We start from the raw sequence: 141754 nt of genomic DNA, 5'->3' as shown, positions 1-141754 counted from the left end.
CGTAAGGGCAGTTTTGGGACCTCGTGGGGTCAGGGGGCTGTGTGAGCCCAGGGCCTCTGAGAGGCAAACAAGAAGGTAGGATTAACGTACAAGGACAGTGTGGGGGGAACGCCTGTGTAGAGGAAACGGGAAGGGAGCAACGGCTGGCACAGTTGCCAGACCACAATGCAAGTCTGACCCTGAGTGCAGGGACGGGAAGGACAGTTGGTGGATGTGTCCTGACCTCCTGCAGAAGGCTCAGCAGGGCCAGTGGGGCATCCCTGAGCCCCACTTGGCTGTCAGGGGAGTCCCATTTGCCCCAGCATCCTGCAGCTCAGCCTTGGCTGGGAGTGACCCCAGGGAAGCGAGGCCTCGGGCGCACATGTAGGGGGAGTCCCTGCCCCGGACACAGCGCTCCCCACAGCTGTCACCTGAGCTGCTGGTCTGGGGGCCTCCGCAGCATCCTCCTGGCCTGGCTCTGGAGTGTCTCCCTGCTGCATCCCACCTCTAGCCCCAGCGGAAATGCAAGCGCTTGTTCTCACCCTGCGCAACGAAGCAGGGGCTCATCCAGGCTGCTACAGGACACCCGGCCCACCATGGTCACCTCCGGGTCCGTGCAGGACGCCCAAGGGCCCCTGAAGCCAGGAGGAAGCAGCAGCGTGGGACCACCTCTCCTGCAGGTCCCACACCCTCTGGGCTACCCTCCCCTTGGGGTCCGTGTCAAGCGTCCCCCTGTCTGGTGCCCCTCGCCTTCCCAGGCCCCGCGCCAGCTCTGCTAGGACTTCCTGACCAGCACTAGCCCCTGAGCGTCTGCAGTCTGTCTTCAAATCGACACTCCAGGCTGTAGTCCTCCAGACCAGCCCTACTGACATTCACAGCCCCGCCTTCAAGTACCCAGGAAACCTCCTCCTCGCTGTCTGAGCCATCATTTTCTAAACTGTTTTAAACTCCAGCCTGGGCAGTGATGTCCGTCCCAGGCAGGGGAAGAGAGTCACAGGTGACAAGCTCTTCTGAGAACAAAAATACATCAAAACATATTTCAAAGAATAGCATCCCTCCCTCACACTAGAGAAAAATGGAGTTTTAAATTGATGTCCGTCCCAGGCAAGGGAAGAGAGTCACAGGTGACAAGCTCTTCCGAGAACAAAAATACATCAAAACATATTTCAAAGAATAGCATCCCTCCCTCACACTAGGGAAAAATGGAGTTTTAAATGTCTCTACGGGTAGGCAGTAAGGAGCTCTTTGGGGTTCCTTAGTTTTTGGTGCCATCAAGTGGTGATTTAGGTTTATACAAAATGGAAGTCATCTAATGAATATTTTTATTCTTCTGTTTCCTTGCTTCTATAGGACATTGGATTTTTATCTCTTCAACAGTTACTTTAGGGAAATTTTTCCCAAAAGACAAGGGAAGGTCCCTTTGCCTTGGCAAACCCCAAATTAGTTAAATAGGCTATTTTTTGGGGGGGGGGTACACGGGCCTCTCACTGCTGTGGTCTCTCCCGTTGCAGAGCACAGGATCCGGACGCGCAGGCTCAGCGGCCATGGCTCACGGGCCCAGCCGCCCCGCGGCATGTGGGATCTTCCCGGAGCCGGGCACGAACCCGTGTCCCCTGCATCGGCAGGCAGACTCTCAACCACTGCGCCACCAGGGAAGCCCTAAATAGGCTATTTTTAAAAGTCGGTGACTGAGATATTCTGAATTTCTAAGAGGCAGCACTCAAAAGGGATTTTTAATGAAATTCCTTCGTTTTCTGCTCAGGATAACATCCCGATATTCAGCTATCGCCCACACTTCTCCTACACCCTAGTTGATGTTTGTCCTTGAACTGTTCCAAAGGTCAAGTAGAGATTGGAGTGCTGTCCCCCCTTGCAAGGGTGGGCACTCAATAAATATTTGTCGAATGGAATAGATGGATGAGTGGAGGAATAGGACTGATGTGGAGATTAAACAAATAATCTCTGTAGAGCAACAATGTACACGTAAGTATTTAACGAGCAGTAGCTATTATTATCATTACAGTTACGTGCTCAATATGGAAATTCAAAGCATCCTTGGACAACATAACATCCTTAAAAGCATTTAAAAGATCCTGAAATGGGGCTTCCCTGGCGGCGCAGTGGTTGAGAGTCCGCCTGCCGATGCAGGGGACACGGGATCGTGCCCCAGTCCGCGAAGATCCCACATGCCGCAGAGCGGCTGGGCCTGTGAGCCATGGCCGCTGAGCCTGCGTGTCCGGAGCCTGTGCTCCGCAACGGGAGAGGCCAAGGCCCGCGTACTGCAAAAAAAAAAAAAAAAAAAAAGATCCTGAAATGACCTTATTCTTCTGAATCCCCTTATGTCGTCCTGGGTAGGGATAAATAGTAGGTCTTGTATGACAAGAGTTGGGATGAGAAAAAAATGTTCTCTTCCAGAAAGTCTAGAGTATCCGCCTGAATAAAGAGCGTAGAAAGGATATAAGGATATTATAATCTAAACAGGCCCCAAATTCAGAAATAAAAGTGGAATTTCACCCATATTTGTCCCACAGGCAACCCAGGTTCCACCCATGAGTCACTGTGGTGGGAAGTTCTCGGTTTGGTGACGTCAGTCCAGCGCGATCTCCCCACCCATCCCCCGGGGTCCAGCGCTTCTGTCACTCAGACCTGCAGGGTGAATCTTCCCGACCAGGATGCATAGGTAAGTAAAAGCTAAGGGGATGCAGGAATGTGATCAAACCTCTAAACAAGTTGTGTGAACCTCAGCAGGAGGGATGGACCATTGGAGGCCACTACCTCTAGACAGTTCAAGAGATAAACCAGGGTGGTGGGAATGGGTCCTTGTCCTAAGTGTCAGGAGACACAGTACTAGTTCTCCTGGAGTGACAAGGAGTGGCCTAGGGGGCTGTGACAGAAATGGCTGCAGGAATCCCACTACTGGGCATATACCCTGAGAAAACCAGAATTCAAAAAGAGACATGTACCAAAATGTTCATAGCAGCCCTATTTACAATAGCCCGGAGATGGAAACAACCTAAGTGTCCATCATCGGATGAATGGGTAAAGAAGATGTGGCACATATATACAATGGAATATTACTCAGCCATAAAAAGAAATGAAATTGAGCTATTTGTAATGAGGTGGATGGACCTAGAGTCTGTCATACAGAGTGAAGTAAGTCAGAAAGAGAAAGACAAATACTGTATGCTGACACATATATATGGAATTTAAGAAAAAAAAATGTCATGAAGAACATAGGGGTAAGACAGGAATAAAGACACAGACCTACTAGAGAATGGACTTGAGGATATGGGGAGGGGGAAGGGTAAGCTGTGACAAAGTGAAAGAGCGGCATGGACATATATACACTACCAAACGTAAGGTAGATAGATAGTGGGAAGCAGCCGCATAGCACAGGGAGATCAACTCGGTGCTTTGTGACCGCCTGGAGGGGTGGGATAGGGAGGGTGGGAGGGAGACGCAAAAGGGAGGGGATATGGGAACATATGTATATGTATAACTGATTAAATTTGTTATAAAGCGGAAAAAAAAAAAAAAAAAAGAAATGGCTGCAGGGGGCCTCCCGACAAAGTGAGGTACGGTGGGGATGCAAGAGATCGGCCAGCGATTCCATCTGCCCCCAAGAAGCAGGGTGGGGAAGAGAGAGAATGAGCAGGCCCCGGGGGCCCTGCTGGGGGTCTTTCTGAGCAGGGATGGGGTGGCCCATCCCGACAGAGACCAGATAGGGATGTGCCTGCTTCCCACCCCCTACACAGGAGGGAATGTATGAGGACATCGAAATAATTTTCTAGGCCCAAGAGGGAGCCAATCCTGCCCCGGGTTCCAAGTCAGCAAACCAAAACTTAGATAACTTTCGTGTCCCTGTAAATGCCCTGCTTGACCAGAATCGCGGTAAATTCACCCAATTTGCCAATCCGCATATGCCAGCCCAGCTCTGGGCTCTCCACTTATGTCCTTGTTCCTTCTCATCCCAAACAAGTGGCCCCAGCCAACCAGTTATTTTCTCTCTCTCGCTTCCTTGTCCTTTATTCTCTATCCTGTTAAAGCTTGCTGCCTTCTGCTTCATTTCACAGTTCTCCAAGCAGAGACTGTCTGCTCCCTGAAGTGTTAAATAATGTTTGCATCACCGAAATCGTCTTCTTTTTTTTTTTTTTCTGTACGTGGGCCTCTCACTGTTGTGGCCTCTCCCACTGCGGAGCACAGGCTCCAGACGCACAGGCTCAGTGGCCATGGCTCACGGGCCCAGCCGCTCCACGGCATGTAGGATCTTCCTGGACCGGGGCACGAACCCGTGTCCCCTGCATCGGCAGGCAGACTCTCAACCACTGTGCCACCAGGGAAGCGCCAAAATCGTCTTCTCTCATTTTTTAACAGTCACGGCCCCAGGATGCTGGCTTAGGACCAGGACAGAGAGAAGCCAGACGGATGCCCCCCTCAGGCCATGGTGGTCTTTGCATCCTCCTCCCAGAGCTTAGCACCTATCTTAGGGTTGAGGGAGGAAAGAAGCGGGGACAAATGGGGAGCAGCCCTGGACATGAGAGGGTTGACCTGTTAGTGTCTCGATGACCTCTGCGTTGGGCAGGGAGCCTGCAGCAGGGAACTCAGTGGAGTTATGCACAGAGGAGGTTGCACTGTGCACACCTGAGCCTGTGCCTTGGGAAATGCATTCTGACTGTATGTAAACCTTTAGGTGTCTGGATAAAGCTTGGTGGAGGCTCTCAGACAGGCTGCTACATCAGCACTGAGGCAGATTTCGCAATGAGGTTACTCGCAGCTGGATTCGTGAAGGACATTGTGGAGTGTGCATTCCAGTTTTACAGAACTGAACTTCATCGGTCCCTGGGCCCTCTCTCTCTGACTAGGTCCTCAGACAGTAGAAGTGATTAAAAGCTTAAATAATTAGCACTTTGAATGATATTTCATGCTATTCAAAATCTGCCCACTGGTAGGTTCCAATCCTCCCCAGTTGGACTGCCCTAATTAGATGTGATTAGTGAGCTGGCCCAAGCTTTCTGCTGCAAAAGCCTTGGTCCCTTGCAGCTGGAGAGAGAAGAGGACGCCACCCACGGAGTTTATGCTATCTCACCTGCCCAGCAATAACGATCTGGAACAGTGCCTGGCACAGAGCAGGTGCTTAGTAAATATCTGTGGGTGAAAGAATATGTACTCTAGGAGAGTCAAATGTATATACATATTTTAGCAAAATGATGATTAGGGCCGTCGGAAAACAAGTGCTTCCTTTTTCTCCTGTTCTCCACAACATGATATTCCTTTTTTATTTGTAAAAAAGTATAAAGTCTGGCTTCCAAAGAGTTCAAAGCATCCCATGTCACACGTGAGCACAGGTCTCTCCAGATCACACAGGCAGCCGCTGCTGGGGCTCCTCCACGTGGCCGGAGAGCTGGGCAGGTCCTTGGGATGCTAAGGGAGTCGTATTTACAAATTCATGAGCTCAAGCAACCGTGCACTTCCCAGAACAGCCAGAGGTAACTCTGGACCAGCGTCCCCTCGGTCTTGCCGTCTGAGAGCACTCATTTTTGTACCTCCGCTTTCTCCGGCCGGAGCCAGGCTCTTGGTGGGGTCGCAGCACATTCGGGGATGGAGGTGGGGTTCCCATGAGGTTTGGGGACTGAGTCTACACCAGAGGCTTGCGACACCCTCCTAGGGAGAGCAAGGACAGAGTGGGCTGGAGGGGCAGGGTGGTAGCAGTGTGGCAGTTACCACGCAACCCTGTTCCGAGCAGGCTGGCCTGGGGTGGAAGAAGAATGACGCAGGCTGACCCCTGGGTCCCCCTCTGCAGTCTTTCCCTCCCAAACGTTAGGATCAGACGTTTCTCTTTAGGAAAAGGGGTCAGAGCGAGTAATAGCAGGAGTTCAGACAGTGATGGCGGAGGAGGAGGGACCAGTGTGCGTGGGAACTGTGTCACCATGTGGCTGGAGCTACTTAGATAACGCGGTGGAGTGTTCCAGAGACCGCGGTGATGGGCAGGGCAGAGTCACCAGCAGTGGCTGCAGTGTCACTGTCGACAAGGTTTGTCCCCAGCAGAGTCTGCTTCGGCCTCTGCTTCCTCGTCATAAGGTGGGGACACTAGTGCTTACCCAGTAGGAGGACTGCGATGAGGGTTAACTAAGCAGGTGCTCAAGAAACGCGTTACTGGAGTACATGGGAGCAGGATGACGGCCCCCGGAGATGCCCGTGTCCTAATCCCACAGCCCGTGAATATGGTACCTTATGTGGCCAAAGGGTGTTAGCAGATGCAATTACCTCAAGGGCCGTGTGATGGGAGATTATCTGACCTCTCCAGGTGGGAGAGGAAGGCTTTGCTGAATCCTTCAGTGAAGTTCAAGGCTGAGCACACAGCCCAGCCAAGTGCAACTCCTCACAGAGAAGAGCTCCTGATAAAGCCGAGTGAAGTGCCCAGCACTGCCAAGGAAAGAAAATAATCCGATTCTACCTCGATCTCAGGGTACACACCTGTGGTACAAGTCACTTTGTTTCTAAAGTGAACTGCTTCATGGTTTATGATAGTTACCCAAAACATGGATCAACATCAGCACCCACGGACACCTGGTTTTATTTTTCCCTTTACTAAAGCTTTGGCCGTTTCTCAGGCCTAAACCCCTGCCAGCCTATCAGCTACTGCTTTCTCTCTCAGAAATAACGGAGTCTTTTGCCCACTTGGTGTCCAGCTCCTATTGTCCTAGTTGTCCGTTCAGAAGACACTCTGGAACATTAGCTCAAATTCCCAGAGGTGTGGCTTCTCCCCAGTCATTTATAGAAAGAAAAGTTTTGGCCACATACAAAGCATTTATCATTGATAATATTTAGAGAATTTCACATTCAACACATAACAAAACTCCTCGTAAGGACCGCGCGCAGATCCATATGCAAGTAGGATGTCACTTGAACAAACAGAAGCCAGGACAGCAGCCCCGGGATCGCGCGGAGACAGGACGGGACTGCAGGCGGCCTTGCTGCGCTCAGGGGCGAGCTCTTCCCAGGAGAAACGCGATAAAGGCCCAGGTGGTGACTACGCCACAGACCCTGCAAGACAATGACACCGGTCAGCGGCCTGGATGGCGCGGGAGGCCCCGCGTGCGCCCAGCAGGTGTGAGAGCGCTGGCGCAGGCTGGCCCCTCTCCCTTCCCGGCTACGTTCACCCGGATGTTATTTTCTTTCCATCCCTCTCCCGGCGCCAACGTTCTCTCGAGGCTAGAATGGCTCTGGGACACAGAGGGCACCTTTCCTAGTAATTTACAGGGGAGGTTGAGGGGAAAGACGACTGCCTAGCAGCCAAGCTTTCTTCTTCAACGATGTGGTTTTCGACGGGTCTGGCTCCTAACAGGAAACCGAAATCCTTCAAGCTCATTTAGCAGCAGCTCTGTCTTCCCAGTTGCTCAGACCAAAAACCCTGGGTTTAAACTTGACCCTGCTCCCGTCTGTCTGATCCCACCTTCAGCACCCCCGACTCCCCCGCTCTGCCACCAAGCGGTCCAAGCCGCAGCCGAACAGTGTGACCAGGTGACCTGGCTTCCTGACGTCCCCCTGCCCTGTGCCCTCCAATGTCTCCACGCAGAGCCCCGCGCCACCGAACCTCCGGCGGCCGACCCAGCTTCTCCGCAGTCCTCAGCCGCGCCCTCTGCTGGCGGCAACCCGCCGGCTTCCATAGCCTCGCCTGCTGCTCCTTGTTCCCTCTCGCAGCTTTCTCACTGCCCCTCCACACACCAGGAGCACCGCGCCCCCCAAGAAGGCCCCTCCCCGCTGCCTCCTCTGCCTGGACACCGTCCCCCGCCCCGCGTTGCCGTGCCTGGCTCACTCCCCACCAGCGACACCACCCCCCACCCCTGCCTTCTATGAGGGCCCCGATCTTCTCCTTTAAAGAGCAATCTCCCCCAGGCCAGCCCCCCCGACCCCCGACCCTGCTCGTTTCTAACACTTATCACCTAACAGACCATGCAGGTCACTCGTTTATCACCCCCACTCCAGTGCGAGCTCCACGAGAACGGGGTTTTGTTTCATCCACGGAGGAAGCCCTGGAACCCAGGACGGTGCCGAAGACAGCACGTGCTCGATCAACGTCTGCTGAGCGTCACTGAATGACGTTCGGTCCAGCGTGCTGGTCAACGACCCCTTGCCCAGCACGCGCCGGCTAGCGAGCTGTGCTCGACTCACACCCAGCTGGGACCACAAGCAAGTCAGAAGCAGCCTGAGTCCTGGTCACTTACTGTAACAGGCAGCTGACGTTCGGGGAGTGTCTCCAGTAGCGGTACAGGGAGACCTGCAGGGTGGGGTGGCACCTGTACTCCTTCAGGACGCTCCGGGTGCTGCCGAAACAAGGGCTCAGTCAGGCGCGCAAGCACCACAGCGGCTCCGGGCGGCTGGAGTGGCCGCAGGTTGGAGGGTGGGGGCTGAGAGCGAGGCACCTACTCCTTAAACTTATTGGTCAGAAGCAGGAAGCGGTTCCCCGCCAGCCTCCTGACGTCAAACTTGCAGAGGTTCTGAAACTCGCGGTAGACTTGCTGCTCGCTGACCCTGGGCCACCTCCTGATGGTGACGATGAGGATGGGAGGGCGGATACTGGGGTAATCTGGACCCGAAAAATTCTAGAAGACAGAGAGGAGAACAGGTTTTCCACAGTCCCTACTGACTACCTACCCAGCTGGAAAATCCGGAGAAACTAGGACAGGCCCTGTGAGCAGGGGGCAGGGAGAGGGGGAGGGGAGGAGAGGAGGAAGGAATGGGCGAGCTCACCTTGGCGCAGACGGGAAAACACGGGAGACAGTCACAGGCTTAGTGGGGCGTGAGCACCTCTCTGGCCGCGTTTGGTGGCCGCCAGAAGCCCCTGATAGCCCCCAGAGCCCCAAGCTGCCTCCAGCCTCCGAATGGGGGGGAGCAAAATGAAGTCTACTTACGATCTTGGGGACCCTGGCTCGGATGACATTCACCTGGTTCACATAGGGAGCCAGCACGTCGAGGTACAGCGGGAAGGAGGGCTCGGGGATGGGAGGAACCCTACGAGGACAGAAAGCCCCAAAGCCTTCAGGCCCACGGGGGGCGTCCCACGGCCTCGGCCGCAGCTAAGGCTCTGGTGACAACGGGCAAGGTGCTGCCCGAGACGCCCCTCCCTGCTCCCCTCACAGGTTCTGGGTCTTCTGTTGGTGGTCCTCCCCCAAACGACCAGCGAGTTCTCACCACGGCCCGAGCCAAGGGAGAACTTCCAGGGGTCACCACCTGTTGGTGGCCGTCTGGTAAAGACCCCTAGGCTCACCAACATCAGCCACAGGCTCAGAGGATGAGCGAGGCCCCTGTTCAGAGGAAGGTCCACTCCACTGCCCCTCGACGAGACTCCAAATGGCCGTCCCTCACCCCACAGCCTTGTCCCGCCTCAGCCTCGCCTCCACCCAGACACCACCGCGTACCTGAGCATAGGCCCGTGAGAAAGCACAGCCCTTGGCACCGGGCAGGCCTGGCTATGGAGCTTCTCTAAACCTAGGAGGGTTTCTAGGTTTTGAGGATTAAAAGAAATTGGGGCTTCCCTGGTGGCGCAGTGGTTAAGAATCCCCCGGCCAATGCAGGGGACATGGGTTTGAGACCTGGTCCGGGAAGATCCCACATGCCGCGGAGCAACTAAGCCCGTGCACCACAACGACTGAGCCTGCGCTCTAGAGCCCACGAGTCACAACTACTGAAGCCTGCGAGCCACAACTACTAAAGCCCACATGTCTAGAGCCTGTGCTCTGCAACAGAGAAGCCACCGCAATGAGAAGCCCACGCACTGCAACAAAGAGTAGCCCCCGCTCACCGCAACTAGAGAAAGCACATGCACAGCAACGGGGACCCAATGCAGCCAAAAATTAATTAATTAATTAATTTAAAAAAATTTTTAATTTAAAAAATTAAAAAAAAAAAAGAAATTAAGGACACAAGGTCCACGTACCAAGGCACCAATAAGCTCCACTGCTCTTAGCTGCCCTCACATTCAGAGCACAGGGAAGAAGGAGACGGGGGCGGGGGTTTCTTACTGAAGCCAGAAGCCTCACATTAATGTGTCACAGGCTATTTCTATGTATAATACCCTTTACCAAAACAGACAAATTAGGCAGTACCCACATTAACAGGGTACAGGCTGAAAATGTTTAAGTCAGTCCCAAAGAACAGTTTTGATCAGCTCCTTCCCCTGGCCTGCTAAATCCTACTTAAAAAAAAAAAAAAAAGTACCCTCTTGAATTTATGGCACGAGGTGTCTCATGTTGGATTTTTTTGTTGGTTTCTGTTACTTTATTTTGGCCGTGCTACGCAGCATGTGGAATCTTAGTTCCCCAACCAGGGATCGAACCCGTGCCCGCTGCATTGGAAGCACAGAGTCTCAACCACTGGACCCCCAGGGAAGTCCCTAAATCCTACTTAACACATGTAGGCAGCAAGGATCGTGCCACAGAACGCACAGTTCACGTGTGGAGCTGGTGTCCACGAGCCCAGCACTGCAGGCATCCAGGATGACGGTGCCCTGAGGAAACGCGTTTCAGATTCCAGTCTGAGGTTTCCAGAACCTTCCCCCGTGTGCCTGATTCCAAGTCACTGCCCCTCTCCCCAGCCTGACCGTGTGAGCCCCGAGCACGGATCATCTGTTGGCCTATATGCTTTGCCCTCCTACCTCACTGCGGTTTACATGATAAGGAGGAAACAGGAGGGTAACAGACGAAGCAAGCACACTGCCCCCGGGAGCACTGCGGTGGGGGCGGAGCCCAAGCCTGACCCACTGCCTTGGCGTCCTGACAGTGACTCTTCCCAAGGCCAACACAGTCCCAGGACCAGCCCCTGGCACCAGCCCCAGGGTGGGGAGGAAGGCTGGGAAAGGCTGCCTATGGAGGAGGGCTGCTTCCATAAATGTGTCATTTACACAGTGACACTTCCATCCTCCTTCTTTGGGAGAGTGTGGGAGCCCCGGAGGTCTTGGTTTACAGTGAGGGCTCAACAAATCCTGACTGCCGATGAGATCACAGGACGAAGGGAACACTCACCCGTGCACTCTCCACAGGAGCAAGTGGGCCACTTTCAAAAGAACTGGAAAAAAAGGAGCTAGAAATGTGACAGACATCAAGGCGCAACCTGATCACCTTATCAAAATATGCAAACTCAGGCTTATTTCCACATGTGCCACCCACCTGGAAGTAAACTGGGGGCCCAGGGATGGCGGGGGATGACTGAAGATAAGACAGGGGTCTCCCTTTAAAAGGGCAGCAACGGGCTTCCCTGGTGGCGCAGTGGTTAAGAATCTGCCTGCCAATGCGGGGGACACGGGTTCGGGCCCGGGTCCGGGAGGATCCCACATGCCGCGGAGCAGCTGGGCCCGTGCGCCACAACTACTGAGCCTGAGCTCTAGGGCCCGCGGGCCACAACTACTGAGCCTGCGTGCTGCAACTACTGAAGCCCGTGTGCCTAGAGCCTGTGCTCTGCAACAAGAGAAGCCACTGCAATGAGAAGCCCGCGCACCACAAGGAAGAGTAACCCTCACTCTCCACAGCTAGAGAAAGCCTACACACAGCAATGAAGACCCAAGGCAGCCAAAAATAAATAAATTTACTTATAAAAAAAAAAAAAAAAAAAAAAAAAGGGCAGCAACTCTCACCTGCTCCGCACAGGAAGGCATCGTACGCTGCTTCATGGGGATACTTTGTCTCAGCTGAAGTGTTTTTCCAGAAACAGGAAAGACGGTCAAGCAGCGATTAGAACACAGCCCGGGAAGGGACTCTCCCCCAACCCCGCCCCAGGTCCACACCCACGTTGGCTGTGCACACACAGCCAACGGTTGTTCCCGCAGAGACCACGCACCCTTCTCTCAGCCATACCCCACTGTGACCTAGGACCTCCCCACGGCAGCAAGAGTGCCCACGGGAGGTGGAAGCACAGGGCTTCCGGACAGACAGATGCCCCCAGGACCTCCGACGCCTTCTGGGATGGCTCCTTTTGATCAGGCGGTTATAATATGGACACGGCACGGGAAAAGCCCCACCCGGCCCCCCCACACCTGCCACGTGGAGACCCGGCTTGAGCTCCAGCACCTCAAAGCCATGCCAACCTCAGAGAAGCACGGCTCAGGCGAACATACGTACCGTATTTTTCACATCTGCTTGCGTGAACAATCACTGGCCCAGAGTTCTTGGTGGGATTCAGGTCGCTATTAGAGAAGAAAGACAGATAAATAACGTTCGCTGACAACAACGCTTTCTTGTTCTCCCTGCATCCTCTTAACAAACAAAAATGTCCTCAGTACTGGGGCTCCTTGAAAATCACAACAAAACACAGCTCTAATATAAAATAAAACAAACCAACAAAACAAAACACGGATCCAGACATGGGCAGACAGGTCTTGGTAACCAGGCAACAGGACAAACGAAAGAACAGCAGAGCCAGAGGCTCCGACCGTGTCGTTCTGAGCATTTACCAGACGCGGGACCCCAGCCCGGGCATCAGGATAAACCCTGTGCTGGCTCTGCCCCCGGGAGCTCGCTGTTCAGCGCGTCCTAGAAACGCGACGCCCGAGGCGTGAGCAGTGCACGCCTGGCTATCGAGGGACAGGCTTTCGGGCGGGAAGGCTTCCTGAAGTCGGTGGTCCTACAGGAGAGTCCTGAACCCCACTGACTCACCTGGTTGAGGAAACGGAGCAGCGCCAGGCACTTCAAGCCAAGAGAAGAGCACGCAGAGACGGCGAGGGAAAAAGGGAGAAGCCCGCGGTGAAGGACGGGGCCAGGAAAGAGCTCGAACGTTACGGGGCGGGGCGGGGGGGGGGCTTCAGACACCAGAGGAGGACTCTGACCAGAAAAATGGTCAAGTTCACATTTTAAAAGATCACTCAAGTGGCAGCGCGGCAGATAAAGGAGGTCAGGCCACCAAGCTAACCGGGGAGGAGCCACTACCACCACTGGAATAAAAAGTAAAGGTCTCAGGGAAGGCAATGATCCTGGGGGTGCAGAAAAAGGAACCAGTTTCCAGGACATTTAGGGAGTAAAACCAACAGGCCTGGACTAGAAGACACTGGTGGCCCAGCTCTGGGTCCCCTTCCAGCTCTCAGCTCTGGCGCGTGGGTGAACGCGGCTGGCATGCGACAGGGAAACCTTCCCTTCATCTGGTTTCCAACAGAATCTATCGGTGCCTCGCTATGCGTGTGACATCTCTGAACCCCGATGTCCTCATCTGCTCCTAAGCCGCCAGGTGGCTGTCACCCTGGGAGACCGCTCTCAAGGTGACTCACAAAGCTAGCGAGAGGCAAAGCTGGGATTTACACCCAGCAAGTCTCGACGCAGAGCCTGCGTACCGAACACAAGCTTCGCTCTCACACCTGCACACGAGCCATCGGCACAGCGCCTGGCGCTGTCAGGACGTGGCAGAAGTCGCTCCAGACGCGGGAGCGGGTTTGACGGACAGAGGAGGGCCGAGCAGAAGGTGCCTGCGGCCACGTGGTGCAGAAACAACCAGAAGATGGTCAGGACGCGAGGAGTCTGGAGCCGCGGTGGCACAGACGCGGTGGTCACCGAGGCTGGGGGCGGGTGGATTCGGTCAGCCAGGGGCACGGTAGCGAGGAAGAAGAGGGCAGTGGGGACCCTGGAAAGATGTGAGGGACGAGTGGAAGAGCGAGAGCCCGCAAGGAAGAGATTAAAACACTCACCAGAAAACAAGAGAAAGCTGGGAGAGGGCGCAACGGCAGGGAAGGGGGGCGGGGGGCCCAGGGTGTCAGACGCCAGACAGAAGTTAACGCTGAGCACGACCGCCCGCCACGCCCTGTTCCACAGGCCTGTGCGCATCCTCCCATCAGCTGGGCCCCAATACCCAGATCAAGTTCCGTGCAGGGGAGTCAACCTGACCTCAGTGGGCCCAGGAGAAGGCGCGGCCTCGGAAGAGGCTTGTTGTAAAGAGAGAACCAGGACAGTGGTGGCAAGAGGGGAGACCGAGGGGAGCTTCATGGTTTCTGAGTTAGAAGAAAAGTGCTGATGCCGAGGGAGAGGCCGAGGACACGGCGGGGGTCAGGGAGGCTGCTGAGCAGAGGGAAGGCGCAGGGCCGGGAGGACGGACGGGCCACGGGAGGGCAGCCCTTCGAGCCTCGGCCAGCCCCGTACACGGTAGGCGTTCCTGCGTGCGGGCGGATGGGAGAGACAGTGGCGAAGAGGACAGCACCGCGTACGTGTCTGCAGGGGGTCGAGAGACTCCCGCCTCTGGCCTCTTGTTTTCTTCTTAGAAATGAGGACCAGGAGGGCCGTCTGAGAAAGGAAGAGATGAAGCCTAAGGGGCCAGAGGAGGCGATCACGTCGGAAGTAACTGACGCCATGAGCAGAAAAGAGCATCTGTTGGAGACTCAAGAGGCCAGTGAGGCTCTGGCCAGGCATCTTCAGGGCCCCCGTGCCGGTGGCTGGTTGACAGTGAGCCACAGAGACACAGCTTCTTTTCAAAAATGTCTCACTCGGGCTTCCCTGGTGGCGCAGTGGTTGAGAGTCCGCCTGCCGATGCAGGGGACACGGGTTCATGCCCCAGTCCGGGAAGATCCCACATGCCGTGGAGCGGCTGGGCCCGTGAGCCATGGCCCCTGAGTCTGCATGTCCGGAGCCTGTGCTCCGCAACGGGAGAGGCCACAACAGTGAGAGGCCCGCGTACCACAAAAAAAAAAAGAAAAAAAAAAGGTCTCACCTTCAACTGCCCCCGACGCCACCCTCTCCCAGCTCTGGTTTGCTGGTCCCCCCAGCTGGGGACAAAGGAGTGGGCCGAGCAGCCCCCATCCACTCCAGGCCTCCCAGGCAACACACTCCCGCCAGCACATGCCCGCAGCGTGGCTGGGACATGAGGGAAGACAGGGTCGCTGTTCCTGTAGGAAGGGCGGGAACTCACCCGGTACTAGGGCCGTTCACTCACTCCAGTGTTAAATGTGCACCTACTAAGTCTCACACCACTGTAGGCCTGAGAGAAACATCAGGGTCCGGAAGAAGAACAAAATCTGTTCCCATGGAGCTAATCACTCCAATAATCAAACAGATCACAGGAAAAATAAAACCCTGGCCAACAGAAAACACCAGATAATTAAACAGCTGTAGGTATTTTACCAGGCCCCTTCCCCTCCAGAAGGGGGTTTCGCAACCTCAGCACCAGTAACATTTGGGGCTGGAGAATTCTTTGGGTTGGGGGCTGTCCTGTGCATCCTGGCCTCTACTCACTAGGTACCAGTAGCACCCCTGAACTGTGACGACCAAAAACATCTCACTGTTGCCAAATGTGCCCTGGGGAGCAAAATCGCCCCAAGTGAGAGCCCCTGATCTATAAGCAGCTCTGAAAAACAGCTTCCTTACCTGTTTAGGACTTCATAAACTTCTGAAAGACTTGAAACCCTTGGGAAATTCAGTTCCTATAATATGGAAAACAAATTAGGGAGAATAAGACATTTGTGGTTATGTTTATTATCTGCTTCAGGTATTACCAAATGGCCATTAAAATGACCTGGAAAATGCAAACTCCTATAAACCCCTCTCTCTTCACACACACCTATTTTTATTCCTTAATTCGGATGTCAGGGTACCTAGTGTCCTTGGGTTTCCTATAAGGGACCCGGCAACCCAGCCTAAGAAAACTGCCACAAACACAGCACAGCAACTTCCTTCAAAGACAAGTGTTTTAGGGGTTTGAGAAACACAGGACTCCAAGGCACAAGAGCGTGGCCAAGGACACATTACGTGGGGCACTAGGTGCTCTAAGGGACTGCCAGGTCACCAAGGCCTAGAGTTCACCTCATCTCGTGTGCAGTGGAGACTGGTCTGCACTAGTTGCCCCAGATCAGTCCCCGCGTCCTTCCCGCTTCGCCCTAGAACTCGGTTCCGTGGAGCTGGGCAGAGTCACAGAACACCGTCAGAGCTAGAAACACGTGAGGTACGAGTAACACGTGTGTCTCTGGGCAAAGATGTACCAAGTAACCCAGCGCCGTTTTTGTGGTTTCCTTACTGAACAGTTAATTCTGATCCGCTTAAAGCTTTATTTACAACACTGATCTGGTTCCCCTTTCTTGGTTCCTCAGTTTTAACTTCTAACCCAGCTGGGTGCTTCCGTTCTCCACACCACCTCAGCTGCAGAACAGAAGTCACCTGGCAGCTGTAGAAATGCCACTCCCGGCCCCTCTACACCAGAGAAGCTGAAGGTGGGGTCTGGGTGTCAGTATTTACCCTCCTAGGTGATTCTAATGTGTCTGGGTGGAAATCCCACGGCCCTAATGCTCAGTAAAGATGCAATTTTTCGGGCTTCCCTGGTGGCGCAGTGGTTGGGAGTCTGCCTGCCGATGCGGGGGACACAGGTTTCTGCCCCCGTCCGGGAGGATCCCACCTGCCGCAGAGTGGCTGGGCCCGTGAGCCATGGCCACTGAGCCTGTGCGTCTGGAGCCTGCGCATCCGGAACCTGCGCATCCGGAGCCTGTGCTCTGCAACCGGAGAGGCCACAACAGTGGGAGGCCCACATACCGTGGAAAGGAAAAAAAAAAAAAAAAAGATGCAATTTTTCAAGTGGGATCCCTGCCCCCGACCCTGACGTTCTTTAAGCACGTTGCAAACACGCACTGTGTATACACCAAGCTCTAGAACAAGTTGTTGTGCTGTGCCATCTAAATAAGCCCGTGAACTACACACCAGTAAGTCAAAACATGAGAACTTGAATGAAGGAAAGAAAAAAAAAATCACACATAAGCTACTGTATCACTCAGAGGTGGTAGAATAAAAAAAGAAAACCAATACTGGTTGTAAAGTACGAGAAAAGGGTTCAAGGAACAATTTTTGAAAAGAACGAGAAAGCTAAGTGTTAGTGGGACAAACGAAGCATGCCTTTCCCCAGAGCAGTTTAACTTATTACCTTCCAGATGTCCTTTGTCACATTTTTGGTGTCAATGAGAACAGGAAATAGGTTGTGGATATTCAGCTTAAATTCATCATAGCTTTCTGAAGGGAAAGACCCAGAGAGTCAGAAGTGAGTTCCTTGGTAAAAATGGGAAGAAATTCTCCAATCTAGCTTGTCACCAACACTGGCTAATAAAGCAAATAAAACAAAATAGGAATTGAAAACATCCTTACTCCTAATCATCAAGGATTTCTGAATCTCAAACCAACCTGACATCACCATTTGTAACAGCAAAAGCTAAACGGTTTTCCTAAATTCAGGCCAACATTAGTTAATGCAATTTGCAAAGTTCTAGCCAATGGAAAAGGGAGAAAGAGGTATTACTGGAAAGACAGATATGAAGTCTGTAAATAACTGTCCAAAGAAAAATCCAGTAAGTTAGAAATTGTAAATGCCTTGATAAAAATTACCTATTAATTCACGTATTTATCAGAATTATACCTGCATATAGTTGTCTGCAAAACAAACCCAAACCCCTCTGCTAGCCCTCTTCTCACTACCCTCCCATTTCCTATTCCCCAAAGGCAACGACCTTCCATTTTTTCTTTTGGTGTTTATTCCCACATCTCTAAATAACATGCTTATGCTGCTCGGTGATTCCCCGGTTTGGGACTCCCACGATGTAAGAAAATAATCACCCCTTCTACCTCGTACCCCTCACCACTGCCAGCACCTGTGCATTACTCACCAAGGGGCCAGGTGGTCTCCTCCAATGACTTTCTTTCTGGCACAGCTTTTGTTCCAGCAATTTTTTTGTTTGGTTGTTTGCTTAGTTTTTTGGTGAGTGATTACTTTACCCTGAATTCTCCCCAAGTTCTCTCAAGATGCTCAAACTGAGGTGTTTTTTTCATCAATTCATTTCCTAGCGAACTCTCTCCCAGAACCTTCTCACCCCTTTCAATCTACACTAGTGTTCTCTGTACATCGTTAGTTCATTTAATCCCCAAACAACTCTGATATCGATACTGTTGATATCATTTCCCCCGTTTTACAGACATGGAAACAGAACAGGCACATTTAAGTAACTTGCTTGAGATCGCACATAACAAGGGTGGGATGAGGACCCAACGTGACGTCTGAATGCATGCTTTTAACTGCTATGTCACACTTCTGTGTGTCCAATGGCATCAGTCATGGAAAAGACTGGGACAGGCATAAGACAGTACCACGTGGCCATGAAATGATTTTAGGTTAATGACATAAATAAATGCCTTTGGCAAGTGAAAAAAAGCCAAAATCAAAATCATATATGCAGTGTGGTCAAATATGTAAAAAGCCACAACAGAGGGAAAAGCAAAAAGTGTCAGGAGTATAGCTGTGATTACACGTCCCCTGCACGTCTCTGATTTTGCTAAGTCTTATGCAATGAGACTGAACAACTTCCGTAACAGGGGGGAACAGTATCAATTCAAATGTAAGTTTTTCTCCCGGAGAAAGTCCCCCAGCTCCAGGAAAATGGTAACGGGCACAGATGTACCCGACCTCTCCGGAAACCTGTGAGGCCCTGGGGATGGCTGTGTGTGTGGGGGCTCCCTCAGGGGCACGATTCTGGGCCAGTCCCCTTGCCAGATGGCAAGCTAAGCTCAGAGGAAGGAGGATGGTGTGTGCCTACCTGGGAGAGGTCTGAAGAACTTCTCATGGAGATGCAGCAGATCCATCATCATATTATGTCCCACTAAGGGCTACTTGGAGGAAATCGACAGGTGAGAGAAATGAAATTTTAAAAATAAAACAGATGCCATAGACTCACTGCTGTCTCCAGCAAAGGGTGTAGCTTTAGAACCCACTGCATTCTGACAACATGGCAATCCCATCCCCACCTGCATTCCACTCCCATGAAAGGTAGCCTGACTGCTTAAAGGCCAGAAAAGCAAAGCAGCGAGTCAGAGGGACTCGAGGCCTGGGCTGCACTGGGAATCTAAGCTGTGAAGCAGACATGTGCAGTCCCCAAGTAGTTTTAGGTCAATTAGTACTGAAATGCCCATGTGTCTGAAAGGAGCAAAGAACTAGTAATATTTCATAGGGACAGTCTTTCCCCAAATTAATCTGTCATGATTTCATGAAAGCAAGGTTAGATCCATAAAGCCAGTTAACAAAAAGGAAGTCACTTATCTTAAGGAATCTTAGCGTACTGTTGAAGGACCCATTAGTACCTACAGCCCAAATTACAAGACTGCTAAAGACGGAGGAAAGAGATATTTTTTCCCTACCTTCTGGGCTTTCACCAGCATCTGGAAAAACAGAGAAAAACCCCTCGCAGAGAGGAGAATCTTCTCCTTCCAACAGCTCTCTCGATCGCAAGAGGTGTTCTCAAGATACCAGCGATGCTGTTTACTCACTTTCTTCACTGTCACCTGAAAGGAGAAGTAGAGACAAGGTCCCTGTATCCTGGGTTCCTGGGAATGGGGCCAAAAATGTGGTCCTTTATCTCAAAAGGGAGGAGAGGGAGTGGGGGAGAAGAAGCCTTTCACAGAGGCCAGATTTGGCCAAACGAGAGAGAAATGATAGAGCCACCGAGGCTGCCCCCCTGCAGGTGGGAACTCACCCCCTGGTCTCTCATCACCGTCCAGATGTCAGGGAGGGCCTTCGTCAGCACAAGCTGGACCTCGAAGGCCTGGAAGCCTGCAGCAAGGAAACAAGGCTTGCACAGAACCACTGCAGACCCTGGAACGGCAGTCCACCCTCCCCTCAAGAGAAGCCCGAGAGGAAAAGTGGCTGAGAGATGGATGGATCAAGTGGAAAGACAGCTCTTAGGTATACCCCAGCCCACAAGGCCAAGCGACAGGGATGGCACAGCATGGTCTAGGGCGGCTTTCTTGAAGTTTCTGATCTCGGGGCCACCCTTAACTTGAGGACCCCAAAGAGTCTTTGTGTGTGGGGGGTACGGGTCTTGATAGTCATCATGTTAGAAATGAAAACTATACATGAAATTCAAAATCGCCAAGTTTTAAAAATAATAAACCCATTACACTTTTGCCCATGATTTTGTAACATCATGCGGTGGTTATTTGGAGAACACTGGTTTCCTGAGTTATACACATCGTCCAAATGTTCACATACCATACAATACCATCAAAAGACACTTGTACATATGGCCACTGATCTCATTAGAAAGGTCTCATAAAGTGGTCAAGCTTATGGTGACAGATGCAAGGTTTCCAAAATTCCAGTCTTTTATTGAAAGCTCAAATTTCATCTCTAGCAAATACTGAGTTAGTCTCCCTGAAGACAAGGCTTACTTTTTTCACTTGAGAAAGTGATTGAAAATACCCACATTGAAATACCCTCAGTTCCTTCAAGTAAAAATTATATTCCTTAGGGGAATTCCCTGGCAGTTCAGTGGTTAGGACTCGGCGTTTTCACTGCCGAGGGAGGGCCTGGGGTTCAATCCCTGGTCAGGGAACTAAGATCCCACAAGCCATGCGGCATGGCCCCCCCCCCCAAAAAAAATATATATATACACACACACACACACATATATATGCCTTTAAATAAATAAGTAAATAAAAGGGAGCTAATTCAGCTCTCAACACAAAAACCTGCACAAGTGCTTTTGCTCAAGACAACCACTGTACTTGGGTAAGCAGCAGCAATGTTTCATGAACATTTATCTTTTCTGTACTTATTTTGATACACAGAATATTTTAAAAGATGAACAATCAAATGTTGAGATTTAACAAAATTAAGAATTATTATTTCACTAAATTCCAAGTAAAACTGGAATTTTTTAAAACTGGAAGCAGCAACAAGGAATACGACTACCAGCGTGGTCGGACGCGCCTCCCTTCACCTGTGCTGAGGCGCCAGCCACTCTCTCTACCCACCGCTGCTGCAGGACCATCAGTGCAAATGGCACAATGATAATGGCAAGTGATAGCCGAGTGATATTCTGACAAGAGTTTTGACCTTGTGAACCCCTTGGAAAGGGTCTCAGAGACTCCTGGGGTCCACCGACCAGAGCTGAGCACCGCTAATCTAGGGCAGGCTCATTGTGACCCCACATTGTACCGTTGGGGGAGATTCAGAGAAATTCAGAGATTAACCACAGGAAAGCAAGAGTCCATAGGGCACCAAGGACTGGGGTAAGAAGGATGGCTCTGAATGGAACTTTACTCCCTCAACCTGAAAATTCAGAATCGGTTGAAAACCCTTCAACCTCCGAATTGAGGTCAAGGCTCTATCTAACCACAAGGACCACGTGTCTGCTGAGCTGCCAACCAGGGTCCACCAGGGGAGAAGGGATGCTCCCCCATCCTCCAGCATGTGACAGCGGCCGGTTCCACAGCTCCCAGGCCGGGGAGCCACCTCCTGCCTACCGGTGATACCAGGGAGGGTCATCCAGTCGCCTTCCTCTGCCAGGTCCAGCCAGCGTGTCACCTCGTCAATCACCACCTTGATTTGGTCTTTATCCAGAGAACTGAAAATGGGCACAGTGCAGTGGGAATGCTGGGGGAGACCACAGAACCATGAGACAAGCTAACACGGGAGAGGCTTCTGGAGGCTCCTGTTTTTAACACTGTGATCTCGGCAGGAAAATGGACCCCAAAAAGACCACTTCTTTTCTGAGTCTTGTTTTGCAACAGGAAGCCAATCGCTTGGCCTCTGCCCTCTGGTCTGTCCTCAGGAGCCTTTCTGTCCCTCCCTCGGATGGGCCTATGGGCAGGAGGGCACTGGGACGCAGCCAACACTGAGCAACACTACCAGGCCTGTCTTCTCAATTCTCTCTCAGAGGTGAAAAAGCACCATCTGGTGAAGTATGGAAAAGACAGGAACTCTGGTAAGTACATCTTCTCCTGCGTTAGAAATGTAAGAACATGATGTTATGCTGAGAAAAGGAAAGACTCTTCTCCAACACTTGAAGATAACAGAAGATTAAAAATTCAAGTTGTTTTTCCCTTCCAAAAGGTATTTTTATATAAAACCACAAACAGACATTAAAAAAAAAACTTCCCACATTACATAATTATCTGGACCAGATAATCATAACATTCCAGAACTAAAAGCTGTCTAATTTAACCCCTTCTTGATACAGGCAAAGAGTCTCAAGCTCAAAGAGCTTAGAGGACTGGTTCAAAACCAGAAAACTAGTGGACAGCAGGGCCTGTGTGGGCCCGGGCGGCCTGCTCTTTCTAGCACACAATGCGGCTGTGCAGGCCTGGCCCCAGCTCCACAGCACAGCTGGGTTTCAAGTACAACAACAGGCACTGGAGGCCAAAGAAAAAAGGCAGAGATCCTGCCCTGGGGAACACAGCAGCGTCAAGCACGTGGGGCAACGGGCCCAAGCCAAGGCATGTGACTACCTGGCCAAGGCTATCTGTGATGTACCTTGAAAAGTCCCTACGTGGGAGGCCAACATAACATCTCACAGGGAGGCCAACAGAGCCATTTTCCCCTCTAGCGCTGGAATGGAGTTCCTGCCTCTTTGATACCAAGTTAACAGTCAGTTCTCTCTCCCCTTCATTGTTAAACACTAAAATCACACGCTACACAGTAAGAGGTTTCTTATCTCAGGCCTAAGAATGGCATCACCAGCACTTCGGGCTGTTGCGTCTGACTGAGCGCAGGTCAAGGAAGCTACGCCAGCTAAAGGTGATGGCGTGAGGTCACCCTGTCCTGGAGACAGCACGTCTACACACAGGAAAGCCAGAAACACACCAGCAGCAAAGAAACCCACAAAGCACCCGGAGAAGCAGGCTTTACCTGCGAACACTCCAGTTCCCAGTCAGGATGCTGTGTCTAATTTTCTTCTCCTGTTCTTCGTTCATATATGGGATTCCATTTTTGAGAAACTAAAGATGGGAACAGACAAGGAAACTAGTCAGAGGCATCCTCTGTGCTGGCAGCAGAGTGGAAAGAAACCTTCCTCGTCCGCTTTTTGAGGACAAGTCAGGAAGGGGACAGGAAATGGATTCAGACCAGGGGGGCTAGATAGCCTTTCAACCCTTCCCGGTCCCCTCCTCCGATGCTGTACCTTGTTAAAATCGAAGCCATACTGATTCAAAAACTGAACACTAGAAGCCTGGAAAGAGAACTCTGAATCCAAAGTCCCAAACGTTGTAGGGAAGAGAAAGAAGTTACACGAATGGGCTACATACCTAGAAAAAAAATACACATAAGGAGAAAAAGACGAAACCCAGGTTTAGAATTCTGGCTCACACCACAGGCTTCAGAGCGGGCTCTTCCCTCCACTTGAGAAGTACAGCTGACCCCTGAACAACACGGGGGTTAGGGGCGCCAACCGTTCATGCAGTCAAAATCCGCGTATAATTTCCAGTCTGCCCTGTGTCTACACGTGGGTACCATCATTTTAGAGAAAAAAGTCTGAGTATAAGTGGACCCATGAACCTCAGACCCTGTGTTGTTCAAGGGTCCACTGTATTTGAATGTCAGCTATATTTCAAGCACTATGACTGGCACGGGGGTGGCCAATGAAAAAAGGCAGAGACCCTGCCCTTGGGGAACAAAGCCTGACGCCCTATTTGAGACAGTGAGGCTGCCATTCAGCATCCTTTCTGACTGCTGCTGCCTGGGAGGTACATCACCTTCATTATAACACTGTTAACTGCAATCCTGAAGGCGCACACAGGAGACAAGGAAATGGGGAAAGGAACACCAAGGGTACAGGGGTGTTGGGAAAGGCCCCCAGAGACGGTGCTGCTTTGAGAGACTTGAAGGACCAGCCGGCATCGGCAGGGGAGGAGGGGTGGAGGGCACAGAAGCAGGGGAGTCTGCGGAGCACCCGGGGCCAAAGCGCTTCAGAGCCTGACGCAGAATTTGAAGGGGGAGCAGGTGGAGAAGGTAAGTGGGCAAGAACCACGAGTTTTGCCAAAGGTCTTTATACATACTTGTTTGACTCGCCTTCAATACTGGAAAACATAGACAATCCTAGAAGAAGGATGGTAAAGAGAATGAATACCAAAAGAAAAGCTACCAGAAGTGAACGACAGAAAAACTTCTGGACAGTACTTTGCACCCAAAGTTATTGTACAGGCTTTAGGATAACTTCTAAAAAAGAAAGAAATGAAGAGTCAAAACATGAGAACTGTCAAACTGTAATTCACACGGAAATTACTGAAATAGAATTGTGAATGGTTGTTCAAACACAGAACGTTAAATTGACACTTTTATGGTTTTAAAACTAGTAAGAGGAAACACTAAGGAAAAAAAAGAGAAAATGGGATAATAAAAGAAAAAAAGAGAAAACACTAAAAATCTATGAAGATGTATACATTTAATTGCTTTAGAATGTCTGTACCACTAAAAAGACCACACACAAAGTGAAAAAGACTTTGAAGTAGGGGGAAAACAATACAAACGCATCTAAGTGCTATTTCCCATACTTTCAAAGAGGCATCACAATTAAGAAAAACAATCACAGTAGAATAATAGCAAAGGACAAGGACACAGAGCAAACACACACACACACACACACACACACACACACACACACACACACACGGGTGTTTACCATCATTCACAGGAAAAGAATCAGTAAAATGTCTCATGACCTGTTTTTTAAATAAAGTTTTATTGAAATACAGCTATGCTCATTCATTTGTGTATTAACTACAGCTGATTTCTCATTAACAAGGGCAGCACTGAGTAGCTGTAACAGAGACAGTATTGCCTGCAAAACCTAAAATATTTAGTTTAGCCCTTTACAGAAAAAGTTTGTTCATCCTGTATTAAAAATGTAAATCAGGGCTTCCCTGGTGGCACAGTGGTTGAGAGTCCGCCTGCCGATGCAGGGGACGCGGGTTCGTGGCCCGGTCCAGGAAGATCCCACATGCCGTGGAGCAGCTAGGCCCGTGAGCCTTGGCCGCTGAGCCTGCGCGTCCGGAGCCTGTGCTCCACAACAGGAGAGGCCACAACAGTGAGAGGCCCGCGTACCGCAAAAAAAAAAAAAAAAAGTAAATCAGAACAGTAATTTTAGATCATTTTCCCTCTACCAGGTGGGCAAAAAATTAAGACTGGTAATACTCAGTGTGAGTGAGGGAAACAGACACATTCCCTGTTAGTGTAAGTCTCTGTAAACTTCTCAGATGGTTGGTAGGAAGAGCAATAGTTTGACAACAAATCAATACTTTAATGCACATACTCCACTGCTACAAGTATACCAAACACATACATTCACAAATGCACAGTAACATATAAACACTAAGACAGTCAATGCAGCCCTGTTTCATCACAAACAAATGGTAACCAAAGTACTCATCGTTAGGAGAGGGAGCCAACAGATACATTCAGTTTGGAGTGCTATGCAACTGTTAAAAACGAACAGGAGGGCTTCCCTGGTGGCGCAGTGGTTGAGAGTCCGCCTGCCGATGCAGGGGACGCGGGTCCGTGCCCCGGTCTGGGAAGATCCCACATGCCACGGAGCGGCTGGGCCCGTGAGCCATGGCCGCTGAGCCTGCGCGTCCGGAGCCTGTGCTCCGCAACGGGAGAGGCCACAACAGTGAGAGGCCCGCGTACCGCCAAAAAAAAAAAAAAAAAACGAACAGGAAATCTGTATAAGCTGATATAGAAAGATCTCTAAACCCCAGTCATGGGGAAGAAAAAAAACGATGCAGAACAACATGTTTATAGTATGATCTTGTATATGATTTTTGCTTAAAGAAAACATACAAATTTTTCCCTGAAAGATGGTACAAGTTCCTTAATGTTGATTTAGGCATGGAAAATCATGTTTCTGCTTATTCTGAAGCTTTAGGTCTCGCAGGCATGACATGGCCAAAAACCAAATGAGCACGCAAAACGATAGCCAGTATCTCACAAAGGCACCAAAGCTGTTTTACCAGTAGGAAACACAAAGACAATTTAAGAAAAGTAAGAGGGTTTCCCTGGTGGCGCAGTGGTTGAGAGTACGCCTGCCGATACAGGGGACACGGGTTCGTGCCCCGGTCCGGGAAGATCCCACGTACTGCGGAGCTGCTGGGCCCGTGAGCCATGGCCACTGAGCCTGCGTGTCCAGAGCCTGCGCTCCGCAACGGGAGAGGCCACAACAGTGAGAAGCCAGCGTACCGCAAAAAAAAAAAAAAAAAAAGGAAGAAAGTCTCTATTTCAGTGACTTATAAGAAACAGATGAAGATTAAACTCACCAATCTGACAGATGGTGAACTGCTGAACACTCTGACGGGTCTTTAGATACCACTCTGATGGCAAGTCAAACAGACTGTGAAAAAATAGGCATCTCAGTGCAGAGGCAAGCAGATGGCATCAAGGCAGCACAGCCTCCATGCTGGATCAGCACCTCTCAACCAGGGGCAGCACTTTCCTTGTTACAACTAGGGAACCAGCGTTTCGTGGACAAGGGCCAGGTCCCCAAACCCCACACAAAATGTTGTCCTGCCCGCCCAAAGCCAACAGGGTGCCTGTTGGGAAACAATGCTGGCCGGCCAGGGTGTCATCCAGAAGAGCGCGGCCGAGAACCTCTCCAGCTCAGTTCTAAGGCAGTTTTAGCTTTACCTGATCTGCTGGGCCCCGGACAGGTTAGAACGAAGGCCGGTGAACTCTATGTCTAGACCTGCAGGGGAGGCAAGAAAGACAAGAGTCCCCAGGCGCAGGCCATCGCTGTGCTGTAAACGCTGCTGGTGGTAAAAGTTCTGGCTTACCTTCTTGGCGCTCAAGAGGCCGGGTGAGGTCAAGAAGGGAGAACAGAGGGAGCCAAAGCAAGGACAAGCCAGGCCACCCCGTTCCACCTGGACCCCGCTGGGGCCAAGGCTGTAACTGCTGCCTAACCTCTCGCCCCCCAGGCCCGAGAAGGAACCCCCCACCCCGTCCTTCGGAGGGGCCCTGTTTGAGCCTCCTGCAGCCTGGCAACCACCCGGCCGGGCCTCACCTCTCCGCCCTGTCCCGCCCGAGCCTGTCACACCCTCCTCCTGGCCAGGGGGCTGCGGCGACGAAGCTCGGAATCCCGGCGCCTTACCCACGAAGTCCGCGCCGAGGACGAGCTCCTGCAACAGAGGGAGGCTCTGCTCGAACTCATCGGCGCCCACGTCCATGGCCACGCAGCTCGGCCGAGGGCGTCCAGTGCGGCCACGTGCTGCCACGCGCTTCCGCCGCGCCGCCGCCTTAAAGGGCTCGGGGCGGGGAAACTGGCTGCCACGGCGCACTGCCACCAGCCCCGGGGGCCTCTGACCGGTGGAGGGCGGCGCTGGCCAGCTGCCGGCCCACGGGCGTTTGATCTTACACTTGGCCCCCTAGGGTGAAGGGACGCTTAGTTAGACTCCGCCCTGGCGCTCAAAGGCCATTTACCTTGCTCCGCAGCAATTTCTTCGCAATCCCTACAAGGGGAGAATATCATTTTGATAGAATGTGAAGAGGAATGGTAGGAAAAAGAAGAGCCTGAAACAGTAGGAACGGACCAGTAAACAGCACCTGAAGGAATTGCAGTAGATCAGGTACTGCAGCTACGGTGCGGGGATAGAGGGACCGCATCTTGTCGGTTTTCCAAATCCGCACTTCTTCCCAACTTGGCCATCGCCGCCAACATGGGTCTGTCCCGTCTCCTCCCCAACACCCCGCCTTCTCCCTCTCTATTTTGCATCATTGTTGCCTTTGTAATACCTTGCATCAAACTTGCCACACAAAGCCTCAAAAATTGCCCATCAAACTGAAGTTCTTGGTACAGAGATATCTACATCATACGCCTAGATAAAATCCCTACCTATGGTGTCCCTTACAGGTGAACCCTAGTTTTGTCACTGTCTGTTTCCAAAGCCACACTACTCTAGTCCATGGTCTTCTTTGCATCCTCCCCTGAATTCTAGACTTGTCTAAACAGCCTTCTAGGACTGTAGTCTTCAAAGTGAGATGCTCCAATCTTTAAGATGAGGGAAGAAAATATTAGAACTATACTATAGACTTGTAGATGTGTCCACTGGGGTATCTGTTGATCAGAAGGGGACTACTAAGCCATTGCACTCTGAAGGCCTCTCAGAGTGCATCAAACTTTTAAAAAATGTTGGTGCATACATATTTCTTGTTAAAATAATACACTGAATACTCAGATTAACAGTAGCGATGTTATTTCACTTCTGTATAAATATACAATTGGGAGTACACATTTCAAATATGGGAGGGAAATGCTCTAGAAGCCACTTTAACTGCTTACTGGTTCTTCCTCTTCGCATGTTTTAAATAGCCAAAATCAGTTAATACCTTACTTTGATTTAGCCACTCATTTAAGAGACCCGCCATGATTCCCATCTACCCCACTTCAATTTTAAATTAACCTGAATGCACGTCAAGCTTCATATCCTACCTAACCAATTTTCACTTGATGGCAAACTTAGCATGCACTAACCCTGTCCATTTCCTTTCCTCGCTGCATTCCTTTCTTCTTTCAAACCTGGTTCTGTTAGGATCCAGGAGCCCAACTGAGGTTAGGATTTGCCCCTTTTATCTTCACATGACTGTTTATAATTGACTGGTATTGACATATCCTATTAAAAAAACACCTCCACACCCTGAGCGGCAACCCACTGTGTCCCAGCCACGGTGACAAATGCACAAACCTATGGGTACCCATGCCACAGTGAGCTCAAAGGCGGAGAAAATGTCATATAACCAGAAAATAAGAGTTCACAATATACCTTTATTCTTTAACTTATAAACAACGTTTAATTTGTTCCTCAAAAGTTAATTATAGGCTTCCCTGGTGGCGCAGTGGCTGAGAGTCCACCTGCCGACGCAGGGGACACAGGTTCAGGCCCCGGTCTGGGAAGATTCCACATGCCGCGGAGCGGCTGGGCCCGTGAGCCATGGCCGCTGAGCCTGCGCGTCCGGAGCCTGTGCTCCGCAACGGTAGAGGCCACAACAGTGAGAGGCCTGCGTACCGCAAAAAAAAAAAATAATAAAAAAAGTTAATTATAATTGGCAACAGCTCTTCTCAAATACTTCTCTCACGTTGGAGAGAGAAGAATTTAGCCCTGGATTTAAAACAAACAGACACAAGGGGAGAAGATGACAACCTTAACCACTAATAACATTTCGCTGTTAGGTTATTGTACAAGACGTCCAAGCTGGCGGTTCTTCTAGAGACTCTCTTCTGATGAATGAATAGCTGACAGCTTTACATTTACAAGTATCAAACAACGCTTCTGCTTCATTCATAGATTCTCCGAGGCTCCTGCAGCACCACACCACCTTCTGTCATGGCACTCTGCAGTCGTTTCATCTGGTTTTGAAGATCAGGAAAAAAGGAAAAGATTAAGTCAACACCACAAGCTGACAATAGTTCACTTCCCAAGAGAAAGAGAAATAAACAACGGATTTGATCCTTGCTAACTTCCCAGCCTACACTGGTTTTTCAGAAAGTGACCTTAATAATGACACGGATAAGAAAAAAGAGGATATAGAGATGTCACGGATTAGCAGCATTTTAAAATAGTCTATAGACAGATGTTACTATATGAATAGGGCAGCAGAGTGGTCAACATTATGGCTATGGAATCGGTCACGTGGGTTTGAACCCTGCCCCGTGCCACAAGGACTGGGCCAGCCAGCCTCAGCCGACCTACAGAACATGAGTCCTGCCACGCTATAGGCTGCTGTTGAGGTAATGCACATCAGGATACTCACCTCAGGCTCTGACACTTGGAAAGACCTTAATGAATGGAACGATGATTATGTAAGTATCTAGTGTCAAGAATTAACACAATGCCTTTTCACTAAGTACGTGACAACAAACATACCGAGTCTGAGGCCGCCTCCCACGGAGCTGGTTGGTAGACCATGAAGTTGATTCCTGCTGCCAAGCAGCGCTCTGCCAGCACTCGCCCTACACTCTCGCAAGCCACCACATCGCTGGTGCTATACAGGTGTTTCTTAATGGCCCATTCACGAGTGGATGCCGAAACCACAGCCTGGCCATTGCGATGCTCAACAAGCGCGTCTATGTGGTGCTGACTCCTTATAACTCGCAACCTAAACGAGGTGAGAGAATAAAATCCTACAAGAATTCTAAAGATAACTGACTTCAGCTGAATAAATGCCGAACTACTTCTCAAGAATGTAATGTCTAGTTCATTGACTTCTGTATACCTAACCTGGCTTTTACTTGGGAAAGGTGTTTTTCCCTTGCTTTTAGGAGAATATCATCAGCAATAAACCAAACACTTCTACTTAGCCTCAAATATCCAGGAGAAATTTGGTATTGCTGACTGCTGAGATTTACACAGCATCTACTTCAAAAAAGGATTTGAAGAGGCAAAGCTAAGTTGCTGACCCTACACTGGATAAAAATATACTTACTACATACTATTTTTTTTTAAGGAAGGAAATATTTTATTTATTTTTTGGCCACGTCACGTGGCATGCAGGATCTTAGTTCCCTGACCAGGGATCGAACCCGTGCCCCCTGCATTGGGAGTGCGGAGTCTTAACCACTGGACCCCCAGGGAAGTCCCCTTACTATATGCTTTTATTTTCTAGCTAATGATTTAAATATAAAAATAGAAATCATAAGTGTACTAGAAGACAACATGGGAGAAGTTTTAAGTAATGTCAAAGTAACATAAACCTATTTAACTATATCAAGCTATTGAACATGACCTCAAACTACATCTTATGGCTTTTGTTTTAAAAATATTAACAAAGTTTTCTGCATGCTAAGAAAAACAAAAAAACAAAACAGTAAAGTGAAGTCAAAAGGCAAGCAATGAAACAAAAAATACTTTAAAAGCATATATTTTGCTAATTTCCATAATATGTAAGAAGTCTCCTATAATCAATAAGGAAATGACCAGTAACTTAATAGGCAGAGGATGCACAGACTGTTCACAGCAAAGAAAAATATTAATGACTCTTAAACCCATGAAAATATGCCCAATCTCACTGCTAAATTACATGGACAAGACAATTCATTTCAACACTGTTTGAAATCATAAAAGATAATCATCAATAGGGAGTCAGTTAATTAAAACAGCCATGCAACGATATTTTATTTTTATTTTTAAAATCTTTATTGGAGTATAATTGCTTTGTAATGTTGTGTTAGTTTCTGCTGTATAACAAAGTGAATCTGCTATATGTATACATATATCCCCATATCCTCTCCCTCTTGCATCTCCCTCCCACCCTCGCTATCCCACCCCTCTAGGTGGTCACAAAGCACTGAGCTGATCTCCCTGTGCTATGCAGGTGCTTCCCACTAGCTATCTATTTCACATTTGGTAGCGTATATATGTCCATGCCACTCTCTCACTTTGTCCCAGCTTACCCTTCCCCCTCCCCATGTCAAGTCCATTCTCTATGTCTGCATCTTTATGCCTGTCCTGCCCCTAGGTTCATCAGAACCTTCTTTTTTCTTAGATTCCATATATATGTGTTAGCATACGATATTTGTTTTCTCTTTCTTACTTCACTCTGTATGACAGACTCTAGGTCCATCCACCTCACCACAAATAACTCAATTTCGTTTCTTCTTATGGCTGAGTAATATTCTATTGTCTATATGTGCCCCGTCTTCTTTATCCATTCATCTGTTGATGGACACTTAGGTTGCTTCCATGTCCTGGGTATTGTAAATAGTGCTGCAATGAACACTGTGGTACATGACTCTTTGAATTATGGTTTTCTCAGGTATATGCCCAGTAGTGGGATTGCTGGGTCATATGGCAGTTCTATTTTTAGTTTTTTTAAGGAACCTCCATACTGTTCTCCATAGTGGCTGTGGATTTACATTCCCACCAACAGTGCAAGAGGGTTCCCTTTTCTCCACACCCTCTCCAGCATTTATTGTTTGTAGACTTTTTGATGATGGCCATTCTGACCAGTGTGAGGTGATACCTCACTGTAGTTTTGATTTGCATTTCTCTAATGATTAGTGATGTTGAGCATCCTTTCATGTGTTTGTTAGCAATCTGTATACCTTCTTTGGAGAAATGTCTATTTAGGTCTTCTGCCCATTTTTGGATTGGCTTGTTTTTTTTTGATATTGAGCTGCATGAGCTGCTTGTATATTTTGGAGATTAATCCTTTGTCAGTTGCTTCGTTTGCAAGTATTTTCTCCCATTCTGAGAGCTGTGTCTTTTCTTCTTGTTTACAGTTTCCTTTGCTGTGCAAAAGCTTTTAAGTTTCATTAGGTCCCATTTTGTTTTTATTTCCATTTCCCTAGGACATGGGTCAAAAAGGATCTTACTGTGATTTATGTCATAGAGTGTTCATGCACATATGGTCACCTTATCTTTGATAAAGGAGGCAAGAATATACAATGGAGAAAAGACAGCCTCTTCAGTACATGGTGCTGGGAAAACTGGACAGCTACATGTAAAAGAATGAAATTAGAACACTTCCTAACACAGTACACAAAAATAAACTCTAAACGGATTAAAGACCTAAAGGTAAGGCAAGGTATTTTACACAGTTACTTCAAACAGTTATTTTACACAATTAAGAACAAAGTAGCAATTTACGATGCTGCTGTTGCTAACATTTACTGAACACTTCCTGTGCCAGGAAGTCCTAATTGTTTACAGGTATAGCTCATGTCTCAAACTAATCCCATTATTCTTTCTTCCTTTCTTTCTTTCTTTTTTTTTTCTTTTTTGGGCTGCAGGAACTGACACAGAAAGGTTAAGTAACTTAGCAAGGTTACAACTAATGAATGTTAAGTAATGAAGCTAGGTAGGATTTAAGTCCAGGGGTCTGGCTCCAGAGCCAATGTTCCCAACCAACACAAAATATTTCCAAGATGTATTTTTAAGTGTGTGTGTGTGTCTGTGTGTGTGTGTGTTGGGGGTGGTGGTGAAGGAGCTGGGTGGGGGAATGCAGAACAATGTATATGATGTGGTAAGATTTATAATGAAAAAAGTACAAGTTCATACTCATCTGCATAGACTAGCTCTAGAAGGGTACACAGAAACTATAGTCCCTTTTGGATTTTACAACATTTGTATACATTACACATTTAGAAATTAAGTTCATGATAAAGAAAACACTGAAATCAAACATTATACTAGGATTCTTAGTGTGAAATAGCATAAAAAGCACTAGATTTAGAAATGTGGGTTCTACTCCTAGTTTCGCTGGTAGCCCTAGTAAAAATCACAATCTCTTAATCCAGGGATCAACACACTCTTTCTGTAAGGGATCAAATAGTAAATGTTTTATGGTTTGTAGGCCATATTGTAAGCAGAGAGGGTAGTGGGTCCCTGGAAAAAGAGAACTAGGCATGGCTTTCTTCACATAAGAGAAGCCATTTTTGGCCTAAGCCATTTTGTGATCTAAGCTTGGCCACAATGCCTGCTCTTGAACAGGTCTCAGTAATTAATGATCTTAAGGGAAGTAAGGGAATGCAGGAACAAAGGAAAAGCAGCCAAGAAACAATAGTCCAGTGGTAAAACAGAGTCCTAGGTCCTCCTCAAGGGAAATATATAACAATCTGATACCGTCTTTAAGTTTCTCCATCCTCTGGTGGAGGATGGAAATGAATATGTTGACCCCTATGACTTCAATCAACTAACGCTAGGACTCTGTCGACCCTGGCCCCAATTCTATGCTGAATTCTCCTCTGCTCAAGCCCCTTCATGAATATGCTTGTACCCTTAGCTTAAAGCTCCCCCAGTTTTGCTGTTCCGGGTGACCCTGCTTTGGGTAAGATTCCCGGGGTTCTCCTTACTTGCTGCAAGTAATAAATCCTTCCTTCTCCTGATCTTTGGCTTGCCTGTGTCTTCTGGCTTGACATCCACCAAGAGGTGAACCTAGTTTTCAGGTAACAACATGGGTCAACTGCTCAACTCAGCCACAGTAATACCAGAACAGCCAGGTAAGAATGAGTGGTGGCTGGGTGCCCATAAAACTTTCTTTGTGGATAATGAACTTTGAATTTTACACAATTTTCACATTACAAAATATTCTTTGCATTTTTTAAAATCTTTAAAAAAAAATGTAACAATATTTAGCCTGCAAGCCAGCTTTGGTCCAGGAGCCATAGTTTGCTGATCCTTGTCTTAAACCATTAGTGCAACAAAGGGGTAGGACTCATTATCTCCAAGGTCACTTCCAATTTTATACTGATAATACTGTGAATGGAGAGATGGGGAAAAAAGGGGGGAAACAGATCTCCAATTATTTAAATAATCCAAATATTAAGTAAAAGTGATAGTTTGGGTATTTCAAAAAAAATTCAGGATTCAAGATTCAGATTATTTCGACGATGAACTGCCTGCCCCCTTTCTTTGACCCCCTCCTGTCTCCCTAAGCCTCAATTCCCCTGCTCCTGTAAAATGGGGGAAATTACTGCACCTGCTTCAAAAAGTACTTTTAAGGATTAAATGAGAAAATGCATACAAAGCACCTAGCAGAGTTCCTGGCAAAGAGAAAGCATTCAGTAACTAGCCATCTTTATAACAAAGAATAGACTCCTAATGTTCTTCCTGTCTCTACCACCGCCCCCTTAAAAATTTGTTCTCCTCAAAGGAACCAGAATGATCTTCCATTCGGGCTCAAATTTTAAATCCCCTCATAGTTTCCCACTGTAGTGAGAATAACGTCTAAAGCGCTTACTTGATTTACAAAGCTAATGATGTGACTCCTACCTACCTCTCGGCCCTCTGAGCTCCAGGTACACAGACCTTTCAGTGCCCCCAACGAGCCAAGCTCATTCCCACCCTAGCTGTTTCCTTTGCTGGGAACGCTCTTCTTGGCAGATAGTTTGGCTTCTTCCTATTTTCTGAGGGGTCTTAGTCAACCATTTCCCCATTCTAACTTTATCCTCTTTCAGTTTCCTCCATGACACCTACGTATTTATTGTTTGCCGCCCCCCTCCACTAACCCCTCCTAGACCCAGCGCAAGTCAGCTTCCGGAGAGGAGAGTCGCCAGCAGTTACCTGGCACGTTCCTTAAATGAACTGATGAAAACAATCTGCAGATCACCACGCGTGCTCTGTGGTCAATACCTAACAGAGTTAATTACCTGTGCCAGAACTCGCGGGAGGGCCACACTGTGCCCCAGCCCCGCTCTTTTCTGGCCACAGCTAAGAGCTCCAGATTCCGGGGGTTCCGGTTGGTGAACTCCGGGGCAACAGCTTCATTTCCTTTGCGGTCCGCTTCAGGCTTCACCGCAGGCTTGGAACTGGTCGATAGCACTGCCACCCGACACCCTAAGAACGTAAACAACCATACGGATCTTTAAAAAATGACGAAACGGACAAAACAAACATAGGATCTAATTTGTCTCCATCCTCTCCCCCTCAGTCTTCGCGCCCTGGAAGGGGGACAAAAGGTATGTTCGGTCACGGGGTGTAGTCATCACAGACCCTGGTCCTTAATTTTCTACTAGTGTCATGACGATGCTCGTTATGATGTTAGCTCGTTTACTTTTCGATGGTATATGTTGAATGCAAAAGACGACCTCCATGTGCACATTGTGCTGACCCTGGGGAGTAATCTGAGAGACGTGGGAAGATGAATTACCGGGGTTCCTGCAAACCGACAACAGCTCCCAGAACCCCGACCGAAGCGCCATTGCTGAGGGAAATCGTAGCCAAAACCTCGGAAAGATCTCGCCTCCTCTCCTTACCGCCATCTCAGCGGCTCGCCGGCCGCAGCCATATTAACTTAGGGAAAGGCCTTAGGAGGACGTAAGGTCATCGACGCCTCGAACCCGAAGAAGCCCCCTGCCGCTGAGTGGCGGACAGGGCAATCCGTCATCTCCGCTCTTCCAATCAGCGCTTACGCTGGGGCGCACGCAAGCGCCGGATTCAACCAACCACCTCGCAGCAACGCGCTTGGTGGTTGGCTCAAGGTCCGTTAAGTCGGGCCGAGCTCATCGGGGGCGTCTCGCGTCCAACGTGCGTTTCGTTACCTCATTTGGGCCCTCGGGTCGCAAAGCATACACCGATCACTGTCAGACACACACGCACACAGACACACAGGCACACGCCATTTGGGCTCTGGGAGGACGGGGCAGCGCGAGATGCAGTTTTCAGAAAGGGTGGTTGTCGTTTTCCCACGTGACCCATGGAGCTTATACCCGTGAGCCTGGGAACAAAGCCTGCTACCTGTTGCGTGCTCTCCTAGCTAGCTCATACATTAAGTAAAACAAGAACGCCGGTTTATACACCACCAATTAAGACGCGCTCGCTCAGAACCCCGGCTCTACCTTACACAGCCCCACCCCCCGTTCCGTCACAGAACTCCGCCCTACCGACCACCTTTTCTAGAAGGCACTAGAATCTGCAAACGCGCACGCGCAACTTGTGCGTAGTAGGGAAAACTTCGGCCCAGCGCCCCCTTCCTCCAGCGGTCCGAGATACTGACTTCCGCCCTCCTACCTTCACGCCCTTCTCATTCGCTCTCTAATTGAGCGGAAGTGCTGGATCCGCCCCCTTCAGGCTCCTCACTTCCTGCGCGTTCACGATTCTCCAACCTCCTCACCATTTTTCTTTCCCGCCCTGCCCCGCGGCCCGGCCAGGGAGCGGGGAGGAGTGGGGTTCCCAGCAGCTCTCGCGGCATCGCTCGGGCCCGTTCCACGCTGTCGCCGCTTCCGTGGCCGCCGCCCGGCCCAGGGACAAGACGCTTGTTGCCCGCGGTGTGAGTGAAACTCGACGTTTGCCCTGCCGCGAAGATGGAGGGGCCCTTGTCCGTGTTCGGGGACCGCAGCACTGGGGAGGCGATCCGCTCCCAGAACGGTAAGGGCGGGCGAGGCCTGCGGCGGGCCCGCGGCGGTGCGCCACTCTCCCCTGCCTGGCTGGAGCCGTGGCTGCCGTGCTCACGCCTTCCCTTCTCTCCCCAGGAAGGGCCCCCCGGGTGGCACGGGCGGCGTCTCCGACCCGCGGCGGGTCTCGGCGCTTCGGGGCGGCAGCGCCCTCTTCCCGGAGCGCGGCATTCCCGAGGGCGCAGCGCGGTTTTAACGAGAACTGCCCGGATGCTGCGGTCGTGAGGCTGGCGAGGCGCGCCCGGGCCTGGAGGGCGGGTTCCGCGCACCGACACGTGCCGCCGCGCCTCGAGTCCCAGAGGGCTGGGTGCCCTGCGCCCTTTTGTCCCATCAGGAAGGGTGTCCACCGCAATCTCTGGGTCTCCTTTTAGGGTCATTCACCAGGAGGAGCTGGCTTTAATGGCTCGTTTTACTGAGGGGCGAATGGCCATCGGCCACTCTTCAGACGACTTGCCCGTGGTCCCCCTGCAGATTCAGTCCGTACCCCACCTGTCGCTGACTACTTCTTGTAACAAAGCTAGCTGACGAAGTTTTTGTTGAAGGTTAAATGATAAACTCATTTTATCTAGTAAATTTCCACCGTTTAAAGCATTGTTGAGATGGTTTACACTTCAGAAGTCATGAATGCCAGTCCATCGTACCGTCATTTGATAGATTCCTATTTTTGTCATGAACAAATTTAAAGTATAGTCAGAACCTTTGGATTACCGCTTTTTTGATTCACGAAGTCTTGTTAATTTTAATAGAACTTTTTTTTTCTTAAACCTGCCAAAGTCTGAAGGAAAAAGCTGATATGTATCTTTTTCTGTTCTGTGTGGGGTGGCAGAATCTGAAATGACGACGGGTAGATTATGTTTTAATTCTATGAGACAATAAAGTGCGTACTCTCTACAGCACTTGGCGTTCCCTTGGCGGTTGAATTCAGACTGTATGTTACTAGCCACTCCCCTCCCCATATTAGACTTTTAATAGCTAATTTTCAAATTGGGACGGATTTGTAGATTTGAAAAATTCAGAGGCTGTTGCATGTCACTTTTTTTAGGCTGAAATGATTGTCTCTTGGAATCAAGGATTTTTCTAATTTCATTTCTTTCTTTCATTTCTACAGTCATGGCTGCAGCTTCGATTGCCAATATTGTGAAAAGTTCTCTTGGTCCAGTTGGCTTGGATAAAATGTTAGTGGATGATATTGGTGTAAGTATATCTAAATATTGTGTTAGTCACTTTAAGGGGAAAAAACGGTTCATAAACACCTCGCTTTGTAAATTCTTTGTTTTTATCAGGATGCTAGTGTTGAAAGGTATACCGAAGGTGAATGTATCATAATGGGGTTGTTCTAACAGGGGATATTCTGCTTCTGTGGGTGATTATGTCAGTTTTTCCTCCCCGGGAAATTTCTTAGGATGTAACCATTACTAATGATGGTGCGACCATCCTGAAGTTACTGGAGGTGGAACACCCTGCAGCCAGAGTTCTTTGCGAGCTCGCTGACCTGCAAGACAAAGAAGTGGGAGACGGAACTACCTCTGTGGTAGGTAAAGACTAATGGACTAATGGCTAAATACTAGTATTCCTTTTAAAATGAAACTTTCAGAAAGTGAAGCCAGAGAAGTCATTTGTTTTGGGGGTAGTGGTTCAGAAACAAAATTTGAAGATTTGTGGTTATAGCTGGTTTGTACAATTCAAGTAGGAAAGAAACTTAAGAGATAATTTAATATAATCCTCACTTTAAATGTTTTCGCGAGTTTTAGGAATTTTTTCTCAGCTATTATTCATGCATCACGCAGAATTTTTTTTAATGGCGTTTTTTTTTTTTGGCTGTATGTGGGCCTCTCACTGTTGTGGCCTCTCCCGTTGCGGAGCACAGGCTCCGGACGCGCAGGCTCAGCAGCCATGGCTCACGGGCCCAGCCGCTCCACGGCATGTGGGATCCTCCCGGACCGGGGCACGAACCCGCGTCCTCTGCATCGGCAGGCGGACTCTCAACCACTGCGCCACCAGGGAAGCCCAATGGTGTTTTTTTAAAGGAAAAAAAAAGTGTCGTTTTTTTCCTCCTCCCCTCACAGCCTGAGGCCCAGGATTTCCTAAAACCTTACCAGTTTTTTAAAAACAACATCTTTTTATATTTTAAAGGCTGACAAGTGATCTCATGAGTTTAAATGGGAGTTTGAGAAAGTTTGTAAACGCGATCAGTAACATGATTTAAACTCCTCGAAGATCAGCCAGCGCCCTGATGTAGTAGAAACACTATTATTTGGGGAGGAGCAAATAATAATTTGCTGTAAAGAAACAAGCAATGGTTTGTGGTAGAAAATGGTGGTTTCTAGATTAAACTTTAAGCCATGGAAGAATGGAATCTACTTCTAAAATAATAATGGTCTTTGTTAAGTAACTTGTTTATGATAACACAGTTTTTTAAATATAACTATAATTTCCCCCAAAAGATGCAGGCAAAATTTTTTCAAAGTTTTTTTTTTATTAAAAAATATTTTTTGGTGTCCTTAGAAGGATGATTTTTTAAATAATAACGTGAAATAGTACAGATCAAGAATTCCCTGACGGTTCAGTGGTTAGGACTCCGCACTTTCAGTGCCGAGAGCCTGGGTTCAATCCCTGGTTGGGGAACTAATATCGTGCAAGCCGTGCACAGCCAAATAAATAAATAAATAGTACAGATAATCTGAGTGGTCGGGCTCTTCATTTAGCTTATGTTGAGCACTTCATCTTGAAGAGTAATGGATGTGTCTCCTGTTGTTGTACTGTAGAACTAATTTATTGGCCAGAACACTTTTCTGGCTTTAGCCATTTGTGTATAAAATACCGTGTAGGGGTGTCTTTTTTTCTGGTTTCTAATAAGCAGTTATGCATTTCTCCACCGTTACCATTCTGGTTCTTAATATCTGATGCGTGTTAGTGTTGTTTTTACGTATGTGTTGCACATAATGAATGTCAGGCTGTTACGAGAGTAATGGATGTTTTCTCTGCAGGTTATTATTGCAGCAGAACTTCTAAAAAATGCAGATGAACTAGTCAAACAGAAAATTCATCCCACATCAGTTATTAGTGGCTATCGACTTGCTTGCAAGTAAGATTGTTTACATTCAGAGAAAATTTTATATATTATTTGATGTAATAGTTGTCAACAGTCTGTTCTTTAAATGTTTCAGTTAATGACTAAATTTTACTTCGAAAAAGTTGTATTTTAGCATTTAAGTAGTCAACATTTGAAGTAAGAAGTTGGGCCAGTATCCTTTTCTTCCCATTTGACTACCACATTATCTCCTAATAATAGATTTAGTGGCTATGCTTATGGGATAGATTAAAATTGCCGTGATCTGAAGAGGGAGGATTATTTGTGTCCTCCTCCTATATGAAATGGCTGAACAGAAAATTGATGCCTCTGACATCCTGACACAATGATAAAGCAAACATTTTGAGTAGTGAATTTATGTTTTCTTCCCCACTCTTCGAACAGGGAAGCAGTGCGTTATATCAGTGAGAATCTAATTATTAACACTGATGAACTTGGAAAGGATTGCCTGATCAATGCTGCTAAGACATCGATGTCTTCCAAAATCATTGGAATGTATCCTTTTGGTGGTCCAGTAAAGTTTAGGCTTTTTTAAAAGTAAGACGCTGTGTTAGTCTTTGTGCCAGATGATGCTGTATTGAAATTGTCTGTTCCCTTCTTTCCTAGGGGGGAAAAGTGATACAAAGTATGTGTAAAAGTAGTATGCAGATAGTGATACATAGTACTCTAACATTTTGGTGGCGTATATAATGGTTGTTTCTTTGATGAGATTGCTAAAAGGAAGTGCCTTTGAATTACCCTGATTTTCATGTGCACCCACTGTCCATCCCGAGTCTCTTGTTCTCCTTAACTGTTGGCTTAGAAGCGGTGACTTCTTTGCTAGTTTGGTGGTAGATGCTGTACTTGCTGTTAAATACACGGATGTCAGAGGCCAGCCTCGCTATCCAGTCAATTCCATTAATATCCTGAAAGCCCATGGGAGAAGTCAGATGGAGAGTATGCTCATCAATGGCTATGCGCTCAACTGTGTGGTGGGGTCCCAGGGTAAGGCTTATGGTCTGTTTGGTCGTGTAACGAGAGTACTGAAGGATAAAGGTAGCTGTCTGTGGGCTGTGTAACTACATTTTCAGGTGAACTATCCAGGATGTGCATTTACTGTTCTTTAGCGAAGCCCAGAGAAAAAGGAAATGGTACATAATGTTGCCAATTCCTCTTTTGTAATTTAATTGCATATAACTTAAGAAAAATGCAAATTAAAAGAAAACACGTGTGTTTAATGCCATTTAAGTGTTTGTTTCTAAGGTTAAAAGTAATAAAATTCGTGTGTTTACATATAGCAATTTAAAATCTCTGCAGCTCTCTAAGGATAGGTGTGTTTTATAAAAGGTAACAATATTATAGTTACTGTAAAGGTACTTAATGTTTTGTTCAATTTTAGGCATGCCCAAGAGAATAGTTAATGCAAAAATTGCTTGCCTTGACTTCAGCCTGCAGAAAACAAAAATGAAGCTTGGTGTACAAGTGGTTATTACAGACCCTGAAAAACTGGACCAGATTAGACAGAGGTATGTTGAGAGATTGATTTTGACCTTGGACAGGGGGTGTTTGTAAAGTACCCTTTTTTAGAGCAGGTGACAGTAAACTAAAAAGAATGACAGTAAACTAAAAAGAATGAGTGGTAGGTCTAATAGGTAGCAGGGTATGATGATTAGGCAAGTAGGTTTTTTTTTTTCAAGTGTGAGTGTCTTGGAGGACTTTAAAAATTAACATTTTTAACCAAAGTTTTAACTGAAGTCAAAACTATATTTTACCCAAACTGCCTGGAAAATTAGAAAACATGGTGATGATTTATTTAAGAGAGATTTGGGTGATACATGAAAATCAACATTCTATGGAATTTTGGTTTTATGAGTATATTGATATTAAGGCTTGAAGATACATCCAGGAATGTATTTCCTCAAGTGGTACAGGAACCAAACAGTATAGTGTTGACTCTGCCAGATACCAGGTAGTTCATACGGCCATATCTATCGACTGGCATGCTAGAGAGCTAGTCGGAAGATGTACTTCCTTTTCTTTTTCTTCGTTTTTTGGCCGAACCATGCGGCACACGGGATCTTAGTTCCCCAACCAGGGATCGCATCTCCTGCTATAGAAGCACGAGGTCTTAACTGCTGGACCACCAGGGAAGTCCCAGGATGGACTCTTAAGTCTATCTGCATGTGTCCTCTTTCCGTCAGAGGTCAGCCCCTCTAGAATAAGTATTCAGATCCTGTTGCCTTCTGCGTTTAGGGTCTTGCTTCCTCTATTATTCTTTCTCAACTGCATCTTCAACTGCTAATTCTACTCTTCGTTCCTTTCTGGATTCCACTTGTACCTCTCTCATCCCTAAATAAAAGCCTCTTGTGCCCCCACTTGTTCCGGTTACTCTCTATCCATCCTCAGTTCTTTATAGCCAGATGTCACAAGAGTGATTTACACAAAAACCTCCCTGGTGTTTTCTGTCTCGTACCCTTTTCAACTGTGCGCTCCACCGGAGGACCGCTTGCTCAGGTCACTAGTGATCAGGGCTGTGAGACTCGTTAGACATGTTCAATTTCCACTTGCCCTTTGTCAAGCCTTTGACTGCTTGGAAGACTTTCGGAGGACAGAGCAGCTTTGTGAGACTACCTCGTCTGTATTCCTGTGCCTGGGTGGCCAACGTCTCTGTGCTGGAGACTCCCAAATCTATTTCTCTGAGCTTTAATTGATTGAATGCTTCCTGAGCATCTAAGTTATTATGTCTAAAATGGAACTTGTGATCATACCCCCAAATCTGCTCTTTGCCATTTTAGTTAGGGACCCCTCTGTTCAGGCAGAAGACTGGGAAGTGTCTGTAACTCCTTTTTACTTACTACTCTTTCCCTTTCTAACCTGTCATCAAGACCACTTGATTTCTGTCTGTAAATTAAATCTCTAATTCACCTACTTTCCATTTCCGTTTTCTTGCCCAGACTATTGCAGAGGCACCCAAGCTGGTCGTCTTGGTTTCAGTCTTGTTCCCGCCCAGGCGATTCTCCTCACAGCAGCCAAGTGGATCTCATTGCTTGCAAGGCCAGAACCTTTTGGAGGCTTCCCATCACTCTAGGATAGGGTTTTTGGTGGGGGGGGGGGTTGCGGTACGCGGGCTTCTCACTGTTGTGGCCTCTCCCATTGCGGAGCACAGGCTCCGGACGCGCAGGCTCAGCGGCCATGGCTCACGGGCCCAGCCGCTCCACGGCATGCGGGATCTTCCCGGACCGGGGCACGAACCCGCGTCCCCTGCATCGGCAGGCGGACTCTCAACCACTGCGCCACCAGGGAAGCCCTAGGATAGGTTTTATGTAACTCTTTCCTGTGCCCTAGCACAGATGAAACTAGAATCCACCAAAGCTCTACTTCCACAGGCCCCTAAGAGTGTTCCTTCGTCTGCCCAAAATATATTCTGTGCCTACTTGTTTTGACTGGTTAATTTTTTAGTTTATTTTTTAGTTGATAAATCTCTCAAAGAAGCTTTTCTTCCTCCTCAATCTGAATTATTCTCTGCTGTGAGCTCCTATACTTTGTCTTCCTGGGGCTTAACTACAGTTTCTAACTATGTATTTCTGTGTCTTAGATTGTAAGCTCTGTGAAGGTAGAGGCTGAATGATTTCCTTTGCTTTATAGCCCCCATCCTTAGTATCATGTTTGACATACAGTATTTGTTTAGTGTATATACAGAGTTTTATTTTGAGGTTCACCTTTAACTCATTTCACTTTAAAGATCCTTTGATCTCATCTACTATTCTTTGAATAAGTAAAATGGCTTCAATTGTCTATATATTGGCTATTTTTCACATCTGTTTATGTTTCCCATGGTTGGTGATTTCCATTTCCTTCTGTCAGTCTCATCTGAGTATCCCAGGGGCTTCAGACTCATCTTGTTGAAACAGGAACTCTTTTGTCATCTTGCACCCCTACCTTTTAGTATTTATTTCACTCCAGGAGTCAGTGGCTGAACCTCCCAGTTACCCAAGCCATAAACTTTGACTTATCTGCTCAGGCCATCTGTTCTCAGATAGATTCACCTCCAGTTATCGCCTTGTTGTGTTCATTCCTTCATCTTTTGAAAACGCAGATTGAGGGGCTTCCCTGGTGGCCCAGTGGTTGAGAGTCCGCCTGCCGATGCAGGGGATGCAGGTTCGTGCCCCGGTCCGGGAAGATCCCACATGCCGCGGAGCGGCTGGGCCCGTAAGCCATGGCCACTGAGCCTGCGCGTCCAGAGCCTGTGCTCTGCAGCAGGAGAGGCCACAGCAGTGAGAGGCCCGCGTACCGCAAAAAAAAAAAAAAAAAAAAAAAACCCACAGATTGATAATGTTACTTTCACTTAAAAATATTAAACAACTTCTCAGTTCAGACTAACATCCCTACAAGGTTCTTCATTTTTTGATCCCACGTGCAGTTTCAACTCTGGACCCCTCTATTAACTCCAGACCTTCAGCTTTCCTTGTCCCACCTGCCAGGCTGGATACATGGATCTCATGCACTTGTCATCTCTGTACTGCACTGAGTAACATTAGCCCTGGAGTTGGATTGTCCTAGATCCTTGAAGGCAGTGACACTGCTTCCTTCCTAACCACAGTTCTTGGTTAAGAGCTCAAATTGGGGTGGGGGAGAGCTAACTGGTAGTTTTTAATCCCTTTTCTGTAAATTGGACCGATTTAAATTCTGGTCATAGAAGGGAGAGAATAGTTAATTTTTTTTCTTTCTTTTTTTTTTTTTTTGGCTGCATTGGGTCTTTGTTGCTGTGCACAGGCTTTCTCTAGTTGCGGCGAGCGGGGGCTACTCTTCGTTGCGGTGCGCGGGCTTCTTATCGCGGTGGTTCTCTTGTCGCAGAGCGCGGGCTCTAGGTGCACAGGCTTCAGTGGTTGTGGCTCGCGGGCTCTAGAGCGCAGCCTCAGTAGTTGTGGCGCATGGGCTTAGTTGCTCCGTGGCATATGGGATCTTCCCAGACCAGGGCTCGAACCCGCATCCCCTGCATTGGCAGGTGGATTCTTAACCACTGTGCCACCAGGGAGGTCCCTAGTTAATATAATTTAATCTGCAATTATTTTGTGAAAAATACTTAATGGAAGTTCGAGCTATATTTAACATAAAAAACACAGCAGATAACTTTGGGTTACTATTCAAATACTTATCTTTGTAGAGAATCAGATATCGCCAAGGAGCGAATCCAGAAGATCCTGGCAACCGGTGCCAATGTTATTCTAACCACTGGTGGAATTGACGACATGTGTCTGAAGTATTTTGTGGAGACTGGTGCTATGGCAGTTCGAAGAGTTTTAAAAAAGGACCTTAAACGCATTGCTAAAGCTTCCGGAGGTGAGTCTCCTGCCCGTTCTCGGATACTGTTACTACCCGGGACCATGTCCCTTTACGTTGGATGGTAACAGTGAGCAGCTCCAGAAACACAACAGTTCTTACTTTTTACTCCCTTAATGCTTTGTGCTACAAATATATGTATAGAGGCGAGTTCTTACGTAACTGGGCGAGTTCTTCTACTTGCTCCACCTCAAAGTGACGCGGTTCCATCTTAGGATAAGAGGACAGTTGCTTGCCTGATGCTTAACTGTAAACCTTAACCTTACCTTTATATGTCACCTCTATCATAAATACATGTGTCTGAATCTAAGGCACGATTTGAAAATATTCACGAAAGAACAGTGTTTACAGATCTTTGTAATTACTTTCATAGCAACTATTCTGTCGACCCTGGCCAATTTGGAAGGTGAAGAAACTTTTGAAGCTTCAATGTTGGGACAAGCAGAAGAGGTGGTACAGGAGAGAATTTGCGATGATGAACTGATCTTGATTAAAAAGTAAGAGCTGCTTTCTAAATTATAAAGCTCCACAGATTTTATTTATTAAATGAGTGAAAATAGGTCACCTTCCCATTTATTTGCTGCTATATAGTCTTTCAGTGATATAAGCAGTTATACGCATGGGATAAAATAATGTTGGGCCATTGTAAATTGAGGTGAAGTAACCATTTCATCTCTTCTCCATGGTCTAGACACTGCTTCCATGTCTAAATGTCCTGTGTAAGCAGGATTTAATCAAGGCACTTAGACTGAATTTCTGCACTGATTTATTAAAGCATTGATTTGAGAATTTCACTGTTTTTTAAATAGCACTAAGGCTCGTACTTCTGCGTCGGTCATCTTACGCGGGGCAAATGATTTCATGTGTGACGAGATGGAGCGCTCTTTACATGATGCGCTTTGTGTGGTGAAGAGAGTTTTGGAGTCGAAATCTGTGGTTCCTGGTGGTGGCGCCGTAGAAGCGGCCCTGTCCATATACCTCGAGAACTACGCAACCAGCATGGTAAGAACGTCTGGAAGAACGTTTCCGTTTCTAGAAGGGCACGGCACTTTGTTCATATGAATACATCTCTTCTGCGACCTTAGCTGCCGCTGTGGGTTTTAATTTTCTTCCTTTTGTGAAGATACCTCATTGTCTTTCTTCTTAGGGCTCCCGGGAACAGCTTGCTATTGCCGAGTTTGCAAGATCTCTTCTTATTATTCCCAATACTCTGGCAGTTAATGCTGCCCAAGACTCCACAGATCTGGTTGCAAAATTAAGAGCTTTTCATAATGAGGCTCAAGTTAACCCAGAACGCAAAAATCTAAAATGGTAAGCATGCTTAACATTTTTCATTGTCATCTGTATATCATATATGGTAGTATGGTTTTTGTTTTAAACTCATGAAGGATGATGACTAGTGATTATTAACATTGGTGTGTCTTAGTTATCAAATCGGATTCCTCACCTTTTCCCTGCTGCTCTGGGTAGAGTCATTTACCTACAGTAGGAAGGTTCCAGAGAGGAAATTATTTTTGGGTGGTCCACACCTGTTTTTTTTTTTTTTTTTTTTTTTTTTTTTGCGTTATGCGGGCCTCTCACTGTTGTGGCCTCTCCCACTGCGGAGCGCAGGCTCCGGACGCACAGGCTCAGCGGCCATGGCTCACGGGCCCAGCCGCTCCGCGGCATGCGGGATCTTCCCAGACCGGGGCACGAACCCGTGTCCCCTGCATCGGCAGGCGGACCCTCAACCACTGCGCCACCAGGGAAGCCCCACACCTGTTTTTAAGCAAGCTCCTTTTAAGATATTAAATGATGTTTAGAAACAATTTCTTTACTACCATCTAGGCTTTCTACCCCTCTTTCAGTGCTGAATTTGTTTATCCATAATCAATTACTTTAGACTTAAAGGGATCTACTGTAAGGTCCCAACGTTTCCCACGGTTACCATTTGAATGGAATAGCTAATAGCACTAATGAGATTACCACCTCGTCAACTTTTTAAATATTTAGTTGGCTGCACCGGGCCTTAGTTGCTACGTATGGGATCTTCAGTTGCAGCATGCGGGCTCTTGGTTGTGGCGTGTGGGATCTAGTTCCCTAGCCAGGGATTGAACCCAGGCCCCCTGCATTGGGAATGTGGAGTCTTAACCACTGGACCACCAGGGAAGTCCCCCTAGTCAACTTTTAAAGGGGTGGAATAGGATGGGTGTGAACTATGAAAGAGGCTATTTACTAGGTTTTTTTCTAAATTGCAGGATTGGTCTTGATTTGGTCAATGGTAAACCCCGAGACAACAAACAAGCAGGGGTGTTTGAACCAACCATAGTTAAAGTTAAGAGTTTGAAATTTGCAACTGAAGCTGCAATTACCATTCTTCGAATTGATGATCTTATTAAATTACACCCAGAAAGCAAAGATGATAAGCATGGAGGTTACGAAGATGCTGTTCACTCTGGAGCCCTTGATGACTGATGTCTTTTATTTATGACAATGTTAGATGCACTTGTTGTACCTCGAGTATTACACATTAAAGTGCAAAAAGCTGTTAAGTCTTGGATTCTTACGAAGTGGGAGATAGTTTCCATCCTCACTTTGGTGCTCTGATTTCACTAACTTGGTGTTTTATTAGTTTAAAAAGAAACGAGGTTCGAGCTTAGTTTAAGCACAATTAATTGTTAAGCGGTTTCATCCTCTCAGAACACACATGGCTATTCCCATCCCACCCCCGATGCACAGGGCAGCAACCCCACGATGTCCACCCTTGCGCTCCATCGTGTGTAACAGGGTAACAAGAATCCGGCAGCCAGATGCTCCAAGAGGATGGCCCAGGGCTATAGCTCCTCCTTCGGTGTTGACCTAAGGGGTAGATAAGATTTGTATCATTTTTCTCTGGACATAAAGTTAGAACCCCAAACTTGTCTTTTTCCTCTTAATGTCATACCGGTTAACTACCCTTTCAAATTCAGTTTTTAGTTCAAGTTGCTTAGGAAGTGATTTGTACCCTTGTGACATCCATTCTGACTACCTTAGTTTAAGACTTAAAATACCCTCTTCTTGTGGGAAGTGAACTCACGCACACAAGTTTTTTTTGCCTTAGGAAGCAAGAAAATAAGTGAACTCCTGAGTCCCAACAGGAACTTAGCTAGTATCCACCCATTACTGTATGGCCAGTACCTGGGACACATCCTGTGTTTTGCCGTTTACAATATTAAGATTGCATTGTGAATGTTCATTTGCAAGCTCTCTTCAGGACTACTTGCTCATGTTTACCTTCTCTGGGTTTAATCCAAGTTCTTTAGCTATTGCAACAGAGACGGCTGCAAAAGCTTCATTGATTTCGAATACGTCAACATCCTCCAGCGACCAACCTGCTTTTGCAACCTAAAGGAAAGGTTAATGGAAGAGAGGTCTAAAAACTCAAGTGGAACCATTCTTCGTTGTAGGTGTAGAAGCAGAATATACTGTATGATATTGAAGGATCTCTTGAAAATGCCACTTTGAGTTCCAAGTGGTAACACATTTTGCCTTGGTGACACCAATTCTAAAAGGTTTAAGGATAAAACATCCTCTGGAAATTCTGTGCTATCTTCAGATTTGAACCACTTAACACCTGTTACGTGTACGTGAGGTTATAGAGCAGAACTAGTTGCCCTATAAAGCAGATGATCCAAATGCTGGCTGCTCTCTGTGGAAGGGAAGAACACTATAGATACAATTAAATGAATAAGTTCATTTAAGGCACATGGGAGGATGTCTCCTTTTGAGACAATGCAGAGGAAGCCTGATAGGAATAAATAGGAAAATAAAATCAAGCTCAGTCTCGGCATTTTGGAGTGGGAAGGATCTGAGTGAAGGTTGGAAGGAGGCAGAAGTTAATAAGCATTTACAAGTTGTTGGTCTGGTCCCAAAGGGGCTTTAGCAACAAAAAGGACAGGTGCTAACATTGGAAATTAAACTCACAGCTTGCTTTATTGCTGGAATTGGTCCTATTCCCATAATGGAAGGCTCCACACCCGCTTGTGACCAGGAAACTATCTGTGCTAGGGGTGTAAGCCCACGGTTATCAGCTTCTGACTTCTTCATAAGAACCACAGCTGCAGCACCATCATTTATTCCTGTAAAATATGAATGTCTTGATTTCCAAAACAGTGCTCAGTAAGTTACATACCCGTGTCTACTTTCTCCAACACCTGAAGACATGGGTTAAGTTAATACCTCTTGACAAAGATGATGTAACAGACCACAGAACATTCCAATGGGATAAAGAGCGGAAAGATTAAAGCAGTGGGGGAGGGGAGATAAATGGAAAGAAATGGAAGAAATAGCCCAGACCTCCTAGGAGGTAATGGAAGTTCCTGGTTTTGGAAAAGGACAGAGGTGGTAGATAAAGTCTGGAGTTCCCTAATTTGCTTTTTCACTTGTGTGTCTCTTTAGGTTACTGCAAGGAAACCAAATCCATTTTTCAGTATATTGCACAGGTTAAGTCATAAATCTAAATATGAAGAAACAAATCAAAACTACATTTTTTCCTAAAGCAACTGAAACAAGGTTTTAGAATAATTTATATATAAATAACTGATGAAATTTAAAAGGTGTTAACTTAGTAGACCTAGCAGAAGATAATACTCCCACACCTGCCCTTCAGAAAATCTAACCTGAAGCATTAGCTGGGGTGACTGTTCCTGTTCCATCCGTAAGGAAGCAAGGCTTTAGCTTAGACATGGCTTCCATGTTGCTCCCATGGCGAGGAAACTCATCTGTTTTAACTTCAGTAAGACCTGAGAAAAGGGAAAGTCATTACCCAAGATTAGTACAGTTCCTCAGACATACAGAAGGATTCACATGTGGAAGAAAAGGTTTTTATAATAATACTTCTATTCCAATAGGAAAGTACACCCTAGTACAAATTACTGTAAAGACATTTTATTAGCATTGTCTTCATGAGTGTTTTCCATATCCAGACAGCCCTTTCTGAGGAAGGCAGTTACAGGGACTTATTTGTATAAAAGGTTGCTAAGATTTGGGGTATATAGGTCTTGGCTGGTTACGACTGACTGGATCTAGGGTGTCAAAGCCAATCTCATAAAGGCTGGGCATAATCGATGTCAGTTATCAGTTAACAGAACTTGACTAGAGCGTTCCATATTAGAGAATAGCTAAGTGACCCCAAAAGATCCACCCTCAGATATGAAACGCACACAGAAGCAACAGGAAGTAATGGACATTTGCTTCGGAGGAGATTGAGCCTGTAGGCGTAGAAAGGTCGGCTGCTTTCTCCAATTTCTCCTAAAACGCTCCATCTACACAGCCATGTGGAGACCCTGGGGGAAAAGTGTCTGGATGCGGACACAGCCTCCCATGTCTCCTTCCCCACCTCACGTTCAGATCTATCCTGAATATGTCTTTTCTTTGCAACCTGAAAGACATAACTGAGACACGATGTATAAACATTCCTATATGTTATTCTTTTGAATATTAATAATTTACTTATAAATAGCCCCGTTGATGTTTAAACCATTATGACTGGGCTTCCCTGGTGGCGCAGTGGTTAAGAATCCCCCTGCCAATGCAGGAGACGGGTTTGAGCCCTGGTCCGGGAAGATCCCACATGCCACGGAGCAACTAAACCCATGCGCCACAACTACTGAGCCTGTGCTCTAGAGCCTGTGAGCGACAACTACTGAGCTCACGTGCCACAACTACTGAAGCCTGCCTGCTGCCACTACTGAGCCTGTGGTCTAGAGCCTGCGAGCCACAACTACTGAAGCCTGCATGCCTAGAGCCCGTGCTCCGCAAAGAGAGAAGCCACCACAATGAGAAGCCCGCGCACCGCAACAAAGAGTAGCCCCCGATCGCCGCAACTAGAGAAAGCCCATGCGCAGCAACGAAGACCCAACGCAGCCAAAAATATAAGTAAATAAATTTATATATATAAAAACACCTTTATGACTTATATACCCACCTTTTTTAGAAGATACAAAAACTGGTACAATCTCTTTGTCAAAATGGCCAGCTTTCTGTGCACTCTCTGTCCTGTTCTGGGACACAACTGCAACCTTGTCCTGATCTTCTCTACTCACTTGCCATTTGTTGGCTACATTTTCAGCTGTGAAAGAAAAAAAGTAAAGCAAACCCCGAACATTTTCAGGAACTGGCTTTTGGTAGCTCCAGTTTTTCACCTTCAAACAAGCCCTGAGGCCCAACGACGGCAGGCTCGCTGGTGGACTGAGGCGGTACTCTGCAGCCATCTTGCCTCCCACTGAATGTGGAAAGGCTGCAGTGATTCTTAAGAAGCCATTTCCTTTCTTTGCTTCCTTCTCTTTTCCCTTCTATAAAACAACTTCTGGAAATTTCGTTTATGTGGCTTCACCAATTGTTCATATTTTTTGCCCCATTTGCTTTATCATTCTCTCTCAACCATCTGAGGGAAAGTTGTAGACACCATGCCCCTATATCTCTAAATTTTAATTTCAGTGTATATTTTCCCCCCACAAAGGCCATTTTCTTACACAACCACAGCTACCAAAATCAGGAAATTTAACATTGATAAAATACTATTATCTAGTTCTTGGTCCATATTCAAGTTTCACCTATTGACCCAATGATGCCCTTCAGAGCTAATTTATTCAGTCCAGTAACATCCAATCCAGGATCACGCACTGCATTTCACTGTCAATCTCTTTAGTTTCTTTTTATTTGGAACACCTCCTTAGACTATCTTTGTGTTTCTTTCCTTTTTTTAAAAAAAAAGTTTACGATGTGCTATGTGAGGCTCAATAGTTCTAGGAAGCCATGTTTTTATTTTTATTTTATTTTTATTATTATTTTTTTGGCCGCGCAGCATGTGGGAATCTTAGTTCCCCCACCAGGGATGGAACCCGCACCCCGCACTGGAAGCGAGGAGTCCCGACCACCGGACCGCCAGGGAAGTCCCTGTTTCTTAACCTTGATATTTCTGAAGGGCAGGGGCCAGTTCTTTTGTCAGATGTCACCAGTTTGGGTTGGTTTGACTCACGTTTCCTCAAGATTAGATTATGTGTGAAAGCACTGAATGAGGATACTATCTTCTCACTGAATCATTTATTTATTTAGTTACGGCTGTGTTGGGTCCTCGTTGCTATGCACTGGCTTTCTCTAGCTGTGGCGAGCGGGGGCTTCTCACTCTGGTGGCCTCTCTTTGTTGCAGAGCACGGGCTCTAGGCACACGGGCTTCAGTAGTTGTGGTTCACGGGCTCTAGAGTGCAAGCTCAGTAGTTGTGGCGCATGGGCTTAGTTGCTCCACGGCATGTGGGATCTTCCCGGATCAGGGCTCAAACCCGTGTCCCCTACATTGGCAGGGGGATTCTTAACCACTGCGCCACCAGGGAAGTCCCTCACTTAATCTTATCAGGATACAGGTGGGAGTTTATCTCAGGTGATGTTAGCTTTGCTCACTTGATTAAAGTAGTATCCACCATATTTCTACACTGTAAAGTTAGTGTAGTGTATTATGTGTGCAATAGCACTGTATCTAAGAAAACAATGTACATACCTTAATTAAAAAATACCTCATTGCTAAAAAATGCTAACCATCATCTGAGCCTTCAGCAAGTTCTAGTAGTAACATCAAAGATCAAAGATCTTTCTGTTTCCTGCTTTGTCAAAATTGTTTTGGCTATTCTAGGTCCAGGCTTTTCATATCACCATAACAAATATAAAAATGAAAAAGTTGAAATATTGCAAAAATTACCAAAATGTGACCCAGAGACCTGAGGTGACCAAATCCTGTTGGAAAAACGGCACTGACAGACTTGCTTGACACAGGGTGGCCACAAACGTTCAATTTGTAAAAAACACAGTATCTGTGAAGCGCAACAGAAACTTGTTTGAAATTTGTTTCTAAGATAATTAGTTTGGGTCTAGAGTAGCCCTTACCCTGGGCCCACCCTGGGCCCACCCTGGGCCCTGCCCTAAACTGTGGCTTTTCTTAGATGTCAATGGAGTGTCCAGTGGCTTCAGTAAAGTCTCTACTGTTGTTGGTCAAAACTTCTATGTCCCCCAGCAATCTAAAATCTCCATTCAGGGACTTCCCTGGTGGTCCAGTGGTTAAGACACCAGGCTTCCACTGCAGGGGGCATGGGTTCAATCCCTGGTCGGGGAACTAAGATCTTGCATGCCACATGGAGCAGCCAAAAAAAAAAAAAAATCTCCATTCAATTTCCTAGAAGCTGTTTCTACTAGGCCTTGTAGAGTGTTGCCCTGAACATACATAGCTAAACATTTAGCCAGAGCCTTAAGGGGACCCTTACGCAGATCTCTGGAGCTCCTTTTCTTCTCTCCAGTGCCCTGCCCCACAAACTTAGCCATCTGAGCCCCAAACTCTGATCTCTACCTCTCCAGTTCTTTGAAGCCACTTTTCCCCAGATAAAAAGTTTGGAAAGCACCCCCAGGTAGAAATCTAGTTATAGTGGGTCTTTCTCCTTTCAAGAAGCTCAGTTTTGGGCTTCCCTGGTGGCGCAGTGGTTGAGGGTCCGCCTGCCGATGCAGGGGACGCGGGTTCGTGCCCCGGTCTGGGAGGATCCCACATGCCGCGGAGCGGCTGGGCCCGTGAGCCATGGCCGCTGGGCCTGCGCGTCCGGATCCTGTGCTTCGCAACGGGAGAGGCCGCAGCAGTGAGAGGCCCGCGTACAGCACAAAAAAAAAAAAAAAGAAGCTCAGTTTTACATGATTGTTGGCCAACGTTTGAAAACGGTTGATATATTCTGACCAGTCTTATACTTGTTTATAGTAGGAGGTCTAGTCTTTACTAATTACTACATCATGGCCTGAGCCATTATCTTTTTTTTTAAGCAACAGAAATTTATTTTCCCACAATTCAAGAGGATAGGCGTCCAAGATCAAGGCACCGGCAGCCTTGTTTTCTCCTGAGGGCCCTCTCCTTGGAAACCTTCTCACTATATCCTCTCATGGTCTTTCTTCTGTGCCCACATCTCTGGTATTTCTTCCTCTTTTGATAAGGATACAAGTCAGACTGAATTAGGGCCCAGGCTAAAAGCCTCATTTCAACTTAGTTACCCCTTAAAAGGCCCCACCTCCAAGTACAGGTCACATTCTGAGGTCCCAGGTGTTAGGGTTTCAACATAGGAATTTTGGAAGAACACAATTCAGTCCACGACACCTCGGAAAGGGCTGGGGAGCTAAATTTCTAATGACCGTCTCCGGTGATGTTGAGGCAGTTAGCTGGACTATGGCACTTTGAGAAACTCTGACACGTTAGGCCCTAGTACAGCACACATCGCCCGCGATGCCCAGCCGTCTCTGCTGTGGCTCTCAGTCCCACAGCGACAGAGACGCCCTGAACTTCTCACTGTCCCCGCATCTCCAAGCCCTCCCTCCCTTCCAGGCACTCGCAGGCACTGTTCCCTCTGCTTGGAACCTCGCCCTTTCCCTCCTTATCTTTTTCACAAGAATTCTTCTCACAGAACCAGAGCTGCTGCCAGGCATCTGATCAAGATGCTTAACCTCTCAGGGTTGGTTTCTTTAACTCAAAACTTAAAATGTTCTTAAGTTTTATATTTATATGCAGTAAAGACAGGAGTTCTTTTGATCTTCCAGTTGCTTTGCCAGTACACCTACACCACAGGAGCCTTCTAGACAGATGAAGACCTGACTGCATAGTGCAACAAAGACAGAGGTAGGTACCAGAAGTACTAGTTTATCTCTGATACTGCCTTTGCCACAAAGCCACTATTTGTGAGCTCTGTTCTGTCATGGTAAAGTGAGAGTTTGATCCAGAAGAACTCTTGACACTAATGTTCCCTGACAATCAAGGAGTCACAAAGGACAGAGGGAATACGTCCCCACTTCGGTTCATCAAATGGGAACTACCCCTGTCATCAGGGATACAAAATGATTAGGACACAGTCCCTGCCCTGAAAGAGGAAAGCACCTGCAAAGCTGATTATTATAGGATCTTTTTTAACCTTTTTACAGTTAGTATGTTTTCAGCCATGTTTGCCTTACCTGTAATGCCCATATGATAGCTGTGAAATGCATCTATAAGCCCATCACAGAGCATACTGTCAGTTAGTGGTGTGTCCCCCATCCGGACTCCTGTCCTCAAGTGAACCAAGTGAGGAGCCTGGAAACAATAAATACAAATAGATTAGGCTTGGTTGTAACTAGTCCTCTCCATAGGATCCCACTCAAAACTATCCAGTGGGGCTTCCCTGGTGGTGCAGTGGTTGAGAATCTGCCTGCCAATGCAGGGGCCATGGGTTCAAGCCCTGGTCTGGGAGGATCCCACATGCCACGGGGCAGCTGGCCCCGTGAGCCACTATTACTGAGCCTGCGTGCCTGGAGCCTGTGCTCCACAAGAGAGGCCGCGATAGTGAGAGGCCCGCGCACCGCCATGAGGAGTGGCCCCCACTTGCCGCAACTAGAGAAAGCCCTCTCACAGAAACGAAGACCCAACACAGCAAAAATAAATAAATAAATAAATTAAAAAAACAAACAAACAAACAAAAAAACTATCCAGTGGGGCTTCCCTGGTGGCACACTGGTTGAGAATCCACCTGCCAATTCAGGGGACACAGGTTCGAGCCCTGGTCCAGGAAGATTCCACATGCCATGGAGCAACTAAGCCCGTGCGCCACAACTACTGAGCCCGCGTGCCACAACTACTGAAGCCTGCCCGCCTAGAGCCTGTGCTCTACAACAAAAGAAGCCACCGCAATGAGAAGCCCACGCACTGCAACGAAGAGTAGCCCCCGCTTGCCGCAACTAGAGAAAGCCCATGCACAACAACGAAGACCCAACGCAGCCATAAATAAATAAATAAATAGTTATTTTAAAAACCCAGAAAAGCTATCCAGTGATTCCTCAGCCTTCACCTAGTCCCCCTTGTGACGCTTCTACTCCGTTCCAGTCCATGTTCCTCCCCACCTAGGGCCCAGGGCCTGAAGACCCCTGGAATCCACAGGCTACTCCACCCTTCCTACTCCTAGAGACCCACTGCTCTCCTCCCCAGCCATTTCCAGTCTTCGTCAAACAAACCTATGCATTCTGTGTCCTATTTCCTTAAAAAGCTCATTTATTCTTTCCAAAAAAGCAACTAGTTACCTATTAAATGAAGAGCTCATCAAAGGGCTTAAGTGGTGGGAACAATGTGTTACTTATTTTGATGGGACACATAATGCCTACGCTGAGAATAATCAGGTTGCTTAATTAACTGATAGGGGGAGATTTCTCAGTAGGGGATCCTCCTAACTCCTACCAACTCAATAGCAGCTATCATAGAATGGAAAGACTTAAGAGTCAGACTTAAGACTTAAGACTCTATTGGAGTCCAGGCTCTGGGCCTCAGTTTCCTTACCTGTAAATTGGGAATAATACCAAGACTAAGGGCTGTTATGTCTGCATGTTTAAAAGCACAGCTATTAGTATGGTCCCATCAGAATCCCTCTGATTATGTTTGCTACTTTCACCCTGCCTCCTCCAGAGCCTCAGCAAATGTGGGGCTGAATCGACCTCTGCCTGTGGGATCCCCAGGTGAGACCCTGAACTCCTGCAGGAAGCAGGGGATATATTTTTTCCTGTCCACCACTGTGCCGGTTTGAGGGATGGAACTTGGTGAAACTAATCGCACGTGGCAAGCCTATTGGAGAAAGGCACTACTCAGTGGTCCTCTTTTCCATGTTCTATACTTACCAAAGGTCAACAAAATGTGGTCCCTGGAATACTCCTTGTCCTGTGCAGGAAGGTAAGTGGCATCATTTGTTTTCAACTTTTACTCACAATGAGAAAGAAATTTAAAGCGAAGGATATCAACTGACTAATGTTACAGGTTTAATTCAGAAAATATTCTACGCTTCAGTAACATTTAATTTTATTTATTTATTTTATTTATTTATTTTTGGCCGCATTAGGTCTTCATTGCTGTGTGTGGGCTTTCTCTAGTTGCGGCGAGCGGGGGCTACTCTTTGTTGCAGTGCGTGGGCTTCACTAGTTGTGGTGCACGGGCTCTTTAGTTGTGGCTCACGGGCTCTAGAGCGCAGGCTCAGTAGTTGTGGTGCACGGGCTTAGCTGCTCCGTGGCATGTGGAATCTTCCTGGACCAGGGCTGGAACCCCTGTCCCCTGCACTGGCAGGCGGATTCTCAACCACTGCACCACCAGGGAAGCCCCAGTAACATTTTAGAAAAAAATATATTCTGTTCCAGTCACACTGGTTGATAGGCTTTTTCTTCAACCTGGATTTCCCATCCAATTTGAAGAATAATTAATAATCAGGCAGGGATCAAGGTTTAATGCGTTTTTCACTTGTTCCCTGTTTGGTTCCAGCTCTGATACCATCGGTCTACCCTGCTATGGCAGTGGACGAGAGTTTATCAGTGAGAGGTCGGCGAGAGCCATCTCTTCAGAGGCCTTACCTTGCTCATGTTTTCCATGCCTCCTGCGACCACAATGCTGGAGTCTCCTACCACTATGGACTGGGCTGCAAGGCACACGGCTTTTAGGCCTGACCCACAGATCATTTGGCAGCTCCATGCTGGAACAGAGTAGGGGATTCCGGCACCCACACTGGCTTTTCGAACAGGATTCTGCCCACAACCTGGAGGAAGGAACACAGAGGCCTCTCAGCAATCAAAGAGAAAGATAAAATGTTGGGATGAAGGTGAATGCAAAATCAGGAGATTGCCAACTGGGTCTCCTGCCACTTCCCAGCCAAGCCAAGTCAAGTTCCCGGCAGAGGCAAAGACCTGTGTGGACCTCACACCCGTCCCAGTCTGAGCCTTCAGTACATATTATCTTGTGCTGTTCTACAGGTATTTTATTAATATAAGCTTTCGGGGCTTCCCTGGCGGTCCAGTGGTTAAGACTCCACGCTTCCAATGCAGGGGGCGCAGGTTCGATCCCTGGTCGGGGAACTAAGATCCCACATAGCATGTACCAAAAAATAAAGTGCAACAAAAAATTAAAAAATTTATGAACATAGGCTTTCTTCTCCACAAAGAAGCTATTAATACTGTAAGAAGGAACTGTCTTCCTGATCTTTCTCTAGGGCTTGAATAAGCACACACTCCCTTATAGACAGAGGGCAGAGCCTGGCCATTACTCCTGTTTCTAACTACGGTTATTTGCCTCCTTGATCACGGCGTAAGACACCTGGGCGGATACGAGGGTCACTTAAAAGAGGAAAACTCTGCTAAGAAGCACTTCCTTCCTTGCTTAATATCCATCACACCATGATTAACTGGTTACGTAACGAGACATGTACAAAATCAGAACTGACAATCCCTTTCTATAATTCAGCTGTGGGCACTTCCTTCAGGGAACGGGAAGAAATACATCACATACGTAAGTTAACCAAAGTGGCAGAGAAGGGGGTGGAGTGGGAAGTTTCAGATATCTTCAGTCGCCATTATCTGTTACCAACAGGTCAGTGTTTATACAGTGGCCGCTCTATTGCAAATTTCAGGTACACCCATACCGAACACCTCTCCTCAGTGAGTTTGTTGGAAAAGAACTAGCAGATGGGTCACTGAGAAAAATTTAGAGATTATATTCATCACGGTGTTATTAATCTGGGATTAGGCTGGAAGCCTAAAATTTGAGATTGAAAATAGACGCAGGAAAAATTATTATTATTTTTAAATATTTATTTATTTATTTGGCTTAGTTGCAGCACGCGGGATCTTCGTTATGGCGTGCGGACTCTTTAGTTGCAGCATGTGGGATCTAGTTCTCTGACCAGGGATCAAACCCAGGCCCCCTGCATTGGGAGTGTGGAGTCTCAGCCACTGGACCACCAGGGAAGTCCCAGGAAAAATTATTTAAAAAACAGTATCAAAATGTTCTCGGGGACTTCCCTGGTGGCGCAGTGGTTAAGAATCTGCCTGCCAGTACAGGGGACACAGGTTTGAGCCCTGGTCCGGGAAGATCCCACATGCCGCGGAGCAACTAAGCCCGTGCGCCACAACAAGAGAAACCACCGCAATGAGAAGCCCGCGCACCGCAACGAAGAGTAGCCCCCGCTCGCCGCGACTAGAGATAGCCCGCGCGCAGCAACGAAGACCCAACGCAGCCGAAAATAAATAAATGAATAAATAAATGTTCTCTGAATTAAATTCATCGGATACTAGTTGATAAAGAAGACATTAATATTATTTAAGGTTCCTGCTTTTTAAGCTACAATGAATTACATCTGTATTTAAGTAAACAAGTCCGTTATACACATTTTATGCATTTATTCATAATCCCCGTCTTCAGGTACTTAGCGTAGTGCTGAACATAATAAACTAACGGTCTAGCATTGAGCAGAAAGGGAGGTCCACGAGGCTGGGGATTCCTATCTGGTATGAACACTGTTTCTCCGCAGCTCACAGAACAGAGCCTGGAGCGCAGCAGGTGCTCAGTAAGCATGAGTTATGTGACCCTGGAGGGCACCTGCGCAGGAGGCAGGACAGATGTGGGTTGAAGGCTGTGATCCTGGATAAGTTACTCAGTCTCTCAAACTTTCATTTACTCGTTCGTAAAATGGAGAGAACATGATCCAACAGACTTCCTCAGAGGATTAATGAAAGCACTAAACACAGGGCTTTTAAAGGCCCAGCACTTAGCAGGCCCTCAATAAACACAGCTATTATTTTTATTATAATTGTGTGGAGATACCACACAGGTGAGAGGTGAGGTGAGGTGAGATATGGAAGAGAAAACAGAAACCAGGAGTGGAGGACCCTATGGCAACAGAGTAAGTCTAAGTCGTGGGTCTGGGAAAAAGAAAGGAGGGAGTGGCCCAAAGGCAGCCACCTTTGGGCCACCAGTAAAGTTACTCATATGCTTTAAAGCCCTGGAGAGTCAGGAGGAAGTGGCGTGTTTCAACTTTAAGGCCGCCCAAAAGGACAAGGTGAGAAAGGAGAATTAGGAAGAGGAACTACAAAACTACAAAGTAAATGTCTCAGATAAGGTAAGGACAAAAGTTGGCCGTAAGTGAGCGTGACCAATTATCACTAGGAGTAATTAGAATTTATGCTACTGAGTGAGCGTGATACTAGTTAAGAAGAACTAATTAGGAACTGTCAGTGGTCGTGGGTCTGTGAACCTAGAGGGAATCAGAAGTGAGCTGGAACACTGGTGATTCACCTACGCCAGCCCTCCAGGGGTGATGCGCCCCTGTCTGGCAGCAACCCACCTTGCCGGCTCAGAAGTGAGCCCTATGCGGGCAAGGACTAACCTGTGTTGGAGCTCCATCCCCAGCACCTAGCACAGTGCAGGGCACAGAGGAACTCAATACATTTTTATTGAATGTGTGACACTTTAGGGAAATACGGAAGGCCCTGCATACTCTCCCATGTGTCAGGCTGACCCTGCTTCTAAAGAAAGAAAAGGCAGTGGAGGACGGTGATCTAGGATCATGTAGGAAAAGTACATTAAAGACGCTTAGTGTTAAGCTGGAGAGAAGCTACTGTTGGGGCTTGACAGAGGGGCGACAGGAGGTATTCTAACAGAGGGAACTCCGTAAGCAGATGTACGGAGGCAAGAACACAAGCTTCGGAGTGTTGGTGGGGGGCCGGGGGAGGGGAGGGTTAATGGGCTGCTTCCAACAACCTGACCTCTCTGCTGGGGTCACTGTGGAGTTACCTGCTGCCAAAACGTGTCCAAATATGACCTCTGATACATCTTCGGGAGCCACAGCGGCCCTTTTCAGGACCTCTCTGATGACAGTTGAGCCCAGGTCATAGACAGGAACGGTGGATAAGGCACCATTGAAGGAGCCTGGAACAGAGGGAAGGAGAGGGCGATGGAGAGCGCGCCCAGGGCGGCGGGGGACCGGCGGCCCGGTGCTTTCCCCCTGCGCAGGCGCCCACCGCATCTCGTCTGGGCACAGAGAGGAGCGTGGGTGCCTCTCAGCAGCCGAACCCCGGGGAGGCGGCCCCCAGGCCGTGCGGGGAAGCCAAGGACCCGCGAGAAACCTACACATCCACTCCCCAAATCCCAGCGGATGGGCACGGCCCACGCTTTCCTAACAAGAGGGGTCCACACTCCCGCGAGTCCAGGGCCTTTGAAATCTATACAACACTAAGGACATTTGGGCAATTCTCTGTAATCCATCCTCCTTTGACTAACGCAACCTCTGCCCAGCGCCCCGGCGCCCACCACCCAGCGGCCCCGCCCCTGAGGCCACAGGGCTGAGGTGGCGTCTCCTGAGGCTGGCCAATCAGGGGCCTCCCCAGCCAATGGGAGAGCCGGGAGGCGCAGTGGCCCTACCCAAGAATCCAATCAGAACACTCGGAGTGGAGTGGACCTCACCGCGCGAGGAGGGGGCGGGGAAGGCAGGCGGGCCAAGGAAGGCGCGAGGCGCCGGGTGCCGAGGGTCCCGGAGGTCCCGGGGGTCCCCGCGACCGGGCCGGGCCGGGCCGCGCCGAGCTCGCGGCTCAAACCCCACGCCGGGTCCGCCGACCACTCACCTATGATGGTCCGCGCCGCCGAGACGATAACCACGGGGTCTGAGTTGGCACTCATCCTGCCGCACTACTGCCTCTCGAGCTACGGTTGGCCCAGTGCAACCGGCTAGTGAGCAAGATCCAGCCCCGCCTCTGACATGCCGCGCTGGGGGCGGAGCCTCAGGCCGCCCCGCCCACCGCCTCCGCGGGCGCCGGTGCGCAGGCGCGAGGGCGGAGCTGGGCCGGGCCGGGGGCGGGACTGTGGAGTCCGGACTCACAGGCGCGCATCCCACCAGCAGTGCAGACGTTTATCTGAACGCCCCGGTGTTGTCGTTTCTGTCTTGACGTTTTTGTTTTGGGGGGGATAAGGTTGTCTTTTTTGAATTTAATGTTTTTGGAGTCAGTGAAAAGTGGGGTGACCAGAGTATCCCGCGTTCAGCCGGGGCTCTCGATCTCGGCAGCGAGAATTAGGTGCGAATCCTCCCAACTGCGGGCCATTCTCTGTGTGTGCTTTTGCTCTCGTGGCTTTTAAAGTTCCCCTTTGTTTTGCCTGGGCGCCAATAATCAGTCATTCGTTTACTTGGGGGTTAACTTGGTTCTCTGTGCAAACAGTGGGAGGAGTCCGTACCCTTCCGTGGGGCTGGCCACACTTGCCAAGTTCTTGTACTGGAAGATCAGCTGTAGCGACGAGTGTGTGAGAGCCAGAGAGCCTCAGTGTCTCACAGATAAAAGGATTTCCTCCGGTTGACTGCGGACAATCTGGAAGGCGAGGAGCATGTAATCACAGGTTGGAGGACTCTTCTGCTTAAAACCTTTTCCAACTTCATATCCCCTACTGGGCAAAGTTCAAAATCTTTCAGAGTTCTCTATAGGAAGCTCAATACCTGGCCCACTTTGCAGCCTCAGCTCTGGCTGTTTCCCCCTGGACACACCCCACGATCTAGTCTTCCAGAGAGAGGTTTGCTTTGTCTGATTCTCTCTAGCCCCTGGGACAGAGTTGGACACACAGTAGGGACTTAATACTTATCAAATAGACGTTAATGCATTTTCATATTATCCAAGAACTTTAACCATCCCCAAGGGCTGCATATAGAGAGGTTGGAGTTTGCCATAGATACGGAGTTTTACAAATATTTGAGTAATAATTAAGATTGGACAATCATTAATTGTCAATATTGACAAGATGTATTTGAGTAAAGGGTAAGTACTTGGGTGGGGTAATCAGTGATGGCTGGAATTTCAAAGCTGAATAGACTTATTCTGTTTAAACCATTAAAAAAATAGACTTGATATTTTTCACCGCTTTCCATAAACCCAGTTATAGTGATTGATTCCTAACATTCACTTTACTCCAAAGAATTAGTCTTAGCCCTGGCCAGTGGTTTCAGAATGTCCACATGACCTAATCTTGGCCACAAAAATGTGAAGGGAAACTTGCTGGGTGGCTCTAGGAAAGGTATTCTTACTTCTAAGAGATACAAAGATGGATCCTTTTTCCCTCTGGACATTGTGGTGTCTGGGTGTGATACCTGGAACTGCTGCACCCACCTTTTGAGCCAGCATGATTGCAAGGCCAACACACTGAGGACAGCAGAACAGAGCTGGAAAGAACTCTGGCCTTTTGAGGACATCTTCGAGACCAATCTAGAATCCACTCAACCTCTGATCTTCCAACTATGTGAGACAAATTTTCCTTCTTGCTTAAGCCAGCCTGCGTTAGGTATTGTTCTGTTAAATGTAACTGAAAGCATCCTCATTCATCCATTTCCTGGTAGAAAGCTGAGATTTTCAGATGTTTGGTGAATCAAAGAGAATAGGCTAACATGCTAGGAAGGAAGGAGTTTCTCCGCGGGCAGTGCAGCGTGTTGAGAACACTGGAGCAAGAGAACTTACTTACAGGGATGTGGAGGGAAGACTGTCGACAAGACTGGGGAATCCTTCTGAAGAGCTTTCAAGTAGACTGAAAACTCATTAGGGCCGGGGAACACTATGAAGACTTTGCAGAGATACGCAGATGGGCCAGATAAACCAGAGAAGATAACTAGAGCATAGCCCCTGTGGTGAAGGAAATGCTTGGATAATGGTGGTCAGGAGAAATCCTTAGGGTTTGGAGTAGTGATAGAATCAGCAGTCTTCTGTCTGGAATGTGTTCCCTGTTCCGGAACATGAGTCTCCAAGGAACTTAAGGAACTTGTCACTCGACTTCATGCTGTATCTCAGTGTCCCCTTACATCTCTGGCCACTCTTCAGTCTCCTTTGTGGGCTTACTTTGCCCCTGAATATATTCCCCATGGTTCTTCCTCTGCACGGGCATCCTGGGTAACACCAGTCTCTCCCATGGCTTCAGTGATCACCTCTATGCTGACAGCTCCAAAGTCTCTCTCTCTCCTGATTGTCTCCCGAGCAAACAGACCCTCTCTAGTAAAATTTTCACATCGAAGCCAAACCCATCGTATCCACCTCTTCAAGCCTTTGTTTTTTCTCTGTTCAAATCTCAGTTTCTTCTGTTAACCAGCCTACCATGTGGCACTCTACTTGGACCTCTCTTCCTCCAGGAAGCCTTCCTGTCTCCTGCATTTGATGCCTCTTAGCATGTTCTACATATCCTTCTACTTACCACGTTAAAATTCCTAGTTTTATGTGTCTCGTCTACTAGACTCTATAAGCTTTGCAAAGTGATCTTGTTCTACTGCCCTATGCAAAGCTCCTAGCACATTATAATTAGAGGAATGAATGCTAATATATTCTTTATGCCCAACGCCTTACACACCTGAATGACTATGACTGTATTCTTCTGGATGCAAGCAATGTATTCACTTGTTTCTTACCTGGAGGCTCCATTCAGAACCAACCTAACGGCAAAAGCTGAAAAGACAATTGCTTGCTTTTGGTGAGTGGCTGCTCAGCACCTGGCCTCGAGGGAGTCCTCGTACCTATTCCAAGCTACATATGGGCCAGATAGGGACTCAGAATAAAGAGGTGAAAGAGGGGGACAGTCCTTTTAAAAATTACATCTCCCTCATGATCCAGCTTCAAAGGGAATGAAATGACATCGCCCAGCGTTGTAAGAAGTGTTCACTATAATCAAGGAATAGATGAGCTCCCAAGGAAGTGTCATCAGAGAAGAGCAGCAGGCAATGATTGGGGGACAAACCCCTATTAGTGAGAAATAAGGAGCATCTGAGAGAAAATGGTCAGAAAGAATGGCTTTGCACTATGTTGGCAGAAGTGTCCCAGAAACTAGAGTGCTCAGTTGCATCAAATACAGCTGAGAGGCCAGGAGAACTAAAGTACAGTGAGCCCTGTGTAACAAGCACTTGTACGTATCTTTCTCATTAAAATGGCCCCGGTAGTCGGTATCCACCGAATCTTATGTGAAAAGACGGGAACTGGTACCTCGTCTAACAGTGCCAGACATTATTAGAACTAGTCCCAATCCTTTTGTCCACAAACTGGTATAGTTTCCTTCAAGGGCTAAATTGACCACTTCTGAGAGATTATGCTTGCCTCAGCCCTCTCACCTTAGCGAGCCAGCATCTTGAGCTATGTACTTGGAATCTTCGGAATCTGCATTTTGTCCATCACTGCATTGCCATTTCGTGATTTTCTTATCGTTTAACTTAGCACAGCAACCGTCCAGACGGCTTGTGAGATGTCATCCTTAGAAGCTCACGTACATTTTTCCCTCCTGCTCAAGATGAAGGGAGGCAGAATGGCGCAGTGTCCAGAGTCAGCTCTTGGCACCTGGCCTGGTTCAGCTGCCAGCTTTGAGGTTGGTATTGTCCAGGGAGCTTTAATGACAGCACCCTGGAGGGCAGCTCCAACGTTTACCAACCGTTTGCTTTTTATGTAACCCTTTTAAGTGCATTTCCTATTCTGTATGTGGGGATAACAAGTGCCTGTTTCATGGGGTGATGATAAACATGATTATGCATATAAAATACCTGTCAGTTTCCAGCATGTAGGTACTCAATAGACGTCAAAAAACGTTAAGGCATTTTTTTGCTACCTTCACAGTAAACTGAAATAATGCTCAAGTAGAGACATTGGAACTTTCTTATAATCTTGGGCTTTATCCAAGTTGACTGCCCATAAAATTACCCCTTTGGCAGTACTCAGCAAGCTTTCTGCCAAAAGCTGCATTTCTCTATTTCCAGGATTCATCAAAAGAATGCTTAGGCACTTGCACTTGTCCAGCGTAAGGAGTAACAGACACACTTGTAACTCAGGAATGCAAGTAAATACAGGCAGCTTTTCACTCTTCCATCAGATATTACAATCCATTCAATTAAAGCTACTGTCTTTTATCCTTCGGTGGGAACCACCCAAACAATAAAAATGTATATTTGGAGTAGTGTGACCTAGGCAGTTTGTGATCAGGACTGGAACTTCACTTCAAGACAACAGTACTGGCGAACGTCTACTAGCAGTCACTACGTGCTTGGCACTGTTGTGAGGCTTCACACGTATTAACTTATTGCTCTTTACACGGCAAAACTTGAGCCACAGAGAGAGAAAGTAGTTTGCCCAAGCCATGAGGTAGACACACGGTAAAGCCAGGATCCAAACCCATTCAAATCTAGGTCACTCTCTCAACCTAGATTAGGATTTACCACCTCTTTTATTATAGTCATACCAGCAAATAAAGCATCCAATTCCAGAAATGAAGAATCCTGACTCTGCACAGCCTTAAGTCCTCTCTGCCCAGGTCATTCATCCATTAATGCAGATTCAACAGAAATCTGAAAATTGGTAATGACACATAACAGGCCTATTAGTCATAAAATTTTATCACCAGTTGAATAATTTTTTTGCACACACCAATGATTACATAACACCAAAAGGAAGAGAAATTCCATCTTGGTTTAAATTGAGCAAGTTAAAAGGTATATACATACCAAAAACTAAAGCTAAAGCCCACGGTACTTAATAAAACCAAGGGAGTATTTAGTATTTTAGTACACACCAAAATGTTTATAAGCAAATTTAGTTAAAATTGTGTAGCATCTTTTTATTTGAAGACTGCACAAAAGGTTAATCAAAAGGTTAAGAAGTGCAGTATTTTACATACACCATGAAGACCAAATACACTTGTATGCCAGTTAAACAAGCAGAAACATAGGAGTTATTTTCAAGTAAGTTGTACCTCAGTTTCAAATGTCATTATCTCCACTTTTGAGGTTCCCTGGTTATATTACAAGTAATATCTAAAATGAGAAAATATTTTGCTTTCAGCAAAAATCATATTTCATCTCCACCATATATATATGTGAAAAGTTATTCTAAAGCCATTCAATTCCATAGACCTTGATACTTAATGTTTAACATGACAGGAAAAGAAGCAAACTTTGTCTTATCTCTTTAAAACATTTCACCTTCATTCTAACACCCTACACCCTTACTATGTAACATTAGCAGATATTATTAGTACAAATCAGTAGAAGTGGCCAATATTTTAACACAAACATCACTGACTACAGAGATACCTAATTACCTGAAATCATTTCACAAAAACAAAGTCTACTTTTTCAATTAAAACCTAACAAATACTTAGGTGACTATTTTCTTTATATTTTTTGTATTTTCAAGTATTTTAACAATTATTTTTACAAGTCAGGAAAAAACATTGAAGTGTAGTCCTAAACTCCAAGTTCATTTTCCAAAACAAGGGATAAATTTAAAAAAAATTAAGTTCACAATTAAATTTATGCATGGACTTAAGTTTCACCTTTGTGGTATGTTGAAGAATAATGAGTAGACATTCAGCAAGCCAATGAAAAGAAATGACAAATGCTAAACACACATAAAGAAACAAAAAACAACTAATGTAAGGAGTTACAATAAAAATCTTTATTTAAGTTTGGTCAGTACAGGTAAGATATACTGGAGTCACAGAGCAATATGCATTAACAGGATACAACAGTTCATAAAAACTGAGTAACTATGCACACAAAATTCTTAAACATTCAGTCACCTAAAGAGAAAATGCACAGATGTATGGTGGAAAAAACTGTATCTAACACTGAAACTACTATAGGACTCCTTCAACAAGTCCAACTTTCAGTGATAAAACTACTGTACTGGGCAGACCTGGCAGTCATAAACCCGCATCTACGCTAACAAGTCTGAATGGTGCGTAAGTACAATAACAGCATGAATAAGAATGCCCTTACACAGCACAGGTTCTAGGATAGACACAGATTTAAACAGACATCATTGTGTTACACTTTAAGGAAAGATTTCCATTTACAACTTCACATTAACTCATATAAAAATAACCTGACCCTACACAAAATGTCCTTTTAGCAACATTCAAAGTAATTAATTAACTGTTACAATTTCCAAAGTGGCAGAGGTATTGAAGCAAAAAGAAAAAAAAAAAAAGGAAAAAAAGAAAAAGGGAAAGGAAAAAAGAAAAAAAAACACCCACAAAAAAGGCAAATTGTGACAAAAGTATGCGTTCATTTTCCGGACAGTATCCTCTCCCAAATTAAATGACACTGTATAAAAGTTTGCTGGAAAAAATTTTACAAAACTGAACCCTGTACATTTACACTTGAGTCCAAGCCATTCTGAACGTGGCGGGAACCCGCAGTTCGGTTACCTTTCCCACTCACTGTTTTCTCCTCTTGAGGGTCATGATTGGAGTCTGTGTCATTTGAGTGGTGTGTGACCGAGTTCTCACTGCCCGTGGGAGAGTCTACACTTTCATACCCCGCACTGAGCTGGTTTACGTAACTACCACCTCCTCTGCCAGTTCTCTCCTCCGAGCTGTTGGAGGCCTTATTACCATGCCCTGGTGAAGAAGGGAAGTCATCTTCGGCCGTGTCCCCCTCCCTATGAAATCCAGACCCAGACGTCCTCTGCCGGGAGGAACTGCCATTACTTGGTCCGTTGGCCAGACGACTGCAGTCTTTACCTGTGGCCTCTGCCTGTCCTACAGGCTCAGAAGATGTAGTCCTGCTGGTACTCGGGCCGGGGGCTTGAGACTGCTGCTGCTGGTACTGAGCCAGCTGCTGGCGCGTCTCCTTCAGTTGCTGCTGAAGGACTAGGATGGTACTCTGCATGCCCTCCACTTCTTCGTCAAGTTGAATGATGAAGTCATTCAGTTCTGTGCAAAGGAGAGTCAAACCTACTTTAATATCTCTGTTAACATCTTTAAAAATATTTCTTAGTGCCTGCACAAAGCCAGGCAACCAGTCAATGTTTAAGTAAACAAATACAATTGTAAAATCACAAGAGTACTTTAAAATTTTGCTTGGAATTTTAAAATAGCCATTCAACCATGAGTTTGTTTTGGGGAGGAAGGCAAAAACTTAAATATATTAAAGCAACCAAATTTAAATTTATTCAAACTACCTAGCCACATAAAATGGGTCACAACCCACAAAAGCTGCTCCACGTTTGCTGACCTAGGGGCCCCCACGTCCAGCCCCTTACCCCTCACTCTCCTAGCCCATGTCTCAGCTCCACAGCAGGTTAGCCCCTGGGGAAGTGCGGTCCCCTACTCTAATACTCCAAAGAAGCCTATGCAGTCACCAAGGATTATCCCCCATCCAAGAACAAAATTCAGAGAAAATAACTCTTGAAAACTGATAAAAATACAGATGTCTATTAAGTTCTAAAAAGGCCTGGGGGGTGGGGGGGGAGTTCATTTACTACTATACAAAACCTCCTATTTACTGTATTTACAAATAGAGCTAAGAACCATCACTTTGAAAAGGCAGTTTTAAAGATATTGCTTGACTAGCGACCTTCTTTGCAATTAACTACAAATTTGCAATTAATTTAATCTCCAGAGTTGGGTATTTTTCTTACTACTAATCTTTCTCACAAAGGAGAAACAGCATAGATGAAACTATACTTGCCCAACAAAAAAAGAGAGGGCGGCTGACAATTAAGTTCCATTTGTCTTAGCAAAGAACTATTACATCTTATTCACTAAATAGGATCTTAAAAGGTAAAATCAACTATATACTTTTACTTATTATTTTCTATTTTTGGCCATGCCGTGCGGCTTGCAGGGACTTAAGTTACCTGACCAGGGATCGAACCCAGCCCCAGCAGTGAAAGCGCCGAGTCCTAACCACTGGACCGCCAGGGAATTTCCACAATCAATTATATATATTTTCAGATCCCTGGAAATAGCCAAATACTTCCAAGATTTACACTTACTGAAATTGGTTAAATGAAGATACTCCCTCTTTTAAGCACTGAATATAAATTTATATAGCTACATAATGCCTTAGTAATACAACAGCCTTTCTATCTTTTGCCAAATCCCACTCCTAAAAAACAAAAACTTCTTATGAAATTTGCACCATAAACAATTCAGGGGCTGCGGGGGGTGAGGGGACCGCTAAGATTAAATGGCTTTGTTTGCTGACTCAACTGGAAATATTTCACTTATAATTTTATTGAACCATTGGCAGAGATGAGCATATACAGACTCTAATCTATAATACTCATGTCTGGCAGTATTTTAAAGCCAGTGCAAAGTTAACCAAACTTTTCAAAAAACCCCTTACCATCCTGACTGCTTTTAAGCTCCTCACTATATTTCTTCTGTAAAGCCAATTCTGCTTCAAGTTGTGCAATACGTCCCTGGGACAGCTGCCTTCCAAGCTCTTGATTCTCCTGGATAAGCATTCGACACTTCGCCATTAACTTTTTGCCTGTTTGGCTGTAAAGGAAAGAGCCATTCATCACAAAATGAAGACAAAACTCTCTACAACCTTCTTTGCTTGCAGTTATTACAACGATAGATGTAACACGTACAGAACATAACACTATGTCACAGCAGATGCCTCCCTACAATTACCATCTTCTTTCTGGAACACATCCATCTTGTACATTTCAGTATTTTGCCAATACAGCAGCAAAAATTAAAAAAACCTAAAGAAAAAGTACCTAAATGGCCACTTTTTGTTTCTATTAATAACTGATTCTGAAATCTATTTTTATCCCAAATTATAATTTGAAATAGAAACAGGCCAGTTAATTAACACACATTTTAGATATACCAGTATTAGTAAAACACTAAGGTACTTAGCTTTATGGAACAGAAAAGTTCTTGAAAGGGTAAATGCAACATTAACCACAAATGTAGACTTCTTTAAAATACCTAATATATAAAAATCAGCACCTATAAATATATAAATGAATGAGAGTATATTTATTCCTGCTAGATCAGCATTTTTAAGGATGCCTCTTAATAGGCAGTTCTCACAAGAATGTTTATTTACTGCATTCAGTGAGGCCTGTTCAGTAACTTTTTAAAAACCCTTAAGACTATTCCTATTCACCAATCCCTCATTTAATTTCATATGAGCTGTCTTAAACTGGGATGGAAGTTTTTGAAATTTTAATATTGGTATGTGGTGAAGATTTTATCCATGTTGAAAAGATTACCCTTAGGACACAAAAATAAGGTTGGAGTTACTTATCATAAATAATGCAAATATGTAAGTGTCTGCCAAATTAGGAGTGCCATACTTTCAACAAATTAGTTACCAAGTGCTAGTGCAATGTACTATAGACCTACGTGCATATACACAGTAATTGCAAAAATGCAATCAATGTTCATCCCCTATATTACTATTAAGGATGAGATGAACTTGAAGTAGTGTATCAGGCAAATGAAAGCCCTATTAAAGGAGTTAAAAGAAGAAAACAATAGAAAGTGTCAGCAAAAATTTTTTTTAACCAGTAAGGTCATTCTGAACTTTACTCCATCACAAGAATATCAAACTGTCCCTATCCAAGTTTCAAAGGTAACATCACAGTTATATACTTAAATTAGAACTCTTTAAAAGTGATTACTTCTATTCTTATTAATGAGGCTAAAGAAAAGCAGTGAAGTTTTATTGAGACACTGTTACTGGGGCTTTTGATTGCATTTTTGCAATTGCTGTACACACACTTTTTAAATGTTTTAAGATGGGAGCACTTTGTAAATGTTTCTCATTCTTTGGCTCAGTGTTGCAAGGTTCTTTTATCAATAGCACATGTTCTAACTCAATATGATTCAAGCAAAAGTTTTTAATACATTTTCCTTACACAAATCTCTGGTAAAACCTGGGGTACCACTGCGCAAAGGAGCCTCAGATGAAAACCATGAGTTAGCATGTGGTAAGGGTTTTTTCCCTACATGGTAACTTTATTAGCTGATACTTCTGTTCATTGTTATTATAGCTCCAGATATCCCCCATTTCCTATAAGCACCCTCAGACTTTAGCCTCTAGGGAACAAGAGTTTACAAATCAAATGAGGAATAAGAAACACGCACCATCATCTAAGACAGGGGCATTCCTTCCACTTTACTGCCTATGCTCCCACAACACTGCTTTCTTGCAAAGTATACAGCATCAGTGTTTACCAACCTGAGAAATCTTTTATATGAATTTTTTAAAACAGACAATTGTAAAATCAATACATTAATTTGTGACCTGACTTAACCTCATATAAAGTATCACAAATTCTAATGCAAAAAATATTTCATTTATGAAGTCATGCCTTTTTACAAATGCCTGTTCTAAAATAATCCTACTTCTAAAATTAGTGATCACTTTAAAACAAATCTTCAAAAAACTGCTGTTCTTTAAACATTCTGTAATTTTACTATGTCATGTAAAATTTGTGTTGTGTTCATCATATCACAAAAGATGGTAAGAATCCAATTACAAGTAACTTGTCTTTGGAATCATTTTACCAAAAAAAAAAAAGTCTAATCCATTCCTAAAAATCAAATAACCCACAAAGAAAATACAATAGGAAATAATTTAAGAGAATGATTTATAAAAAAGAACGGACACTGTACACTGCTTTGTTATCAAGGGGAAGGGAGACAGGGTATTCTGAAGAGGTGTACACACAAGTACCTAAATGTTTAAATTTAAATGCAAACTGAAAACTGTCAAAACACTGCAATATATCCCTCTACTCTGAAACATATGCACTATCACATGTATGAAATATTTTAACTAAAGTGGACAACATAATTCATGAGATCTTTCTTAAAATTAAAACAGAATAAAAAAGTGGAAAACAAAACAAAACCCACATAACCCATTCTATATGAATTATTCCAGACAGAGTATTGATTGAGGACTATTTGTTTCAAATTAATGATGTATTTATACCACCCGATAAACTCTGGCTTATAGCCTACTTTTTACAAAATAAAAACCCATTTATAGGTAATTAAAATAAATTATGATTTACTAATACAATGAAAATATTGTATAACCATTAAAAATGGTAAGTAATTTAAATATAGTAAAAAATGGGAAAATGCCCAAGGATAAAGTGGGGTGGGGAAAGCCCTGGTACAAATCTGTATGTATGTATACATGTATGTCACATTTGTTTAAAATCAATATATATACATATACATATACATATATATATATATATATATATATATATATATAATTACTGTATATGCATACAAATTATCTTGATGATACCCAAGAAATTTAAAAGTGGTTACTACTCCTGGGGAATAGAACAGGGAAGGGCAAGGTCACACCCAGGAGTAAAACTCACTTTTCACCTCCACTTTTCTTTACACTGTTTCATTTTATACATTATCATGTGTTACCTTATTAATTAAAAAAAATTTTTCAACAGTAAGAAGAAAAAACCCACTTCAAGGTGACTGTTACCTAAGTGGCAAAGAAAGATGCTTGGCTAAATTTGAGTACGTGTTAATGATACCTTTTATGAATTATTTCCTGACCTACTGAGAATACATAGGCCATCTCTACTGTGATCTTAAATGGCATAACATATACACAAAAGCCTTAATTCGGGCACAAGAAGCCAATTTCAAACAGATTTGGTTACTTACCCTCCAACCCCACAAGCAGTGAGAATTTTAGAAGCGATTTCTTGCCGTGAAGTCACACAAACCACTTCTCCAGCCCACCCTCTGCCCCACAACCAGTTCCCTAAAGCACACACATACAAGATACTTACAATTGATTTGAATGATTAAGAGAGAACTTAAGTCACCCTTGTTAAAACTGCACTTAAACGTTGGGGCAATCTGGAACATTTATCTTCCACTCATCTTAGACTCCATTGTCACCAAGTGAAAATTCGTATTGGTGACTTATAGAATGATCTGACGAAAAAATTCACCTCCAGGATTGGATGGAAGCATGAAGAAAATAATGCCTCATTTATCTAAATGATCAAATGAATTTGCTAGAAATGATCACTATACCTTTTTTTTTTTTTCCAATTCACAAAATGTCTCACTTAGGCCAGCCCACAGTTCCAATACATTCTGTCCCCAATCTTCTGGCAGGCACCCTGTGAAGCTGTCCCACATTAATGTCTACTGCAATATCCTGGGACAAGGTGTCAAAAAGCAACAAGTGTCAAGTCTCCTTGTCTTTTATGATACCAGCTGGAAAAAAGTAGGTCTTTAAAAAATGAGACACAGAGCCTTTTCCTTCACTTTGAAGAGCACAGCAACAATTTTTTCGAAATCAATCTGCTCTCACAACCCCCCCAAAACCAAAATGTTAAAAGTACAACAAAATCATCATAGTAATCCTTGAACTTAAAAAACAAAACCAAAAACAAAACAAAAAAAAAAACCAACTATTTCAAGGCACATTTAATTTAATATCAAGAGTGCAATACAAAAGGCCCAAATACAATGAAGGAACACATTCCCCCATTAACACCAACGACAATGCTCTTTCAACATGTGCCTGTTGAATGGAATGGGGATTTAATAAATTTCACTACTGAAAAAAATAACGCAGTGAGTCTCATCACAGCTAATATCCTTATACAATCTAGTTGTGAAATGAATGTTTATAATGCTTCAAACAGTTTAGACCTGAAGTTTGATACCACACCTTCATTATTTGTACAGTCCTCAATAAGATTATCTACAGTATTAGCAACCATTCAAAGAACAAACCATTGAGTAAAACCACATTGATTTAAGGCTCAATCAAGTAATATGGAGCCCCAAACTAAATGGTTAAATATATGAACTACTTGTACTGACATCTATTATTTGATTCTCTCATGACTATTAAGTTGGTTCTTAGCAAATAAACCCTTTAAAGGCAAAATTCACCTCATTTGAGTTTGACCCAGAAGTTCAACAACAATCACGAAGTCCACAGTCTTATTGGCAAAACTGATATACAGTGTCTCTAAGTCACTATGCTCAAGGTTAAGAGCGATGCATATTCCATCTTTACATTTACTGGAATTTTACATGTTCAATTCATGATTTTAAATCTCTAGGTTTTCATTCCTCCAAACTGTCTGAAGACACAGTGTGCCACAGACTTAAGACTTCTGTTTCTCCCTCTATTTTCTTCAAACAGAAACATTTCTCAAGTGTCTACACGTTCTAGAAGGGGAATTTTTCGGAGGTGGCCACTTCTTCGGAATAGTCCGACGCCATCAGGCCTCTGAAGCAAGGGGAGGGGGAAGAGAAAAAAGCTGAAACACAAGGTTCATCTGGTAAGTTTTACATTAACCATTACAAGCTGGATAGTATAAGAATGTGGCTTTTTTGGCTCAAAAAGTCTGAGTCTTGGTGTGGAAACGAGTACTTGGCTGTCCCACCACAGCTTTCTCGTAGTGGGACTGTCAGGGAAGTCTTGACTGGGGAGTATGATTTGTTTACCTATCAGGCGTAAACTTCCAGGCACTCAGTTCATTTTGGGCTTGTTCCAGTTTGTCTTTAGTCTGTTCCAGTTCACCTTTCATTTTTAGGAAAAACAAGTTGATCGCTGGGTCTACCATTGTTGATCTCAGTTGGGCAACGCTAGGCTGCTGGACTTGCTTGAGGTACTGGATTTGAGTCTGTGCAAAGCAAAGAAACCCCAATTACTACCAAATCCAAGGAAACATACCTAAGAAGATGAGATAAAATCCCTTTCATTCACTGGATTTACCAACTTGTTTGTTAAGTCCTTTCCCCCCTTGATCATAAAGTCCTCTAAAAAAAGTACAAATTAAAAACAACTATTTGGGAATTCCGTGGTTAGGAGGGTCTAGTGGTTAAGAGTCAGTGCTCTCACTGCCGGGGCCTGGCTTCGATCCCTGGTCAGGGAACTAAGATCCTGCAAGCTGCGCAGCCAAAAAAGAAGGAAAAAAAACCCCACGAAACTATTTAAGGTTATCCACGTAGGAATAAAGGCCATTTGATTGCACTCCATATTTGGAAACTTCAAATATAAGGAGACTAACACGTTGGCAACCAAAACAGTACAAAATCAATCAATCAATCACTTATATTTACTAAAAATGCTGATGCCCACTGGGGAAAAAAAGCAAAGTTTAAAATATTACTTATGTAAGTAAATCTGTGCTTATGGGAAATTAGTCTATATACAAGTTCCCTAAAAATACATCAGGTACAAGGTTATAATTTAAAACACATTTGCATTTCTAAATTTAAAAATGTATAGTACTTACATATTTACATGAGTTGGCATTACAGCTTTATAAACAGCACCTTAACCCAAAATTAAGCATTTTTTTTCCCTCCAAGGAGATTTGAATCACAGCATTGTAAGGCTGGAAGGTGACTGACCTGGTCCAAACTGCTTTTTTTTGAGAGATTAAATAAGCCAACTGTCCAAGGATAGTTAGTTCAGTGCCAGTACTAAAACTAGAATTTTTGTTCTCAAGCCTCCTGACTCCCATATCTGGGGCTTCTTCCACCATACTAAATCCCTCTGCTTACATATGAAACCTTCAACTTCAACTTTGGTTGTACTATTTACTAGCACACTAAAAATACATTTCTAAAATATGAGATACAGTGTTCATCATTAAATGCATCACTTTCTTCACACCCAAAGTAGATCTGGTTCAAGATCCTGCTCCACACTAAACCTTAAATAGGATTGAAACTAACATTTCCTAAGCAGCTAATTTCTACCATAAAAGATACAAATATACTAGGATATATTTAGTTAGTATTTCACTGAGCAAACAGAACTATTTTTTCCTCTTTTAGCTTAAGGAATTTTAAAAGTAACTCATTTTAAACCAAAAAGTACACCTATTTATTCAATATAATCCAGCTGCTGAGGTAATCTAACAGGAATAAAGCATGCCAAGTAACATATACCATGTACCGCTATCACTGAAGAAAACACTGCCTCTCTTACACTAACATAGTTACTAGTATTTAGATTACACAGTGGACGGCCCTCATCTGCTACACATAAGCTTGCCATTTCCTTGTGTTTGCTCCTGCTGCCCTCTCTGAAAAACTTTACTGTGTGCTAACTGAAAGAGCAGTGAGTTCTTCGGCTGGCCTGTGCAGAGAAGAGCTGTAAAAAAATGTGGCTGGAAGAAGTTAGGTTCTACTTGAAAAGAATCTTAAATATAGGTTGAGATGACAAAAGGTGATGAGGCATCACCAAAGGCCCCGATTAGGCATAATATGATCAAAACTGCCGGTGTATGTGGGATGTGGCTGCAGAATCACTGAGGTGAGTCAACAGCACATACTATCTAGGCAAGAGTGCTAAGAAGTATCTGGACTAGAATGTCAAGAACAGGATTCAAGAGACAGAAAGAAGTCAAGAGGTACTGGTTTTATGAGACATTATCATCAGCACCATCTATTCACACTCTACCTACCAGGTGCTATAGCACTCTGAAGGTAAGATTCATCCTTTGCATGTGTAAGCATCTGGCACAGTGCCATGTTAACAGGGAAACCTAAAACTATTAATGAGTAAATGGCAGAACCTAGAGTCCTAAATATCACAAAAAGAAAGAATTAAATGGTTCTGAGACTAGGCACCTGAGAAGTAGTACTCATGCCATTAGACGTGAAAATCCTAAGAGAAAAAAAAAAATTGAATGGGATGGGTGGGTGTTACAGAAAGGAAACAAAAACAAAAACCTTATATTCAAAATGTTGGTAAGACTCCTTGGAACCAAGTATCTAGGTTAAAAAAAAAAAAAAAAAAAAAAAAGCCAAAGGTGGGAATGGTCAATAGTTGCAAGTTAGGGAGAGTAAAGGCATATGAGTGCTGAGAAAGAAAAATTTCTTAATACGTTCATTAGTGACTTTCAGAAAAAATATCAGTGGCAGTGCAGATGGAAACTAAATTGGTAGAAACAAAAGGAGTGGTGAGAAGATAGAGAAAATAACAGAGGCTACTCTTTAACAGGTAAAGAAGTCAATTTGAAGAAGTGAAGGGGACTTCCCTGGAAGTCCAGTGGTTAAGAGTCCACACTCCCAACGCAGGGCACAGGGGGCGTGGGATCAATCCCTGGTCGGGGAACTAAGATCCCACATGCCGCACAGCACGGCAAGAAAAAAAAAAAAAAAAAAGAAGGAAAAGGGACTAAAGACTTTTGTGGAAATGTGGACAAAAGACAGCGTCTGCACAAGAAGAATAAGGATTGTGATTAAGCCCTAAAGAACATCTTATTGGTGAGAGAAGAAACAGAACTGTGCCCCACAGATTATTAGTCTCCAGTGACCAGAATATTGCCTTATGCATTAGATTTTAATAACTATCAAATGGAGATTACACAAAAAAATTCAGGAAAATGAGAAACAACAGGGAATTCCCTGGTGGTCCAGAGGTTAGGACTCAGCACTTTCACGGCAGGGGCCTGGGTTTGATCCCTGGTCAGGGAACTAAGATCTCGCAAGCCGCGCAGTGCAGCCCCAAAACAAAAAAAAAACAAAGAAAGAAAGAAAGAAAAAAAAAAAACGATTAGGAACAACAGGAATAGAGCTGCCCCTATTTTATATAACTGACATATATAAACACTAGAAGAAAGTGCTAAGATTGTCAAAGACAACATAAAACTGACTCTAAATTCAACCCCAGAGCTAAAGGATCCAATATATCATTAGATTTCAGATCTATGTAGACATGGCAAATAGTACAAATGAAAGATTAACAATTAAAAGACATGGCAGAAGTTGATGATACTAAGAAAAATAACTTTATGCAGAAAGGGGTAAAGACAGAAGAGGAGAAACTAATCAGACGGCTTGCTTATTAGTAAAGAGTAAATGCTGCTTATACCCTCAGATATCAGTTACTTAAAGATATGTGAACCAATATACTAATTCTTATAAATCATGGAGATTTCAGAGAATAATTTAAGACTTTTGACTTCTTGGCCACAGAAAAATTACTTTAAATCCAATGATGAAAGGTTATCAAAATTTTACATTTAGCACATTTAAGCTCAAAGCATTTCTACCTTAACAAAATATGCATCTATAATTCGTATTAAGTATACAAAATTAGCTTAATGTGAATTAATACATGTCATCATGTGATCCAAAACCCAATTCCTCAAAAAGACTTTAAAACATTTGAAAGACTTACAGTACACTCTTGCATCTCTTGCTCCTTGGTTGCTAGTCGCATTACAAGAATGTTTTCCCTGCGTGCAGACTCTTGCTGTTGTTGCTTTAGTTTTTCTTCAGATTCCCTTAAGCCAGTTACATCATTAGCTGATGATTAAAAGGAAGAAAAACCCCAACATCATGAAATATAATTTCAAGATCAAACTGAACTAACCAAAAGAAAGTTCTGATTGCCTTTGAAGAGATGATAAAAACCATGGTAAAAAGTTTAAATCTTTACTTTCTATTCTATCAATGCTTTTGTGACAATGAAGTTTGTTCCTGATCATGAGTGCTCTTTTAGGAGTTAGTGCTGTTACACGGGTCCACAGCCACTTAATGCTAGACTGGATTAAGTTGTTATAGTCTAATCTGTTGCCAACAAACACCAGGAAACTTCGTTATCTGCATTTGTTTATACTATGAAGTATTCACAAAGTCCTGATTAGTACTGTTTTTAACCTATTCAATATAAACATGCCCATAACTGCAGAGACAATTATTACTTTAAGCTTTCATAATGTTCACAACTTCTATGGATTATACTATAATCATACAATGATTGAGATTTCATGATATGAAGCTTTCTGAACTTGGAAAAGTGTACTGGTTTTTATACTCACAAATAGTATATTACTCTAACTCAGTGAAAAGTGACAAAGACTAAATTGGTCTGAAATGATAAACTTTGTTGTATTATTTTTAGCAGATGTTGAAAAATCCATAAATACATAGCTATATCCTATTGTTACAATTTAAGCTATCATAAATTTAACACTGGTTGCTTCTCTCTTCTAGAGTAGTAACTCATGCTTCACTTGAAATTTCTCTCTGGAAGGGACACATCAAGGAAAGTTTCAAGTAGTTGTGAATTTCCCCATCTGTGCTCTCTCAGAACCGTGTAGTTCAGTTAAAAGAGAAGTGCTATTATAAGATCATTGCATGCTGGTCTTCTCCAATGACTGTGAACTCTTCAAGAAGAGAGGGCATGTCTCATTCACCTATTTCTTAGCACCCAACACAGTGCCTGGACAGAGTTTCTCAATAAAATGCTTGAATAAAAATTACTTAGTAAAACCAGTTATCCTGTGCTTATAACAACCATCTAAAAGGCAATAGTCACATAGTCTTTAGGAAGCTAAAACTCAAACTTACAGTTAAGATCTGTGTACTTGCCCTCCAACGCTTGCACATATGCTTCATATTGTTTCCACCTAGTACAAAAATAAATCCATATTAGTTGTTATGTTTAAATTGCTTTTGTTAAATATACTAGAAAACCACATCCGTAAGCTTTAAGTAATACTGAGAGTTCCACTGCATGAATTTTAATGTCTCTTCCATTTTGAGATAACTATAAATCTAGTTTAACCCATAATAAATGACTCACTTCAAAATTATTCCTTCTCAACTTACAGGAGTTAGGTAAATGGAAATACAGAGAAAAGTGTTCCCTGCTGAGAATACACCAAGCAGCGTTCCCGTGGGTCAGATCACACACCTTACAGGACCCTGTATCACTGATGTTCAGCATGTTGCCCGGATATGGAAGCTGACTGAATAACTTAACACTACTTTTCAGATATGCTCTCCACCTCAAACAAAAGGCATTTTAAAAACATGCCTAGGGACTTCCCTGGTGGTACAGTGGTTAAGAATCCGAATGCAGGGGACATGGGTTTGAGCCCTGCTCTGGGAAGATCCCACATGCTGCGGAGCAACTAAGTCCGTGTGCCACAACTACTGAGCCTGCCCTCTAGAGCCTGCGAGCCACAACTACTGAGCCCGCGTGCCACAACTACTGAAGCCTGCGTGCCTAGAGACCTTGCTCTGCAACAAGAGAAGCCACCGCAATGAGAGGCCTGCACACCGCAACAAAGAGCAACCGCTGCTCGCCGCAACTAGAAAAAAGCCCATGCGCAGCAACAAAGACCCAACGCAGCCAAAAATCAGTAAAATTAAATAAAACTAAAAAAAACATTTAAAAAAAATTTTTAAGTGCCTGATTATAAGGGACTGAAGGTTATCTCGGCTCTCATGTGAAAATACCACGTGATTCTCTCAAAGTAAAAAATAAATAAATAAACTGGGGGGGGAGAACATACTATTTTTCCAAAGCATATCTAATTAGCAGAAACAACTTTCATACATGCCATATGCCATCAGGACCTTTCTTCATTATATTCCTCTACCCTCGAAATATAGGCCATATTAGCTGCTCTTGGCAATTACTGCAGATAACAAACTTTCCCCAGTCTTACGTTTAAGCAACTGCTCCTGGAAAGTAAGCTGTCTGCCACCTTGCTTACTGAAGAGCTGTTTTCAAGGTGCTCTTCAGTTACAGCTAATTAAAATTTACTTTGATTTTACAAAATATTTGTATAATCTTAAAACCTTTGACAAGTTTGCTGTGAGATTTATTAACATTACAACACAATGAACAAAAATATCCCATAGTATCAAGCTAATCCATTCTACATAAAGACTAGGCCAAGGGCATGCTCATTTTTACGGCCTCTACAACCTAGGACACAAAGAGGAGTTCATTGAACGTTTTGGGATGAATAAAGATGTTTTGTGGAGGTTATATAAGAACTATTTATTTTAGAGGAAATGAGAAATATAAAAGCTCAGGGACTTCCCTGGTGGTGCAGTGGTTAAGAATCCGCCTGGCGATGCAGGGGACACGGGTTCGAGCCCTGGTCCAGGAAGATCCCACAGGCAGCAGAGCAACTAAGCCTGTGTGCCACAACTACTGAGCCTGCGCTCTAGAGCTTGTGAGCCACAACTACTGAGCCTGTGCTCTAGAGCTCGGGAGCCACAACTACTGAAGCCCAAGTGCCTAAAGCCCGTGCTCCACAACAAGAGAAGCCATTGCAATGAGAAGCCCACGCACTGCAATGAAGAGTAGCCCCTGCTCGCCGCAACTAGAGAAAGCCCATGTGCAGCAACGAAGACCCAACGCAGCCTTAAATTAAAAAAAAATATATATATATATATATATACACACATATATAAGCTCAAACCACAAACATCCTCATCAAGTAGAAAAAAAGAGACTAAGTAGCAGTTAATTTAAAATCACAAGAATTAATGAGGAAAAAACCTACTTAAAAGTCATAAATGGAAGTCCCTAAATAAAGAAATTAAACTGACCTCAAAAATATAAACTGCACGATTTAAAAAACCTTAAAGATAACTTAACATAAAAAACTGTTCCTCGTTTTTAAATTAAGATTATAGTACCGATTTCTCACCCAACAGTTAAATCAAGAGACGGCACATACTAACCAGAGGAATTATCTAAGAAAGGATACAAGGCAAGGAGTGTACCATATCAGAGGTACAAAGAGAACATCAACACGAGCAGTAGTATATCACAAGTGTCTACATCAGCAGGAAAGGGCAAGAGTATTTTAAAATACTAAGTATTTAAATTTTATGTGCAGGAAAATGAAGGTATGCAATAGAAAAACTGTTCTATGCATGAGATTACAGTAAAGGGAAATAAAGAGCATGTCTGCAATAGAGTAGCTAGTTAAGTAAACAAGGGTGGGAAATTATTGGGCTCTAGGAAACAATGGAGCATGTCATCTGTGTTTCCCTATCTTATAAAACCACCTTTTCTCTCCCCAACTTCCACTCTGTTAAATTTACTCAGTTCCTCAAGTAAAAATTCCTTGCAATTTCTAGAAGAAAAAGTTCAATGAACTTGCAGGTTGCCCTGAAAAACATTCATTTCATTTTTATCTAAAAGTTACCTCGTAAAAAACTTACCATAGTGATAAAATGCAAAAAGAATATATTTAAGTTATAAAATACAAAACACACGTGATCCCATTTTCTGATTTCTTACATTTGAAAAACGAATAATATAATGCTGTACTTGACAATCTGCTTTAGTAAGACATTTTAAGATAACCACAGAAATTCAGAGCTGGAAGTCATCTTTAAAAGTAATTTAATCCAACTGCTTTAACTTGCAGATAATAAAATGAAAGATATATAAAGTTAAATGAGTTGATCAAGGTCACAGTTACGAGAAAGAGTAACTTTGCTCCACCAGTAAATATTTCTTCCAAAACGAGAAGAATATCCTTAAGGAGTACAAATTTTCCATATGTTACACAGAAAAGTAAAAAAATTAACTATATCAAAACAAGTCTATTCATTTGGTAAACTGAAAGCTTCTGAGAGCAGGGTCTTTCCCCATAGCAAGTTATACACATGAAGTACAAAGGCTTTTCAAGTTAAAGTTCTGAATAATTGCCCTCTACAAGAAAAAAATTCAAGTTACCTATCAGTCTAGAAGTTACCCAAGCTAGTGCTTTAGTTCTTTAAAGTGTTATGCTTTCCCCAATGTTTATATAATGCAGAAATAGGCCATACGAAAGAGATTCAAAAAATGTATTAAATGATTTGAGGATGTATTAACATTAAAAACAAAACAATACCTCACATAAACACTATAGGACAGAATCACAACATAATGTTCTATAGAAAGATTTGTATTTGGTAAAGAACATTTTACCTGAGAATTAATTCATCTCGTGCCATAACTTTGAAGTCTGTTTCACTCAGTCGAACCTAAAAAGAGAATTATGATACAAACTAAGTGCTCTTTCTAAAAGTTTTAAATATTAAATACCACCAGCATTTATATTCTTATTTTTATGAAGATAGGATCATAACTTTTAATCCAACTGCTGGTTTCTGTTATTAGGAATCCCCTTTTTCCAAAGACACACAAAGCTCCTCCCAAAAGGAAGCCTGTACTGAAATGTCTGAAACTTAAATGGCTCAGTACACACTACGACGTTTTTTAAAAAAAAGTCTTAATTTTTAGAACGAAGTTTTTAAAAGGTGGACTATTTGTTATCTTTAAAACAGGTATCATTATTAGGAAAATGCAAATTAAAACCCAATGAGCTATCATTACACCCTATTCGAATGGCTAAATAAAAAAAATAGTGGTAACACCAAATACTGAGTGAAGATGCAGAGAAACTGAGCCTTCATACATTGCTAGTGAGAAAGTAAAATGGTACAGCTGCTCTGGAAAATAGTGTGGCGAATCCTTTTAAAACTAAAAATGGATGTTCCATGCAACTCAACAGATGCACTCTTAAGCACATATTCCAAAGAAATGAAAATTTATTTTCACGCAGAAACTTGTACACAAATGCTCACAGCAACTTTATTTTTAATAACCAAAAATTGGAAACTACCCAGATGTCTTTCAACAGGTGGATAGTAAACTATGATACCATGAAATACAGCAATACAAGAAACAGACAACTGACATATGCAACAACTTGGATAAAGCTGAAGGAAATTATGCTGTGAAAAAACTCAAAGGATACGTAATACAGCATAATTTCACATACACGACATTTGTGAAGTAGCACAATTTTAGAAATGAAGAACTGATTAGTGGTTGCCAGGGGTTAAGAATGGAGTGGGAGAGGATGGATGTGGCTATAAAAAATGGCTTAAGAGAGACTTGTGGTAATGGTTCAGGTAACTATTTTGGTTGTGGTGCTGTTTACATTAAGTTACAAGTGATAACACTGCATACAGCCACACACAGAATGCACGCATAACCAGGGAAGTCTGAATATGCTCTGTGGATTGTACCAATGTCAAGTTCCTGGTTTTGATATTCTTATGCAAGATGCCTGACAGTTATGCAAGATGTTAATGCTGAAGGAGGCTGGGTGAAGAGTGCACAGAACCTCCCTGTACATTTCTTTTTTTATAGAGTTTTTTTAAAAATTTATTTATTTTTGGCCGCGTTGGGTCTTCGTTGCTGCACGTGGGCTTTCTCTAGTTGCAGCGAGCGGGGGCTACTCTGTTTCTGTGTACTGGCTTCTCATTGCGGTGGCTTCTCTTGTTGCAGAGCACAGGCTCTAGGCGTGCAGGCTTCAGTAGTGGCACGAGGGCTTAGTAGTTGTGGCTCGTGGGCCCTAGAGCGCAGGCAGGCTCAGTAGTTGTGGCGCACAGGCTTAGTTGCTCTGCAGCACGTGGGATCTTCCTGGACCAGGGCTTGAACCCATGTCCTCTGCATTGAGACGGATTCTTAACCACTGCACCACCAGGGAAGCCCTTTTTTTTTTTTTTTTTTTTTTTTGCTGCACTGGCTGTTCGTTGCAGCTTGCGCGCTTTCTCTAGTTACGGTGAGTGGGGGCTACTCTTCCTTGTGGTGCACGGGCTTCTCATTGCGGTGGCTTCTCTTGTTGCAGAGCATGGGCTCTAGGTGCACAGGCTTCAGTAGTTGTGGCACACGGGCTCAGTAGTTGTGGCTCGCGAGCTCTAGAGCGCAGGCTCAGTAGTTGTGGTGCACAGGCTTAGTTGCTCTGCGGTATGTGGGATCTTCCCAGACCAGGGCTCGAACCTGTGTCCCCTGCATTGGCAAGCGGATTCTTAACCACTGCGCCACCAGGGAAGCCCCCTCCCTGTACATTTCTTTACAACTTCCTATGAATCAGTAATTATTTCAAAATAAAAAGTTCTTTAAAGTGGGCATAATATTCTAATGAGATGAAATTGCTTTGCAAATTGAGAAATATGAAATGTTTTCTCTATACCAAAAGAAGATTGTAAAGCTGAGGCACCTCTCCTACTTTAATATAAAATTAAGTCTTATTAATTTCCCTTATAAGATATTAAAACATTTTTCTTTATAAAAATGTTTCAAATTGTAGCATTTACCAGTAACATGTTACTATCAGAAAACAGAAAAGGGAAAATCATTATACCAGAATATATTAAAAGCCTTCCCTGGTGGCGCAGTGGTTGAGAGTCCGCCTGCCGATGCAGGGGACACGGGCTCATGCCCCGGTCTGGGAAGATCCCACATGCTGCGGAGCGGCTGGGTCCGTGAGCCATGGCCGCTGAGCCTGCACGTCCGGAGCCTGTGCTCCGCAATGGGGGAGGCCACAACAGTGAGAGGCCCACGTACCGCCAAAAAAAAAAAAAAGCCTAACAGAAAGCACCCAGTAATTCTCAAGATTGTTAAAGCACTTGACCCCAAAACTTAGGACAGAAATTTCCGTAACATTTACTATTTAAATTGTCCACTTAAATATTCACTTGTTAATAAGCACATACTCCTACTTTCCCAACTGAATTATAAATACCTCTTAGAAAGTGTTATTCTTTTGTAACCTCTTTTGTGTGTGTGTCATAGTGACTAAACTGAAGATAAAATGGGGAAAATGAGACTAGAAAATAAAACTTCAGAGGAAATGGTAGAATCTAAGAACCAACTAGCTGTAACCTTTTTTGAAAAATATGGAACTGGTTCTGCATTACAACCAAAGAGATTTAAGTTAGGGAAAAAAAAGAAAATAAGTAACTTATAGGATCTTGTAAAATAATCTCTTATTTTGACATTATTTGTAGTTATATAGCTGGGAATATTCATATGATAAAGGCTACAAGTTGACCACGGGGATGTCATTATTACAAAAGTTTTCCAAAGGCTGAAAATATTCTAAAAATATATTATGTATTAGATACAATGTCTCACACATTATACACCCATGATGCTATTTTAATATAAGGCAAGGGAGTAAACAACAAGCAAACAATATGGATAGTCCCTCAACTCTATTAGTCAAAAAAAGTGCTTAGAAACTGCTGAAAAAACAAACCTTTTTAGGAAGAGGTTCCTCGTTGGTCATCTTGAATCCTAGAAAAAGGAATAAAGAGAGGAAAGTCAACTGATTTTCTTCCAGTTAAGGTAGGAAGAAAAAAATACTGGCTTTTTCAAATGAATTTATTACTAAACTCATTTATGACCAAATCATTCGGTTATTTTTTTAAATTAAAATAAACCTTTTAGGAACGAAATTGAGTTATTTGCAGTGAAGTGGATGGACCTAGAATCTGTCATACAGAGTGAAGTAAGTCAGAAAGAAAAACAAATACCGTATGCTAACGCATATATATGGAATTTTATAAAGTGGTACTGATGAGCCTAGTGGCAGGGTAGGAATAAAGACGCAAACGTAGAGAACAGACCTGAGGGCATGGGGTGGGGTGGGGTGGAGTTCGGATGAAGTAAGAAAGTAGCACTGATTATATATACACTACCAAATGTAAAATGGATGGCTAGTGGGAAGCTGCTGCATAGCACAGGGAGATCAGCTCAGTGCTTTGTGACCACCTAGAGGGATGCTCAAGAGGGAGGGTGGGAGGGATGCTCAAAAGGGAGGGGATAAAATGTATACATATAGCTGATTCACTCTGTTGTACAGCAGAAACAAACAACATTGTAAAGCATTTATACTCCGATAAAGGTGTGAAAAAATATATATACCTTAGACTAGTTTTAAATTTACAGAAAGGCTGCAGAGATATTACAGGGTTCCCATATACTCTGCACCCAGTTTCTCCTTTGTTAACATCTTACATTACTATTGTTATTAGGTTTTTTTTTTAAACTCTTATAAAAAAGTTGATCATTCTTTGTAATGTTGCCACAAAGGATTGAAAGAAATATAATTAACCACTGGACCACCAGGGAAGTCCCGAAGAAATACAATTTTTCAATGCATTCTTACAACTGCCCTGTGAAAGACAAATCTGGCAGCAGAAGTAATAGGTTTGTGCTGAAGTCCGATACTGGCTGTCAGGCAGTATCCAAGGCATCTTGTTGAAAGGACAGAGGAAGGGTAATACCTGTTGCTAAGTCTTTCCTTTTACAGAATTAACATTGTTATAGTAAGGTCAAATCTATCATCCTCATGATAATTCATCACTACACAATGCAGGTATGAAGGTATTTACACTTTAATAAAAATATCCCTACATTATTTAACTTCACGTCACAGAATAATTTGTATCTCAAAATTAGCTTCCTTTATAAATTTACATAAAATTCACTTAATCCTGTTGAAAAAGATTAATGACAGAAATACTCTCATTAACTTTATTATGCTTACTGAAAAGGCTTGTGCTATTTCCTAATGTTCAAATTTAACAAAGAGAAGCTAATTAAAATTATTCCTAGGTATCCTTTCTAGCAGCAAAGTCATAAATATTCCCTTACATCTTAAACTTTCTTTTTAGTTTATTTTACCTACCCATACATACTACAAACTCCAAACAGTTAAATAAGTAGCCAGTAAATAAGTCACGGAGATATAATGTACAGCACAGTGACTATAATTAATAATACTGTATTACGTAGATTTGAAAGCTGCTGAAAGAGTCAAAATCTCCATCACAAGAAAAAAGTTTTGTAACTATGTATGGTGACAGATGGTAACTAGATTTATGTGGTGATCCTCTTGCAATGTATACAAACATCAAATCACTATGCTGTACACCTGAAAATAACATGTCAATTATATGCAATAAAAATAACTTAATCAAAGAATTTACAGTGTAAAACTGAGTTTTAAAAGCTACTTGACTTCTTAATGAATATCTGAGATTCCTCAAAAGGAGATGATTTTCAATACCATTTTTTGTATTACATACAATCCCAATTCAAATATTCTAATCATACTCTCATTAAACCCTGATTTTCAGATTAGGTATACTGAGTTGAAGAAATCAGCACATTTTAAGGAAAAAAATTATATATTGATCATGTCATAAATTAACTGCCTTAATTCTTCCCTCTTTGATAATCTTATCATCGGATGTAAAACAAAAACCTGAGCATATATCATTAGTTTCTGAGCTGATGGAGTTGACCAAGTCTCTATGACCAACCAATACCTATGAAGACATGACCATATTTCTACGATTTAAAAATCGGTATTCTTTTTCTCTGAATTGGCCCCTGCCTACTTTAGGCCCCTTATCACTCAGTTTATAATCTCTGTTGCAAGTTACAGACAGCTGCTTAGTGACTGACTATCGTAACGTGACTCTAGAGTGAATCCAAGCATTTGGAAACAAACCCTCACCATGTTCACCTCCAGAGGCCTGACTACTTCTATTTTAAAATGGTTTTAATGGGCATTCACTCCACTAGACTGCAACCTCTTGGAATCCACAACTCAAGTTTAACATTTCCTTTGAACTTCCCATTTGTCCAGTGCTAAATAGTAGGTAAATATCAATAATGTACTAATAACGTATTAAAAAGGTACAAGAAAATTTGAGCCATTTGAACTTTTAACATACTTAAATAGTATATAAATGTGTACCTATATGTCAGTCTTCTGGTTAAATCCTTCTAAAGGCTTCCCATCTCAAAACTGTGCATGTGGTACATATACACAATGGAATGTTACTCAGCCATAAAAAAGAATGAAATAATGCCACATGCAGCATGCGGGCTTCTTAGTTGTGGCATGTGGGATCTAGTTCCCCCAACCAGAGATCGAACCCTGGCCCCCTGCATAGGGAGTCCAGAGTCCTATCCACTGGACCATCAGGGGAGTCTCCTGTTTTTGTCTTTAAGCCCCACTGCAGAATTCTTGGTGACCTCCACTTTTCAGAATTCTAAACAGCAAGTTATTTACATTTTTAACACTGACTTATGTTCTCTTTCCTTTTAAAAAGCTTGATGCTGGGTAGATTCTAATTACACATTGCTTAAAGAATACCTACATTTTCTTTATAAAAACATGTTTAAATTTGTAACGTAAGTTGGGATAAATACAGGTTTTGTATGTATGTTTGCGTTTCACATGTTGACTCTCAATCACAAGTCACTCCACATGATATGGAATGTGACTTGGGAAATCAAAGCATAAGCATTTAGTAAGAAATTCCTCCCTTCTCTTTAGCCGATGAAAAGTCAATCTTTGCTTGAGATTCCGTGATATGCCACAACAGTTAAATGGACAGTGTGGCAAAAGGCAAATTAGAAACAGGCTTAAAATTTGAAAGCATCAACATTCAACTATTTAATCAAAATAGAACCTGGTTCTCAATTCTGACTCTCCCACTGCACATGTGCTGTGAAATTTATTACTCCCCAAGGCAATTTTTTTTTTTAGCACAACTGACAAGCACAATACCATCTAAAGTTAATTCTACCTTCATAAAGACAATGGATATTCCAGGTTCTTAGAACAAGCTATTCTCATATCAGAAAAAGAGAATGACTGAAATATCATTTGGAGTTGAACCCTGAGTCTTGAAGAGAAAACATGAATATATACCCAGTGCTATGAATCACTTATTTAATAACCACATCTTTTAAAATCGAAGTTAGTTTCCATTTTCCAGATGATGAAAAGGGTTATGAATCATTAGGTGATCAGCTCAGATTAAAACAGCTACTTATTAAAAAATGGGGGGGGGGAGGACAAAAGTTGGTAACTGATGAAGACAGATAATTCTCCCATTCCTCCATCCTCAATAATGATCAAGCTTAGCTGGAGAATGCAGAAAAGCAAAATAGAAAAAAAGCAAAAATTGACCAATTTGGCTACCTTTTAGCAAGTTTAAGAGGATTGGCTAAAACATGGTTTTATGTTTTATGTAAAGTTTTGTTATCCATGCGGATAATTCAGAGGTAATACAGCTCTTAAGTTTAGACTGTCAGAACCACCATCTACTCTTGATGCCTTTACACTGAGAAACAGCTTATGATGGAGAGTTCGGTTTTGGTTGGCTAGGTGCCTAGCATCCCAGATCCCAGTACTTCCCTGGCTCTTAGCATTATGATCCCAAGTTATGCAACTCAGTTCTCCCTTAACAGAGAAGCAAGTACCAGCCAACACAACTTCAGTAAGAAATCATGTACCTTGCTGAAACTAATCACAACTAAACGTAAGAAACTAATAATCTGTCACTATTAGCCTAGGCACTGTAGTAGAAGTGTACTTGTTAGGAATTGGAAGCCCAACTTTTCTTGACTATGTATCAGTCATGTGATCTTGAGCAAGTCACTTTCTCTAGATTGCAGTCTCCAAATCAGCAAAAAGAGGATACCAATTTTGTCTGCCCCACAAAGTGCTACAAATGTCAATGTTTTAAGTGCCATAAAGATACTATACAAACAAAAGATATTTCAAATAAAATACTAACATTAACATAAAAGAGAATTTTAATGTGTATTTAGGAAAAATTAAAGTAAATACCACCAACTACATTTTCAAGAGTTGAGAATGTCTGATAGCACTGCGTCTAGCCTGATGCACCGCCTTAATATCTAATGGGATATACTGTTATAGGAATATTGAAGTTTTGCTCTAGTAAGCTTAGTAATAGAAAATACTTAGATGCAGAAAAATGGGAGATAATAAAAACAAGAATAAAACCAAATATGATCTACGTCTTGCTTTGCAAAAGGATCCAAGAGAAAATTTTTAAGAGCAAGAAAAAAAATTTTTTTCAAGAGCAAGATAATGTACAATTGAATGAAAATGATCAAGACCTCTAAACAAAGCATATTTTCAAGGGAATTCTATATTACACCTATACATACATACAAGAGTGTATAACGGACTCTGAAAGCTGTAACATACTGTACAAATACAATTATTACAACTCTCATCTCCATGCCACAAGGCTGCTATGGATTTTCTGTATTATACAAACCCATTTCTGACAAATACTCAAAATTCAATCAGGAAAGCTATGTATTATGAATTTCTATAAATTAGATGAGCTAAGTAAAAAATAGCAGTGTCTGGGATACACTTTTATCAGTACTTTTGTCCTTTGGGAGTTAGAAATTTAGGTAGTTTGCCTAAGTTCCGCCACAGAGAAGTGAAAATACTGATCTCTTAGCTATAGCTATCTGCTTAAGATAACGTAAAATCTGAACGCACTCTAGAAATACAGCCACCCAAACCCTTGAAATTTAACCTCCTCTTTATCACAAGCCCCAATTTCTTTCCCAATTTCTAATGGACCGCAACTTCTTTCCCCAACTTGCCTAATCAGGTGCTACTAAATGGCATGTAGTACATACGTAACATTTAGGCATCCTGAAAAGATTTTCACGGTAGCTTTATACGGGGTTTTAAATGTCTACAACATGTTTATCTGTCACAGAAATCTTAATGGTCAAAGTTTTTAAATAAAAAAACCAGTAGATAATCACTTTGTTGTACACCTGAAACTAACAACATTGTAAATCGACTATACTTAAACAAAACAAAAACCCGGTAGGACTTGTGGTGACAGACGCGTGACTTTCACTTAAATTCCTCAGCAATGGAATTAACTAAATTCTGAGAAGGAAAACTACATGGACGACTCAGGACTGTAACATGATCATGAAAGTATTTCTTTATCTTTTTTAATCTCAGGCAAAAGAATCGTTTCTTGCTTTATAAACACGGTTATTAAGGATTTTAACACAGTCCTCTAGGATCAAATATCCAACTGACTTCATCAAAACAAACTTGGACTTTTCCACTATGTGCTCCCTACTGACTAGTGAAATATGGTTTAAAAAATTAATAACAGCCTTACAGGGATCCGAGGTGAGACTCTAAAAATTTCACGAAAACCTCTAATTCAATAAATAATTTTTCTCTTTTAATTCAGAACGCATGCCATCATTTAAAAATGGAAGTCTACAAGACAACGCAGCTGCAATATTAAGCTACTGCGCGACGTGAGATTTGGTCAACGAACGCTGCTTTCCCTCCCCTGCTGAACTCGTTCATGCCGCCAGTCCTCGCGCTCCGGCCGAGGTGGGAGCCGGCGACACCGGGGCGGAGACTGGACGCGCACCGAGGGGGCGGCCTCCGGGTGTCGCCCGCCCCGCGGGAGCGCCCACCTCGCCCCCGGGACCCTGAGGACGGAGGTAAAATGGCCTCGGGGTGGCGGAAGTGTCCCCGCAGGCGGAAAAGCGGCGCGGCTAACGGGAGGCCGGCCGGCCCGGGAACCCCGAGTCGCCTCCTGTGCTCCGTCCGCCCCTTCCCGGGCCGGGCGGCCGCGCCTCAGCCCTGGGGACCCCGAGGTCCTCACCGCCGCTCCGGCGGGCGGCCCGCACCTACCTCTCCTGACGGAGGCCGCGCCGGCGCCGCCCAGTCACATAGGCTGATCCCGCGCTACCCGCTCGCTGCCCAGGCCGCCCGACCCCGCTGCCGCCGGCCCCTGCGCTCCTCCTCCCGCCACTGCCCCGGCTCTCCCCTTTATTTGCAGGTCTCGCTGCCACAAAATGGCGCTGAGGGAGGAAGCGAGGTCCCGTCGCCCCACCCCCTTCCCGCTCCTCCCGCCGCCCCGCCCCGCGCCGCCGCCGGCGCCCGCCCGCTTCTCCGCCCCGCCATGTTAGCGCCCGGCCCACTCACCGATCAGTTGTCTCACGGACGCGGCCACAGCTTCCCGCCCGTCGGGCCCAGCCGCGGGGAGGAAAGGCGAAAGGAGGGCGCCCGCTGAGGGCCTCGAGTCGCTACAGGAGGAGCTGCGCCTGGTGGCACGCCCCGCGGCCGCTGAAGCGCTGCGAGCTCGGCGGGGGCGGGGAGGGAAGCGGGCCGCAGGGAGTGGTGAGCCGCGAGGTCGCAGGTCAGCCGCGGGGCATCACGGGAAAGGCGGCGGGGGTCGCGATTGGCGGCGCCGGGTGGACAAGCTCCCCGGGCGGACACGCTCGCCGAGCCACCTGCGGCTGCGGCGCTGCCTCTGGCGGAGGAATCTGGGCGAAGGCGGCGTGTGATTGGCCGTACTTTGGTACAGCACCCATCTGTGATGCTTCCGCGCGCTGTCGGCAAGGTGCAACCTAAGGAGCACCACCGTGGGCGGGGAGTCCGGGCAATTGAGGCTTCGTGAGCCCTTGCTGTTTGAAGTTTTGAGAATTTGGAAACCGATGCTCTTTCTTCCGTCAGGAAGTGCTGCCTCCTGGACACTTGGTTCGTCCCCGCCTTGAAATCTCGAGGCGAAACCGGGGAGCTATTGTCTAGTACGTGGAGCTTTTACCTATGTCAGCAGCTGTAGGGGCACCTTGCTGACGCAGAAGCGAGGGGAAGGCGAACCTTGTGAGGTTTTAATGGACCCGATAATATAAGTTTTTTAATTCGAATATACGCCCTTACGCAAGGCTGTGTGTCATCCGGACCGTCGCGTAAGACCGATGGTGTTTACCTGGTAGACGTGAAACAAGTCTCATACTTCCTACAGGGGTCAGGTAATCTTTTGATTGGGCTGCCCTTATCCAATTTTACCAAAACCGTTTATCCCCAAAGGAGGTGTTCTGGAATGAGGTGATTTATAGGGATGAGATTAAACTCCACTCCAGATGGTCAAAGACCAAAATCCGAAGAGAAAAATGGGCAAGGACATGAACAGACATTTCACACAAAAGACCAGCAATGGTCCGAAACGTAAAAGTCTGTTCGTCCTCACTTATAATGGAAATGCACATTGAAATTACACGGCTGTGGAGAAACAGTGCTCGTAAATTTTCTGGTGGGAATGGGAAAATGATTCAAGCCCTATGGAGTACCAGAATTATATATGCACTTATTCTTACGTCTTGCAATTCCACTAATAACCCGAACCTTATTCTGAAAATACACCTTCACTTATAGAAGCAACATGTAGGCAGGGTTACTTGTTGTAGTGTCATAGCAAAAGTTACGAAATAACTCAAATGTCCATTAATAGGGAACTGGTTAGACACCGTACATCCATAACATGGAATACAATGCAACCCCCCCCCCAAAAAGAATGAGGATGCTATTTATGTGTTGCTTTGAAATGCGTCTCAGGCTATGTGGAAAATTGGAAGCATATCCTAGAAACAATAAAAATGGTTACCTATAAAGAGTGGTGGGGAAAGATGCAGGCGAAAGAAATAAAAGCAAGACTTCTCTGACTTTGAACTTTTGAAGTTTTATATAGCCGAAAAGTACATTGAAAAGGAAACAAACGCAAAGTTGATAGCAAATTAAAATAAACTTAACTGTAACTCACATTGGTAATGCAACTATCTTGTTACACAGAGAAAGGAATTAATTCCCCAGGGCTTTTGGACATAGTACTCTTAAGAGAATTATCTGTGGTGAGATATAGTCTGAGGTTGAGAAAGAACTGCAAAGGAATCTTCAGCTTCGCTCAGTGGTTTATAATTAATGGTAATTTTGTTGCTGTGGTTTGAAAGTATGTATATTGTAGGATAATACAAATATTTTCATTTTTAATGTACAAGACTTTCAGTGTAAGAGAAAATGAGGTACAAATATAAGATCAAGGAAGTTCAGAAAAAACCTGTAATACATTTAAATTGGATATATCAATTTGAGCATATTTAAAAAATAAATTTACTAGTTCTGTGCACTGAAAGGGCCTAGAAGCACTAGGGTGATGACCAATTGTCCCAGTTTCCCAGGGACTGAGGGGATTTCCCCAGATGCTGCACTTTGTGTATATGTATGACTGATTCACTTTGTTATAAAGCAGAAACTAATTAAAAAAAAAAAAAAGAGAAATCTAGAAACAATAAATGCTGGAGAGGGTGTGGAGAAAAAAAAAAAAAAAAAAAAAAAAAAAAAAAAAACTGAAAGTGTCCCAGGCAAACAGTATGGTTGGTCGCCTTACAGTAACAATAAGCACATTTGCCATGCCATGGTTTCTAAATTCCATTTCCACTAAATAGAACCAGAGCTCCTTGGAGAATTGACTGATTCCTGTTCTTGAGCAGGGAACGTGCTGGATGAATCAGACATTTTGTTGTGCCTGAATGTAAAGGTATTGCTTAGGTTAATAAAGATAGGTCAACAGGACTTAGGAGAATAGGCAAAACTAATCTATAGGGGTAGAAGTCAAATCTGGGCTTGGCTAGGAGTGGAAAACAGCAGGAATCGGTTGGAAAGGAACATGGGGGAACTTTTTGGGGTGACGAAAATATTGTAAATCATGATTAGAATGGTGGTTACCCAGTATATACATTCGTCAGTATTCATCAAACCGTACCAGTAAAATGAGTGCTTTTAATGTAAATTATACCTCAGATTTGTTATACCTCATATAACTTTTACCCTCATGTGTATGTAAATGATCCTCAGTAACGCGTGAAGACCAACCCAATGAGAAAAGCAAAGGCTATTTCTTCAGAGCTTGCTATAGGAAGAGAGTCAACCATGATCACTTGCATTTTGGCAGAGACTCAAAGGCAAGCACAGGAGTGGGAAGGCTTCACAGTGGAAAAAAGAAGGGCTTCGGCTGTGCCCTGTTGGAGGCTGTTGGCACAGAGGAGCTGGAGGTGGCTAACAAGAAGCAAGGCGTTCTATGCGGTTGGATAGGGCTGCATATTCGGCTTTCCCCCGTTGGTTCTAAGCTGGAAGTGGGGACAAAAATTAGAGAAGCAGTCAGATTTTAATCAAGTCCTGGCCGTTTTGAGCTGATTGTTATACGTCATTGTTTATCTTCCTGGATTGTTACTTGTGATAGCAATCTGACTTCCTCCAAGTGTGACTTACAGCAGGCTGGCTTCTGGGGCTGGTTATCGCAGCTGAGGGGATTGGTTTTCTGGGCATGCTGCTGCAGGTTGTGGGCCAGAATTCTTGTTCCATTTGTGGTCTGGCCATGTCCTTTTGTATATTCAGTCTTCAGAAGTAAATTTTTATTTATTTATTTAGCCCATGCCCCGTGGCATGTGGGATCTTAGCTCCCCAACCAGGGATTGAACCCTCGCCCCCTGCAGTGGAAGCGTGGAGCCTTCACCACTGGACCCCCAGGGAAGTCCCCAAAAGTAAATTCTTAAAAGACACAGGAACCAGCTTGAAGGGTCTCCCACAGGCCAAATTTAAGGCAAATTTTAGCATCAAAATGAAAGTGACTACAATTGACTATAAATATTGAATAGATAAAAATCTGTGACTCTACAGTTACACTTGATGAGAGACAAAGGGGGACTGTTTTTCCATCACTGGAAATGGCTATCACACCAGCTTCTTACTCTGAAAATTAGTTATTAAAAGGAAAAATATCGTTTGCTCTGCCTTTCTTAAAAAAGGAAAATTGTGGTTCACTCTGGGTGGTTGAGGAAAAACTCTTCTTTACAATAGGGTGCTAGCAAATAAATATAGAATAAATAATGTAATTAGAAGGCAATTATTATGCAAGTCCTAAAGAAAGGATTGATTCAGGCGAGGATTATTAATGGACTTTAAAACCTTTATGTGGGACTTCCCTGGGGGCACAGTGGTTAAGAATCCGCCTGCCAGTGCAGGGGACACGGGTTCCAGCCCTGGTCCGGGAAGATCCCACATGCTGTGGGGCAGCTAAGCCCATGCACCACAACTACTGAGCCTGCACTCTAGAGCCCGTGAGCCACAACTACTGAGCCTGCGTGCCACAGCTACTGAGCCCGCGTTCTAGAGCCCGTGCTCCACAACAAGAGAAGCCACCGCAATGGGAAGCCTGCGCACCGCAACGAAGAGTAGCCCCTGCTCACCGCAACTAGAGAAAGCCTGTGTGCAGCAACAAAGACCCAACACAGCCAAAAATAAAAATAAATAAGATAAATAAATGTACTAAAAAAGAAAAAGCTAATGGTATTTAGTCTTCTTTGTCTTTGCAGACCACAAAGAACTCCACAGGTACTCTAAAAAATTATATATGATTAGATTTCTATCATAATTTTTACTAGTACTATTTTTTATATATTTAAATTTTTTATGTATTTATTTTTTATTTATTATTTAATCAATTTATTTATTTTTGGCTGCGTTGGGTCTTTGTTGCTGTGGGCGGGCTTCCTCTAGTTGCAGCGAGCGGGGACTACTCTTCGATACAGTGCGCAGGCTTCTCATTGCGGTGGCTTTTGCTGCGGAGCACGGGCTCTAGGTGTGCGGGCATTAGTAGTTGCAGCACGTGGGCTCAGTAGTTGTGGTGCATGGGCTTAGTTGTACCGTGGCACGTGGGACCAGGGATTGAACCCTTGTCCCCTGCATTGTTAGGTGGATTCTTAACCACTGTGCCACCAGGGAAGTCCCACTAGTACTATTTTTAAAATGCTGTTTCATTGTACCCATCTCTTTGAATATAAGGCTGAACACTTTTCCAGGCTTTGCTTCCTTGTATTGGTTTTTTTTTTTTTTTTTTTTTTTTTTGCGGTATGCGGGCCTCTCACTGTTGTGGCCTCTCCCGTTGCGGAGTACAGGCTCCGGATGCGTAGGCTCAGCGGCCATGGCTCACGGGCCCAGCCGCTCCGCAGCATATGGGATCCTCCCGGACCGGGGCACGAACCCGTATCCCCTGCATCGGCAGGCGGACTCTCAACCACTGCGCCACCAGGGAAGCCCCCTTGTATTGTTTTGAATCAATATATTTGTCATATACCCAAGAGATATTCACTAGATACCTACCATTATTGTATTAAGTACAGTCTTCAAAGAGATTTTATCTCCCAATAGTAGCTATACATTTGGATTTCAATCATTCTGAATCCTTGGTGGGAGCAGGGAGCAGAGATACTAGAGGTGTGGGGAATCCAGACTCACCTGTTCTTGGAAACAGGCTTGTCCAATTACTAGGAAGTCCTCTCACTAGGAAAAATAAAGGTGACCCTTGGAGATAATTTCCCTGTCTTTTTTTTTTTTTTTTTTTAGATGTTGGGGGTAGGAGTTTATTAATTAATTATTTTTGCTGTGTTGGGTCTTCATTTCTGTGCGAGGGCTTTCTCTAGTTGCGGCAAGAGGGGGCCACTCTTCATCGCGGTGCGCGGGCCTCTCACTATCGCGGCCTCTCTTGTTGTGGAGCACAAGCTCCAGACGCGCAGGCTCAGTAGTTGTGGCTCACGGGCCTGGTTGCTCCGCGGCATGTGGGATCCTCCCAGACCAGGGCTTGAACCTGTGTCCCCTGCATTATCAGGCAGATTCTCAACCACTGCGCCACCAGGGAAGCCCAATTTCCCTGTCTTGATCTCCATTCATTGTAAATAACAGCGCTTTCTGTAAAGGAATCAGTGTGCCAGCATGACTAAGCAACACCATCCTCCTTCCAACTTCCACCAGGGTACCATGGCACCACTGCTGGGAGCCATGTTCTTCTTGCTCTTGGTCCCCTCACGGTGTTTGAGTCATCAGCCCGTGAGATGAATTATGGATGCTATGAGCCAGTGTTTCTTAGTAGGAATGCTATTGGTACTTTGAGTAAGACAGATCTTTTTTTGTGTTTAAAAGTGTACTGTGCATCTTAGGACATTTAACATCCCTAGACTAACTCACTAAATGCCAGTAGCACCTTTCTTTTTGTGTGACAACCAAAAGTGCCCCCTCTATACTTCCAGTACCTCTGGAGGAGCAGGATGCCCGTGCTGAGAACCCTAGTCAATTGTGGGCATTGTGGTCTTTACCAAATAGTGGCGCCCAGTCTTCCTGCAGGCAGAATTGGCCAGTGGACCAGTTCTGGCCAGGACCAGCGGGTATCTCCTGGGGCTTCTGAGAAAGAGTTTCCTCCATGACAAGAGACATGTGCATGAGGAGAAAGTGCTTTTTCCCCCTCCCTTCTTGTCTCTTAACTGGCTGGGAGGGGCTGTGATCCTTGCATCTGTAGAAACCATCTTATGACCATGACGTACCAGGTGGGAAAACAGAAGCCAGCCTGCTAAGAATGCAGAGTAGAGGGTGGAAAGTCCCTGGGTCCTGGATGACATTGGCAAGCTTCCAAACTAACCCAGGGACTGCCCGCTGTTGGGCTTTTTATGAAGTAAAATAGAAATGTCCTTATATTTGAAACCACTGTCCATCAGGATTCCTGTTACCCATTACCAAACACATCCTGACTTACACAGAGAAAAAGCATATTTACATGATAAACAAGTTAAAGAAAATGGAAAGTTACCAACAAAGCTAGGTTTTTCTAAGGAATATATATATGTGTATAAAATAAAGGAATTTACCTGCAGAGAGTTGACTGTTCAAAGTCTTAAGATATGAACTGCGTTTCCTTTACTGAACCCACGCATCAAAATAATTGTCCTTCCTGCAGCATTTTGCTTTATTGTTGCTTTGACATCACTTTGTGACTACAGCCCTCATTGTTCAGCAGTGCGATAAAGCAGACATTTCAATTCCATCATTCACGTCCAGAAAATCAGACTGTACCAGACACAGACCTAGGTACATTAAAAATATAAGGAGCTTGGAGCACCTTATATTCAGAACTTTTCAAAATACTATTCTGTTTGCTCTGATGCTCACAAACTGTGTTTAACCTATGGGAGCAACAGGTAAATTCTGTTGGGTCGAACACTCAGTGAAACCTCTTCTAATTTTTGAAAAGGAAAGCTCTATATTCCCCACAAATTAAAGACCTACTAGCTCAGGAGACAGTCCATCTGGAAACCATATGCCCGATTCCCCAAGACAAACTGCAGATCTGTGCTTCTGCCAGAGAAGTGCGCTGGACTCTGGGCAGTTGTTCTAATACTGACCGTGCTGACCACCTGCTACAGATGTCCGTTAGCAACAACTGCAGACTTATTTTCATTGCTCTTTCCTCCCTTTATTAACCTCCTAACTATTTTCCTGTATCCCACTCATCTGTGTCTTGTGCTGCCAGCCAAGTCCAGGCCTTCATCTTTTCTCCTAGTTGGTTCCCCGCCGCCCATCAAAACCATCTTGCAAGGGCTTCCCTGGTGGCGCAGTGGTTGAGAGTCCGCCTGCCGATGCAGGGGACATGGGTTCGTGCCCCGGTCCAGGAAGATCCCACATGCCGCGGAGCGGCTGGGCTCGTGAGCCATGGCCGCTGAGCCTGCACGTCCGGAGCCTGTACTCCACAACGGGAGAGGCCACAACAGTGAGAGGCCCGCGTACCGCAAAAAAACAAACAAACAAACAAAAAAACAAAAAAAAAACAACCATCTTGCACACAGGAAGCAAGCCCTTTTCTAATGTAACTGAGCAAGGGCTTGTGTGGCCGCAGTGCAGAAAGCCCAACTCTGATAGTGGGTGTTTGCAGCAAAGTAAGGGCTTATTTGCAGGGTATCAGGCAAGAGAGTGGGAGACAAGCCTCAGGTCCACTCTGTCTTGGACTTTGAGTTAGGGATGTTTTAAAGGGGAAGAACAAAGAAACTGGGATGAATCATCGTTTTGTAACATTTCTGACGAGACGTGATGGGGCGCATTCAAGGTGGTATGGCCGTGGACTTGTGACATTTCCTAATCGTGGTTCTAGGAACCAGGATGTCTGCGGTTTACCATTCCCTGGCCAGGTGGTCCGTGGCTCCGGGGTCTGTGAGCTCATCTTGCCCCAGAGAAACAACCCGAGTTTGTACGTTAATGATAAGATCTACTACAACTTTAGTACATTAACGGCGTTATCGATACAGCAGTCTCAGGCATCTGACTCTGGTTGGTTAGTGTTCAGTTAGCACAGGATGGAGATTGGAGGAAACAAGAAAGGAATTGAGGTCAGAGGAGACAAGCAAGGCAATAAAGTTTGGAATAGAGAGATTAATCATGAACTCAGCAGGAGAACTCAGTTTTAGGGAGACTCGGTTTCACTAATACAATTCCGGGAGAGTTCCACCTCTGGAGAAATGGAGTAGACAGACTTTTCCATGTTACTCTGTCTAAGCACAACTTAAGATCCCAGACATTACATGTGAAACAACCACAAGCAAGCACATTGGCTGGGGACCTCAGGACCCTGGGCTTTGTTTTTGCTTCATAAACCCCAGAAGCAGGCAATCTGGAAAAACCAACAGGTACAGACAAAACATGCTGCCCCAACAAAAGCCTGCTCCCTGTAACCAAAGGACCAGGGAGGGGCAGCCCATCAAGACAGCCTTTAGACAGCAACCACCATCTCCACTGTTTGCTTCTGCAAAGGCTGCTGATCTAAACCCCCGTGAGCCTGGATGTGATTAATTGGAGAAGACACCAGGGCTGGATTGCCCCACAACCTTGGCACCGGAATCAGAGTCATTTGGTACAACTTTTCAACAAATTGCAAAAGAGGAAGTGCTTTTTAGTACTCTGGGAAAGAGCACCACCTAGTGATGAACCAAAAGCAAACAATGTAAACGTAAATACTGTGCTTCCAAGCCCTCGGTCAAAGCCAAGTCAATGTGGGTTGTTAAATCACTACCCAAGCCCAACCTGGGGAGGCAGGCGGGGTTGTGCAGTCAGGAGAAGGGACTGATGAAGCCCAGATGGAATGTGCTAGAATGTTCCAGTTCAAAGCTGGGCTCCTCCCTCTTGGAATGGGAGAATTCTGTGTGAGATGTGTCACCCAGTGGGGGGCTCAGGGAAATCCAAGGTGTGTATGGGTTTCTGGAGAGGAAAAAAAATACGGGGGAAGGTATAGGCAGAAAGAGAGGTGGGAAACTATGGCCAACATTTTGCTGGATGTTTCCATACATTGTTTCATTAGTCCTCACAACCAGACATCTAGAGGAGTAAGGGCTTGTATTTGTCCCGTTTGACAGATGGGACAGCTGAGGCACAGAGATTCAATAACAGCACAGATAAGAAGGGGTAATCAACTCGGATGAAGTTAAGCTGATTTCAGAGTCCACTCAAATGTACACAACAGGCTTCCCTTAGGGACATACACAAAAATAGAAACCTTTAGCAAAATAATGGTCCCACTACGGCGAAGCGTGTGACCTAGAGTATGTTTAATTTCATCAGACTGATATTTAGATAAAATGTCCTCTATTGGGGACATCCTTATTTTCTGCCCACAGACCCTTGAACTGAATAATAAGTCTCCTTCTCAGCAGAAGAAACCTTAGATACAGAGGAAGGGGATTTTGTTTTTGTTTCTGGGAAATAAATGCTGAATATAGCCGAACAATCCAATAAGTTTGAGTAGTGCTTCTGCCCCAGACAGAGGAATAGCCAAACGGTAATGAGGGCAGGTTTGGGTAGGAGGCAAGGTAAGAGGGGCTGCAGTGTCCCCAGAGTCTTTCCTAATAAGGAAAACCAGGCTGTCCAAGGCCATGTCCAGAAGGCATGGAAAAGTTAGATGTGTCTAGGCAAACATGTGTTTTCAGAGGCCCATTCTGGGAGCAGGGCTCAGCAGTGATGTAGGACTGACGGGGAGCCATGTGGTGGTACCTGCCAGTTACCTTCCCAGTAAGACCCCAGGCAGAAGCCCCGATGCAGAGAAGGGGACCAGGCTGCTAGGAGAAGGGACGGGTGAGGGCCAGGAAGTGTTTGCAGGCCTCAGACATTGGAAAAATGAGTAATACATAGAGGATCAACGCCAGCAGACACGTGCTTGTTCTGGATAGGAATCTTACTAGAAGGCGTTAAAACGAGGTAAGGATTTAATAAGCTTTTAAAGGCTAAACCACAGTATGGCGTTGACCAAGGTATTTTTCTAAGCTCCACTACGTACTTGACTTCAGCCTTGGCCTTTGAAAAACTGGAGTCAAGTGCTATCTTCACTGTCATTTGGGCCATCCCTGACCTCGTGCTGGAGAAGTGATTGTGTAACAGCTTAGGTTACCACCATATTCAACTGGGGTAATGACGTCAGCCATATAATCAAGGCGTGTTGTCCAGATGAATTTGAAACTCTAGAGAGTTCCTAGATGTAGCACGGGGTGACAATCTTCCTGTGTTCTGTGTTCACTGAAATTCTATCCGTTAGTTGTATAAATGCATATTCATTATACAAGAACTTTAAGGGAGCTAAATACATCTCCCTTATTAAATATCATTATTTAAATTCTTATAAACATTTATTGACTCAAAAGAATACAACAGTCTTCCTAAAGTTACTTACTTAATATTTAATATTCTTATAACTTTCAACCTTTCTTCAAATGTATTTAACCTTTTAAAAGTTCTTAATAATTATCTTTGTACTTAAGATGCATGATTAAAATTGACTTTCACAATCTCCATTAAATATTATGGTATTTAACCCTTGCAATAATAAGTACACACTTATACTTCAGTTGACAATGACAGTTGTCATGAGGTATAGCAATGACCTCATCAGTAATCTAGCAGCTGACATGCTGAGAAATTATTATAATATGAAGTATTTAAAATTACTTTAAATTTAAATTTGAACAACTACTGAATGTTTTAATAAGAGAATAGTTTTATTTATTTTGAGTAAAACTTCAGATTTACTCTTGAATTTCAAAGGTTCCTTCTGTGATGGTGCTGTTTGATGTTGACCAAGCATTGATCATAACAATTGGCTGTTAGGCATTTAACTAAAGTGCACATTGATTGCATTTCTAAAGTCTCTAGAAAGTGACTAATAGAATTATCATCATACTTCTTGGTATCCTGTGAATATTAATTGACATCTTAACACTTATTACAATTACCAGTTATAGAATCCTTAATATATGTATTTGTGTGTGTGACAGACACCCGTTAAATACCCACCAAGCCCATTTCCTCCTCTTCCTTGTCATGGAGGTCAGCTACACGGTCCTGCTTCTCTTACAGTCAGATGCGGTGCGTGGCTGAGCAGAGAATGGTGTGTGGGCAGAGGGGATGTATGGCACTTCCAGGCTGGGCCCATTACAACCTTTCTCATTCTCTTTCCCGTCTGCCCGCTGATGGAGAGGAAGGCAGGAACATGCACACTGGACTGTGTAATGTAAACCCTGGAGAAGTGGGAGTTTGTCTGTCAGAACAGCTAGTGCTACTCTTACTAATAGTCTTCTAAAGGAATTTCAAGAAATGTTTGAAAACAACTCCGGAAGCCATTAAATGTCTAGAAGAATCTAAGTTATAACTTTGCATACTCCTTTATAAAATTTTTCTTTTTCGGTACACGGGCTTCTCACTTTTGTGGCCTCTCCTGTTGCGGAGCACAGGCTCCGGACGCGCAGGCTCAGCGGCCATGGCTCACGGACCCAGCCGCTCCGCAGCATGTGGGATCTTCCCGGACCAGGGCACGAACCCGTGTCCCCTGCATCGGCAGGCGGACTCTCAACCACTGCGCCACCAGGGAAGCCCTCCTTTATAAATTTAAAGGTCACGTTTGGGCTGGTTGGGGATGGGTATTCTTAGGCAAGATGCTGGCATGAGCAAAGTTTCTCCTCTAAAATTGCACCAAAATGACTCATGGGGAAAAAAATCCAGATTAGTGCTGGAAATCTGGAGGTCACTCAAAGGCCAGAAATATGGGAGGATTTCTGGTAGATGTAGCATTGATGTGCTACCATCACATTGAGTAACAATGACTCATAGTTATGTGGTCATGAAGTAACTTTCTTTTTGTCCCCAACTGTGTCATTATATTGGCCTGGTGGACTTGTGTTTTTCCTTGCCCCTGGACCAAAATGCTGGCCCCATGACCATTAAAAAAAAATTCTTAGGTAATAAAAAGTCATAAAATCACTTAAAGTCAGAACATAAGCACTATTGTAAATGTCCAGTCCTGTGTCATAAAACTCTGATTTAAAGTTGGGACTTTGCCTCCTTCAGCACAATCCTGTAGGAAGCCAGCAGCCCGCAGTGAAAGAAAGGTGGGAAGCTGGTGGGTGTAAGGTTTCCCTCCTTGTTCTCGAGCTTCTCCTCTTCTAGCAAGCGCATTGTGGCTTCAGACTTCTCCAGGGATCGAGCTGTGGGAATGTGGAGGTTCTGATACTGTTCGTGGTGGTGGAGTGTGTGTGTGGGGGTGTCTCACCTGAATACCGCTGGCTTGCCTGGCCGTTGTTTAAAGTGGACTCTTTATCTCCTGGTTTTGGAGACCATCCTGAGGCTGAGGAGTTCTCACTTGGAGTTCAGTCTGAAAACTGAGGGACTGCATCGTGTTCCAGGGACACAAGAAAAGAAACCCAAATCTCTGCCTTGGACTTGAAAAGTTTAGGCTGAATCTAAAAGAAAACCAGGCCAATGGAAACTCAAATTTTAACAAAATGGACATTATGTCCCAAAGACCCAAAGACCAGACCTTTAAACACAACTTCCAAAGTGCGATCACAGAGATATTTGTTCTTCATTTAGCACTAATAGATGAAAGTCTTCTTCCATGTGATCAAAAAAGTTGGAGTCACACAGACAGAAAAAAACTTATGGCTGCTAAAGGGAAAGGGTGGGGAGGATAAATTAGGAGTTTGGGATTAACAGATACACACTACTATATATAAAATAGATAAACAACAAGGACCTATTGTATAGCACAGGAAACTATACTCAATATCTTGTAATAACCTATAATGGAAAAGAATCTGAAAAAGTTATATATTTGTGTATGTGTATATATATATATATATATATTTACATATGTAACTATCACTTTGCTGTATACCTGAAACAAACACAATATTGTACATCAGTTATATTTCTGGGGACTTCCCTGGTGGTCCAGTGGTTAAGAATCTGCCTTCCAGTGCAGAGGATGCACGTTCGATCCCTGTTTGGGGAACTAAGATCCCACATGCCGCGGGGCAACTAAGCCCGTGTGCCGCGACTACCGAGCCCATGCGCTCTGGAGCCCACGCGCCACGACTAGAGAGAAGCCTGCATGCTGCAATGAATATCCCGTGTCCCGCAACTAAGACCCGACGCAGCCAAATAAATTAATTAAATAAAAAAGTTGGAGTCAGAATAAAATGTCACACAGTTACCTTAAACAATGCATTTTATTTATTAATTTATTTATTTTTGGCTGCGTTGGGTCTTTGTTGCTGCACGCAGGCTTTCTCTAGTTGCGGCAAGCGGGGGCTACTCTTCATTGTGGTGCACGGGCTTCTCATTGCGGTGGCTTCTCATTGCGGAGCATGAGCTCTAGGCACGCGGGCTTCAGTAGTTGTGGCTCGCGGGCTCTAGAGCACAGGCTCAGTAGCTGTGGCGCACGGGCTTAGTTGCTCTGTGGCATGTGGGATCTCCCCGGACCAGGGCTCGAACCCGTGTCCCCTGCATTGGCAGGCAGATTCTTAACCACTGCACCACCAGGGAAGTCCCAACAATGCATTTTAATTTAAACAAGCAAATGCATATTCATTCAATACTTTTCAAATGAAGAGACAGAATTGATGCATGGCCTGTGATTTCCATTTTCACTTCTCTGAAGTGAAGCGGGAACTTAGACACCTAAACAGCAATCTGATCCTTTAACTGTTTCATGATTTTCCCAATGTTGTGTACTTGTTTTGCCCACATCTAATTGAACAGCGGTTATTTTGAGTGGCTCACCTTTATTGTCTTCACAAAGCATTCAATTTAGTTTTCATTAAAATAACTTCCTTTCTTTTCACACTCATTTTATCCGTTTACAGAGTACTTAATTAAATTACATAATTTCAATAACTAGTAAATAAGTAAGACCAGAAGTGAATCTGTTTTGGGAGCAAATACACCTGGCTCCTGGTAAGGTGACTCAAACTGTTGGGGACAGTGGCGAGTGCTCAGGCCCTGATCATTCGTGGGCCATGGGCATCTGTCCAGATGCTCTACAGAGGAACAGGAGAATGTCTGTTAATCTGGAAAGTTGTTGAAATGGACTGTCTATTAAAAAGCTTCTACTGCATTTCTTCTGCCTGAACCAGCATGGCATAGTGGGAAAAGCATGGATCTTGCGGTCAAACAGACCTAGGTTTAAATCTTGTATTGTTTCTAGTTCAGTGACTGGGAAAATTACTTAATGTCTCTGAATCTCAATTTCTTTATTTGTAACAATTGGTAAACTATTCATGAGAGTTAAACAAAATCAATCAAGGGAATTGCCTAGTGGCGCAGTGGTTAAGAATCCGCCTACTAATGCAGGGGGCACGGGTTCGATCCCTGGTCAGGGAAGTAAGATCCCACGTGCCACATGGTGTGGCAAAAAAAAAAAACCATAAACAAAAACAACTAGTAAAGATTCTGGTATGTAGGTGCTCAGTAAACAATAGCTGTTGTTGTTATTGTTATTTTATTATCATTATGTGCGGTTGTTTTCCTGTTGGTCTTCACCTAACCGAAAATCTGGTTTTGTTGTGCCGGTTAGATGTCTTACATTTCATCCCTAGCTGGACTGGCAGCACTGCGAAATGAGTCTAATTCCTGGGTCTGCAGCCACCTGGCATTGGCATCCTCCTCTGGACTTCCATGACTCAGCTACTGTGACTGACTATGTGGTGACTACAGACAGTGGGGGAGAAAGACTCTCACCATCTTCCTGTCCCGCGTGCCAGTACATCAGAAGGACCCCCACTGGTAAATGTTGCTGTACCGCTGGCTGCCCATGAGCCCCCCAAGGATATGCTACGTGGAGTGGAATAGGCTGGCTTCTGGACACACAAGTCCAACTAGTGGGATTAACTGTTTTTTTGTCTGGAAAGACCTAATGGGTCCACCCCTAATGGCACTCAACATAGCATGGGGTGACAGATGTGTACTGTGACTGCTGACACCTGGCTAGGCCACCAGAATGTTTTATTGATTGATTGATTGGCTGTGCCATGCAGCAGAATGTTTCTTTTATTTATTTATTTATCTTGACAAGTGCGGCCAAGAGAGACCGCACTTCTCCCTCAGCCCCTTGTGGCTGGAGCTGGCGTCGCTAGGACCTGGGGCCAGATGACACCCAGGTGGGAGCCCGCTGAGAAGAGCCATCGCTCCGGAGTGCAGACTCCCCTTTCTCTCCCTGCAGGTGGGTGCAGCCAGCCTCTGAAGGAGAGGGGAGGGCCAGCGAGAGTCCCAGGTGGGAAGGAGACCCTGTGATTGCGATGATAAACTCCACAGTGGCTGACATTTTGATAACCAGATTGGCTTACAGAAACTACTGACCTGCTGTATTAGCTTGCTTGGGTTGCCATAGCAAAATACCACAGACCAGGTGGCTTAAACAACAGAGATTTATTTCCTCACAATTCTGGAGGCTGGGAGTCTGAGATCAAGGTGTTGGCAGAGTTGGTTTCTTCTTAGGTCTCTCGCCTTGGCTTGTAGACGGCCTCCTGCTTGCTGTGTCTTCACGTGGCCTGTGTGTGTCTGTGTCCTTACCCCTTTGTATAAGGACACCAGTCACACTAGTTTAGGGCCCTCATTTTACCTGAACTACCTTTTCAAAGGCTCTGTCTCCATAAGTTTGTTTTCTAAGCCTGTTTCTGTTTTGTAAGTTTATTTGTATCATTTTTTTTAGATTCCACATATAAGTGATAACATATGATATTTGTCTTTCTCTGTCTGACTTACTTAGTATGGTGGGGCGGGGAGGGATAGACTGGGAGTTTGGGGTTAACATAAACCCACTACTATATATAAAATAGATAACCGACAAGGACCTACTGTGTAGCACAGGGAACTCTACTCAATATTCTGTAATAACCTATATGGGAAAAGAATCTGAAAAAGAATGGATAAATGTATATGTATAACTGAGTCACTTTGCTGTACACCTGAAAGTACACAACATTGTACATCAACTATACTCCAATATAAAATAAAAATTAAATGAAAAATAAATTTAAAAGAATAAAAAAGTGCCTGATACCAAAAAAAAAAAAGGCTCTGGCTCCAATATGGCCACATTCTAAGGTACTGGAGGTTAGGACTTCAACACATGAATCTGGGTGGGGACACAACACAGCCCATGATAGCTGAATTAAGTCCTAAACTGGTCTGGGATAAAACTAAGATATCTGCTCAGGGGGGACTGGAGTGTTTGGGGCGAATGTGGGGAGCAGGAGATCTGCTGGTTTGTGCATCACTGAGAGGCTACTCTTCAAACGCAATAAAAGAGTAACTGATCAGCCTTCTTTCATCATCAGCCAAAGCACCTTATACCAGCGAAAAGCTGACTAGTTCCTTAAACTAAATTAATACTCTTAAGCTTAAAAATACCTGTAGGCTTATTGTACATGATTTTATCCAATTACCCACCAAAGGGCCAGTGCAGATGTAAGCCAGCACCAGAGTAAGGTGGTGCAGGCCAGGATGGGGAGTGTGCTGGGACACGCCTGAGATGGGACCCAGTGTCCATGCTGTTCTCCGTGGACCAAGTTCTGGCATGAACCTCCGTGGTGTGTGAGGCCGTGCATCCTGCATACCTCCTCTGGCCCCTCAGAGTGGACCTCGGGGTGGGGAGGCAGCCCCTGGCATGTGCTGGCCAGAAGACGTAGCTGGCCTGAGCTTGTGCTTGGTCATCGCCCTCAGTGGTCAGTGCCAGTTCATCCTGGGTAGCTCTTGAGAGTTATTCTTAGAACTGTGCCCATGAATTCAACCTCACTCCATGATAAATCCTGGGCTATTAATTGGAATTCTGTGGTGTAAGGACTAACGAATCTCCCCACCCCTTACACAGAATGCATTGCCCATGTTGTGTTTTAGCTGGTGTGATGGTTAATTTAAGGTGTCAACTTGGAGGATGTTTTGGATGAGATTAACATTTAAGTCAGTGAATTTCGGGGTAAACTAGATTGTCCTCTCAAATGTGGGTGGGCCTCATCCCATCAGTTGAAGCCTAGATAGAACAAAAACTGTCCTCCCTCAAGCGAGAGGGGATTCTCCATCAGATTGCCTTCACACTGGCTGCACCACTGGCTCTCCTGAGTCTCCAGCCTGCTGGGCCTCGCTACAGATTTTGGTTGTGCCAGCCTCCATAATTGCATGAGCCAATTCCTTATGATACATCTTTCTCTTGATATATACACCCAACCAGGCCATTCTGTTTCTCTGGAGAACCCTGACACGCCTGGAGTGGTGATGATGGTGGGTTGTTCATTCCCCTAAAGGGGCGGACATTGCCTCGTTTTTATGGAGGGATCTTACGGAGGCATTTCCTGGACTCTAAATATGAGACCACCTTTCTTTTCACCCTTCCTCCATTCTGTTCTGGTTGCTCAGGTTCATGGCCAGCCAGTCTAATTCTCTCCATAGACAAGGGTGGGAAAGTCAGTCAGGTGGGATGGTGCCAAGGGAAGCTCCAGGAAGCAGGGTCTTCCCTGAGGCCAAGAAGCAAATGTGACTGAAGGGGCAAATGACCCAAGGGAGAACAGAGGACCAGTTCAAGCCTCAGGGCCAAGAGCTAGGACCTGAATCATTTGCAAGAGATGAGGCGGGAGATGAATCAGGAGTTGAGAAGACAGGAATAAGCTGGGAAACAGCATAGAAGCGGGAAGTTTCAAACACTGAGCTGCAAACAAGACAGGGTTGCGTTCAACTTTATTGGGTGCAAGGGATGTGGCAGAGGGAGTGGCAGCTGGTTAAAGGCACAGTGATGTCAGTGTTATTTAATAGAGCAGTCCATTCGAAGCCCAGCTCTACTGCCTGCTGGCTCTGTGTGTGACCTTGGTCAAGTCACTGTCTTTGTGCAAAAGAGGAATAATAAGCCACTCTACAGAGATGCTGTGTGAATTAAGAGATGATGTGGAGCATTAGAACCGGTACCCAGCACACACTGAGGACCTACTCAATTACGTCAGTTCCCTTCACCCTTTGTGGATACGATCAACTGACCACCCATCTTGTTCAATAAAACACTTCTATTCTGAGCCAAGCTTCCCCTTTCCGTTCTAGTAGTTAATGTGTTCTTTGAGGATGCAGTCTAATTATAATTAGCCCGATGATGTGGGGGAAAAGCTCACTTTGAAACCTTTGTTAATGATATTATATCTCTACCATCATTTTCTCTTTTAGCCTAGATCACTGAGTTCATTTTAGCAATTTAAGTACTACTCTTGGTCCTATTAGCAATCCCAGTTATGCAAAGGGAAAGTTGGTACAGCAGTTCTCACTTAGATTCCTGCCTGGATAAGATTTGTGATACAAGGGGTGAAAAGGAAGAGAGAGAAAAAGGAGAGAATGTAGCTAAAGTCATTCCATAAATGGTCAGAGTTCATAACCAAGCATGTGAAAATATGTCTTGTAGAAGGATATGTGGCAGAGTCTATTTTCCAATCCACTATTCATTTTCCCTTTAGTTAAGGAATTCCACAATTTTTTTTTTCTTTTTTTTAAAAAATTAATTATGGGCCTCCCTGGTGGCGCAGTGGTTGAGAGTCCGCCTGCCGATGCAGGGGATACGGGTTCGTGCCCCGGTCTGGGAGGATCCCATATGCCGCGGAGCGGCTGGGCCCGTGAGCCATGGCCGCTGGGCCTGCGCGTCCGGAGCCTGTGCTCCGCAACGGGAGAGGCCACAGCAGTGAGAGGCCCACATACCGCAAAAAGAAAAAAAAAAAAAAAAAAAAAAAAAAAAAAAAAAAAAAAAAAATTAATTATTTTTTGGCTTCTTTGGGCCTTTGTTGCTGCACGCGGGCTTTCTCTAGTTGCGGCAAGCAGGGGCTACTCTTCGTTGCAGTGCGCGGGCTTCTCATTGCGGTGGCTTCTCTTTGTGGCGGAGCACGGGCTCTAGGCTCGTGGTCTTCAGTAGTTGTGGCTCGCGGGCTCTAGAGCGCAGGCTCAGTAGTTGTGGTGCACGGGCTTAGTTGCTCCACAGCATGTGGGATCTTCCCAGACCAGGGCTTGAACCCGTGTCCCCTGCACTGGCAGGCGGATTCTTAACCACTGTGCCACCAGGGAAGTCCTCCACATTTTTTCAGACTGGAAATGTCCACAGCTAAATGACTATGTTTTCCAGCCTCCTCTGTAGTTAGGTGCAGCCTTCTACCTAAATTCTGATTGGAATTTGTTGGGTGAATCTACTACAAAGGATCCTTAAAAGGGGGACAGCTGAGGCCCACCTTTTGTCCTTCCCTCTTCATGGAAAGAAGGTGAGATGGCTGGTGCTCTAGAAGCTTTAATGGATCATGAGGCAACTCTGAGGACAGAGGAAACTGGTTCCTTGATGACTTCATGGCACTTTCATCCCAGCCATGGACTACCTACTCCAGATCTCTTTTACGAGGGAATACACTCTTCTGTGTTTGAGACACTGCAGCTGGATCTGTTATTAGAATACGAATGCAATTAATAACCGGCTCAGAATGAATTCCTCTCAACCCACATTTTTCCTCCTCCAGCCAATGTGTTGATCCAGACTGTGGTGGGTCTGAAGGTGGCTGTGAAGTAGTCTTGGGAAGTTTATTGAAGGGAAATCCATAATTATGGTGCCCTGATGTGGCAGATGACATCCTGAGCTGGCCAGAGGAATTTGGAACAGACTCCAGTCCACAGTAATTTAACACCTTGGGCCAACTGAATGAGTACTTCTTATAGGGGTCAACTATAAAAGAAAAAGGGCCTGTTTACTGAGTGTAAGAAATTTCTCAATACTTCCTGTAACCCCCAAACCCTTGGTCTCAATCCTGGTTGCTCTTGCAATTGGGGTTGTCTTCTGGAAGGATGTAGCTGATGAGAGATATGATGTTAGAGACACTTTCTTGACTGCTAATGTCACTTCCCCACACCCCGATCTTTGTTGTTTGCTCAGAAGGGCATGGCGGGGGGGGGGGGGAGGGAGCGTGGTCAATTTAAATCTCAAAGTGTCATCATTAGTACAAACAAGAAGTAGTCCATGCGGCCTGACTGGGCTCCGTCTCCTAATAGTGATATATTGTTCTCACTGGAACAAGCCTGACCTGTCACTGAATTCTGTTGTTCCATCCTTCAAAATGCTTTCCTTCCAGTTCCCACAGCTATTACCCTAAAACCGGCTCTTAGAACCTCATGCTAGGATTCATGCAACAGTTTTCTAACTAGCCTGCCCCTCAAATCAATGCCAGACTTGCTCGCCTGAAAAACTGCTTTCAATGTGCTTCACTTCAGCTAAAGTGCTTTTCAGTTTCCTGTTACCAGTCACACGTTTGAGTTTTAAGGAAATCCATCAGCTGGTCCCAACTTGGATTTCCTCCATCTGGTGACATGCTCTTACATTCACCTGACTGTCAGCAAGCCCCGCCCTTTCTGTGAAGCCCTGCTCCGTGGTTCCCCTTTCTGTCCCCCTAGCCCTCCCAAAGCCTAGTCATCTTTGGGGCAGGGGTGGGGTGAGGGTTGTGAAGGGGGTGGAGGAAAGTAACTGAAACTCTATTCGGCACCTATTATCTGCTTCCTTTCATTTTATTCTATTCAGTAAAGGCCCAACTCAGGCCAGTCACAGTGTAAAGCTTTCCTAACTTCTTTACAGGGAGGATTTACACAATGCAGGATTGTTTTGTTAATTGTTGAGAAAGCATTTGATACTTACAGCTCATTAGATATAGGACACTGCAGGAAAGAAGCCTCTGTTGCACTTCTTTTATATTCTCCCAACAAGCACTCGAGACTTGACTGCTAAGGCCTGGTGATCAAGAAAGTATGAACTTTGAGTCCTAATCCTGACTCTTTCACTTATTAACGGTGTGACCAGGGCAACGTGCTCATCAAGCTCCTTGAGCTCATTAACCGTCACCTGGAATCAACGATACCTCTCCTGGGGTGAAATAAAGATAAATGTTTGTAAACCCTGCAGCGCAGTCCCTGACACGTCGTGAGTGCACGGTAACACTATTATCAGGCCTGGCGGAGGTTCCAAGGTCAGTTCACTGGGAAAGAAAGGTCACTGCGGGCAGTGGTTGGAGGGACACTGGCCCTACACCATATCAGCGCCAGGGCCCGCCTTCCTGGGGGGCCTCACAGGCCCGCTGGGGCGCTCCGAGGCCGCTCAGGGAACCACGAGTCTTTCCTCCGCGGCGTGTGTGTGTGGGGGGGTGTCGCCGGACCCCGAGGCTGCGCCCCCACGACCACACGGAAGCTGCGGGGACTCTGCTCCCGACAATTCCCTCGCACGCATGCGCAAGCTGAATCTCCACCTGCAGGCAGCGCTGGGCGGTGCCTTCGCGGGGCGGAGCCTGGGGCCGGACCATCTCACACGGCGTGGGGACGGCGGCCTTTCCTTTGGCGATACGCCCAGAAACACGCGCAGAGGGGCACCGCGGTTCGTCTGGCCGCTGGGGAAAGTTCCGGGTCTCCCTTCCTCGCGTTCCCTGGGCCCAGAGCGCGGGCGCGGGGCCCTTCTCCCCCTGTGCCCCCGAGTTGGAAGCGGCGAGCGCAGGGGGCGGGGTCGAGGCGGGCGCAGGGGGCGGGGCCGCGGGGGCGGCGGTGTACTTGCTGCGCAGCCCGCAACTCAAGCCCGTCCTCGGCTGTCAGCGCGGTGGTGCGGTTGGAGCTCCAAGAGGCCTGCGGGCGGCGTCCACCATGTTGTGCCGGGCGGCGTGCAGGTGAGGCGCCGGGCGGCGTGCGCAGCGGGGACGCGGCCCTGGTCCCACGGGCGAAGAGGCGCGGGCGGTGGCCTCGGCGGGTCGGCGCGGTGGCCGCCGCTGCCCCTTACCGCCTCCCGCTCTGCCTCCCCTCTCGCGCCGGCCCCGCGGGGTCCAGGGCACCTTCGGGGACCCGGCGTCGCAGGGCGTGGCGGGAGGCCGGGCCTGAGGGCAGGTGTCCGCCGAGCGCGTCCAGGTGCCGCCGAGGCGCTGGACCGCAGCGTTAGTTTAATGGCAAAGACTGGACGGCGAGGGGGCCAACGACTGGAAGGCCCCCCAGGGGCGCAGATCCTTCTAGCCGGGTCTGCGGAGCCGGGCACGCGGCTTAACGGTTGCTGCCCGCGTCAGCTGATCGGGCTGTGTTTGCTTTCTTTCCAGCACGAGCAGGAAGCTGGTGCCGGGCCTGGGGGCTCTGGGCTCCCGGTGGAAGCATAGCCTCCCCGACCTGCCGTACGACTATGGCGCCCTGGAGCCCCACATCAACGCGCAGATCATGCAGCTGCATCACAGCAAGCACCACGCGGCCTACGTGAACAACCTGAACATCGCCGAGGAGAAATATCGGGATGCGCTGGAGAAAGGTGGGTGCCGGGCGGCCGGACTTCGAGAAACCAGTTACAGGGAACCGTGGCGGCGAGGCGGGTCTGCGTAAAGCCCCACCCCTGCTTTCAGTAGGACCGCTGCACGTGTTCGCGCGTTGACTTAGGGAGCAGAATTCACAAGGAGAAGAGCCGTTTCGTGGGGGGACTGAGACAGGCTTGTATTTATTTGCTAATCTTTGGAATTCAGTGAAAGTATAATACGGAGTTGGTATTTGTTTTTTAAAGGAGCTCAGGTGACAAAACCAGTCGTGCGTGGACTTTTTTTGTGTTTTGCATCTGGGGGCGTGTATGGGAGTGCGAAGTCTTAACTTTTCTATACAAAATAGCATTACACTTTGAATCTGTCAATGTTAGTAATGTTAGTGGTTTGCACGAGGGAAATAATTGACAGGCGTGTTTCTAGGCTATATGTATGGCTGAAACTGCTCAGTTAAGGGTGTATTTTTTTTCTTAAATATGTTTTTATCGAATTTCAGTCCTGTGAAATTTGTTGAGTGAATTTTTAGACTGTGACATCTTGTTGAGTGGGGACATCTAGTGGAAAAATGTAGTATTTCAGTCTGGTTGTGTGTGAGGTAATAGGTAAACAAAAAGAAGAGGAAGTTACCACATTCTGAAAGATTTACTTGTGATCATCAGAGGGACCACAAATACGGTAAAGGAAAAGGTTCTGAGTACGGGAAGAGGTTCTGTGATTTAGGAAAAAACAAATGCGGGAAGAATGTGGTAATGGGGAGAGGCTGGGATAAATCCCAATTGTGAAACTGTTTGCTGCATGACAACATCTGACATCCGTGAACCCGTCTCTTCAATATTTTAAAAACAGCTTAATTTCAGTCCTTTTCTTGTGCAATCAAAGCTTTGCTTGTTTAATGAAAGCCAATGGAAAAAAAGCTTTACTATATTATATTGTACTGTATTGCCTATAAGTTAATGAGTGTCTGTAGAGCTTTCTTTTATTTAAAACATTATTTTAAAAATCATTAAGGAGTTAAATTTTCATGTTTGAAAATTTGGGAAAAAAGAGTGTAAGGAAAATAACATCATCAATCTTATCGCATTTAAGTACGTAAATACTTTTCAAACAAAAGTACTTAACTTTTATTGTATTCAACAGAGAAAATTGGCTATAAAACCAGTGAAAATGTTGAGCTTCAGAAAAGTGTTCTTAAAAGCAGATATTAACCCCCCCAAAATTTCTATTAAAATTTAAAAAATGATTAAGTAAACTTTAAGAGATTGTGATTAAACTAGTTCTCAAGAAACATGTTTCTTTCCCATTAGAAATATTTAGTTATTGTTGACTTATTAAAAAACAATATAAAGCCTACCTTTATTTTTAGGGTGATTCTCCAAGAAAAATCAGTAAGGGAAACACTGATCTGTCAGAAAGTTATTTTATAAACATAACAACGACAACAAAAGTTGACATCTTAAACAGAACTCTCAAAGATTATCTGTGTATTCAGATATCATTGGTCCTCTCCGCCTTTCTGAATTGCTAAAAACTGGAGGTTTTATTGTTTCAGAAGGCGACTTTTCTTACGTGTGTTCTTGGAGTGTGTCCCAACAACAGAAATAGGGAACGTGTATTGCTATTACACAAGCTCCCCAAGGGCAGAGATCTCAGTGGTTCTCTGTGCCCTTCACTTTGCCTCTTGGCATCTTGTGAGTCATAAGAACTTAATACTTACTGAATAAGGGAATTCCCATTTTTCCTAATAGTTCCGTTAGTCTGTAGCTTCTTGAAGGCATCAAGAAAAATATTTTGTTTTGCCTCCATGTTTAGCAAGGTAGAAAAAACAGCTTCAAATATGACATTCTTTTTAAGTATAGAGGTCAGAATTTTCTTTCCGTGGAACTCCATTCAGCATTCACGAGTGCCTGCTACACGTGAGGCAGTCTGTTGGGCCTCGGGGACACGGCAGTGCACAAAAGTCCTTGTCCTCGCTGGAGCTTTCCTCCTAGCGGAGACCCATGAACAAGTCAATATGGAGTGTGCCGGGGCTGAAGTCCTATCGAGAAAAACAAAGTAGGGGAAGTGGTCTGGAAGCGGGGCGGGGATTGCCCATCTTACATTGTGGTTAGAGAAGCCTTCTGATAAGGTTGACGTTTCAGTGGAGACTTGAAGGAGAAATGGGGGAGTGAACCATGAGACTGTCTCCGGGAAGTGTTCCAGCAAAGGCCTCAGTGGTCAGTGGAAGCCCTAAGCCGGGAGCACGCCAGGCCTGTCGCCTAAGTGCCAGGAGGCCGTGGTGGCCGGAGCTGGGCCAGCGAGGAGGGTCAGAGGGTCGGATGATGTGCACCTCTGTACGGATCGTAAGGACTTGGGGTTCGCTCTGAGAAGAGGAGCCTGCAGAGGGGTTTGACCGGCCGTGTGCCATGGGGGTCTAGAGGAGCCCTCTGGCCGCTGTGTTGAGAATAGACTGTAGGGGCAGGAGTGGAAGCAGGGGACCAGTGAGAGGGGCACGAGTGCAAGGGGGAGGTGCTGCTGGTGGCACCACGGGCAGGAAGAAGGGGTGAGGTTCTGGATGTTTTCCGGAGCTGGCTGTGCTGGTGGGCTGATGTGGGGTGTGAGAGGACTAGCGTGAAAAATAACCGCGTCATCAAAGATGTCCTGAGAAAACAGCTGGCACTCACTGAGGTGGGGAAGGCCTATGGATGAGTAACTTTGGGGTTGAAGATCAGGGGTTCAGCTTTGAACAAGTTGAGTTTTTTGTTAATGTAACATTGAAGTATTTCCCAGTGGATGGTTGTCTATCTAGAAAATGGGAGTTGAACATTTTCCATGTAGTCTGTATACGGAACCATCTATTTTATAGCATTCCACTATTTTCTGTGTTTGTTCTTTCTTATTTCATTTACTGAAATCTTTTCTACCCAAGAAAACCAAGTTCTTTGAAGCCCAGGAGTGAATTTTCTACTAGCTTTGCCACCCCTGCTGGCTTCTCACTAGTTGTTTGGTACATTATTAATTGAACTGAAAATCCACTGGGACAAATATTTTGGGGAAGGGTTTTTTTTTTGGGTAGAGTCTTGAAATTGTGAAATTTGGGGACCAATAGGGATGTTACAATGGTCCAATTATCTGATTTTTTTTTTTTGGGGGGTACGTGGGCCTCTCACTGTCGTGGCCTCTCCCGTTGCGGAGCACAGGCTCCGGACGTGCAGGCTCAGCGGCCATGGCTCACGGGCCCAGCCACTCCGCGGCATGTGGGATCTTCCCGGACCGGGGCACGAACCCGCGTCCCCTGCATCGGCAGGAGGACTCTAAACCACTGCGCCACCAGGGAAGCCCTATCTGATGTTTTACAAAGAAAAATAATAGTGTATATAGAATGGTCAAAAAAAATAAGAATTTAAAAAATGTGTTTTTATTTTAACTTTTCAGGTGATATTACAGCTCAGGTAGCTCTGCAGTCTGCAATAAAGTTCAACGGTGGAGGCCATATCAATCATAGCATTTTCTGGACAAATCTGAGCCCTAACGGTGGTGGAGAACCCGAAGGTTGGTTTAGATTGGTACAACCTTAGCTACGTTTTGTGCACGATAGGAATGACTTGATTTTCTTAAGTTACCTTAATTCTCCCTGAGGTATCATAATGGCATGTCTTTCACAGCAAGCAGTACAACAAAGTTGTAACTTTCAAAGGGACACATGCAAGAGTGGAGAATACATTCAGGGAATTATATCGTCAGATTTTATACACACACACAATATCACATACAGTGTCATCTTTCAGTTGAAATGTACTGTACATTAGGGAAAGACTGAGACACTTCGTTTTTAGAAAAGATGAGCTTTCACTTACTAGCTCTAGGCCCTGGGACAAGATGTTAGCCATTCTGTACCTTACTTTCTTCGTCTATATGCTATGGGGATAATAATATGGTTGTTTTAAAAATTAAATGTTATTATAGAATAGTGCCTTTTGCTATTGTTTTACTACTCTTCCTAACTGATAAAAAGTCAGTTGTCCCAGAAAATTAGCTTTTCCAGGACAACTGCAGGTAGCAAGGGAGTACAGAGCTGATGATCTTGTTCACTGCTTGTTTACTTGACCTCCTATGTAGCACGCAGAGACCCAGAACTTTAATTATCCTCCCCACCCCAGGGAAGGTATGGGGTGTAAATATAGCTCTCCTCCTTTGTTTCTGCTCTTCTGGCAAGTACCTTAAGCTTCTGTGGCATTTTTTTGTTTTTAATCATGTTCTAGAAGGCATCTTGTGCACTTGAAATAAGCAATTTCATTTGGAAGTAAAGATGAATGGGGGAATAAGTATGGGAAGCTGGACAATTTATTTTTTCTGAGTTAGGTCTTCAGACCGTGACTTAATACTTTTGAGGTGTTGTGAGTTACCAGAATACCTGAATACACGTGTATTCTGCCAGCAGGTTTTGGTACTCTGCCATGCTGTGTTATCTGGTACCCCTTTATTCCGTCATTCGTGCTTATAACAGATGATTACTTTTAAGCCAATAAAGTAAGAGAAGTGATATTTTGGGCCTAGTTGATATAGTTGATGTGCTCAGTCTCGAATTGTATTCTGTATTGCTACAGAATAAAAAGGGTGATAACTCTTAAAGTGTACCCTTAGTTCATTAATAGGCAACATCACTCTTTTTTTTTTTTTTTAAGATGTTGAGGGTAGGAGTTTATTAATTTATTTATTTTTGCTGTGTTGGGTCTTCGTTTCTGTGCGAGGGCTTTCTCTGGTTGTGGCAAGCAGGGGCCACTCTTAATCGCGGTGCACGGGCCTCTCACCATCGTGGCCTCTCTTGTTGCGGAGCACAGGCTCCAGATGTGCAGGCTCAGTAGTTGTGGCTCACGGGCCCAGTTGCTCCGCGGCATCTGGGATCCTCCCAGACCAGGGCTCGAACCCATGTGCCCTGCATTAGCAGGCAGACTCTCAACCACTGCACCACCAGGGAAGCCCCAACATCAGTCTTTTTAAAATGATATAATTGAGATAGGAAAGATCTAGGCTGCCTTGGAGAAGAAGCAAATCTCACCCATAACATTTTATTCCCAAATTGAAACATAGAGTAGGTAGGGTAGAAGTCAAAGTAAAATCTTCTGTTGAGGGGAAAAAAGAAAGCTAATGAAAAATATTATTTCTTTCCTTATGGAAACAGCACTGTGAGTGAAGAAATCCCTCTAACATGTTTCAGCAACAAACATAAATTAAAATTGTGAGATGTTATGACCCTGGTGTCAGGACAGGAATAACCCTGTTTTGTAGGCTCACTGGGTCATGTAGTGTTTTCCATGTGTTTCTAGTTGTGTCTGGGGCCATGTGACAAGAATATTGGGATATATATTATATAATAAAATATTTTATTGTAATTGTTGCCATCTGTTCATTTGTGAGTGGTTTTTGGTTTTTTTTTTAATAGGGGAGTTGCTGGAAGCCATCAAACGTGACTTTGGTTCCTTCAAGAACTTTAAGGAGAAGTTGACCGCCGTATCCGTTGGTGTCCAAGGCTCAGGCTGGGGTTGGCTCGGTTTCAGTAAGGAACAGGGACGCTTACAGATTGCTGCTTGTTCTAATCAGGATCCCCTGCAAGGAACAACAGGTTAGGCTTAAGAATTATTACACGTTTATTCGGGGGAGATGGTTCACTATAAAGCATTTACTGTGAAATACGGAAGACTAGCAGTGTTTAAACCTACGCTGAGCACGTACTAAATTGAACAGATCTTAGTAGATGATACCCAGAGTCTTGTGGGAGCAAAAATCTTTCCAAGTCCTTGATATTTTATAAAATGAGCACATGTAGTTTTACAGATATGTTAAAACACGTTTTAAACATAAACTCTGCTTAATTTGACAGAGAATTCGTATCAGCCTACATAATAATTATATGCACTAGAATATAAAACTAAAATTAGATAAACAACATGAAGGAGGAAAAGACACATAGGCTGAGTCTGACTTCAGAGCTTGGACTCTCAACCCCTCTGCTGAGCACCTGTGGTCAAACTGGGACCAGAGCTCAGGTTTCCAGACATCTACCTTCCTGAGGATTTTTTGGCGTAGGAAAAGATTGGGCTTAGAAGCTGCAGGCTGGGTTCACCAAATCCTTTTTTATGTTGAGCCATATGGAAGTAGAAGCTCTTTAGGAAATAGTCATAAGGATCCAGCAGTTTGCTGGAACTTTTATGTGAGGTGATACCTTAGCATCAATCAGCAGTAGGTCTCAGCCATATTTTCTACCTCTACACACGTCAGGGGACTGGCTTACGTGACTCACTAACCTGGATATGTTCAGATTAGCCAGAATCTAAACAGCTCTTTAGGGAAAGTGAGATGCCACAGAATTTGGAAAAGCAACCAAAGATGTGTGAGCCCTGAGTGCTCTGAGAGTCAGATACCTGACCGAGGAGGCTGTGATTGGCAGGTCAGTCCTAGCAACACCTTCTTCTCTCCTGCTTGAAGAAAGCCCTTTGGAATAAAGATAAATGAAAGTTATGGTGATTTATTTAGGGGGAATATCATGTATAAATTTTGTTCCCTTAATTATAAGTTATTAGTGGCGCACCTCACAATTGATTTAGACATGCTTGTTGATGCTTGTTTTCCTAGAGGAGCGCTTTCAGTTGGAGAGGTTTCTTAAATGAATGTTTTATAGATTTAACTACTTGTTCACACACTTTTCAGAAACTAAATAATGTATCTTTTTCTTAAGCCTTACTCAGTTTTCCTTGTTAACTTAATTTTTATATTGTCTCATAAACGCTTTTATTTATTTATTTGAAGTAGAGTTGATTTACAGTGTTGTGTTAATTTCTGCTCTACAGCAAAGTGACTCAGCTATACATATGTGTAATCGTAAAGGCTTTGTATTCTCTGTGACTGACATCAGCCCAGGGGAGTTTTCCATAGACTCCCCCAAATGCTCAACACCTTTGGAAGGTCCTCAGCCACACCCACAAAGAGAACACACCCTTCCTGAGACCCCTAGTGAGGACCACTGAGAATTGGCTCTTGGGTAAATCTGTTGATATTTTAAGAATAGCTGTTAAAATACTGTGGTTAGTTGATTTTCCCAAGTCTGTTTTAATTATTTTTACTATTTATCACATTTTCTTCCAAAGAGTGAAGTTTAAAATCTTTTTCTAGGATATGTATTCTTATGCAAATTTCCTAGTTACATAAGAAACTGAAAAATGGATGAGAATGTTGTAAAGGGTAGTTTTGTGTGCATAGGATAATTAAAGTTTAAAGCGAGAAGGTGCAGTGTTTTGGAGTGAAATTCAGTGTTTCTGTTTCTTTCCCCTTCTTTCCAATAGGTCTTATTCCACTGCTGGGAATTGATGTGTGGGAGCATGCTTACTACCTTCAGTATAAAAATGTCAGGCCTGATTACCTGAAAGCCATTTGGAATGTAATCAGCTGGGAGAATGTAGCTGCGAGATACGTGGCTTGCAAAAAGTAAAACACCAGCCTTACACTGAGTACGTCAAGCTCTTTATGACTATTTTTGTAGTAGTGCAGAGAACCACATAGACCAGTAAGCTGCTCCATTGTAGTCTTCTCGAGTGTGGCTTATTCAAATATTTGATAAACATTTAGTTTAATTTAGTGCTGTGAATAATCTCTCTTAAAAGCTTGTTATTAGGCAGCTGTTTGAAAATGTTAAATGCTTTGTATAATTTAATCTTGTGATTGAACATTTTCTTCAGAGAGCTACAATAGTTAGGAGATTATAATTTTCATCATAAAACCATGAAGAATGTTTCATCCCTATACTGTTGGGATGTCTAAGGAAGCCTTTCTAATCCTGTTCTACTGCAGTTACAGAAAATCTGGTCTTTTGCCCCATTTGTTTAATAATAAAATATTAATTTTATTTCCCAAGGGAAATATTCAGTTTTCTATTGAAAATTGCTCTTTTTGCAAGTAATCCTCTGCCCAGTATTACTTCTGGTGGATATCACCCAGGGGTCTTTAGTTACTTATGATCACGGGTTATACAGGGTTAACACTAACCATTTTGTCATTAAAAATATATATATATATACTTGATTGCTGATTGAGAATTGCTTTATTATGAGAAGGAAATAGTAGTGCCTCTGAATTTTTCTGTAGACAGAAAAAGACTTTTGTGAAATTTTGTCCTCAAACATAGAAATGTGTGTTGTCTAAGTGCTCAGAGTGGACAAATTAGGGCCTAGTTAATAAAGTCAGTGATAGGGATGGGCCACAAATCTGCTGGCCAGACACTTGCCCCTCTTCTTTTGGGCCTGCTCATGGAGCATCCCTCTCAAGAGAACCAGGCCTGGGTCAGGGCCTGCATTCCCAAGTAACGAAAGACAAATTGGTTTCAGGACGCAGTCAGGAGCATGCCTCTCTGAGGAACATTTATTTTCAAAGATTTGTTTTTGAGTTATTTCATCCATTTTGATGTTTTTTGTTTCTTCTGGAAAATGTACAAGCGCTATAGAAGCTTTATATTGTTTTATTGGTTTTTCCAGTAAAGGGAAAACCGTATCCCTAATATAGTGACAGGGCAGTCAAATTACATTCCTGTTGAGTTTTTGCGAATGGAGCTGTTCAGTGCAGCAGCGTTCTTTCTGTGTTTGGCTTCACAGTGTAGGTGTTCCATGTTCTTCATCATCTTCTCTCCTTATCGTTAATAGCTGTATAGTATTTTATCAGCTGGACATTTCCTAATGTATTTTACAGTTCTGTCACTGAAGATTTCATTTCTTTCTAATCTGATGATTACAGGTAATGCCATTCTGATACCCCACAGAGGTTTTACCTTCTATTGGAATATTTTCTCTATGTAGGTTTTTTCTTAAACCTATTTTAGTAACAGGGTGTTTTCTCAAGTTTATTTTTTCATTTAAAAAAATTTCCCCCTAACTTTATTATCCTATTTTTTTTTTCATGGAAAAATGGAGTGAGTTAGCAGTTTCAATATTGAAGACTGAAGTTTTTTAAAAAATTTAAATTCAAGGCACTTTTCTTTTAGAATTCAATTAGAAAAGTATTTAGGCTTTCTGAATTGTCGACAGCATTGATGAGACTAGTGTTGACTGTGTATGTGTGTGTGCTTGTGGATTGAAAACACTTCAGAGACTATGATTGCTCTCCTTTCTATACCACAGTAAAATAGCTTTAATGGGGCACAACTGAGAGCCGTGTGACTGCTGCTTACATATATCCTATACACACATATATATGCTTGTGTATATAAACAAGGCAGCTGTGTGACCGCTGCTTACATATATGCTATACACACATATATATGCCTATATATTATAAACAAGGCAGTGAACTCTGTAAACAGACCATTGAGAAAATAGGACCTTTTTGAAAGATGGGCTTTTGAATACAAGTAGTCTTCTAGATCATGAACTAACAAAGATATACAGAGACTACTGACTTATATAAAGCTTTTGGACTCTCATTAAGCTTTAAGATTAAAAAAAAATTCAATGTTGAAATTTCTATGGGGCTCTATTTTTGCTTTGATTGTATCATGTGAGAACAAGGGAAAGCATACTGTCCTCCACTGCACTTTTGGATTTTAAGAGACTAAGATTACATACAGAGTAGAGATTTTAATCATCCAGCAGAAAATGAGACTCTATAAGATTCTGTTTAGCCCTGTTTTTCATAATAGAAAAGAAACAGAAAAGGTAAAACAACCGTTTCTTCTGGAAAGAGCAAGTACTGTTCACCCAGGAAGGATTTTTGTGACTGAATCAGCAGTGCCTGCTGTAGTCATAGACGTGCTTCAAAAATCTTAGCATGATTGGTGCTGCAGGGGAACAGGATGCAGAACAAATACTGTCTGTGAAATAGTATTTGTTGTGTAATAATTAAATTTTGATATTGAGAAGTTACAACTTTATTACACATCTCAGATTGATGATTCTAAAATGAGATTTGAATTTCTGTGGAGTGCCTTTAAAAAGTAACCTCAAAATCATAAAATTAAGATTGATGTATGTTGTCAGTCATATCTAAAACTAGGTGTAAATACAAATTTTGTTTCCTGTTTTAATTTCAGGGGAACTACTGTTTGGGAAAGCTGTTCGGTAACTGTTTTATAAATTACTGTCCCTCTTTTTCAGTCATACCCTAATGATCCCAGCAAGCTAATACCCTGTGTTCTAAGGTACTCATGGTACATACTAAAAATCCTGTAAGGTCCTGGAGAGTTTTCATTTAATTATTCATTAAAGAAGCATTTATTTTCATATTGTAAGTGTGAAGCTTTTTGATTATTAATAAAAGAATCTGTTAACCATCAAAGGAGGTCTGTATTAAGTATGTGTGTCAAAACATTTATAATCTTGCAGTGCTTTATCATTTTTACTGTAGGAAAGGAATAATAAATGATAAGTAGTTGAAATTTAAAAACCCAGAAGGCATATGAATTCTATCTCTGGGAGGAATTCTTTTGTGCATGGTTCTCATGACTGTGGCTCCACCTTCTGGAGACTCTAATTTGGAGGGTCTCCATGGTTCATCTAGGGGAGGTGATGGGCAGTTTCCTCTGCTTGGAGAATGCATAGCTTTCAAGACCTGTTTTCTACCAGTACAAGTTTGAGAGGTCTGAAGGTTATTTAAAAACTCAAACAGCGAACAACATTTTTAGTCTGATTCCATCGTTTCTTTGGCAATACATTGGCCTTAAAAACTTTGTGGGGTTCTAACCCATTTGCAGCCAGTTTTATGTGCCAGTATCCACAATAAACATCCACAATGAAAATTTTTTACTAGATGTGAGGAATTTTTTTTCTAACATCTTTATTGGAGTATAATTGCTTTACAATGGTGTGTTAGTTTCTGCTTTATAACCAAGTGAATCAGCTATACGTATACTTATATCCCCATATCTCCGCCCTCTTGCATCTCCCTCCCACCCTCCCTATCCCACCCCTCTAGGTGGTTACAAAGCACCGAGCTGATCTCCCTGTGCTATGAGGCTGCTTCCCACTAGCTATCTATTTTACATTTGGTAGTGTATATATGTCTATGCCTCTCTCTCACTTCATCCCAGCTTACCCTTCCCCCTCCCCATGTCCTCAAGTCCATGCTCTACATCTGCGTCTTTATTCCTGTCCTGCCCCTAGGTTCTTCAGAGCCTTTTTTTTTTTTTTTTTTTTAGATTCCATATATATGCGTTAGCATACGGTATTTGTTTTTCTCTTTCTGACTTTCTTCACTCTGTGACAGACTCTGGGTCCATCCACGTAGATGTGAGTAATTTTTATCCTTGCTTCCTTACCCCGTCAACATAAGAGCAGCTACCTTGAGCTAAAGGTAGCTTCCTTCATCTTTGCTTTGGGGCTGAGACTTGAGCATTTGCTCAAAGCCTTTTTCAGTCTTAACATCTTTTACTGTTTGGGATTTAGAAGTAGTCAGCTTTCCCAGGCTTTGAGGACCCACATTTCTGAACTATACTTCCTTTCCTTTCTGCTTGCAGACCGGCCAGTTCTTTCCTGAAGGCACCAATGACATCTTGCTAAAGGGGGAGATAAAAGCCAACACACAGGGTCAGTCTGGTTCTTCTCGAACATTCTAGAGCTGCAGTGGCTGTGCCTTTCACATTACTGCAGGAAGCAGATTTACCGCATGATCTGCCACTGGGAAACACGGTTTTCCAACTTTCAGCTCCCGATACCAATTTTCTCACTGGCCACTAAGCCAATGCCACATAGTTTGAATTTTTTTTTTTTTTGGCTGGGACAGTACCCACTTCAAGGTCCTAGTATTTGAATTAATTTGGGTAACAAACAAACTGCTGCTTTGACAACAAACTCCAAATATATAATGGCTCAAATACAATAGATTTTTTTTCACTCAGGTAAAGTGTGTAAGTGTTTCTGGTTAGCATCGGAGCTTTCTTCCTCACAGTGATTCTGGGATCCAGGCTCTTTAGCTTTTACTGCTTTGCCGCCCCAGTAAGTGCCATCTGAGGAGCTCTTGTCACCGTCATTGAGCCTATGGAGTGCAAACCAGCATGCAGATCACGTGTATGAAGTTTTATGGGCCAGGCCTAGAGGTGGTGCCTATGTGTCTGCTCATATTTTACTGGTGACCGCAGTGCACCTAAACACAAGGAAGGCTGGGGAAGAGAGTTTAGCTCTACTGTGCCCAGAAAGGACAGGAAACAGCCAATCTCTCTACTGCTTTGGGATTCTGAGCAATCTGACCTCTCTGTGTTACAGGGTCTGGCATGAAATGAGCACTGTTAAGTATAGCTATCATAGAAGTTGTTTTACATGGCTTCTCAGTTTTTATCTTGTCTGATTCAGCCACCCTGCAGGGAAGGCAGAGAGGATACAGACTCAGGGACAGATTCGTAGCTGGGACTCTAGTGGCCTGTTCTGGGGTCCTCTGCCTGCTTTGGTGTGCTTTCCACAACAGTGCGTTATATTCTGAAAGAATACCTTAATGTGTACATTCTAAGTCGGGGCCGGGGGAAGTGTCTTCATTTAGGAAAAAGCTGAAATACGCAGATCTGTTAAAACAATTCCACCAATGTTTTGATTTACTTCTCCATCTACATGCTTTTTTTTTTTTTTTTCTTTTTGCTGTACGCGGGCCTCTCACTGTTGTGGCCTCTCCCGCTGCGGAGCACAGGCTCCGGATGCGCAGGCTCAGCGGCCATGGCTCACGGGCCCAGCCGCTCCGCGGCGTATGGGATCCTCCCAGACCGGGGCACGAACCCGTATCCCCTGCATCGGCAGGCGGACTCTCAACCACTGCGCCACCAGGGAGGCCCCATCTACATGTTTTAATAACACCTTTCATTTCCTCCCCAGTACCAAAACGTAAAACTGCTTACAAAGCAATTTTTTCCTAAAAAGCCTATTTTTATTTGGTTAAGCCTTTCTGGGAGAATGCCTGGGAGAAGCCAAAACTGAGATTCCCCCCATCCCCTACCCCCGCCAAAAAAAAGAAGAATCAGATGGGAAAGGTTGTGTGACTTTAATTTCCAATTTTATTTTATTTATTTATTTTTTTACTGTACGCGGGGCTCTCACTGTTGTGGCCTCTCCCGTTGCGGAGCACAGGCTCCGGACGCGCAGGCTCAGCGGCCACGGCTCACGGGCCCAGCCGCTCCGCGGCATGTGGGATCTTCCTGGACGGGCACGAACCCGCGTCCCCTGCATCAGCAGGCGGACTCTCAACCACTGCACCACCAGGGAAGCCCTTAATTTCTAATTTTTTAGACTTACCCACCAAATACTTAAAGAGTAAGATTCTTGGGACTTCCCTGATGGCACAGTGGTTAAGAATATGCCTGCCAATGCAGGGGACACAGGTTCGATCCCTGGTCCGGGAAGAGCCCACATGCTACGGAGCAACTAAGCCCACACGCCACGACTACTGAGCCTGTGCTCTAGAGCCGTGAGCCACAACTACTGAGCCTGCACGCCTAGAGCCCGTGCTCTGCAGCAAGAGAAGCCACCGCAATGAGAAGCCTGCGCACTGCAACGAACAGTAGCCCCAGCTCACCACAACTAGAGAAAGCCTGCGCGCAGCAACGAAGACCCAACGCAGCCAAAAATAATAAATAAATAAATTAGTTAAAAAACCAAAAATGATTCTTTACGTGAGTCCTGTAAGCAAATGAGTATTTCCTTGGGGTTGAAAGTGAGAAATTTCAGAAAAAATGGGATATTTGGGAGCAAGTTCTGGCGTTTGCGTGGGGTATGCTCGGGCCCATTTTCTCATGCTGTGCATCCCAACCTCCTCTCCCAGAGAGATGCCCCTCCTTCAGGGCTTTCTCCGTCAGCTGTGCCTCCTGTTCCTTTACGTATCAACCCAGATCTTCGGGGAATGGGCTTCATTATTTCTTCCGAGACAAACTCCCAAAGGTGTCGTAGTCACAGTACTTTCTCACTGCTCATCCTCAGATCACACTGCCGCATTAAGGGTTCTGTCCCACACCCCTGATGACCCAACGCCACGTCCAGTGTGTACTGGACACTGGTGAACATTTGTCATCTTGCCGGGGATGTTCATCACAAACTCATACCTCCAGTGAAGGTCCACCTTCTAGTGATGGTCACCTGTCCCAAATGGGATAATCAGAATTCTTCTCCAATTTTTGAAGACTAGAATCTTAAAAGACAGTTGGTTCCTCTCCTTATTACTTAAAACTATTAAATGTCTTTCCTTTATTTAAACCAAATGGTCCTCAATCCTGCCTGCTCATTTGAATCACCTTCGAGGAGCTCAAGTTACTCTTGAGTCTTCTCCTTCCTCACTCTTGTATCCAATTTAGCAGCAACTCTTGACATTTCTACTTTCAAAATATAACTTCCTCATATCTGTATTCTCTTACGTGCATTTCCTCCAAAATGGTTTCTCCAAAAAGCCCCCTAAATGGGTTTTCAGCTTCCATCTTACCTCCCTAGAACTTCATTCTTTGTAGACACCGGAATAATCTGAGAAGTGTCCACTCTTTCTGCTGACAACTTGCCAGTGACATTCCTTTGCTCTTAGAATAAAGTCTAGAATTCTTTACCAAGACCTTCAAGGCCTTGCACGGTCTGGCTCTTCCCTGCATTTCAATCTCATCTCACATCACCACCTCTCACTTCTCACACTCCAGAGACCTGGACTCTGCATTTCCAAGTCCCTTCCCAGTTCCTTTGTACCTTTGGGACTTTACCCCTGCTGTTCCCACCCCCTGGGAAGTCATTCTTTTCTTCTTCCCACGGCCATCCTTCCACACAGAGGCCTCCTGGACCCATGTAATCCTATGTATTTCCTTCCTAGGACAGTCTGTAATTCTCTTGGCTACTTATTCCTTTGCTTGTTTATTACTTGCATCTCCCCATTAGCATGTAAGCATCGTCAAGGCCATTCATAGCTGAATCTCTGGGCCTGTGTCTAGGGTATAGGTGATGCTCAATGCACAGCTCTCCTCTTCCTGTGGCAGGCCCTAAGGGGGTCTTCACAATGCAGCTTGAAACCCCGCAGACTAGAAATTCTCTGTGCTTCCTATTGGTTCCAGAGTTTGTGATCCTTCTGAACTAAATGTAAATCAAATATAATATCTTGATTAATATTCATTAGGTTGGAGTGATACAGGGACATAGAGCCTGGTAATTTAAGAGTTGTAGCTGTCTTCATGGAATAAGTTTTCCACTAGGAAGTTAACACTGTCAGTCTTAGTCTGCTTGGGCTGACATAACAAAATACCATAGACCTGGGGCTTCCCCGGTGGCGCAGTGGTTGAGGGTCCGCCTGCCGATGCAGGGGACGCGGGTTCGTGCTCCGGTCCGGGAGGATCCCACATGCCGCGGAGTGGCTGGGCCCGTGAGCCATGGCCGCTGAGCCTGTGCATCCGGAGCCTGTGCTCCGCAAAGGGAGAGGCCACAACAGTGAGAGGCCTGCGTACCGCAAAAAAAAAAAAAAAAAAAAAAAAACCATAGACCTGACTCAAAGAACAGAAGTTTATTTCTCACAGTTCTGGAGGCTGGGAAGTCCAAGATCAAAATGCCAGCTGATTCGGTTCCTTGAGAGCCCTCTTCCTAGCTTGCCACTTTCTCCCTGTGTCCTCATAGGGCAGAGACACATCTTTTTCTCTCCCTCTTCTTATAAGGCTAGAGTTTTATCTAATTAGGACCCCACTCTTAGGGTTTAACTTAACCTTAGTTACCTCCTAAAAACCCTGCCTATAGATATTGTCACATTGTGAGTTAGGGCTTCAACCTGTGAATTCTGAAGGAACACAGTTCAGTTCACAGCAGTCTCTAATCTCTTTAAGCGCTTTCTCTCATTTTTTTTTCAGTACCTCAGCATTCCACGTGAGTAGTGGATCTTTGTCTGAATCATAATATTACTGTAAACAGGTCAAGTCCTAATGATTCAAGAAATCTGATAGAGGAAATAAGTTTACATCTTTAAGACAACTGTATAAAATCTTCTCATATACTCAAACACCTCATCTCAGTTTAAGGGACATTTGTACTTCAAGAATTTTAAGGAGAATTTCCAGCCTTTTGAGGTTTTAAACTAAGCACAAACTTTGTTTTTCTAGTTTTTCTTTCTTTCTTCTTTTTTTTTTTTACTGAGTATAAGATCTGCATATTTCCTCATTATAGAAGTAGGAAATAGAAGAAATTAATACTTCAATTTTGTTTTAATTGAATACTTGTAAGGAGCTCCCTTTTCCCACTCATGTTAAAATCTAACTCAAAACACATGAATTGTAACACCTCAAATGCTGAAAAGATGTGGGCAACTATACACACGATCGTCTATTATTCTTTCTAGTTTGGTTATATTCAGTTGTCATTATGGTTATTGGTGAAATAGAGATGGAGTGTTTAAAAATAGATTTTATTTTTTAGAGTTGTTTTAAATTAACAGCAAAACTGAGCAGAAAGTACAGAAATTTCCTATATACTCCCTGCCTTTCCACCACTGACACATCATCATCACCTGAAGTCCATAGTTTACATTAGAGTTCACTCTTGGTTTATGTGATTTCTGAGTTTGGACAAACGTACAATGACATGAACCCACGATTAGAGATTAGAGTATCATACAAAATAGAGTCATTGCCCTAAACATCCTCTGTGTTCCACCTATTCATCCTCTTCCTCCAAAGCCCTGGCAGCCACTGATTCTTTTTACTCTCTCCATGGTTTTGCCTTTTCCAGATGTCATAGAGCTGGAATCGTGACTATGTAACCTTTTCAGATCAGCTTCTTTCACTTATTAAAATGCATTTAAGCTTCCTCCAGGTCTTTTCATGGCTTCAGAGCTCATTTCTTTCTAGTGCTGAGTAACATTCCATTGTCTGGATGGACCACAGTTTATTTATCTCTTCACCTACTGAATGCTTCTGAATTTTGGCGATTGCGAATAGAGCTGCTATAAACATCTTCGTGCAGGTTTCAGATTTTCAACTCATTTGGGAGAATACCAAGCGGAGTGCTTGCTGGATCATACAGTCAGAGTATGTTTAGTTTTGTAGAAATGCAATTAAAAAATTAACAAAATAACTTGTAGATGGTTAAATGTTCACCCCACCATAAGGGTGTCCTACGAGGGTGTCAGGCCAGGAGGGTGCCTACTGGGCTGAAATCCAAGGGGGGAGCTGCATCTGTTCAGTTCCCACAAAGCTTCCCCGTGAGCTGCCTTAGATCTTGTTAGCAGTCTTTTTCTCCTTGGGGCCTGGCCTGGTATCTATTCTTAGAGCTAGTTTGCCCATTTTTTTCTTTTTCCTAGAGAATTCATCTTCTCCAGGTTTGCTGGGATGGGGAGTGAAAAATTTTGTGTCTCTATTGTACCCCTTGAATGTAACCCTTCCTCTTAAACTCCCCATTCGCCCAGGACACATCTGAAACCCAGAGAGCCGTCTGTCATCTGCTCTGAGTCTCAGATTTCATTCTAATGCAGGCCTCAAGGTTAAAGGGCCTGTTTGCCTCGGTCTCCAACAGCCTTTAAAAGTCAATCCCCATAAAAAGCTTTCTTTTTCTCCTGTCCAGAGGAAACCTCAGGATTTTTTTTCTTTACCCTAAATATATTTGCACTACACCAGTAGGTGGCAGTATTTCTATGCTTTTCTCCCCTCCGTGCTCTGCTAAAAACAGGACTTACGGGAAAGCAGAGTGGGTTGGAACAGTATTAAGGGTTCCCTCCCCACCCCAAAGGAGCAACATTACCTTGTTAGTCTTGTTCATTTGAGAATAGATAACCTTTTACTTTTTAAAGTTTTAAACTTTAAAATTCTTTTTATTTTGGAACCATCTCAAATTTACCTAAAAGTTGCAATTATAGTACAAGACTCTTAGCTTTTTCAGAATATTTTGAGAGTTAGTTGCTGTTGTGAGGTGCCATCACCACCGAGTCCTTTGTATTTCCTGCAGACGAGGGCATTCTCCTACACAGACTCTAGCCGGCCTTCGGAGTCAGAACAGTGGCAGTTGTGTGTCACTATCCCGTAACCCTCAGATACCGTTCAAGTTTCACTTCTTGTTCCAGTGATGCCCTCTACAGCAGACGGACCCAGTCCAGAGTGACCACTGCATTGAGTAATCACGTTCCCTCCCTTAGCAGCTGCCATGGTGTAGTTAGAAGTTCCCTGCATCACAGAGCCTGTGGAAATGGTGATGCAGGGAAGAACACTCCTTTCTTTGTTTGCGAATCTGATCCATATGGATAGAGTATTTAGCCTGCATGCAGAGTCTTGTAAAGGCTCCAAACAGGAAGCCTCTAAATTAGCCAGCAGCCAGTTTCTAAGGTATGCGGATTTCAATCACAGTTAGCAGTTCTCTTTCTTACTCACAAAAAAATAATTCCCTTTAGGCAAGAGGTCAGGCTTCATGCTCCTTTTTTTTTTTTTTTCCCCAAATCCTTTGTTCTGATTTATTTAGGTTACCGGGATGCCATATTCAGTTTTCAGACATTTTCACCAACCGCAGTTGAGGACAACCGTGTGTGGGTGTCAACCATGATGTTGCTTTTCGATTTGACTCTCTCCACTTCCTGCCAAGGAGTTTCTTTCCACGAGAAGGTAATCAGATTTGTGTAGGTTCTATGTCTCAGTTCTTACTTCTTTAAATATTTCACTTGTTCCCACCATCTATTTCTCTTCTTGGGAAAATCCACTATTCTATAAGATTTAGTGTAATGGTGCCTTTTTTTGACACCTTAGGCCAAACTGGTCATTCCCCTGCCCTCTATCTGCCCCTCTCTCTGTCCTGCTACTCGCTGGTCTATATGGTAACTATTTGCTTCTAGATCTCTTCTCTCCACAAGGCTTGGGGTTTATCCAGGGTGGCAATTGGTCTCTATTCATTTTGTATCACTAATGCTTATGACAGGGCTTGACATCTAGCGATGGTCAACTTCAACCGCTCTTTCCTTTAGATATTTCTTCTCATATTTTAGTCTAACATTTTTCTCAACTTAGATCGCACATGTTTTTAGTTGTGGAAAGTGGAGTAGAAAGCATTATCCCATAGGATAATGCTTTTTTTTTTTTTTTTTTGCGGTATGCGGGCCTCTCACTGTTGTGGCCTCTCCCGTTGCAGAGCACAGGCTCCGGACGTGCAGGCTCAGCGGCCATGGCTCACGGGCCCAGCCGCTCCGCGGCATGTGGGATCCTCCCGGACCGGGGCACGAACCCGCGTCCCCCGCATCGGCAGGCGGACTCTCAACCACTGCGCCACCAGGGAAGCCCTAGGAGCTGTCTTAGTAGACATCTAATTATTATCAGAGAACATAAGATAGTCTCTTTGAAAATCTAAACTGTCTTTTTATTTTTTTAAATTTAATTAATTAATTAATTAATTAATTAATTTGGTTGCACTGGGTCGTAGTTGCAACAGGCAGTCTTCTTAGTTGCAGCTCACGAACTCTTAGTTGTGGCATGCATGTGGGATCTAGTTCCCTGACCACGGATCGAACCCAGGCCCCCTGCATTGGGATCGCAGAATCTTACCCACTGTGCCACCAGGGCAGTCCCTAAACTGTCATTTTCAAGGCTTGTTGCTAACGACTCTACATAGCTCAATTGCTTTAAACTTCTTGAAAGTTAAAATGTTTCAAGACATTTCTGGCTCTTTACTAAGATTTAAAAAAATGGCTACAAACAGCATTTGGTAAGATTCATTAAAGACACTTGCCTGGTGAGAATTATCGCGGGTGTCCATGGCCTACAACTTGACTTTAAGGGTCCATTTGTCTGCAGGCTGAAGTAGACCTAGAACTGCCCTCTGGGGAAGCCCATGTGTCCTCCTGCCTCTAGGGCTGCCTCCTTGTAGAGTGAACGGCCTTCTGCTTGTGCACATTGTAGTTTATTCTCTAAACCTCCCCCCCTGCAAGCCAACTGACAAAGTGAAGGGGTGCGGACCTGCCTGTACTTTGTAATATATAATCTGCACTTCAGATAGTTCTCAGAGTAAAACCCCAAACTCTCTGCTGACCAATGTTTATAAAAACCAAGAAGTAATATTTATAGGAGTTTGTCTGAAGCATAATGCTCGGTACCTCCCATGGAAATCCTTCATAAGTGGAAGGTTTTGCATTCTCATCTGCTTCCTCCTCCTTGTTATTATTATGATAAAGGAGACGCAATGCACCTGTTCCCTAGGTTTTGCTAGATCCCCTAGCAGTCATTCTTGGACTGGGTGGACCACTGAAGTGCTATCCACACACACCGCACTCGTTTGGCGTTTTGTAGAGCTCAGTTTCCTAAATGGGTGAGCCGTGTAAGACAGTGGTTGAGAGCTTGACCTTCGGAGACAGATGTTCCTGATTTGAATCCTTGCTCTAATCCTGCTCATCCCCTTGCCGCCTGTGCGACCGCTGGCAAGTTACCTGATCTCTCTAAGTCTCCGTTTCCCCTTCTGCAACATAGGGTGAGAATACCCTGGACAGGTATTCATGTGCAGCATTTAGCACAGTGCCTGACCCCTAGTAAGTACTCAATGTATTTTCAAAAACTATTTGAACATAGTTATTAACTGCACATTGGTGTGCCGTCATTGGCCCACATGGGGGTAACATTAAAAGACAGAGGTCCCCTGTGGTGTTGCAGTCGGGATTTGCGGGGGGAGTGGATATCCCGGGGAAGATCACTCCCCGAAAGCCTTGGGGTCGGGTGGGCTCCTGGTGGCTTCCAGGAATAGCCAGGAGACCAGCGTGGCTGGAGAGCGAGGGGCTGGGGGCTGGGGCAGTAGTTCACTTAGGCCTGTGGCCTCTGGAAGGATGCTGGCTTTCACTGTGCATGGGATGGCAGCCAATGGAGAGTGTGGGTGTGGAAGATGCTGTTCATTGCATCTCACAGTTTTCTCCTCCCTCTTTCCTTCTTTCCTTTTTTCTTTCTTTCTTTCTTTCTTTCTTTCTTTCTTTCTTTCTTTCTTTCTTTCTTTCTTTCTTTCTTTCTTTCTTTCTCTCTTCCTCCCTCCCTTCCTTCCTTCCTTCTTTCTTCTTTCCTTCCTTCCCTCTTTCTCTCTCTCTCTTTCTTTTTCTCCCTCCCTCCCTCTCTCTCCCTTCCTCCCTCCCTCCCTTCCTCCCTTCCTTCCTTCCTTTCTCTCTCTCTCCTTCCCTCCCTCCCTCTTTCTTTCTTTTTACTTTTAAGTAAATTTATTTATTTATTTATTTGGCTGCGTTTTGTGTCTTCATTGCTGCACATAGGCTTTCTCTAGTTGTGGTGAGCGGGGGCTACTCTTCATTGTGGTGCACAGGCTTCTCATTGTGGTGGCTTCTCTTGTTGCAGAGCATGGGCTCTAGGCATTTGGGCTTCAGTAGTTGTGGCACGCAGGCTCAGTAGTTGTGGCTCACAGGCTCTAGAACGCAGGCTCAGTAGTTGTGGCGCACAGGCTTAGTTGCTCTGTGGCATGTGGGATCTTCCTGGACCAGGGCTTGAACCCGTGTCCCCTGCATTGGCAGGCAGACTCCAAATCACTGCACCACCAAGGAAGCCTCTTTCTTTCTTTCTTTCTTTCTTTCTTTCTTTCTTTCTTTCTCCCTTCCTTCCTTCCTTCTTCTCCCTTTTCTCTCCTCCTTCTCTTTCCTCTTCCTCCTCAAGGGGAAACTTTTGTTCAACTTGCAGTATCAGGTCAACTAAGTCCCTGGACAACTGGTGGGTCTTCAGAACAACTATGGAAAGTGTGACTTGTGTGACTTTTCAGGTTGTGTTCTTTGTGTTGACAGCCAGAAATCTAGTCTACATCAACTTTCTGATCAAAGCAAAGGCCCCTTTTTGGCAATAGAATATCAGGTTGATGACCTGTCTTGGTTATCTGTACAACATCCTTGCAGCAGTAGGTGACTTCAGAATCCATACCATAGTTGGTTATTACTTTGTTGGCTGCATGATTGTGTGGTTACTAATGATTTTCTCCACTAGACCATAAGCTCCATGAAGGCAGAGGCCATGGTGCTGCTTTAAAATTCAGCACTGCATCCCCAGAACCCACTACACTGTCCTGTATACTTAATAAATAATGGTTGAATGAATGAATACATTAAATCAGTATGATAATTTTTATTTTCTTTACTGCTATAATGCTGGAGCCAAACATTATGAAACCTTTGTTCAGAGAGCCATAAGCAATTATATTGTTGGATAAAAATCTATATATTTAAGAATACATTGCAAGACTGTATTTTCTGCCAGCAAGATGTGGGCCAGGGATCCTAGCTTTGGTCATGATTTAGCAATTGTCTGAAATGTCCCTGCTCTGCCAATCTGTTGGAAAGGCAGACAAGAATATTTCAGAGGAATGGTAAGATTTGATAAGAAAACCCATTTTTCTGTGTGTAAATAAAAGAATTCAGGAGACTCAGTTGAGTTTTTTTATATTAAAAAATTTTATATTTAATATAAATATGTAAAAATATAAACCTATATAGAAATCTCATTTTTTACAGATCTTATACAACTATAAAATCAAATAAATATATCATTTAGTGCCAACACAATTATGAAGCTAATGCCATTCCAATCGACAGCATCAGTGGACCTGGTCATGCCTCCCCTTGTGAACATCTCACTGCCTGCTCCCTGCTCCTGTCTTTCGCTTGGCAGGTTCCACATCATTCTCTGAGTTAATGCAATTCCCTGAGTGTCGCCCAACACTCTCCTTTTCTCAAAATATTGCAAAATATATATTCCTTCTGCCATCTGCAATGCAATTTACCTTTTACCTTTACTGGCTTAAAAATACCTTTTTTGGGGCTTCCCTGGTGGCGCAGTGGTTGAGAGTCTGCCTGCTGATGCAGGGGACACGGGTTCATGCCCTGGTCCGGGAGGATCCCACATGCCGCGGAGCGGCTGGGCCCGTGAGCCATGGCCGCTGAACCTGCGCGTCCGGAGCCTGTGCTCCGCAACGGGAGAGGCCACAACAGTGAGGCCCGCGTACCGCAAAAAAAAAAAAAAAAAAAAAAGCCCTTTTTATCTCTTAAGTCTATTTCTGCTAAGCTCACCAAACAGTAAGTGCTGTTACCCGGTGACCATGTGATCAATAAACATTATGACAAATAAAATCAGCTTGCATCCTCAGACATAAAACAGACATCCCAATAGCCCAGAAAGCTCTTACATTAAAATTTTTTGGGCTTCCCTGGTGGCGCAGTGGTTGAGAGTCCGCCTGCCGATGCAGGGGACACGGGTTCGTGCCCCGGTCTGGGAAGATCCCACATGCCGCGGAGCGGTTGGGCCCGTGAGCCATGGCCGTTGGGCCTGCGCGTCCGGAGCCTGTGCTCCGCAACGGGAGAGGCCACAACAGTGAGAGGCCCGCATACAGCAAAAAAAAAAAAAAAAAAAAATTTTTTTGCATTACTACTGAAATGAAAAAAATTTTTACTAATTGTGTAGAAAAACTTGGGCGTATCCAAAAATGTATCAGAGGACCGTAGCTTAAAAACATTAGGCTAAATAGTTATTTACTGCCTGTTTATTTAGACCCCAAAATCGATTTGGTATGTTTTCTTTTTGTGTGTGTTGGAAGGGGTGGTATGTGGGTGTGGGTGGGTGTGTGTGTGTGAAAGAGAGATGGAGATTGAGAGAGATCGAGAGAGAGAGATCGAGAGAGAGAGGGAGAGAGAGAGAGGGAGAGAGAGAGAGAAGAGTTACTCGTTAAGCATTGGGTTGGTTGGCCAAAACGTTCGTTCGGGTTTTCCCGTAAGATGTTTCAGAAAAATTGGAACGAACTTTCTGGCCAACCCAATATAATTGTTTAAGCTGGTCTTTAAATTTTGATGGGTACATAATCTGTTACAGAGATCTTTGAGGAGAATTAGGCAGAATGTTTGCCTCTGGTTATTTTCAAGATTTTTAACATTAAATTGGAAGTCTTGAGATGAAAGTTACTATGTAAAATAAATAAAGAGTTTGAGAATGCATGTCCTGGGCAAATGCCAGGACTATTGTTTTTTATTTTCCACTTAAGTCAAATATTTAAAAATTTTGTTTGGAGATGGTGTTTATCATTTTGATATATTCTAGACTATTCATCAGATAGTTTTGTTTGGAGATGCTGTTTATCATTTTGATATATTCTAGACTATTCATCAGATAGCTTATCTAAAACTTATTGGTGTTTATTTAGATTATAATAAACAGGTTATTTATCTGTTTTTTAGTCTTTTGTAACAGTCATGAGGCAGACTTCAGTTACAGTGTCAAGTTACCTTTTTTCTTGACTTTACACAAACATTTTCTGAAGGGTTCTGTGAATTCTTCAAAAATACAATATACACTTTACTACTGCCAGGGAATGTATGTGTCTTAAAGTTGAGTATTTGAACTCTCACATCTGTGGACATTTGAAATGCATTTATGTTTCAAAATCAGAGTTTGAAATTAACATGGAATCTGTATCTTGAAAATGTATCGAGAGTCTCAATATTTAAATGCCCATGTTAACAAAAAGTGTAGGGACTTCAAATTCAATTTTGTGTTTTATTTTCTAGTTCTATTTATAGAGCAATTCTAGTGGTTTACAAATAAAATATGTTAGCTTTTAAGTAGCAAAATACACAGATGTTAAAACTTGGTTTTTAAATTTAATTCTGACTTTGATAAAGAGCAAAGCTGTATTACAGAAAGACCATGGAATAGAGAACTTAACATGTGAAATCTTCTTTCATATTCCAAATCCATGACTACTTGGAGACACCCATTATTATTTGATTATTTTTAGTTTTCAACCAGATGTTTGGTATTATGTATGCCTGGCTGTAGTGCAGCATAGCTAATAGGCCTATTTACTTGTATGGAGTGTTTGCCATTGTGATATCCTCAGTGTAATGCCTGTTTATCGCAAGTTTTGCTCATTATTTTTATTAGGTCCTAATGGTTATTACAACGGCCTTTAAAATCTTATCCTAAACCTTAACCCCAAAGCATTTAAGTTTCATTGCCACAGGGAGATACTGTTAAAGTAATTTTGGTAAAGTGTCATCATTCCCCAAACAGTGATTTTTTTCCTTCTAGTTAAGATTATGGTAAGTAGGCTGTGTGTGTGTACTTGCAGTTATACAATGTTTATTGGGAATATCACTATTTAATTTGTTGACATATTGTAGAGTACAAAAATATAAACTCAAAATGTTATGTTATTTGGGAGGGATCAAGATGGAGGAGTAGGAAGACCCTGAGCTCACCCCCTGCCATGAACACATCAAAACTGCAACTACAGGACTTCCCTGGTGGCACAGTGGTTAAGAATCTGCCTGCCAATGCAGGGGACATGAGTTCGAGCCCTGGTCCTGGAATATCCCACATGCCGTGGAGCAACTAAGCCTGTGTACCACAACTACTGAGCCTGTACTCTAGAGCCTGCGAGCCACAACTACTGAAGCCTGTGCACCTAGAGCCTGTGCTCTGCAAGAGAAACCACTGCAATGAGAAGCCTGCACACTGCAACAAAGAGTAGCCCCCACTCACCGCAACTAGAGAAAGCCCATGTGCAGCAACAAAAACCCAATGCAGCCCAAAAAATATATATAAATAAATAAATAAACCCCCAAAACACAGCTACATATAGAGCGACTCTTGCTGAGAATCACCTGAAGACTAGCAGATGGCTTTTCTACAACCAAGGCTGTAAAGAAAGAACCACATGGAGTCTGGTAGGAGGGGAGGAGAAGCAGTCTATTCAGGACCCACACCCCTAGTGGGTGACCCAGAAGAGGAGGGGGATATCACAGGCTGGGGGATCCTCCCTAAGTAGTGAGGAGCTCGAACCTCTAGTCAGCTCGGAGACCTGGAGCCAGCTCAGAAGTGTGGCTACAACCCCTCAGGACCCCAACCATGCCCCCAACCCAGGTGGAGACTGCCATCACACCAGGGAGAAGCCCAACTCCATCAGGGCTCCTGCTCTAGCCCCTTGGGCCCCAGCCCCACCCTGCAATAGGAGAAGCCCAGGCTCACACCTGGCTCCAGTTCTAGCCCCTCCAACTCCAGCCTTACCTCCCACCAATGTGGAGGCTGCCAGCACATGCAGAGAGAAGATGTAGCCTGTGCTCATTTCAGCTCCAGCACTCCCATCAAAGCCACTGGGCACACATAGACTCCATACAGATGCTCCCACACAAGGACACACCTTCCAGACCAGGATATATAACTGTTTTGCCTAATTTCATAGAGACAAACATAGAAAGTTAAACAAAATGAGAAGAGGGAAGATTACATTTCAAACAAGACTATGTTTCAAACAGTCAGAGCTGAAGAATATAATAACTGAAATGAAAAATACATTAGAAGGGATTAACACCAGATTAGGTGATACAGAAAAACACATAGTGACCTGCAAAATAGATTAGTGGAAATCACCCAATCAGAAAAGTAAAAAGAAAAACAAATTTAAAAAAGAATAGTTTAAGGGACCTCTGGGACAATATCAAGTGTACTAACATTTGCAGTATAGGCATCCCAGAAGGAGAAGGGAGAGTGAAAGACACAGAAAATGTATTTGATGAGATTATGGCTGAAAACTTCCCTAACCTGAA

The 141754-nt window shown here is 44.5% G+C and overlaps 6 protein-coding genes and 1 long non-coding RNA gene across 12 annotated transcripts; 3 read left to right on the top strand and 4 right to left on the bottom strand.

Annotated features, from left to right (window-relative positions):
- Window positions 1-6902: 6902 nt before the first annotated feature.
- On the bottom strand, window positions 6903-26897 carry PNLDC1 (PARN like ribonuclease domain containing exonuclease 1; the record flags this gene model as incomplete). The annotated part of the gene is made up of 19 exons (XM_081250864.1): window positions 6903-7023; window positions 8205-8303; window positions 8407-8582; window positions 8892-8991; window positions 11001-11043; window positions 11609-11662; window positions 12093-12157; window positions 15312-15367; window positions 16852-16937; window positions 18509-18578; window positions 19107-19250; window positions 19442-19518; window positions 21213-21313; window positions 22597-22685; window positions 22868-22991; window positions 23742-23781; window positions 25995-26068; window positions 26362-26419; window positions 26822-26897. The coding sequence occupies 19 exons, from the start codon at window positions 26895-26897 to the stop codon at window positions 6960-6962; spliced, it is 1596 nt and encodes a 531-aa protein (XP_081106990.1). The 3' UTR covers window positions 6903-6959.
- A 1575-nt stretch (window positions 26898-28472) lies between these two features.
- Window positions 28473-35489, bottom strand: MRPL18 (mitochondrial ribosomal protein L18). 2 transcript variants are annotated; one of them, XM_081250755.1, is made up of 4 exons: window positions 35314-35489; window positions 34814-35000; window positions 29741-29823; window positions 28473-29074 (listed from the first exon to the last, which is right to left on the bottom strand). In XM_081250755.1, exons 1-4 carry the CDS (start codon window positions 35423-35425, stop codon window positions 29007-29009), a joined length of 450 nt encoding a protein of 149 aa, XP_081106881.1. In that variant the 5' UTR covers window positions 35426-35489; the 3' UTR covers window positions 28473-29006. The 2 variants fall into 2 exon arrangements, with proteins under 2 accessions (XP_081106881.1, XP_081106880.1); XM_081250754.1 differs by having other exon boundaries at window positions 29592-29823; window positions 35314-35380.
- A 794-nt stretch (window positions 35490-36283) lies between these two features.
- Window positions 36284-47492, top strand: TCP1 (t-complex 1). The gene is made up of 12 exons (XM_081250751.1): window positions 36284-36530; window positions 37665-37750; window positions 37959-38087; window positions 39544-39641; window positions 40032-40142; window positions 40450-40631; window positions 41026-41152; window positions 44791-44966; window positions 45340-45463; window positions 45776-45968; window positions 46114-46277; window positions 47204-47492. The coding sequence occupies exons 1-12, from the start codon at window positions 36467-36469 to the stop codon at window positions 47418-47420; spliced, it is 1671 nt and encodes a 556-aa protein (XP_081106877.1). The 5' UTR covers window positions 36284-36466; the 3' UTR covers window positions 47421-47492.
- On the bottom strand, window positions 47402-61531 carry ACAT2 (acetyl-CoA acetyltransferase 2). 2 transcript variants are annotated; one of them, XM_081250752.1, is made up of 9 exons: window positions 61395-61531; window positions 60568-60702; window positions 57357-57538; window positions 54951-55068; window positions 50911-51054; window positions 49604-49726; window positions 48909-49063; window positions 48219-48329; window positions 47402-47804 (listed from the first exon to the last, which is right to left on the bottom strand). In XM_081250752.1, the coding sequence occupies exons 1-9, from the start codon at window positions 61447-61449 to the stop codon at window positions 47634-47636; spliced, it is 1194 nt and encodes a 397-aa protein (XP_081106878.1). In that variant the 5' UTR covers window positions 61450-61531; the 3' UTR covers window positions 47402-47633. The 2 variants fall into 2 exon arrangements, with proteins under 2 accessions (XP_081106878.1, XP_081106879.1); XM_081250753.1 differs by lacking the exon at window positions 50911-51054.
- A 5648-nt stretch (window positions 61532-67179) lies between these two features.
- Window positions 67180-92837, bottom strand: WTAP (WT1 associated protein). 2 transcript variants are annotated; one of them, XM_081251429.1, is made up of 8 exons: window positions 92673-92825; window positions 86403-86440; window positions 83279-83334; window positions 79903-79961; window positions 78728-78855; window positions 75034-75212; window positions 69899-70053; window positions 67180-68481 (listed from the first exon to the last, which is right to left on the bottom strand). In XM_081251429.1, exons 2-8 carry the CDS (start codon window positions 86430-86432, stop codon window positions 67898-67900), a joined length of 1191 nt encoding a protein of 396 aa, XP_081107555.1. In that variant the 5' UTR covers window positions 86433-86440; window positions 92673-92825; the 3' UTR covers window positions 67180-67897. The 2 variants fall into 2 exon arrangements, with proteins under 2 accessions (XP_081107555.1, XP_081107556.1); XM_081251430.1 differs by lacking the exons at window positions 67180-68481; window positions 69899-70053 and adding an exon at window positions 73984-74815 and having other exon boundaries at window positions 92673-92837.
- On the top strand, window positions 90843-93695 carry LOC308626419. The gene is made up of 2 exons (XR_014017244.1): window positions 90843-92479; window positions 92821-93695. It is a non-coding gene; the product is annotated as an uncharacterized lncRNA (long non-coding RNA).
- Window positions 93696-114514: 20819 nt separating this feature from the next.
- SOD2 (superoxide dismutase 2) lies at window positions 114515-133682 on the top strand. Of its 3 annotated transcripts, none has more exons than XM_081250640.1 (6): window positions 114515-114655; window positions 115073-115275; window positions 118688-118804; window positions 120696-120875; window positions 122593-122757; window positions 133666-133682. In XM_081250640.1, the coding sequence occupies exons 1-5, from the start codon at window positions 114633-114635 to the stop codon at window positions 122736-122738; spliced, it is 669 nt and encodes a 222-aa protein (XP_081106766.1). In that variant the 5' UTR covers window positions 114515-114632; the 3' UTR covers window positions 122739-122757; window positions 133666-133682. The 3 variants fall into 3 exon arrangements, with proteins under 3 accessions (XP_081106766.1, XP_081106765.1, XP_081106764.1); XM_081250639.1 differs by lacking the exon at window positions 133666-133682 and adding an exon at window positions 125325-125514; XM_081250638.1 differs by lacking the exon at window positions 133666-133682 and having other exon boundaries at window positions 122593-125514.
- Window positions 133683-141754: the final 8072 nt, after the last annotated feature.

The sequence above is a fragment of the Mesoplodon bidens genome (genome assembly GCF_964165515.1).
Source record: "Mesoplodon bidens genome assembly, chromosome: 12".
Taxonomy (NCBI): Eukaryota; Metazoa; Chordata; class Mammalia; order Artiodactyla; family Ziphiidae; genus Mesoplodon; species Mesoplodon bidens.
This window is presented reverse-complemented; position numbering and strand designations above follow the sequence as displayed.

What these genes read in the sequence shown, in the direction of transcription:
- MRPL18 (XM_081250754.1), bottom strand. Translation starts at nt 35,365, where the DNA reads ATGGCGCTTCGGTCGGGGTTCTGGGAGCTGTTGTCGGTTTGCAGGAAC. An exon ending in GTCGGTTTGCAGGAACCCCG is followed by an intron (nt 35,001 to 35,313) that starts GTAATTCATCTT and finishes TTACGTTCTTAG; the next exon opens with GGTGTCGGGTGGCAGTGCTA. An exon ending in GGGAGGCGGCCTCAGACTCG is followed by an intron (nt 29,075 to 29,591) that starts GTATGTTTGTTG and finishes CTTCAAAACCAG; the next exon opens with ATGAAACGACTGCAGAGTGC.
- TCP1 (XM_081250751.1), top strand. Translation starts at nt 36,467, where the DNA reads ATGGAGGGGCCCTTGTCCGTGTTCGGGGACCGCAGCACTGGGGAGGCG. An exon ending in CTGGACCAGATTAGACAGAG is followed by an intron (nt 41,153 to 44,790) that starts GTATGTTGAGAG and finishes TTATCTTTGTAG; the next exon opens with AGAATCAGATATCGCCAAGG. An exon ending in GAACGCAAAAATCTAAAATG is followed by an intron (nt 46,278 to 47,203) that starts GTAAGCATGCTT and finishes TCTAAATTGCAG; the next exon opens with GATTGGTCTTGATTTGGTCA.
- ACAT2 (XM_081250752.1), bottom strand. Translation starts at nt 61,449, where the DNA reads ATGAGTGCCAACTCAGACCCCGTGGTTATCGTCTCGGCGGCGCGGACC. An exon ending in CTATCATATGGGCATTACAG is followed by an intron (nt 51,055 to 54,950) that starts GTAAGGCAAACA and finishes TTTCTTTCACAG; the next exon opens with CTGAAAATGTAGCCAACAAA. An exon ending in TTTTGTATCTTCTAAAAAAG is followed by an intron (nt 49,727 to 50,910) that starts GTGGGTATATAA and finishes CCCTTTTCTCAG; the next exon opens with GTCTTACTGAAGTTAAAACA.
- WTAP (XM_081251429.1), bottom strand. Translation starts at nt 86,432, where the DNA reads ATGACCAACGAGGAACCTCTTCCTAAAAAG. An exon ending in TGGAAGTTTACGCCTGATAG is followed by an intron (nt 70,054 to 75,033) that starts GTAAACAAATCA and finishes TTTCCTTTACAG; the next exon opens with CCAAACAGGCAAAAAGTTAA. An exon ending in GCTTAAAAGCAGTCAGGATG is followed by an intron (nt 68,482 to 69,898) that starts GTAAGGGGTTTT and finishes TCCTTTGCACAG; the next exon opens with AACTGAATGACTTCATCATT.
- SOD2 (XM_081250640.1), top strand. Translation starts at nt 114,633, where the DNA reads ATGTTGTGCCGGGCGGCGTGCAG. An exon ending in CGGTGGTGGAGAACCCGAAG is followed by an intron (nt 118,805 to 120,695) that starts GTTGGTTTAGAT and finishes TTTTTTTAATAG; the next exon opens with GGGAGTTGCTGGAAGCCATC. An exon ending in TCCCCTGCAAGGAACAACAG is followed by an intron (nt 120,876 to 122,592) that starts GTTAGGCTTAAG and finishes TCTTTCCAATAG; the next exon opens with GTCTTATTCCACTGCTGGGA.